The 112,777-nt window shown below is 44.3% G+C and overlaps 1 protein-coding gene across 1 annotated transcript; it reads right to left on the reverse strand.

The window, feature by feature from the left end:
- Positions 1 to 606: 606 nt before the first annotated feature.
- On the reverse strand, positions 607 to 79,569 carry PTGIS (prostaglandin I2 synthase). Its single transcript, XM_033153517.1, has 10 exons — positions 79,510 to 79,569; positions 28,006 to 28,129; positions 24,868 to 25,046; positions 22,438 to 22,581; positions 20,146 to 20,300; positions 15,225 to 15,406; positions 10,977 to 11,145; positions 6,363 to 6,544; positions 3,683 to 3,834; positions 607 to 777 (listed from the first exon to the last, which is right to left on the reverse strand). The coding sequence occupies exons 1-10, from the start codon at positions 79,548 to 79,550 to the stop codon at positions 630 to 632; spliced, it is 1,476 nt and encodes a 491-aa protein (XP_033009408.1). The 5' UTR covers positions 79,551 to 79,569; the 3' UTR covers positions 607 to 629.
- Between the last annotated feature and the right edge of the window lie 33,208 nt (positions 79,570 to 112,777).

A 112,777-nucleotide genomic window follows, 5' to 3' on the forward strand; every position in this document is an offset into this window, starting at 1 on the left:
GGATATACAACATATTGGCCTGCAATGGTGTGGTGAAACTCACCAAGGGCTCCTTTTGCTATCATGCATCCATGGTGATGGTATCAGGGCAGTTACACATGCTCCTACTTTTGACAGTTTGAGCATGGAAATGTTTTGGGGAAACATAATGCTTTGCTTGTAACAGGTACATGCCCTGCGGTTTCCTGATGAAATCCTGTAACTTTTTATACATCAAATGCTGTCAAGGTTGTTGGGTTTTTTAAACGTTCCACTTTTGTTGCAGTATAATGTAAGAATGCGCCCCCAGATGGCATTGTGGCAGCATCACAAAAGAAGAAAGGAGAATGATGTATGGATTGGTCCGGTATAAGCTCACCACTGTTATTGAGTCAATGACATGTTGCAGAAAACACCTGTCTGAAGGGGCGCCAATAGCCATCTGGTTAGCTTTTGCAAATGAACAGCTTGCAGATGCCACAGAGAACAATTTATTATGCCCTCTTTGTAGCTATAACATAAAAATATACCTTAGCAACCCATGCCATGTCAAAATAAATTTCAGCTGAAACCAGTGAGCAGCTGTTTTCTCGCAGAACATGAAGAGATATCCAGAATAGCTTGACGATAAGGGGAAGAAATGTACAATTTTACTGAGCTTTCAGTTTATATCGAATGATGACATCTTTCTCTGGCTGCAACATTCCAAAGCCGTATCTTTCCTTGTCAAAGGCTACGATTGTTGCATTGGGATCTTTCAGCTCCAAATCAAAATAGCTTAAGAGGAGGAAAACACACCTGAAATGAGAAGGGGGGGGGGGGAATCTGGTCAGTAGGGCCAAAGACAGGAATGTGACATGTGGCCCTGGGCCTGATTTCATGCATTCTTACAAAAGCATTTGGTGAGCTATCAGTTAGACCTTGGGCAAGATCAATCTATCCCCCCCCCACCGCTGCCCCCCATGCCAAGAAGCCTGTTGGGTAGGGAGGGAGAGAAAGATGGAAGTAGTGGCCTCCAAGATCTTGGCTCTGTACTTTTTAAATGTAAGATAGGTAGTATGAATATAAACCAGGAGAGCAATACTTTAAATAGAGCATTCCGGCAATTCCGATTTTGTAAGATGCACAGATACAGCATGAAGAAAGTTCTGTTTTATCCGGTAGCTCTTAACTGTAATGGAAACTACAGTTTAACAGTATAGTCTAGAGGAGCTTACTCCTGAATAAGTGTGCATAGGTTGAAGCCATACAAAGTAATCTTGTAGGCATGTCTACTCAGAAATAGCTTCCCCTGTGTTCAATGGGCCTCACTCCCAGATAAGTGTGCATAAAACAGTGTGATAAGCTTGTATGATTTTCTTCTAATGGAATCAAATCTGCTGCCTACAATGGCTTAGCAATGCTACCTAACCTTTCTTTCCGTGGAAAAATAAATGGATGACAACTGACCGCTTGGTATGGTTTGGTTTAGATAAACATGAAAATCCTGTGACCTGCTCATTTTAAATTATTCAAGACAGATGTGGGTGGCATCTGATCACACCTAGGGCTCCTCCATATTAGTTGAGCATTCTTCCTGATTTGCTTGCACCAAAGCTTAAGAGGAAGTTAAATCATATCCAGTCTTCATTGAGCATTCATTCTTATTTGTTTGCAGGACAGTTAATGTGATAATGAGCATTGAACCTGCATTCATCCTGATTTGCCTTCAGGGTGTTCACACATCTTCCTGCTAATGACATGCCCATCCCATACTTTTCAGTGCAATTCCCTGTCACTTTCCAAAGTGGATTTGTGGCACTAGGGCAACTGGGTGGTTTAATCTACTTCAACTGTGTAAACCTGCATCTCCTGGGGTGTGCTTGAATCTCTACCGCAAAATACTGACAGTCTGGAGGCACTGAGATTGTAGCAAATAGAAGGCTCACAAAATAATAATAATAATAATAATAATAATAATAATAATAATAATAATAATAATAATTTATTTATACCCCCGCCCATCTGGCTGGATTTCCCCAGCCACTCTCGGCGGCTTCTAACAAAATATTAAAAATACATTTAAACATCAGTCATTAAAAACTTCCCTAAACAGGGCATCCTTCAGATGTCTTCTAAAAGTCAGATAGTTGTTTATTTCCTTGACATCTAATGGGAGGGTGTTTCACAGGGCGGGCGCCACTACCGAGAAGGCCCTCTGCCTGGTTCCCTGTAACTTCGCTTCTCGCCGTGAAGGAACCGCCAGAAGGCCCTCAGAGCTGAACAATGTGGGTGGAGATGCTCCGTCAGGTATACTGGGCTGAGGCTGTTTAGGGCTTTAAAGGTCAGCACCAACACTTTGAATTGTACTTGGAAACATACTGGGAGCCAATGTGGGTCTTTCTATCAATTTGTGGACATCTAACTTTGCAGGATTGTGACCATGAGCTGAAAGGTGGCACATCACATTTGATCACTGCCTTGAACTCTCTGGAACCTCTAACTTCCTCTGCATCCTCTGCAGATGTGCAGTGCTGGTTGACCAGGCAGCTTCCATTTAAATTTCCCACAATCCCCCTTGAGCAGTGCTACCTTGGAATCAAGGTGAGAAATAGCAGGTGCCTGGCACCAATTTTAGGACCAACATCACTAGACAAACCTTCCAAAGGGGTCTGTCTACCTGTGCAGGGGGAGGAGCTGTACTAAGTATATTCAAGCTGGAGCCAGCCCCACAGGTTACTGAATAATAACTTAAAGCACTGTACACACAACCATTTGTCTAGATAGTTGCCAGTGTCAACCTGCTAACTCAGGAGAAATTTTTTAAAGCATGCTTAAGTATCTGATTGGAAATCCAGGACAGCAAAGGAATGGGAAATCTGTCTTCCGTGCTTGACAGAACTCCAATGGTTTTTCTCTATATTGATGGAACATTTGCGCTGCTGTTTTATTGGGTTTATTTTATAGGCTATTGTACAGCTTTTATTGCAATACGTTGTTAGTTTTTTCCCTGACTTCATGCCATGCTTTATGCTTTTGAAATTCGGTAAGTCACTTGGAGAGTCCTTATGTGTCAAGCAGCTCATAAATTGAATTAATAACAATGTAAGCTGTTCCTCTGAACTATGCATATGGCTGGGAGGTCGGCTAGGAGCAGGCTCTGTCCCCGCCCCCACCCTACATGTGTTGGTTGCGCATCTCCCTGCAATGTGCCTACATGCACAGGGCCCCTTCCATGTGACTGGGAATCCTGTATGGGATAGGAAGCTGCCATATTGGTCCACCTCAATACTGTCTACGCCAGCCTTCGCCAACCTGGAGCCCTCCAAATGTTGTTGTGCTCCAGTCCCCCTCAGCCCCAGCCAGCATAACCAATTGCCAGCAATGGTGGAACTTGTAGTCCAAAGATCCGGGGGGGGGGCACCAGCTTGAGGACCAGGCAAGTCTACACTGACTAACTTTCCAGCATTTCAGACAGGCCAGAGGTATGGAACCTGTGGTTCTTCAGATGTTGATGGACTCTAACTCTCACTGGTCCCCAGCCATCATGGCCAGTCCTGGGCTGCAATGCTACTTACTAGGGAGTAATCCCTATCAACCACTGTGGGACTTACTTCTGAGTAAACGCCATGCTGTCATTTTCTGTTACAAGCCAGCGCTAGCTTCTTACGATCGAAATTATTGCGAGAGGCAGTCATTATATCAACATGACAAATTCACTCACTGTTTGATGCTATTGACTGCAAGGAACTTTCCGATACAGACATTTATTCCTGCTCCCCATGGCATGGAGTAATACTTGAGGCTTTTCTCTCCTTTATAGAAATCTGTTTTTTCTGTGCCATCTGAATTGAGGAATCGGTCATATCTGAATTTCTGGGAGGGGGGGGGGGGAAGAGGTTCAAAGTGAGCAAATGTTTATTTTAGGAAACATAAAAAATGCAGAGCACAAGGATTTTGAGTCATGGGCAGGAATCTGTTTGGAAGATGAGATAGAGATAGAGATAGAGATAGAGATAGAGATAGAGATAGAGATAGAGATAGAGATAGAGATAGAGATGATATATAGATATAGATCTATACATACAATAATAAAAGAATAAAAGTTCCGGTGACAAGGCACATTGTTTACATGGCCATCCTTGGTTTGTAGACTAGAGATAGCCTATGTGGTGTTCTTCAGATGTCATTGGACTACAACTCCCATAATTCCTTGCTGGCTGGTGCTGATGTCCAACAACATCTGGAGAACATCATATTAGTTACCCCTGTTGCACCCTTTTCAGTCACAAGATACAAGAGGAAACTTAGAGTGGCAACACCGGGGAAATCCACAGTTAGCTTTCCTCCACAAACTCTGTTAAAATTAATGGGGGTTTCCTGGGGGCAAATGGAAGTAAATGCATCTTTGATGCATTGATTTCTTCTAGCCAGTTGTCTGCCTGAGGCCCATTCTATGACAAAGGAGGAATAGCATTTAGAATTGGCTGTTGGATGTATTGATGCTCAGTCTAAGTCTCTTTGGCTGTCCTTGGGAGTGGAATGGGGAAAAATGGAACAACATTTCAAAGCCAGAACCTCCTCTACACCCTTCCTCTACACCATTTCCTTCTCTACAAAATCTACATCTGGATTCTTTAGCAGGGGATGGAAATGCCTGGGGAGCTGAAAGATGTTTGCTCTCAAATGATAGATGCCTGGAAGCTTAATGTTGTAAAAGTGGAACATTTAATTGCAATTAAGGTTAACAACTTTACTTTTTTCTAAGCTTACTCAGAGAGTCTCTGCTTGCTCCAAATTAAATCTGTCATGTAAAGCACTGATGAGCATTTTGAGAAATACTTTAAAACATGTTGTTGGGTTTTTTTGTTGGGTTTTTTTTTTTTTGGATCCTGAAATAGAACACAGGAATTTACTTGCTAATTGAGAGGCAGGTGAGCCTCGTACAACCTTACAAACAATAATTTAATGAGACTTGAGTTACAATAATATCAGCATCGTTTCTGCCAGAATGGTCCCTGGGAGGCTGTTCATAAGAGGAAGCAATCCCAGTTTGATTCTTTGTTAACAAAGATAAAATTAACGTGCTGCTGGTGCGAGGGAGGTAGGAAGATAGAGAAGGAGAAATTCATTGATATATTAAAGAAGTGCCTTAGATTGTCACAGCAACAGCCAAAAAGGAATTCCACTCACCAGTTAGCACTCTTTACATCAGTGGTTCTTGAAATTTGCCCCCCCCCACCCCACCCCCCGGACCATTTGAAAATTACTAATAGTCTTGGCAGACCATTAATTATTTTTCTGCCTGTTGCAGCCAGTGTAATTGTAAAATAAGCAATAAAAATACAATTAAAATTGGTATGAATATTTCATTCAGATATGCCATGGACTACTTAAATAAATCTCGTAGACCACTGGTGGTCCAGGAACCACAGTTTGGGAACTCCTGGATTACATCGTTCTATTTTTACATCCAGAGAGTTATTATTTTTACTCCTGGAATTGGTCCCAACAGCCAATTTTTGAGGGACACGTATTACCTGAGCAGGTTCACACGTGACTGTAAAACCAACAGACGCTGCGTGTGTGAATGAGCCACTTCAGATCTAACGTCACCGGTGGAAATTTTGTCATCACCCAACGCCATCTTTCCCTCCAATCAAATCAGTTCACCCATTCAGCAGCCAGTCACCAAAGACAGAATAATCAGGTGTAGGAAAACCACGGGTTGTCCATATGTTTATGTGAACCAGCAGCTCTTTGTGATTTGGATACAAGGAGATCATGGCTTGTTGGCATATCTAATATCCAACTTGAAATGGCGGTGTAGATCCATTAAGATTTCTATCACAAGAGTAATTCCAGGGAGTGCTACCAAGGGTGGAACAGGTGAGCCAGATCGGTGTTGACAGTAACAGCTCAGGCACTTATGGATGGAGGATTTCATCATTGCCAGCCAAGCTGATACAGTGTATGTGACATCCACAAACCATGGGGACTTTTGCCCTCTCTCTGTTGTTCCCCACTATTTCACATGGCAGGCTGAGAGATTAGTGAGACCAGTATGTCCAAATGATGAATTGCAAAAGGACAGTCTGTTTTTCTATGTCTGCCTTGGCACTCCTGTCAAGCAACACATTTCATATAGAATGTGCTTAAGGACATAAGAGGAGCCCTGCTAGATCATATCCAAGACCCATCTTGTCTAACATCCATTTTCCTTATAATGGCCTGCGAGATGTCCTGTGAAGCCAGAGCCAGCAGGATCTTCTTGTGGTCTTAAGGATGCTGCACATGGCACTGTCACAATACTTGACCCATTGGGTTTAAATAAGCTACGCAGTGAAAGGAATCTGTGGAGGAAACTGTCAGGAGGGACATGATTCAAAACAGTGCATCTTTACCTCTGGCTCCTCATAAATTTCAGGGTCCATTTGAGGGCTTACAAATGGAAAGAGGCAAAGCCTATCTCCTTTTCTCAGGCTGTACTCTCTGCCGTCTGCCAGTTTCAGACACATGTCTTGAAGGACCTCTCTGGTGATGAAAGGAGCTGCTGTCAAACGTAGCATTTCATTCAATGCGCTGTCTGTACAAACGGGAGAAGCAAAGGGGGGGGGGGAAATTACTGCATCCAATAAACATGCAAAGGAGCAAAGGTAGGAGCAGCTGCCTTTATCTCTGTGTGCCAAGGAGATGGCTCACTTTTCTAACACTGCAAATTCACTTAAGAAAATTCCACCATGAGATATCCTTTAGGAAATGCAAGATTGCCTACTCTTTCCTGAGAAACTGAACTGGCAGCTAAGGAAAAGCGATAAGGAGTCTAGTCCTGCCCCCCCCCCCGACAGTGAAAAAGGAAGAGCCTTGCAGCTGTAGCTCAATGGTACAGAACATGCTTTGCATGCAGAAAGTATTGGGTTCAATCCTGGGCATTTCCTGGTGGGGCTGGGAGAAAGACCCTCTGTCTGTAATCTGGGATAGCCACTACCAGTCAGTGTATTACTCAGCCACAGCTGGCGTGTCCATTTAGGCGAACTAGGCAATTGCCTAGGGCGCCAAAATGGAGGGGGCGCTGGCCAGGCTTGGGCGGGATGGGCTAGCAGCAGCTTCTCCGCTGTAGCGGAGAAGTGCTGCTTGCCCCCTACACCACCACCACCGGCTCCCGCTAAAGCAGGCTTTGGCGGGGGGTGGGTGGCGGGATGGGCGAGCAGCAGCTCTCTGCTACAGCGGAGAAACTGCTGCTTGCCTCTCCACCCCCCCCACCTCCCGCTAAAGCAGGCTTTGGCGGGGGGCAGCAGAAGGTGGGTCGCCTAGGGCGCAAGAAGCCCTAGCACCGGTCCTGTACTCAGCTAGATGGAGGAAGGGTCTTGACTTAGTATAAAGCAACATCCTCTGTTCCTTAGATTCCTTCTATTACATTTGCCAGCCCGTTAGATACCTTCTATTTGCTATTCCTTACATTTGCCAGAGGTACATCATGGTTACACCAATGTTTCCTGCTGCAAATACATTAAGTGCAAACAGCAGGTGTGTACTATTCCCCTCCTTTTCTTTATAAAGCCACCGCCCCATTCCTTACAGTTTAGAGCATAACAGTACATTTCCACATTTTAATACGTTATACCAAATAACATACATAGCCTAAGTTTTATTGTTTGTTTGAAAGATATTCTGTTTCACGACATTAGATTTCTAGTGTTCTACCTTTAAATCCATCTTGATGGCTGAAAATGGTATGTGTATATATATTTTAAAATAATAATAATTACTATATTGTACTATACTTATCTCACAGCACTACGACCATTCATACCCCGTACCTATATCTCAAAGACTTAAGAACTCCCTCCAATTATTTAAGAACACAGGTTTGTGTTCTTTAACTGTGTGGGAGGCCAGTATGGGGTCACTGCCAGAAAGTAAAGTCTGGAGACATGTGGCTCAGGTTTTAATTCCCTACACAGCCATGAAATGTGCTGGGTGACCTATCCGACATGGATGTTGTGAGGATAAAATGAAAGTGGGGGAAACAATTCATATCTCTTCGAGCTCCCTATGGAACCAGAATTTAAAGGCTGTTTAGAAAAAACTAGTTTATAGTAAGGTCAAAAAGTTCCTGAACTAGACCGCTACAATTTCTAGCTGGGAAAGAATGGAATGACCCTTTATAAATGAATGAATGAATGAATGAATGAGTGAGTGAATGAATATCAAATCCTGTACATAGAAAACTTCATGACAGGGTGAAAGCTAGGCTAGGATTTTTCTCCCCAATAAACTACTTACTTCTCTATGGGCAGATCCGCACCATACATTAAAAGGCTATTCACCACACATTTAAAGCAAGTGGCTCCTCCCCCTCAAAAATACTGGGAATACTGGGAGCTGTAGTTTGTGCATGGAATATGCTTTAAGTGTATAGTGTGGATCTTCTGATTTGCGTAAGGATTTTTTGTTCAAAGGGGGCATTCAGTCATGCAGTCCCCACCAGCAGTCTGAAGCAATGCAGTTTTGGAGCTTTTTCTTTTCTTTTCTTTTTTTGCCACAGGACAATTACTTCCAAGCAGTTGTGCTTAGTACTTAGAGTCTTAGCCTCCTTGAACATTCTTGGTTTGAACAGGTTTATTGCCCATCTTCCCTAGCAGCTGAAAAAAGGTCCTTACACGGCATATGCTGATCTTTAGCAGGAAGAATGGTGTGAAAATGTGTCACTGCCGGGACAAATCAACCCTGTTTTAATAGCAGTTTTGAACAGAGTTAATGAACATTCCTCTTTAAGGAAACATGGTCGGTGACAAGGGCACTATGGTGCAAATGTAGGAGTTGCAGTGCTTGGAACAAGGTGTAGTGACTTAAAATACTCCTTGTGCCTAAGGAGTCATCTAATGAAAGGACATGGTGGTCTAGGGGTACCTTGTTGTCTTTTAGATTTCTCAGTTCTGGTCACAATGTTGGCAACGCTGCACCACTTTTTCTCCACATTTGGAAGGGAAGAGATGACTAAACTAGGGATTTTAAAGTCCACCATCAGTTAGAAATGCTGTGTAAATCGACACCTTAATTATCTCAGTGTTCCTCCAAAAGACAACGAGGAAATTTGGGCATTCTTCCATTGCCCAATGAGATGCGGGGGGGGGGGGGGGTTGAAGGGACTTTGTGATAGCTTGGGAGGCTCTGCAAAATATGACAAAGACTGTTGCCCATTCAAAGGGAGGGCAGCAGGCATGGCTGCCACTCTAATTGGATTGATGACATCATCACGTAGCCAGCCCTGATTGGTTATGTGGCACTGTGATACCATGCTGGCTTTGTGCTCCTTGACTGGCTGGATCAGGCAGCCAACAAGAATGAGGATTTAAAAAATGGTGCCGAAGCAGCTCCACAGAGGGACAGTGAACCAATCTGAAAAGGGACAGATTTGGGAGGGGGAGGTGTAGAATGTGACCTTTGTATGCCAGAAATATTCACCCATGAGCATTAGGCACAACCTTACTTCTCTTGAGAGATACAAATAAATTTGATGTTGAATCGGACGCTTGTGCAATGATTACATAAGTACATGTTGGAGTCCTACATTCGGAAGATGCTAATGAAGAAGTATTTTTCTTCCCTTTACGACTACACACTAAGAATAACCACACATTCACATAAATCTTGCAGGGGAGGCTCAGCAGCAATTTAGATGTGCATTTCAGAGAAATTTAGGGGAGTGAGAGTGAATGAAAGAGGTATTGAGTGCCAGCCAACTTATTGCACTTCAGATATTGATTGAGGCTTCCACAGATATGAGTCTTCCTCGGGGATCCTGCACTTCCCAAGTGAGCCTTAGACCCAGTAATTAATAACACTCCATGGATCACCCTGCATAGGGAGGTTTGATGTCTGACTCTACCCCTGAAGTAGTCTCAGGCTCCTCTAATGAGGAGCTCCACTGACTTGTCATGGACCCCAAGTCCTCTAACCTCTTGGATGAGAAATCATACCAGGAGAATACCAGGGTTCTCAAACCAGGGTTGTGCCCAAGCACTGAAGAGGCCACCACCATGACTTAGGACCTCAGTTGGTTATGTGAGCATTGTTGAAGCAATTTGTGGGTGCCTAGGACCTGTCCAAGGTCCTGTAAAGTTTAATGGTAACACCAGCTTCTGATGGTCTCCCATTCAAAACCAGTCCTTCCAAGTCTTGCTCAGCTCCCTGTAGGTTCCCAGCATGACTGAAACAGGACACATGTAATGGAATACTTGAGCAGGCGCCATCATATGAGAATTATGTACCGTTTCCTGCACAGAAGTGCAGATATTAGGCCGCTTCAGTTGTTCTCTCCTCTGGTGATTACAGTTGTCTGAGGGGGAAGATGCTTTCCTTGCCCCCACCATTATGCCCCCTCATGACCACCACATGTTGAGGCTAAAGGTCTGAAGCAGGGATCCTGCTTTAAGTATGTAGGCATGATGATTGCCTTACTCTTTCTAATGATAGGGCTGGCTCTGCACAGATTCAGAAAGACTGAGTAACTGGGCAGCACATGGAGACAGCTATAACCATGATAGTGGTATTTGGAAACAGTGCAACTCAGACCACAGAAATGTAGGGGACAGTAGAGAATCTGGTGGTCCTGGGTCCATATGTGAAGGGAAATTGGATGTCAAAAAGGCACATGGGATGGATGCAGGGACTCCAGGAGCCAGTGGTACTGCTGTGAGCTAGTGTGGTCTAATGTTTAGGGTATTGGGCTAGGACCTGGGAGACCAGAGTTCAAATCCACTCTTCTCCATGAAACTCACAGGGTGACCTAGACCCAGACACCATTTCTTAGCCTAACCTACCTCACAGGATTGTTGAGGCAAAAAAAAAAAAAAAAAAAAATGGGGATGGGGAGAACCATATATGCTATCTTGCTCTCTGGAGCAAAGGCAGGATATACAGGTAATAATGATTAACATGTTTGTTTTTTTAAAAAAAGTTTCATTGAAAGTATCAAATTGCCTGAGGCTGGCTCCAAATATGAGATTACTAACCAAAAATGGGTGTGCAGTCTAAAATCTCTTGGCTGATTCCATGCATTTGTCCAATTTTTTGTCTTCTACTTCGAAAGATTCCTTCCATTTCACCTTGAACTGCTGCCATGGCTGAAGGGTATTTTAAAAGAAACAGGAGAAGCCAAAAAACTGCAGGCCCTGCATTACTCTAAAAATAAACACAACAACAACAGTGTCAACAACAACAACAACAACAACAACTCATGAATCAATAAAGCATCATACAACAACATATGGAAACCAAACACAAGTTGCTGTAAATATCATTTTCGTTTGTAAAGAACACCAATTGCACCCATAACATGAAAGTAAATTAACAAGAGGACGGTTCTGGAAGGATTGCCCTGAAAGGCTGATAAATACCTTTTAAGCACTTGTGCATTATTAATGGTAGTATTCCCAGACCTAATCGGCTCCTTCAGAAACTCAAAGCATCTGACAATTCTTTTGTCAGGAAGACAACAACAGGAGGAGCCTGGACGAGCCGTGTGAATTTAGGCATATAGTTGAATCAAAGCTGGAAGCAGAACATGAAGGCTTGTACCCATGTCATACTTAGAGCAGACCTGTTGAAATCAATGGGCACCAGTTGCAGGGCAATCTCAACCCCCTCAGTGACTATGCTGGAGAGAGTTTGGATGGAGTGTGTGTGTTGGGGGGGGGATAACTTTGCATCTCAATCTACCGCCCTTACATTACAATGAATAAAAGTTAGGAAGGTTTCATAAATATGCAAATTATGTAAGTTTTCCTCAGGGTTTCGGTGTGCCAGAGCTCACGCACCCGAACCAAGCATGGTTGAATGGTGATAATGGTAACAGAAATTATGACATAAATTCAGCCATAGCAGACAGCATGGTGAATAATAATGTAGTATTTGGTGGAAACCAAAGTGCTGCAGAATAGAAGCAGAACAGATTGTGATGAGTACAGGTTGGAACAGAAATCACTGCCTTCTCACATGCCTTACCAGACATGGAACGCGAGACCTTTTGCGTGCATGGTGTGTGTCCTTTTACTGATCCACAGCACATCCCTTTCTCTCTATACAATTCCTATATCTCACTTCTTGTTCAAAAACAAGGCTTCTAGCAATCTTAACTACAGGAACGAGCTGTAAAAGGATGGTTATACTGCTCTCTAAAGGCTGAACAAAGCAAAAGGAAGTAAAAAAAGGGAAACGTGAGATATTTGCTCCCCCCCCAATTTTTCCTAAACCTCACAGCTTTTGCTCTAATCTTGTGCTTTGTTTAGCTTATGAGGTTGGCTTGTATACATACACATCATTAAGCTTGCTGCAGCCAATGGCCATATGGAGAAAAAGTGCCAGGAAAGTCGAACGCAAAAGGTCCCAGCTACAATTCCAGGCAGTGGCAAATCTACCTGCTCCAGCACCGGGGGTGGCGTACATCTGGGGGCGTGGATTGCACACGTCCCAGGGGGTATGGTGCATATCCTAGGGGGCATGGCGTGCGTCCCAGGGAGCAGGGCGCATGTGGGTGTGGGTGTGCAGCAAGCGGCATGCGTCCTGGGGCAAGCGCGGCAAGCAGAGCACGTCCAGGGGTGCGCGAGTGCCGAGTGTCCCGGGGGGAGGGGGGCCACGATGTCAACCCCCCCCCAGATAGCACCCGGGGCAGGCTGCCCCCCTCACCCCCATGGCCTGTTTACAATATTAAGCCCCCACTGAGAGCCAGTGTGGTGTAGTGGTTAAGAGCGGTAGACTCGTAATCTGGGGAACCGGGTTCGCGTCTCCGCTCCTCCACATGCAGCTGCTGGGTGACCTTGGGCTAGTCACACTTCTTTGAAGTCTCTCAGCCCCACTCACCTCACAGAGTGTTTGTTGTGGGGGAGGAAGGGAAAGGAGAATGTTAGCCGCTTTGAGACTCCTTTGGGTAGTGAAAAGCGGGATATCAAATCCAAACTCTTCTTCTTCCTCTTCCTAAATATGTTGAGCCTGGAGTGAGAGTTTGACCATCAGTGCAACATGGACAGCTGAGAACTCAATCCCTCTTTGGAAGTGCATCTCTTCCATGTAACTGGAATCATGCAAGGGACAGTTTCAGCTCCGCTCGAGTTTTTAGCATCTAGCTTGAACATGCCCCCTCCATCATGTTCTTGTCACTTGACTCCATAGCCCTCCACATGTCTAGGGCTGAATTTCTGTAGCAAGGAGCCTACTGTACACATGCACTGTATAATCTAGAACCCTGGTCTTCCAGGCTTTCAAAATGTGTGGAGAGTTGACACAAGTAGAGAAGGTTGCTTGCCAAAGAAGTTCAGTTCCCGAGCCATGGAAAGTTGCGGACATAAAAGGATGGAGCTGGTGAGCTCATCTCCATTCTCCTCCATGCACAATCATAATCATGTAGCGGGTGAAATTTTGAAGAGGGTTTCAGAGTTCCCTAATTATAGAAACAGGTTGTCTTTGCATAGGAAAGTTTCCTACCTGTCCCTTTGCACCCAGGATGGCAAATCTATTTTAGAATCTGGAAAATACACTCCATGGAAAATCAAGGGTAAATAAAATATCTGATGGACCAGGTTTTGTGTACTTTTCCTCTGCTTTTCTTTTTAAAATTGTGATGATTAAGTGAAATGCAATATAGCACCATCGCTGATAGAAAGTGCATCTACAGTACATTAAACCTAACAGAGAGGAGCACAGGGCATACATAATTCATGCTGTTTTTGGAGATGAGGAGGCAAGTTTATTCCGCACAACTTTTCAAGGAGGGCGACTGCTCTTTTAATTAAAGGGCAGGCATTTAAAGGAGGGGACAAAGTGCACAAGGTTTTTAATCATTCATGTTGCAAGCAAATGCGCTTATTCGTGCTTTTCGGGGTGGTGGTGGAATAAAGTCTCTTCCACCTCCTTGGAGACTGCATTCCAGAAAATTCCTGTCATCTAAGGAAGCTGTAAGGAAGCCGTAGAGTGCAATGTCATTTGGGGCAGATGCACTAATGCGTGTGGAATGTGTGTGTGTGTGTGCAGGGGGGGGGGAGTTTACAGGTGGAAGAAGCAGAAAAGCAAGCTGCATGCAGTGGTTTTCAGAGTGTGCTCAAAAAGGTTCCTCTGGAAACTGATTAGGGGCTCCTGAATACAATGTTCTTCTGCCACTACTGATACTCCCCTAGGAATATAGTAAACCATTTTATACCAAGTCAGGCTTTAGCCCATCAAAGTAACAGAATCATATACAGTGGTACCTCAACTTACGAATTTAATCCGTTCCGAATGCACATTCGTAGGTCGAAAAATTCATAAGTCGAAAAAAACGATTTCCCCATAGGAATGCATTGGAAATGAAAAATTCGGAAAAATTCGTAAGTTGAGTAAACCGGATCTAAAATTCGTAAGTCGAGTAAACCCCATCTAAAACTGCCAACGGATGTCCTTCGGATGTTGAAAAATTCGTAGGCGTGCGGGCACTTTTTTCATTCGTAAGTCGAAAAATTCGTATGTCGAGTAATTCGTAAGTCAAGGTACCACTGTAGTTGGAAGGTACCCTGAGGATCATCTAGTCCAACCCCCTGCAATGCAGGAATATGCAGCTTTTCCATATGGGGCTCAAACCTGCAACCTTGGCGTTATCAGCAAGACGCTCTAAACAGCTGTGCTATCCAGTTGGTCAGTATTTTTTTTAAAAATAATTTTTATTAATTTTCTTTTCTCAAAACAAATATCCACTATCATTGTTAAACATATAAACATACATTTTCCAATTCCCCCCCCCTCCCTGTTAACTTCCCTCAACTACCATTTCTGGTTTATTACATCAAATGACACATTCTGCTGTTTATATACAATATTATGTTATCACATTGTTATACTTCTTGTTCTCGGTCGGTATTACCGGTATTTTAAGTGACCTCCTAAGCCCTAACTGGAGATGCCAGGGATTGAACCTGAGACCATCTGCATGCAAACCTTGTGTTCCAACTAGCAGAATGTCACTGTCAAAACACTAATAGCTCTTTGGCAACAGGTGTTCATAAATTAGTAAATATCAGAGAACCTATATACAAATGCAGCAATCACATTCACGTGCTACATTTACATTAATGATAGGCCTTTAGATTAAAATGTACATGTTCCTAACTTCACCCATTCATGATTTTTATAAAAATTGAGGTTGTATGGAAGTTTGGAAGTGGAGAGTCAGGCCTACAATTTAAACTCCAAAAGAAAAGTGTCGACTGAGGAAGTGGGATGGTGGCATTTCCTACCTGAGTACTCCAGAGCTGCAACAGCATTGCTCTTGTCTGCATATTTTCATCTACTCCAAGGTCCACCAAGTGCTGTTTGTAGCTGTCTAGCCAAACACTTCGATTAGCTCTGCAATCCAGTCTCTTCACAGATAGTAACTTCCAGAGGTGCTTCCTAATGCTGTTGATCTCCTTCTTTTCCGCTGCACATGGAAAAGCCAGGGGCATCAATATGGACGTTGTATTATGGTGATTGCACTAATATAGCTCCCCCCCACAAGAGGTCAGAACAACACATATGGGACCTTCTCATTTTATCCAGACAACAACCCTGTGAGATAGGTATTATCTCAGTTTGCCTTAGTTTAGATGATATTGCATTATAAGCGTTAATTCTAATTTTATTTTTTATTTTTATAAGAATTTATTGACCTTTTTCTTATAACAACATATACCCACACCCACACCTACAATTAAACAAATACAAAACAAATACATTGATAAAACAAATACAAACAGTGTCAAGTTTTCTTGTTGCATCTTTTCTTTAAAAAGAAAATTTCTATTTCCATATCTTGACCATTGACTTCCCCTGCCCTTTCTCCTTCGAGTTCATATCCTTAATCTATTTTATAACCATTTCTCCTGAAATTCAAATTCAATTATATAGTTACACACAATTATATATTCAACATTTAACTAACAATGCATCATCGTAGTAATATCTCATCATAATTCTTCTTCCATTGAAATCTTCACCAATCATTTATATCATATCTATCTCTTCTATCCTTTAAACTGCTGCTAATAACATAGTAACTCAAAATATCTCCTTTCATATTCAAACAAAAAATAAAACAGAAAAATTGTTGACAGTATTCACCCTCCGATTTCAAAATTCCATGACAGGCTACTTCAAATTTTACTTAGTGTTTCACCCCACACCCCCTCTGTCCATTATTCTTCTCCTGGTGGCCTCAACACTGAATTTCCCTGAATTTCCAAGCGTCCACAGATCCAGGCACAGTCCAAAACTCTCCTTGCCACGAGCTCCAGGATGTCCATCTCGTCGTCTCTCAGCTTCTCCGGTTCTTTGTAGCATTCCTTTTCTTCTTGTAAAAACCATAATTCTCTGTCCCTGGCCCCCGAGCTCACACCTCGGGGACTGGATATAACAAATCTTACCGTCGCCTTGGGACTGCCACCCCCAAAAGGCGAGTTTCTTCTCCGAAGTAGCTCACTCATTTCTCTCCATCTTCCCAGACATCCTCTCAGCTCTTTGGCAAGACTTTCTTCCAAAGTGTTAAAAGTTTTAAAAGCCTCCTCTGTGGGCAATTGGTTCTCTTTCAGACCCCCACACAAGACTTTGACTTTCCTGTACAGCAGTTCCACCTTCAAAGCAGTGAGCCTCTGTTCGTCCGTTAGTCCAGAGTTCAGTACCAGTTCAAGGACGAAGCCCAACATACTGGTAGAGGGGGAGGAAGTGAGTATCAAATTTCTACTCCTGCCTCTCTGTTCATCGCCATTTTCCTAAACTGGAGCGCAGATACCGCAACTTTAAATGGAGATATTTTCCACTAATTTACTTCCCAAGAAAAAAGTTTGCCAGTCTCATGTATCAATTTTAAGCACATTGTAGCAGTCCTGTAGCAGCAGTTGCTCAAATTGGTTAGCTTCTTTAACTCGAAGGGAAGAAGGCAGGCTGCCTTTCTCCTTCCCCCCGGATCGTTCCAAAAGCTCGATTTCTGGTCAAATTAATTACTCACAACCACCGGGTTCCTTTGGCTCCATTCTTCAAAGGTAGAACTAAGACGCTCACCGCGGGCTTTGTCGCCGCATTTGCATCCCGGTTGGGGCATATCCCCGTAAGCCCGGCTCCGTTGTCCCTTCACCCCCACTCCCCCTTTACAGGGGGGGCAAGGGAAGGGTTCGGAGCCTCCGTGGGCGCAGCCGGGGAGCCCAGGGTGCGGGACGCTCTTCCCGCACCCCAACCGGAGCCCCGCTTTGCGGTTGCGGGGCTCCTAACCCCCGGGATGGATCGGGCGCCTCGCAGCCGAAGCAGCCCCGACCACCCGCTATGGCGTCGCCAGCCGGAAGTGTTAATTCTAATTTTAATTGTTAGCCATCTTGGGGGTCCTTGTTAGGAATGAAAGGTGGGACACAAATGATTTCATAAATCAGTAGGTATACTGAAAGATTCTCCAATGCCACCAAGTGATATTCATAGCTGAGCAAGAATTTGAATCCAGGAGAACTCTAAGCAGTACCCTGGGAATGCAGAGATAAAGGGAAGCACACTCTGGTCTTTGTCAGTGAGCAGAGGCTGAAACCTTGGCCTCCCAGGAGGTATATAATGGCATGGTAAGGACTAGTTGGGCCCCATCAGCCAGCTAGAGGAGGAGAACTGTTCGGATACTTGCATTCCTCTTCCCTCCCCATTCCCCTTTCCTTTCGAATCATATCTACTAGACTATAAGTCTGTAGACAACGACTACCTTATCTTTTGATATGTGTACAGCACTAAGAGCAGAATCCTAACCCCATGATAAGCACTGTTGGGAGAGAGGGTTTAGGATTAGGTGGTGGTCCCTCTGCTGGGCTATGCCAGTGGTGGAACTCTGCTGCCACTGTTTGAGTAGTAGTCCTAATAGTTTTTCCACTATTCTGCAAGTATCATTCTAATGGGTAACCCATTGGTAGGCAAACTAAGGCCCGGGGGGCCAGATCTGGTCCAATTGCCTTCTAAATCCGGCCCATGGACAGTCCGGGAATCAGCATGCTTTTACATGAGTAGAATGTGTCCTTTTATTTAAAATGCATCCCTGGGTTACTTGTGGGGCCTGCCTGGTGTTTTTACATGAGTAAAATGTGTGCTTTTATTTAAAATACATCTCTGGGCTATTTGTGGGGCATAGGAATTTGTTCATCCCCCCCAAAAAAAAATATAGTCCAGCCCCCCCCCCAAGGTCTCAGGGACAGTGGACTGGGCCCATGCTGAAAAAGTTTGCTGACCCCTGGGGTAACCAGATCTATCTATTCGTTTAAAAACAAGCAAACCACCACTCCCTCAAGGCAAAAGGACCCGAAAGGTTGCACAATAGCACCATCTACTGCTCATAGATGAGGAGGAATTAAAGAACCTTTTAATGAGGGTGAAAGAGGAGAGTGCAAAATATGGTCTGAAGCTCAACATCAAAAAAACTAAGATCATGGCCACTGATCCCATCACCTCCTGGAAAATAGAAGGGGAAGAAATGGAGGCAGTGAGAGATTTTACTTTCTTGGGTTCCATGATCACTGCAGATAGTGACAGCAGTCACAAAATTAAAAGACACCTGCTTCTTGGGAGAAAAGCAATGACAAACCTAGACAGCATCTTAAAAAGCAGAGACATCACCTTGCCGACAAAGGTCTGTATAGTTAAAGCTATGGTTTTCCCAGTAGTAATGTACGGAAGTGAGAGCTGGACCATAAAGAAGGCTGATCGCCGAAGAATTGATGCTTTTGAATTATGGTGCTGGAGGAGACTCTTGAGAGTCCCATGGACTGCAAGAAGATCAAACCTATCCATTCTTAAAGAAATCAGCCCTGAGCGCTCACTGGAAGGACTGATCCTGAAGCTGAGGCTCTAATACTTTGGCCACCTCATGAGAAGAGAAGACTCCCTGGAAAAGACCCTGATGCTGGGAAAGATGGAGAGCACAAGGAGAAGGGGACGACAGAAGACAAGATGGTTGGACGGTGTTCTCGAGGCTACCAACATGAGTCTGACCAAACTACGGGAGGCAGTGAAAGACAGGAATGCTTGGCATGCTCTGGTCCATGGGGTCACGAAGAGTCGGACATGACTGAAAGACTGAACAACAGCAACAAGTGCTCATAATAGCCTCCGTACATTAAGTTACTGTTAACATTGCAATGGTGTAGCTGCTCACCACACATTGCCTGTAGTCTAGTCCTTCTCAGAAGCTACATTTCTGTTAATGTCAGATCACATTTATGCAGCAGTATTATGGGCTCGTTTTTTGCCACTGGGAACATCTGTTTAGTTGAGCAGCAGAAAACGCCACCAAAACTCTGAAGACATGAGAATGAAACTTGAGGAACAGGGGTTAACCTAAAATGCTCCCAAGGTAGAGATGGCTCTGGCAGTGGTGGAAAAGGAGTGTGATGGAAGCTCTTCTGGTTTAGCAAAAGAGCTCAACAGTGATGGGCCACCAGATCTAAACGATGCTGCATACTTGGTGTTCTTTTGGTCCAGAGGGCAAGACAAAATAAATGGGTGGAAATTGCAAGAAAGCAGATTTGGGCTTAACACGAGGAGAAAGCTCCTAACAGCAAGAGCTCCTCAACAGTATAAAAGGCTTCCCTGGAAGGTGGTGGACTTGCCTTCACTAGATGAACTAAGAGGCCCATCAGGCCCATCTGCTTAGGATTCTTTTATTGCAATATTCCTGCACAAAGCAGGGAGGTTGGAGTAGATCACTTTCAAATTACCTTCCGGCTCTGAAATCCTATGGCTATCCAAGATCCGTTAGAGATCTCTGTGCTCGTGTGCATGTGTGCATGCGCACACATAGGTATATGCATTTATGCAAATATGCATAACTTAATTTTAAAATGCAAAAAATAAATTTACATAAATAAAGGTGTGTTGGGGGATAGGGAAGAGCTGACCCTACCATTAGGCAGATTGAGGCAGCCACCTCAAAGAGCAAATGCTGGGGTGGAGCGGCCTCCTACAATTCTCCAGAGTCCCATAAGCTCTCCCCAAGTCTGGTGCCTCAAGCAGCCCCAGTTAGCTCTGCCTACAAAGGCTGAGAGATGAATTCCCAGGTTTGGGGATGGAGTGCTTTGTTTTGGGAGGCCATGCCACACACCACTTCCAATTCACCAAGCACCAGAGTTTGGGGAGTGATTGTTCTTGCCCAGTCACACCAACCTGCACTCAAGATGGAGCGGGCAGCTTTCATCAAAAGACGGTCCAGTTTGTAAAACTCAGTGTATATTTCCAGGGAGAAGGACAGGTCCTTGGCTTGATTCCTGCTATCCTCATAATCTTTGCCTTCATTGCCATACAGTGTCAGGAACCCAGCTCTGGCAAGTGGGGATGGAAACAATAAAAATCCTCTTTAAAATACTTTTATCTTCTTGCAATATAAATATCACAATAAAAAAATTCCTACCAGAAGGATTTTTTAAATTTTGTTTCGACTACAGCAGACCAACACGGCTACCTACCTGTAACTATAAATATCACAGTCACCTTGAACAAATGTATTAATTACAATGACTTTCAGTACCATTTATATGGAAATGATATCATCTCTACCTCTCTATTCAACCCTTTCGTCCTCAGCTCATTATGGGTGCCTTTTGAAAATTCGTATCTATATTAAATATCTATCTGCTTTTCTGCTATTCTTCTTGCTTGTCTCACCCTCAGTATATCCAAAACTGAGTTGTATCTCTTCCATCCCTTTTTTTCTCATAATCGGTCTCCTCATCTATTGACAATATTACCATCTATGGTGTGTACTATGTGTACAATGTGTACAATGACTGTGTACACATTGCTGTTTACTCAGGCTCCAGTTAGTACTGTACACACAACATCAGCCACAATCCTGTTGCTTCTGGAGAAATGCTGCTCTCTGGAGCATCTTCCCTCAAACCAGCTTCCATCTGTTTTGAAAAAAGTGTCCCACAATGTGGAAGCACAAGTGCAAAGTCACCTTGGGTTACAACTCTTGATAACTTTTGTGAAAAAGTGAGGGCCAGCAGTCTTTAGAGCAAGATGGGGAGGGTGTGGCCCTCCAGATTTTATTAGACTCTTACTCCCATTAATCTCAGCCACCATGGCCAATGTTGTGACATCATTCAAAAAAATGGATGGAAGGCCACAAGTTTCCCATCTGTGCTTTAAACTCTCCCCAAAAAGGCTGGATTCTGAACTGAAAATGTTCCACTGTGTGATCCTGGCTAGATACATACCAATATACATGCCAGATCCCCAGTCCACTTGATATTTAAATTGTGTTTTCTTTCTCATAGAAAGTGGTGTTCTACAAGGCCAACTTCTATTTAGGCATTCAGTATGTCATATAGAGGAGGGTGAAAGGCTGTTTTCTGCTGCTCCAGAGGAGCGGACACGGAGCAATGGATTCAAACTACAAGAAAGAAGATTCCACCTAAACATTAGGAAGAACTTCCTGAAAGTGAGAGCTGTTCGGCAGTGGAATTTGCTACCAAGGAGTGTCGTGGAGTCTCCTTCTTTGGAGGTCTTTAAGCAGAGGCTTGACAGCCATCTGTCAGGAATGCTTTGATGGTGTTTCCTGCTTGGCAGGGGGTTGGACTGGATGGCCCTTGTGGTCTCTTCCAACTCTATGATTCTATGATTCTTCTCCACATCCAGCAGGATGGTGGAAGGATAGACAAGGAGATCAAGTGTGCCAATTTCATTCCTAAGGACATACCGTTGCAGATTTCACTTAAGAATTAAGACCAAGCTTCCTTTCTTGGACTGACCCATGTTTCGGGGGCCTTTGAGTAAGATGCTCTCTGTGGGCTCACCTCTTCCTCATTGCTGTCTCCCTGGCCTACCTGCTTGCCCCTCACCCTATGGGCTGGTCCAGCTTGCAGGCTCACCCAGAGGGAGGGGGCAAGGTCCGATGGATGCCGCTGCTCCTTCTCTCCCTTCCTGCTGCTGTTCATTTTCTTTGTGGGGAAATGGCAAACAGGTAGCAAGAGCAAGGAGGAAGAAAAGCAGAGGGTTGGCAATGGGTCCCCTGATGAGTTAGGAGCCCCAGCTGGTACCCAGTGATGCCACTGGGTATCTGATATAGGAACCACCTGATCCCTTATATCCCTGCCAAGTCACTACTGGTTTTGCACATGGTTCAGATGCATGGCTTGTATCCCCAAGGAGCCATTGGGTTGGTATTGTGAGCCCAGGTTTATGAGATGCATTTCCAGTTGAGATAGACAGCCCTCCCCCCTTCACCTGCTGAACTTCCAGCACCCACTGAATACTTTTTTTTTTATTCCAGTAGGCAGCTTAATTGAATTCTGACTTGAATGTTAACTGATTATACTGAGTTTCTTGTGCATCGCTTAAGAGATGATGGCAACTAAGCAGTCTATAAACTGTCCGAATAAATATATACTGGCCCTGAGCAGACCTCACCCCCACCTTTCCTTTTCAGAGGAAAGGGCTTAGGTATGCTGTGCTCACCTGAACATTGTACTGTAGGAGAGGTGAAACAGACCATCCTCTTTCCACTGCTGGCTGGCTCTACATGGGTCAGAAAGCAGAATGGTTCGTAAGTTGAAGAACATCGCCTTTGTTAGGGTGGGGAGATTCTTGTTCTGCAGAGTCCTGGGGAAGGGAAAGTGGGACAAAACAAACCTCTTTACTTTAGAAGAATAAAAGCAAGAGCTTATTAAAGGTATAGTTTAACCATTCATAAGACATAAGTTCCCCTTTTTTGTTACAGGCCCTGTTACAAAGTGTACAATTAAATCAGGGACAGTAGCAATTAAAATAACATGTTTTTAAATAATTTAATAATATTATCTGTCACATTTGCATCTCATTTTTTCCTCCAAAGAACTCAAGCAGCATTTCTTTCCGTTTTGTGCTCAGAACAACCCTGCGATGTTTGGCCCTTAAATTCTGCAGCAAGGTTCAGTTCTGGACTGAGACATGAACTCTCCTCTTTCTGCCCCATACACCATGCAGCCTTCATTACCCAAAGTTGCATCAACTGCTTCTTTGAGAATGACTCTGTTTTTCTTGGCCCCTCTCAGTGGGAAACTACCACAAGTAAAGCTTTCACAAGGAACTTGCATCCAGCAGAGCCACTCCTTGTTTACATTAGCCAACATTAATTCAATCTGCTGGTTATGCTTTTACCTAAGGAGGTGATAATGCACATGTTTGTGATCCATCCAATTGATGTGTAATAACAGTACTCCTGATTATTAATATCAAAAGAAACCAGAAGCAGAATTCCCTTGTCTAGTGTTTTCTTCACAATAAAAAAACTATTGGCTGGGGAAGGAATAGGAAAACATTTCTAACCAGCAGGCCATATCCTTATCTCCCCACCTCTGCAGGGCCAAACTGTATATGTGGCTGGGGCCACCCACCTGTCAATCACCTGACATCATAGTAATGTGGTGCTTGAAGAACCTACAGTCGGAACTTCAAAGTGCAGCACGGAGCTGTTTGAAAACCCCTTTGCAATACCCCCCAATGACTCTCTGGGTCTCCAAAACAAGAAGTTTAAAAGCCACACAGGACTGTTTGCAAATAACTTTCAAACAGCCCCACGCTGCACTTAGGCTGTGCACACCTGTTCGCAGCAGGGGAACAGGCAGGTGCAGCCAAACTGAGCAGGATTGTACTGTCCACTCATCCTGCTGGCTGCAGAGGTCTGCTTCGACAGCATGCTCCCCACAGATTATCCTGCAAGCCAGAGGTTTCCCGCCCCTGAGTTGAGACTAAGAGACAGAAATGCAAACCAGGTTCCAATCTCATCTTTGCTGTGAGCTCACCAAGTGACCTTACGCAAGCCACTTTCTGCAATATTGAGAAATAATTAACCAGTTCCTCAGCTAATGCCGAAAACTCAAGAGAGTTGGTGCCAGTCATATCTGGTAGGGGAGGAAATTCCAGAACTGGGGTGCCACCACCGAGAAGGCTGTCCCACATTTTGCTGCATAATGAGCATCAGCTAAAGGCAGGGCAGCCAAGAGAGCCTCTCTGGCAGATGCCAGCAATTGGAGAGTTATCACCAGATGACATCAGCTGTTCTCCCAACTATCCGGACCCAAAGTTGCATATGCCTTTACAAAGCGTTCATATAAGTGCCGGCATTATAATGTTGTTGTCAAGCAAGTGCAACTTGCAGCACCATTCCCTGCACCCACCCAATAGTATTGAGCTGCATGCACAGTTATCTGATGCTTCCAGTCATATGACTCCAAGCTCCATCAAATGAGCATTTATCCTCAGTGTTTTTGTTTCCTTTTCGTTTGCCAGCGTAAACTCTGAGGTCTGGTTGTTTTTGTTCTGCTATTGCCTTCTCCCTCTGCCCTCCCCCTCCCCCTCAATTTTAAGGGTTTAATGCAGTTTGTGGCTATGCTAGAGATTAAAAACCAGACACCATTCAAAATTTGAGATTCTACAGGAACTCTCTGAAAACAGCAATATCTACAAAGCCAAGCTGCTTATCCGTCTATTCTTGTAAAGACCTTTAAAGCAGGGATGAGGAAAATGTAGCCCTCTGGATTGGTAGAGCGTGGGATTCTTAATATCAGGGTGATGGATTTGAGCTCCACTCTGGGCAAAAAGATTCCTGCCTTACAGGGGTCAAACTGCCCTGAAACCCCCGAGTATAGGGCGGTATATAAATTCCATCTATCTATCTATCATCTATAGAGGACCATTGTGGTCCCTTGCCAAGCCAGCTCACTGGATGACATTAGGCCAAGCGCTGCTGCTCAGGCTAACCTCACAGGTGGGGATAAAATGGGGAGGGGGTGAACCACCTTGAGCTCCTTGCAGGAATGGTGGAACACAAATGCAACAAATAAATAGATGGTCCGTGGTACAGTGGCTTGTATTTTGCAAGCACTTTTCACATAAAAAGGCACCTACATTCTCATCATGACCTTTTCTGCGTTAGGGTCATAATCCGGCAGCTTGACATCAAACATTCGGTCCATTAAAACGCGGGCATACTGGCCAAAGTCCAGCTTGGAACGTGACTCCCAAAGCACTGCTTCGTAGGAATGGGGGTCCAGTAAAACGGTGACAAATTTCCCTGCAGCTTGAACCTGAAATAGAAACAAACCAAGCAAATCATGAAAACACAAAACTCGTGTGTTATTTATTAAATGAACTGAAAGCATAAAAAATGGCCCTAGAAATAAAAGTGTCATACAATTGCTTTCAAAATCCATGTTTAACCAGCAGCATTGTAAACCCCCAGGAAATAAAAGCAAATGCAATTAGGCGCCATATATTTATAGCAGCAGCAACGAAACAGCTGCATTGCAAACTTTCCATTATTCCCTCTTGGGAAGGTTCTTAAATGAGCCAATGTGGTTCCCATCAGCCCCATGTTCTTCCCCATCACAGCACTGCACTGGGAGGGGTGGTTTCTCTTCTCCCTGCGTGGTGTTGTGATGGGTGGGGAAATATCTGTCGCTGCTCTTCAGAGACTACTCTGGGAAGAGGAGAGGTGACGATTCCCCCCTTCCCAGGTCAGCACTGGGCTTGATGGAGAGGTTTAGAACCTCAATCCCATGCTGAGATGCAGAGAACTCCCTGAATGCAGCACTGAGCTTGGTAGAAAGATTTAAACCTAACCTCTCCACCAAGACCAGCAGGACATCACACAACAGTGTGGCACGTTCCTGTCTGTGCGACATGTGGGTGGTCTGCGTTGTCTGTGTTAGATAATGTCACAGAAGAAGACTTCTGATCTGTGTTTGGTGCCTGTGACAATTCTGGTGAGTGTGTGTGCTTTCGTGTGGGTTTATATGAGCTGTATGTGCGGTGGTGCCATGCATTCCGGCCAGAGCATGTTTTCAGTGGCAAAAGCGCACGCAATCACCACTCACAAGTGGCCTTCGGAGAGTTGGCTAGCCTCGAGTGCAACCCCCAGGCTGGAAAGGGGTTAGCTACCTCTGCACTACGATGAATAACTTTCAAGGGTTCCCCAAACGGTGAAACTGTGTCATAAAATTGCTCATGATTCCTGTGCATAGGGCTGTCGCCATGGGTTTCCCTTGAAGCAATGCTTGAAGAGAAGAAGGCTGTGGGTCAGCAAGAATGGCTGGTGTTCCCTAATAGTGCAAGATCTCCCTACGAGTTTATTTCTCTCTCTGAAGAATTATGTATTGAGCAACAGGAGGCTGCACAGATGAGTTGTTTAAACACGAAGGCACTGTGTCATTATGTAAAACTGATGCTCCTCTGTGACCTGAAAAGGGAAGATCACACAAAAACTATTCCTGTGTAGACTATTTTGTAAACAAAGCTCCTCTCACTTAAGGTTGCTTGGTCATCATCTAGAAATGGTGCCTGGCTTTTGAAAAGCTGCAAGACAGGATGCAGCTGCTCTGCCTTGTCCCACCCCATTGCTTCAATTATCTCATCACCCACCTTCATCTCCTGTGAGCCGAAAGAAGAATTTTGTTTGCAGGCGCAGGCACGAAAGAAGTGTGGCCCAACAACTGGAAGAGGCATGGGGGGGGGGATTGAAGGCACAGCAGCTGCATTCTCTCTTGCTTTTTTGGAGTGTGAAATTGGCTCTTGGGATACAATCGGGGCTTTTTCTTCAACTGAAACTCGCCAGAACTCAGTTCTGGCACCTCTCAGGAGGGCACCATTATAAGTGAACAAGGGAGGTGTTCATGGTGTGTTCTGGCACCTCTTTTTTCTAGAAAAACAGCACTACATACAATGCATTTGGGTCGTGAATGGGCCTTATGCTGGCTGGTGATAGCAGTGAGATCAGCTTGGGATCCAGCAGATCCTGGGCCAGCTCAGCCCTATCCACCAAATGCTTCAGGGCTTTCCACTGGGTGGGGATAGTGCCAGCAGAACGCTCACTGGCTCACCCATTCAGAAACAAGTGGTGCTGACCAGCAAGAGGTTGGTTCAGCTGGGAGAGCTGGGGGGACAGGCACCTCCACTCAATCCAAATGCCCCAGAACCCAGTGTCAGGGTTGGATTGGACAGTTAGTAAAGTACTTAGAGCAGAATGAAAGCATAGAGGGAAACAGGAGACTGGTTATTGAGAGTGAGGGAGAGCAGAAGATCTAGGAACATTTCTAAATTTGGACCAGCTTTCTGGGATCACCTGCTTCACAGGACTCAAGGGAATTCTGGGTTTCTCCTACAAAGCTAGGGTCTCAAGTTGTCAACAGTGGCTCAAGACACTGAGATTACCGAGGCAACGGACAAGATAGAGATAGTGCTCTTCTCAAACTAAACTGGGCAGGCATTTAAATCTTACTTCAACATTGGTGATGGGGCAATGTGACCCACTGCAGTGCCTTAAGGGGTGCTGGACTGGCCACTGGGCACACAAAGCTTTGTTATGCAACACTTTGTGGCTTCTCCCCAGCCCTTAGCACAGGGCTCACCCATCTTTTTATGCCTATGGGCACATTTAGATTTGTGAGTGAGTCCCATGGACACCTGCTCACTGGTCACTTTCTCCCCACTCCCTAGATCTCTCTCTCTCTCTCTCTCTCTCTCTCTTTCTCTCTCTCTCTCTCACACACACACACACACAGTGCACACACATGGAGACACAGAAAGAGAAAGTGCACACACATATCCTAAGTAATTTGGGTAAAAGTTGGACCCAGTAGAATTAATCTGAATCTTGGAAAGCACATACAATGGAAAGAGAAAAAGAAAGAGGGAATGAGTGTCACCCCACCAACTTCCTCCTTCAGCTTTATGTACTCAAGGGAGAAAAAGGTAAATATCTTCACCGCTCATGACGAAGAGGGGCAGTTAGTGGGTGGGTAGAGGCTGAGAGGCCTCTTAGGCCCCCCCCCAAGGGTGTTATTGTGTCCACAGACCCCATATTGGTGACATTTGTCCTAGCATCTCTCTGCTAAATGCTGCATCTCTCCTGCCCTGCTACAGGCACATCTTCTGACCAACAGCAGGAGACCAGGGCCTGAGTCATAGTGGCACCCGTTCATCACCTTCAAAAAACAATAATGTAAAATTAAATGCTAAGGTGACGCATGCAGAGGACTTGGTACTCACTGTGTAAATATCCCCGTGCTTCTTCCTCATGTCAGTCATGAACTTGGCGGCATCTCTGCCAAATTCCAGCGCATGCCCAAGCCAAGGAATGAAACCTTTGTCAAGTGGAGGTTCCCCCGGTCGCCTGGAGAGAAGGCCAATATAGAAACTATTAACTATATTGGTGTTTAATCATTCCAAACGCTTACAGGAAGTATTTATTTCTTTATCCAGCATTCAAAGCCCTAGGGCAAACAGTTATAAGGTAGAATATGTACATCTGTTCTGTGTAATAATTCTAGGGGCTGTGCCCCTGCTCACCCCTCTCAGCCCCACCACCCCGCCGTTCCCCACACACTATGAAGTTTGGTTTTGCACCTTCCCAACCCCATTTCTGAATCTACATCTCTTCTAAATCTGCAGTGCTAAAAAGAATTCTCCCTTAGGTGTCAGTGGTAAAGAGGTGCAGCTTCAATACAGGGAGAATTTGTTTTTAAAATGAAGGTCCCAGGTGAACCTCTATGGGGAGGGAATTCTATTGCTTAGGGGCTGCCACCAGTGGCGTCGCAACGGGGGGGGTTGGTTCACCCAGGGTGCCATGTCTGGGGGGTGGGTGACAAGAAGGCACCCCGCAGGGGCTCGCCACGCCGACGCGAGCAGCCATCGCGCCGCCGCAGCCACGTGATAGTACGGTGACCATTTGTCCTACTATACAGGGGAGAGTCCTCTGTTTGAAAGACTAGCAAAGACAGTCCTTTATTTGAAAGGGTTCTCATTTTGAAGGGTTTTCCAGTCCAACCAGTCTGCTGGGATAGTTCAGTCGGTACAGCATGAGACTCTCAAGGTCATGGGTTCAAGCCCCACGTTGGGCAAAAGATTCCTGCTAAACTAGGCGAGCTTTGTGGTCCCTTCCAACACCACAATTCATGTGGCCAGCATGACTAAGCTGCTTCTGGTGAACCAGAGCAGCGCACAGAAACACCATTTACCTTCCCGCCAGAGTGGTACCTATTTATCTACTTGCACTTTGACCTGCTTTCGGACTGCTAGGTTGGCAGGAGCAGGGACCGAGTAACGGGAGCTCACCCTGTTGAAGGGATTCAAACCACCGACCTTCTGATCGGCAAGCCCTAGGCTCTGTGGTTTAGACCACAGCGCTACCCGTGTCCCTCATGATGGATTATATTTCTAGTTAAATTAAAATAATTATTTCTACATTTGCATCTATACATATAAAGTAGCCCAGGCAAATTGTATGCAAAGCCATGTCTTCATTTGCTCTTTTTGGGTAATTCATTAATGGCCACCTTAACTGAATTGCATTTCCTCTCTCACACAATGCCTTTTTTTGGGAAGTATTTTTTATTAAAGATTTTCTTGATTTCCAAAGGTAGTGCAATGTCTCTCTCGTATTTTTTCCATGTATTTTTTACAAGTCATTTTCGTTTGTTGAGACATTAGCAGGACAAGGGGGAAAGAGGTGGGCGGGGTGGGGAGATGGGTGGGGTGGGGTGACGATGTTCCTATTTTACTTAATATATGTAGGGTTTGGTGTTAGCGTTGTTTGTGCAGTTTCTCTGTTGTTCACTTGTGTTCCTTTGGTGGTGAGAGAGGTTGTGGTTGGCATAGGATGTGGTTGTTCATTTGTGGTTGGCTGTGGTGGTCTTTGGTTCCCTGTGTGAGTGGGGTGGGTGAGTGTTTTTGGTCAGGTTAGCCATATTGATTTGTATGGCACACAATGCTTTTTGTGCTCAGCTTTCAGACACATGGTAATCAGGTGTAATGAAATCAAGTAATGTACAGGCATGTGTGAACCAGCTGTCCATGTCTAAATGGGGGAGTGATTATCATTTTTCTCTGCGAGAGGCCCGTGCTGGTACTACAACCCAATCTTAACTGTTTACCTATGTCTTAAATCACAGAGATTAGTTGAATTAATAAAAGGCTTAAGAGGAATGGAAATCTGCCTTTCTGTTAGCAAAAAACCAGCAGGCCACACAAGATTCTGCTGCTGACCAATAGCTTAGTTTACATAAACTGTGGGGTAATCTATTCTAAAAATGGTCAGGCAGGGTGGCAACTCGGCTCCCAAGCCTTCCTGCAAATTCAAAACCAAAATGTTAAAAATACAGCATTACTAAAGGGTGTTTATTATTTCAGTTTGATTTGAAAGCAGCTCAGGCCTTTCCTGCATTTTTTACGCCGCTAGAAGCTATTTGTAGGCAGGTAAGTATGCTAGATTTTTCCAGGGAAACATTGGAGAAAAAGAAAAGAGGGGCAGAATGTTCTGGGATTAGTACTTCTCCAAACTCCTGAATTAATTCATATTTATAGCCCATCTTTCTTCTACCACAGAATCCAAAGCAGCAAACATTTTATTTGTTCATTTCATAAAATTAGTACACAGCTTGATAGTTTAAAAAGTTCAAAGTGGTTAACAAGGAGATAAAGCAACCAGAAAAATTCACAACTATACTTGAAAACATACAAAAGTTAAAATGCTAAAACAGATCAAAATTACCTCAGATTCCTAAGCACCTGGGAACAAAAATGTTTCAGACCATATCCTGGAATCTGTGGGGTGTACAGTGGTACCTCAGGTTACAAATGCTTCGGGTTACAAACTCTGCTATCCTGGAAGTAGTACCTCGGGTTGAGAACTTTGCCCCAGGCTGAGAACAGAAATCGCACAGTGGCAGCTAAAGTGGTACCTCAGGTTAAGCCTAAGAATGGTTTTAGGTTAAGAATGGACCACCAGAACGAATTAAGTTCGTGACCAGAGGTACCACTGTAATCCACTGGGAGCAGTCAAGTACAACATTCCTTGTAATGCTAGAGAAGACATGCGAGGGAATGTTTGGTCCAGCCAGTTGAAACTCCCTGTTCCTCCTGGCTGGAACATCCTTCCTTTTGCATGTGACAGAAGGTGGGTGTGACCTAACCTGTCCAGGTAACAAAAGGATGAGCCATGCAGCACCCCTCTCTCTTTTCCATCTTCCTTTCGTCGGACTGCTAGCTTGTAGTCACTGGGATTATTCCCCCATTTGGGGGTAGATCCACATGTACATATTTGTAACTTTAAGCCTTAGGCCTGCCTTCAGGGATCACACTGTGCTCAGCCTGGTCGTGAGTAAACTTTCTTTTTATTGACTTTAAATAAGATTGTGGTGTCTTTATTCTTTTAAGAGGGATTAAAGGGAATTTACCAGGAACATACAATTCAATCTGAGACAGCCTGAACTGTATAATAGTCAGAGGCTCACACGAGCCTGCAACCAGCTATCTGCTGTACTGTGTAAAGGGGAATGCACTCTGCTAAGTAAAGAAACTTGCTAACGCAAGTTAGGAAGCATATTAATAAACAATATATCCTCTCCTGCCACCATTAATATTCCCACAGAATCCTCAGACAATTACCTACTCAGAGTTAACATACCCTGCAAGTGTCCCAAGAAAACCAGGACATTCCATTTTTCTCCCCACAAGAGCACAACAACTATTTTGGGTGCCGTGACCTCTCAATACTTTGCAGCCTTTTTGCAGGACTGCAATCTTGCATAGTGCCCCAAAATGCACGCTTTGGGGCACAGTGAGAGCATGACCCAGGAAAAAGTGCTTCATTTGGGCTTCACAATCTCGCACAGGTCACACAACTTGTGCAGGAGCATGGATGGGAAGACGTGCCTCCTGGTTTTGGGACTCAACATGTTGGAGGGTATGAAGTAAACACAAACTGTTTCTTTCAGAAGACCAAAAAGAAGAAGTGGGTCTAACAAAACAGTGGGCTCATTGGGCATTTCCGTATCCCGAATGAGGAACTGAACATGGCTGGTTTTCCTAAATCAGAGAGCCCTAGCTTGTTTAGGGTATGGCTAGTTCAGATCACGACATGTTGAGCTACTCTTTCCAAGCATGCAAATCACCACTCCAGGCTTCTTTAGAAGGAAGGGTGCGAGATCAGTATGACAGACCCTCCAAGTGTTCCTATTTTCCAGGGGTGTCCCTGATTTAGAGAAGCCATCCCAGTTTCTGATTTGATCCTGGAATGTCCCACTTTTCCTTAGGATGTCCCTATTTTCTTTGGAACAATTTTGGAAGGTATGGAGTCATCCGACCCCTGAGCCATATGAAGGCAATCCAGTATAGGGAAGGTTTTTATGATGTTTAATGTTTTATTGTGTTTTTATATATGTTGGAGCAACCCAGGAAGATGTGTGCAGTATAAATAGTAAAATTATCGTTATGGAATGGGACATCCCTATTTTCACAGGAGAAATGTTGGAGCGTATGATATGACAAATCAAAGAATACATTCAAAGCTTCAAGATCCACATGGCCAAAGCGATGCCCACAAACATATCTGTCTCTATTTAGATTATTATTGCTGAGTTTTATATCTGTGAAACGGGAAAAGACCACAAGGAGAACATGAAAGAGATAGCCACCCCATTAACAAAATGAAAAGAGTTAGCCACATGGATGTCAATCTATTGAAGGTCATGAATAATGATAGTGTAGTGGTTAGAGTGTTGGACTAGGAGCAGGGAGACCACCTTGAGCTCCATGATGGAAATGTGAGATATAGATGCAATAAAATAAATAATAAATAAATACATGGCAAGGAAACATACATCTGAGTACCTCTGGACTTGGACTTCCATTTAACTATCATAGCTATCATAGCTAATATGCATGGAAGACAGGTTCAGTATAGTACAGACTCTCATCCTTGCGTTAAAGCTTATCTAGCCCGATAGTAATCTTTCAGTTCCATTGGTTACAGGTAGTGCATAAGGCCTTTTCTACTGCCAATCTTGAATCGCTCTCTATTTTGCCAGCACAAATGTGTTCAATTCAAAGTGTTGGTGCTGACCTTTAAAGCCCTAAACGGCCTCGGTCCTGTAAACCTATTGTTCAGCCCGGACACTGAGGTCCAGCTCAGAGGGCCTTCTGTGAGAAGTGAGGTTACAGGGAACCAGGTGTAGGGTCTTCTTGGTAGTGGCGCCCGCTCTCTGGAACACCCTCCCATCAGATGTCAAGGAAATAAACAACTATCCTATTTTTAAAAGACATCTGGAGGCAGCCCTGATTAGGGAAGTTTTTGATGTTTAATGCTGTATTGTGTTTTTAATATCCAATTGGAAGCCGCCCAGAGTAGCTGGGGAAATATTGTTGTTGTTGTTGTTGTTGTTGTTGTTGTTGTTGTTATTACTGCATGCCCTGCAGCTCTTATTACTGACGTAGTAAGAAGATTGTCTGCTCTCTCCAAAAGTTCACAATTTTCTAAACCCCTGTCGGGTCCTCAAAAAAAGGACAAAGCCCCAAACCTTTTAGCCATACTGTAGTTCAGACACTCAACTCATATATCATTTTAGACTGTATATTTTTGTGACAATAAACCTATTGACTTACTTCCCAAGAAACGTGTTGGGAACTGAGTTGCCCATTTCTCAGTTCCTTATTTTGATTAAATAGGATGGCTTGAATTGACGCCTGTACATTGGCATGCCACAACTTTACATAATCACTGCGTTTGCTGGTTTCGGCTACCAGACAAAAAAAAAACAAAGGACGCAGGAATCCTGAAATAAACTATCTCCCCCAGTTTCTACTGTACAAGACAATTTACAAAGAAATACATTCTGTCCTGTCAGTGGGAAAATATGATGGATGCTATTAGCAGATGGAAATAGCATATTATTAATTCATTAAATAATCAAATAATTAAATTTATATCCCAACCTTCCTCCCATGGAGACTGGGGTGGCAAAACATACACATTATTATTTATTTTTTTAAAAGAAATTTAAAAGAGTTAATATATTAAAAACGCAGAAGCAGACAGGGAAAGATCTCAACTTAAAAGGCTTGTTTAAAGAGGAACGTCTTCAGTAGGAGCCAAAAAGACAAAGACAAAAAGAGATGGTACCTGTCTAATATTCAAGGCGAAGGAATTCCAAAAGGTAGGTGCCACAAAACTAAAGGGGGGAAATACGTTTTCTCAAGGTCCGTCCCCAGTAGTGCATTAAAAAAAGGTTCTCTATAACAGCAACAGTAAATAATAAAGTTTAGGTATTGAATTTTTAATGATGATCCAGAAGAACAGCAGCATCAATGGGGAGACCCGGCCAGATGGGCGGGGTATAAATAATAAATTATTATTATTATTATTATTATTATAAAAAGCTGCTGTGAGATCCTCTTCCCTCTCCATCAGGGTGACCAGGGCCAATTCCATGTCGGATCCAGACTGGAATGAGTCCAGATAATGAGAGTTTGAGTCCAACAACATGTGGAGGTTCTCCACCCCAGTTAATGGACTGCTTTTGTGCCAATGTTTGTGTGTGCGCATATGGTATCTCTTTATTAACAGCACCGAATTGTACAATATATTAAAACAAATGTACAACTACTCGAAACAAGAAATAAGAAGAGTTTGGATTTGATATCCCGCTTTTCACTACCCGAAGGAGTCTCAAAGCGGCTAACATTCTCCTTTCCCTTCCTCCCCCACAACAAACACTCTGTGAGGTGAGTGGGGCTGAGAGACTTCAAAGAAGTGTGACTAGCCCAAAGTCACCCAGCAGCTGCATGTGGAGGAGCAGAGACGCGAACCCGGTTCCCCAGATTACGAGTCTACCGCTCTTAACCACTACACCACACTGTTGTCAATCATCATCAACAACAATTTATTTAAAATTATAATACTACGATCACTAAGACTAAATACTAAAATACAGTGCTTTACAGGGCATCTAGCAAGCAAAGCTGTTTCTCCCCCTTTGATTCCTTCTTTATTTGTCCTACTAGTTTGGGACATTTCAATTTATTCCAAGATTAACAAACAGTTCTGAAGAGTTGAACTGATGCATAGAGGCACTTTGTATTACAGGATTTTTCATTTCATGACTATTACTCTTTTTTAAAAAAATGGGGGGGGGAGGCAGGCATTCCCCTCATTTATTTTCTTAATTCTACTGTTTTTCCTCAGTGAGACCAAATAACAGCTATGGAGTTGGTGTGATTTAGATTTGGAAAATGGCACGAGAGAAAGCGTTAACCCTCCCTCAGTACTAAAGCACAGATACACCCTTTCACCCCCACATAAGCACAACCACCACCACCACCACCCCACACACACCACCACCAACAATTGGTTTTTTTTTTGTTCCAATAAAACAAAAAAGAAAATAAATGTTGTGAAATTGTATCTTAAACCCCTGTGCTGTTTGGCCCAATCTTCCTTACAGGATTTCCTCCCTGTTCCACCTCCTTTCTTGATCTTCAATGTGCAAACTGGAAATGTCTTAGTGCTCCCTCCAACCTCTGCTTTCTGCTTCTCTGGTGCCCTGTGCAAAAGGGAGACGAGTTGCCCAGTTTGGGTTGGTGAGTTATTTCGCTGGTTTTGTGGAGCTAGCAGACGGCTGGCCGCATTTCCCCTTCTCGCCAAAAGGGCTTCCTTAAGCAGATCACTGGGACAATGACAGAAGCTGACTGCCAACACAACTGTCTTTTGAGCAGATAGAGAATCACATACGCACAGCATGGAATGGGGCAGGAACAGCTTGGCTCAGTCCTGAAGTGAAATTCACACGGCAAGAGTGTGGTCAGATCCTCTCCTTTCAGTGTTTTCAAAACTTAAAATCTTCTGCCGCTGGCTGATTTTTCCTTACAATACCCATCAAGTCGGTTATGTATACTTTTAAAAGCTCAGACTTCTCAACAAGTCCTGTACTTGTGAGGATAGAATGCATAAGAGGAAGCTTGCCAAACCAGCTGAGGTAATGGCCTTTGCTACCTAGTTAAGTACCTCGATTGAGCACCACCAAAGAAGTTGCTCTGTGCCACAGAACAAATGGGTAGGCCTTTCCCCCACACTCATCACCTAACTGCTACATAGGAGAAGAACAGCCAGAATTGTGAGTGAGCGAGCTGCTGCTGTGGTGGACTGTGGGCTGTACTGAAAACCCAAAGGGGAAGCAAGATGCAGGAGAGCATTAATGCTGGGATCCCTTCTTCCTATGCTCAGGTCGTCTGTTTTGAGGGCCTAATCCACCCTGCCGTTCGATTTAATCCATTCCTCATGGCAGTATATGTCCTGGGGTAAAATTCCCCCCAAAAGCTCAACAACTTCAATTCTTAAAAAAAAAAGCTCAACAACATTAAGGTAAAATCGTAGAAAAGCTCAACTTTGAAAAAAGTTTGGGCACCCCTGCCTTACACTGTTAACCTGGAAGTAAACTCCACTGAACTAGGTTGGACCTGTCGCAGAGTAGACATGAATAGGATTGTGGTTTATGTGTTGTGGCCAATGCTAGTCCTGCTTAGAGTAGAACCACTGAAATTAATGAATATGACTATCTTAGAGCCATTAATTTCAATGGGTGTGCTCTGTGTTAAACATGCTTTCCCAGAAGTAAGTCTCATTGAACTCAGTGGGAATTCTTTCTGAGTATACATGCAGAGATTGCACTGTAAGTGCATTAAGCTGCCCATTGCCCTGAAAGCTATTTTCTTAAAGAAGGTGGAGGAGGAGGAAGAGGAGGAGGAGGAGGAAAATAGTAATAGCAAACTCTTCCAAGGGTTCAACTTTGTTAACCTGTTGCAAGAAAACTAAGGAAGAGTCTTAAAGGAGCCCTAAGATTTTGAGTTCTTATAATAAATGATTTTTATTTATTTGTATAGTACCACCTATGTAAACAGCACTTTATAGAGGAGCATAGAAAAGCAGATGTCCCTATCTAAATCTTCTCTGGCATCTGCCTGCCCTGAGCTTCCTTGGAAGCATCAAGAAAGGAAATTCCAGAAACTCCCTCGACACATAATTCCAGAACAAAATGCTCTTAGAATTGTGGATAGGTGAGAATACTCTGGGGGGACCACACATCAGTGGGAAAGCACATCCCAGGCTCAATCCTTGGCAGGCTTGCTGAAATGTATATCAAGAAACAGCTCAGGAAAACCTTTTCCCCAAGACCCTAGAGAACGTCCACTTATCCGAGTAAACAAATATTTATTTTACGTGTTCTTTCTTACTATAAATCCACGATACAGGACACCATCACAAACAGCATGAGGCAGATAGATCACTTCTGTCCCTCTTGATAATGCTTTGCATGCAACAGATTTATCAACTATATTTTGAATGGTCTGAATGGTTTGCAGAGGGTCTTTCTGTCTGGTATGCTGGTGGCTGGACACATCCCTAGCTTCAAGGTGTGAAATGGAACTGGATGGGATAGGGATGCCCTCTGTATATAAAAGTGGACTCCTGGGCATTTTAAACTCAAAAGGTTTTATTCTGCGCTAGTCCTACTCAGCATAGAACTATGAAATTTATGAGCATGGCTAACTTAGGTCCATGAATTTCAATGGGTCTATTCCGTGTAAAACTAAGTTGACTACAACCCTACATAACTTTGAGCCTCTATCCTATTTCCAAGCATGCATTAACATGCTAAATGCAGGCCAGAAAGACAATGCAGCTCAAATGTACATATTATCTAGAAAACTTGGAAATGACATTTGGACGGCATGTCCGCGATGCAAATCCACAAACCTACGGTACATTTGTATAATACCCATAAAACTGAGTTCTCTAGGTGGTTCTATGCCAGCAAACAAATCTAGCACACATATGCTGGAGGGATAGCCCTGTTCGTCTGTTGCAGCAAAAGCAACAGAGTATTGTGGCATCTGAATGACTAACAACTGTACAGTATTATGGAACAAGCTTTTGTGGACTACAGCCCACTTCATCACAGTCTTTAAGGTACTGCAAGACTGTTTGTTACTTTTTCATGCACGTTTAAAGGTAAAGGGACCCCTGACTGTTAAGTTCAGTTGCAAACAACTCTGGGGTTGCAGCACTCATCTCGCTTTACTGGCCGAGGGAGCCGGCGTTTGTCCGCAGACAGCTTCCGGATCATGTGGCCAGCATGACTAAGCTGCTTCTGGCGAAACGAGAGCAGCGCACAGAAACGCCGTTTCTGCTATTTATCTACTTGCACTTTGATGTGCTTTCGAACTGCTAGGTTGGCAGGAGCTGGGACTGAACAATGGGAGCTCACCCTGTCATGGGGATTCGAACCGCCAACCTTCTGATTGGTAAGCCCTAGGCTCTGTGGTTTAGACCACAGCACCACCTGCGTCCCATGCATATTTATTGATCCTTAAATGATGACTCTTGCCACATGGCAAAGACTGACAGATTGGTTTGTGGCATAAACTGCCATAGACCAGAGCAGCTTCATCAGATTAATTAAGCATTATCTTCAGATGACAGATATATCTGTTAAAACACATGCAAATGCAGGAGTAACATCCAGCACCCACAGACAGGGGCGTTCCTTGCCCCTTGGCTGCCCGGGGCGGGAAGCCAAGGAGCCCCCCTGGGGGGCGGGGCATCGCGGCGCGTGCGTGCGTCATGACGTCATGACGCACGCACGCACGCGCGGCGGCGGCCCGGCATCCCCGGGGGCGGGGCATCGCTGCGTGTGCGTCATGACGCGCACGCACGCGCAGCGACGCCCCCGCCCCTGGGGTATGCCGGGCGGGGGCTTGGGGGCATTGGCGGGCTACAAAGAGCCCCGAAGCCGCAGCCATAGCGCAAAGGGCTGCCAGGCTGCGGCTTCCGGGCTCTTTGCAGCCCACCGAGGCTCCGGAAAGCGGCGGCCCGGCATCCCCGGGGGCGGGGCATCGCTGCGTGTGCGTCATGACGCACGCACGCGCAGCGACGCCCCCGCCCCCGGGGAGGCTGGGCCGCCACTTCGGGAGCCTCGTCCGTGCAGCGCTGCTGCTCCCGGGGTGACGGAGGGAGCGGCGGCGCATGGGAGTGGTGGGACGCGCCGCCGCTCCCTCCGTCACCCCGGGAGCAGCAGCCCCGCACACACCCGCCTAGGGGCGGCATGAGGGGCGGCCCGCCCCCACCGCCCCCACCTTACGACGCCCCTGCCCACAGATTATGGCATTATTAAGTGTCTCATGCACTACTGGCTGAGCTATCCTAATGGTGTTCAATCAAAACATTAAAACACACTAAAATTATAAAAAATAAGATACAAAACGAATGACCAATACTTAATCCTCCCCCTTCAATAATAGACCAACTTCTTGATTTGCCTCTTCAATCCTGCCTCAGGTCAAACCCCATTTTATGTATTTCCTTATTTCTCTTTATTTTATTATGCCACGTTGTTCCATTATGGAACCCAATGCTGCAAACATATATTATATACAGCTTGATTGTAAAAACAAAAACAAAAAATTAAACACAATACACGCAACTCTCAAAGGAGTTCACAAAAAGAATAAAGCAATGAAATTATGAGTGAAAGCAGTTTTTTAAAAAAAGCTATTTAAAACATTCCAAAATAATTAAGATCAAAAATAAGCTAAAAACCAGGCTAAGACATGTGCCAACGTTCTACATGCCTGGATAGGCTTGTTGAAATAAACGTGTTTCTAACAGGTGCCAAAGAGTAGCCTACAGTGAAGGTGCCTGCCTGATGTCAATAAGCAGGGGGTTCTAAACTGTAGACCACCACGCTGTCACCCTAAAATATTGTCTTCTTACAAATGTTGAAGGAGAGGCACCTGTAACAGTGCCCGTTTTAAGCAGCTGAGTGGGCATCCATGGGGGTAAGGCGACCTCGCAGCCGGTAAGATGCTTATAAATCTCCCAGGAGAAGACCTGGCGAGCTGCAGCGAAGCCGCGTGGCGCTCTCCTGCGCCCTCAGCCCATACCTCGCCTACTCCAGAACAGGTGGAAGCCGTCGCGAACCCCAACCGCTCACTCACCGCCTTCTGCCGAATCGAGAAGCCAGCAGCAGCACCAGCAGCACCAGCAGAAGCCCCAGCAAGCCGGCGGTGAGGAGCGAGGCCATGGCACGGCGGAGGGCAGCACGTCGGGGCAGCTCAGGAGAAGCCGGCGCTGCGATGGAGACCTCCTGCTCTCGGGCTCCGCCGTGCGCGCACGCTGCATCTGCTCGCGCTTTTGAGTCCCTCGATCCCCGCCCCCGAGGCTCCTCTCTGCCTTGCCCCCACCCGTCCAACCGCAGCCTGGCTGGCCGGCCTATCGCCAAGCCCTCCTCGAAGGCGGCAGCAGCGCCTTCAAGCCTTCCCACCGTCTGGGAGCGTAGCTCTGCCTGCCTCTCCAAAAGAGGCCGCCGCGCTCCCTCTTCCTTTGATTCTCGCCAAGGCAGGTGTTGGTGGCAGCCGCCTTCGCCCCCCCCCGCCCCCCCCCCACTATAGAAGCTCCAGAAAAGGGAGAAAGGCGCGGCCGAAATCCCAGGTGGGGCAGGCAACGTCGGGTCCCGGGCTTCACTTAGTCTCCATTTGGGCTAGAAGAGCCAGCGGTGCCACTGTGCGCTGCGCGCCCAGAGCGCGTGGATGCCACACGATTCGAACAATTTCCAGCCTCGCCCAGTGGACGGATGCGAACCTCCCGGGAGACGTTGGATCACTCTTGGGGTATGGGTCGCACTGGAGCCCTCTCAGGCCCCCAAGAACAAAACAAACAAACAACAGGGCCACGACCTCAGGACGCACCGTTGGTGCCTTATTCCCTGCCCCTCCCATAAAACGCGTAACCGTGATAACCCTTTCAGAGGTCTCTGGGAGCGTCCTCAAGCCCAGAGTTGGCACTTTCCTCTTTGGCTGGGTTCAAACTCCCGTTTGCACTGAGCTCACTGCATTTCCAGAGCTGGGTTTTCAATCCCTGTCCACACGACCACATTTTTTATTCTTTCTCTCTCTCTGCTTCGTTATAAAATACTACTGTTCGCTGAGTTGTTTCTCAAACCAGCTTCATGTTCCATCCTAAGTCATCTCTAGCCAAGGGGTAAATATACCTTTGTACACAGGGTAAAAACATCAATGCCTGAGCCTGTCAATGCTCCCTGGTGTGTACACAAACAGAAGCCATTTTGACCCTAATAAAGCCATGCTGATGTGAACCCCTTAAGGGAATAGGAGCTGTGAAATGCGGGGTGGGGTGGGGGGGGCAACTGCACTGCTTTCAGAAACCTTTGGACAAGGTACTTCAGCAAAGTCTCTTCTTGAGTAAGGCTTAGCAGTCATAGCGTAAGAGCAAAAGTCCCCATAGGTTAAGAAACAAGAAGCAGAGAATAGGAACAGACAGTTCACTGAATATAGAAGGTGGAATCCATTAGGAACAGTATTGGGAATGGGACTTCTGCTTTTTATCTTGCTTATCTATAGTTAGGGGTTAGTAGTGAGCCAGCAGCAGATTTAGGATGGCATGGGCAGTACCTGCACACAGGGAGCTACGCCAAGGGGCGTAAAGTTGAGAAGATCCATATATGTACTGTAACTGATAAGATCCATTCGAGGGTGCCAAATTCTGGCCTCACACAGGGTGACATATTACAGAAAGATTACCAAAGTTTGCCCCTGAGTGAGGCAGTCAAGTTTGATGGCCACCAATTTGGATTGCTTTAAAAGATTAGTCAAGCTTATAGCAAAATAAAATAATAATAATAATAATAAGTTATTGTGTTGCTTGATTCTATGGACTTTCACTCAGGTGTAGATGTTAACAATTTCAGTGAGATTTGTTCAGAAGCAAGCAAGTTATCAGACTGCAGCTTTGTTTGCAGTGCAGTGGATGAATTACAGAGAAAGTCATTATTCAGTTAATCCTTCCTCCCCACCATTTTAAAGATATTTTTTGTTTGTTTAAAGTCTGCAGAACAGATGTTTAGCACTGGCTCACCATTCACCCATTCCTTATTTTTGCACTTGACTTAAGTGATTTCAGATGCATTTCACAGATTTTACATTGTTATCCAATTCCTGGTTTTCTATCTCTTGATATATTTCTCTCTCTATTTCTTTTTACAATCACTGCTATATTTTGATATGGTGGCACCAGTGTGTGTTGTAGAAACAAATTACCTGACCACCAAAAAAACAAAACAAAACAGTCTCTGTATGCCACATGCAAACTGTGACAATGCCCTGGTTGCAAGTTGTTCCTTCTGTAAGCATGCCCAGATGTTCAGGACTGGTTTATCATTACATGGATATTACAGGATAATTCAACTAAAAGTACAGGAATGCAGTAAACTGTCTAATGATCCACCTAGTCCAGTATTGTTTACTGCAAGGGTTCTCAAACTTTTCATCCTTAGGTAGCACTTGAGAAGGTCAAGGCTGAAGCCCATCTGTCACAAAACAGTGGTGCAGGGGCAGAGCCAGTAACAAAATGGCAGAGGATAGATACTGAGATTGGCATGATTAGTGGGCAATGACTGGTGTTTTCTATTGATATCTCACCCCTCTTTAAGAATGACTAAAAAATTACTAATTTCTTTACAGATTTTCACTGTAGCAGAGAATTCCAATGTTTCACTTTCCCCGAACTAATTAGGATGGGCACTAGTAGTATTAAGATGCAAGTAATAAATAACACTAGGGTTTTGTTAGCATTAATTGTTTTAATTTTTTGGTTTATTGACATTTTTGTGTGCTCTGTGTTATTTCATGAGTCACATGTATTCAGTTTGTTGATTTTAGCTGTATTTATATTATACAACCATGTAAAAAAAATATTTGTATAAAAAGAGAGATACATATTGTTTATTTTTAATTGGTGCCATATTCCATTAAAATATTTTTGTACAGCATATGCATTACATTAGTTTGTATATATTCTTCTGATCCCAATTTTTCTTGCCTTGTGGAATTAATACTCAGCCACCCTATTTAGGCAAAAATTCCTGATTCAGATAGTTTAAGTCAGTGGTAGTTTAAGTCACCCCTGGACTATTGGTCAGACCCCACCAATTTTTGTACAGTGGCAAAAGGGGCAGGTGGAAATGTAAAGCCATTTCTTCTCCCCTTTTCTTTTAATGCTTAATTTCTACCCTATTCCCACTTGCAACCTGCTGATTTCTCACACTGTTTACTCCTCTCCTACAATTTCATCTTCCATTTTCCTTTCACATTTCACTTGCACTTCCATGCCCACCTCCAAACGCCCAGTTTCTCATTTCTCCTCCTCTTTTTACATTCATTTCTTCCTCCTATAACAGCTTCCCTATCTTATCAATTTCCTCTCTATTCTCAGTTATTGCTTTTTAAAACATCAGCCTTTTATTTCTCTTTCTAATTCCCTTCAATGCCTTTTCTGACCCTTCCCACTTAGGTGAGCAAGAAGTGACTTCCTGGTTAAGCAGGAAACTGGAGTGTAGAGGACGGGACTATGGCCATGGTTGTTGTTGAACGCTGAAACTAGTAGGATACAATGCATGGAGGCCAACAGTAGGGGGAGCCAGAGCCAACGACAGTGGGAGCCAACTCATTCTAGCTTTGTCCCCCATCCCCATGCTTGCTGAGTTCTATGAAGGAGCAAGATGCCGACAACCAGAATCACCCTCTGGACCGGTTGTAAGAAGGCAGACAGGTGGGGGCTGGCTGAGGGTAGACTGCGGCAGAGCCCCATTCCCCTCTGATGGACAGGCCTGCAGTGGTAGATATGAAAAAGACTATTTGAAACTTGAAGGTCTGAAATCATTCTCCTGTACGGATTCATTTATTTGTGTGTGTTTTAAAAGAAATTATATTTTGCCCTCTTAATGGATTTGCATTGCTAAAGATGACTTACAACAGTTAAAAGCAATAAGATCAAAATGATTTAGTAGTATTTAACATTCTGATGCTGTCATCCAGATGTGCAAACTGGAAAAGTATCTTAAGGATAACAACAATGGGTTGGGGGGAAATCTCCAACTTTTCTCTTGCTACTGTCTTGTATAGATCATTTTCTTGTATATGTTATTATCTATTGTCATTTTGATTGGTTTGATGTTTGTTTGTTTGTTTGTTTGTTTGTTTGTTTGTTTGTTTTTGCTTTGCACCTTGTGTTTTGTCTTCCCAAAATTCAGCTCCAAAAAGATTGGAGTAAATTTATTGATTATATAAGATCTAACTGTGGAAGTTTGAAGACACTAGCGGGATTGGACTGACCCTACGACATTGTGGAAGGTTTAAAGTGAGAAACTGCGTGTTTATATTGGACTAGAAAACCTGCTGACGTGAAGGAGGGAAGTCGAAGCTCGGCAGAGCGAAATTTATTGTTATTTGTTTATAATGTTTATAATCAGTTTAATTTGTTTAATTGGAAAAAAATAATAAAAATTATTTAAAAAATAATAATTCAGCAAATTCGAAACTTACGGCTTTTCCTAGACTGATGATATAGCAGTATGAAGTTCCTGCATCTATCTCATTTCTGCCTCACACAGTTAGCTACTGGGTGTAATAAAAATAAAGTAGCAGCATCACTGAGACATTTGTAACACAAATAGTGCATTTGCACATTCATGCCTTTGGATTTTGCTTTGCTTTGAATAGCAGATTTGCAAATAATAGATGCAGCCAACTGGCATCCCCAATATTTTGGCAGCTAAAAAAGGATAATAATTTTAACGTGCAATGTGGGGGGATTTGGCATGTGCAGATAGCTCAGCAATAAAATGTCTTTTTAAAAATCCCATTCACTGCTCAGAAATTGCAAAACAACATGAAGTAGCCGTGCATTGAAAGCAGATTCCCCCCCCCCCCCTCAAAAGTACATTTATAGGGACTTATCTCCAGGTAAGCAGGCACAACAGAGGGTACCTGTAATTATTATTTTTTTACAGTTGTCTCTTCAAAAGAATTTTAGCCAGTTCAGATTCCCCCCACTCCTGCATTACTTGCTCTATCATTCATAAATGTACTACTTCATATAAAAAGAAATCCCCAAGTGGTTTACATGAAATATAAATTTTAAGAAATCTATATAAATCCATATAAAAATACTACAATGAAATCAAACTTGCAAACAGCTAAATAAAAGCAGAACAAAACTATATAGCATAGTTACAGGTAGGTGGCCATGTTGGTCTGCCATAGTCAAAACAAAATAAAAAATTAAAAAATTCCTTCCAGTAGCACCTTAGAGACCAACTAAGTTTGTTCTTGGTATGAGCTTGAAGAAGTGTGCATGCACATGAAAGCTCATACCAAGAACAAACTTAGTTGGTCTCTAAGGTGCTACTGGAAGGAATTTTTTAATTTTTTTAATTTGTTTTGTATATAGCATAGATCAATGTTTCTCAGACTGTAGCCTTGGGACCATTAAGTGAGGCTCATCTCACTTGTAGGTGGGCCTCAGCACTGCAGTACATCTCCGGGTCATGTAGTAGATTTTGGTTAGACAGACACAGAAACATCTCCAAAAGTAAATGTAGTAAACTGGCTTCTGGAGGTGAATCTCAACCAGCTTACACCCACAAATATCAGCCTGCTTCAGCCTTGTGGCATCCACCGGTTTCCGAATGCTGACTCCACCGGCTTCCACCCACCAACACCTGCCAGCTTCATAAGGCTTCAGCCTTCTTCCGACTATCAACAATTACATCAGCTGCATTCAAGCTGTGATTCTGCTCAGCAAGTGAACTTGCCTTATAATTGTTGGTGGTAAGGAAAAAAATAGGTATAAAAGGAGAATTCCTGGATGCCAAGATCCAGGTTTGGGGCCAGCACTCTTTGGCAATAGAAACCCAGCAGAGATTTAAAATCGCAAGATATGCAGCAAAGCAAAACATGGAAATATAGGTTCTTGGACCTTTAAAAATGTGCCATTGTGAGTTTCAAAGTTTTCCATACAGCATTCAGAATAGGCTGCACATGCAGTAAAACTTGGTTTGGTTACGGTAGTGAAAGTTCCTAAATTATTGGTATAGGAACTCAATAAAGGCTTATAAGCTCAGACCTCTTTACACACTGGTAGATTGGGAAAGAACAATAGGCCTGGTTGCCTAGTTCCTCCCAAGGTGAGCTAAGCCTGGCAGGACAGCTTACTCTATTATCTTAACCCCTTCATGCCTTAATTAGACTTAAGCATGTTGGTTATATGGGGCTGGTTATCCTGCAGTTATCACTCCATAGCATCCCACAGCCGATTGCCTCCATCCACCTGCCAATTGGCTCTCTCCAAGTGGATGAAAATTGGGGGGGGGGTCCATAATGGAGGGAGTGCTGGAAACAGATTACAGTGGAACCTCGGGTTAAGAACTTAATTCATTCTAGAGGTTCTTTCTTAACCTGAAACTGTTCTTTACCTGAGGTACCACTTTAGCTAATGGGGCCTCCCATTGCCACCGCACCACTGGTGGACGATTTCTGTTCTCATCCTGAAGCAAAGTTCTTAACCCGAGGTACTATTTCTGAGTTAGCGGAGTCTGTAACCTGAAGTGTCTGTAACCTGAGGTACCACTGTATAAGTTAGCAGAAGGGGTTAGAAGGAACATGGGCAAGCTTAATCAACACATCAAGAATAATTGTTGATTGCTATCCAGAATTCATACCATTTCAAAATGGCTGCCATGTCACACAACTGTGGAACTTTTTCAAAACATCTGACGACAACACCAATTTTCATTCTGTAGTATTTGTAGAGCGAGATTTTGCCTTTGAAGAGAAACTAACAACAGCAACAACAAAATGGCAAAACTCCTCTGTCTGTGTACATTTCACCTTTTCAAACTGCAGGCACTACGCACGCATTCACTTGTTTCTTGGCTTAGTTGCAAATGCAGTTCAGAGGATCAAAATGTTTGAGTCATTTTGAATGGAAAAAGTGATGCTAAAATTAACAGTGTTTTGTTGTGGACTCCTTCCCAGAGTGTATGTTGGCTGCTGTGGTTCCTTTCTTTGTTTTTAAATTACTTCACAATTTAGCAGATGAAATATATATTGTTTCACTTTAATAGTAGTTTCCCTTGATTTTTCTCATAAGGTTCCCATTTGTGGAAGGGAGGAAGGGTAGATTAAATAACTGTGGTTCTGGTTTTAATGTCCCGTTATTGACCCAGTCCTGTAACTCTAGCATTGTTTAAAAGAAATTGCAACATCCTAAAAGCACAGGAAAAGCCTGCTGGATCAGGCCAATGCCCCATCTAGCCCAGCATCCTATTCTCAAAGTGGCCAGCCAGAAGCCTCTTTTATAACTGACAGGCATAGATACCCAATATAAATTCTTAAAATCATAATGCTGCATCCCAAATTAGTGACACTTTAGTTCCACTGGAATAATGTGGGAAACATTAACTATGGATAATAGAATCCCATGGATTTCACTGGTGCTAAAGTGTGACCAGGATCACAATCCCAACCTCCCAATATTGATGGCTTGGGGGCTGGTTGAGGTGGAGTCAGAGTGGTGTGTAGTGCAGCCAGTGTGGTGTAGTGGTTAGAGTTTCTGATTAGAACCTGGGAGACCAGGGTTCATGGAAAGGATGGAACATAAAATAATAATAAAATACAACCCAAATTAAACCTGGAGCTTTCAAAAGCCAGCACCACACTTGTATAAAATTAGCCTTAGCAGCTAGCAAGAACAATCCAAAGCCAACTGTCTAAATTAAACGCAGCTCAGAATCGGTGGGTCTTCAAGGCCAATTTAACAACCAGCAATGCCAGCAATGTACATTTCTTAAGATGGCCACTGAGGTGACATCAAAAAAGAAGGGGTGAGCTGATAAATAAGGGAGGGAGGGCACAGATTTGCATACATTTGCATACATTAATTTATATGTCTAGCTGCTGATTTAGAAAGAATCACTATAATTTATGGTTAGATTTTTTAAATTGAGATTCTCCTAATAGAATAAAATAATCACTATAATTTAAACAGAAGTGCAATACATCTCACCACAGTGGAGAGGACTGTGCCCAGATGGGCTCAATCTGCTGTCCAGGGGTTTGCTGCTGATGGGCAACTTCAAGACCCCTCCTGTTCTCTGCTCTGATGGCTCCATATATTTAAGAAGACCACAGCATGTTATTCTTTGAAGGAGAACTACCTGAAAATGATTTTTAGATGGTATTTAACTCTGAATAGACTTGCTAAAATGTGTAAGTCCAAATCAGATAAGTGCTGGAGTTGTAACAAGGCTGAGGGTACGTTTTATCATATGTGGTGGACTTGGATAAGGGTATTGGAAAATGATATATAATGAACTGGGGGGAAATGCTTAAAAGTACCTTTCCAAAAAAACCAGTCTTTTTTTGTTGCGGATATTTCAGATGGTAATTCCCAGGTGTCAAAAAAGACTATTTATGTATGCTACTATTGTGGCCTGTGTTTTGTTAGCCCAAAAATGGAAAAGGAGCGAGGTCCCAACCAAAGAAGAATGGCAACTTAAACTGATGCGCAGCTTGCAGATTGAACATATAGAATAAGAGAACAAGAAGAAGGCTGGAAAATGTTTACTGAATATATGGGTGAAAATAGTGTTCATTTAAAAACGCTGGTAGCGTTAAGATCAATTCAACAGTGTAAATAATTTTTGATGGATGCAACAATGGATTACCGAATGGTTTAGTTCATGTAAAATACGCAGGGATGTATGTTATGCAAAATGAACCACGGAAAGAGAAGAAGGGTAGTCATTGATTTAATGTTGTTTAAATGAATATTTTGCAAGTACTTGCAAGAAATATAAGAGCAGATAAAGAGATAATATGGATAAAAACTGGAAAAAATGAATTTAAATTGAAAGCCTTTGCTGATGACTTAGTAATTATGGTAGAGGAAGAAGAAGAAGAGGAGTTTGGATTTGATATCCCGCTTTTCACTACCCGAGGAGTCTCAAAGCGGCTAACATTCTCCTTTCCCTTCCTCCCCCACAACAAACACTCTGTGAGGTGAGTGGGGCTGAGAGACTTCAGAGAAGTGTGACTAGCCCAAGGTCACCCAGCAGCTGCATGTGGAGGAGTGGAGACACGAACCCGGTTCCCCAGATTACGAGTCTACCGCTCTTAACCACTACACCACAATGGATCAAAAAAACTCTCTCCCTAGGGTAATAGATAAAATTCAAGAATTTGGGAGAGTGGCAGGATTTAAATTAAATAGAAATAAAACTATATTACTAGTTAAAAATTTAAAAGAAGAAGAGAAAAAAGACTTGGCTCAAAGTATTGAGATAGAAATCCATAAAAAGTAAAATATTTAGGAATATGGCTAACAACAAGAAATATAAATGTGTATAAAGACAATTATGAAAAAATATGGAGTGAGATAAAAATAAATTTAGAAATATGGAATAGAATGAACCTTTTCCTATTAGGAAGATTTGCGGCGATAAAAATGAATGTATTGCCAAAAATGCTCTTTCTTTTTCAGACAGTCCCAGTAATGGTCAAGGACGATTGCCTCAAACGATGGCAAAAGGATATTTCTAAATTTGTCAGGGGGGGAGGGAAGGCCAAGGATTAAACATAAAATACTTACAGATACAAAAGAAAGAGGAGGCTTTTCCCTCCCAGACTTTAAACTGTATTATGAGGCTGCATGCTTGGTCTGGATTAGGGACTGGATAAAACTGGAAAAGGGAGAAGCATTAGATTTGGAAGGTCATGATAACAGATATGGATGGCATGCATACTTATGGTATGGGAAAGGGAAAGTGCATAAAGGATTCTATAATCACATAATTAGGAGATCATTAATGAGAGTATGGAAGAAGTACAAAGACCTAATAGAACAAAAGACACCATGGTGGTTATCACCAATCAAAGCTTCGTTACACAAACCGCTTGGCAAAAAGGGAAAGTGGCCTACATACAGAGACTTATTGAAAGACCAAGAAGGAAAATGGAAACTAAAAGAATATGAGAAAATTAAAGAGAATGTTCAGAGTTGGTTGCATTATAGACAGTTAAATGAGATTTATAAGGAAGATAACAAAAAGGGGTTTAATTATACAATTTCTAGATTTCAAAAGGAGGTTATAGAGGAAGATGTGAAGCTATTGAAAAAAGCATATAGTTTGAATGCTAGAATGGGAAACGAAAGATGAAGAGGTCAAATTGGTTATGATTAAATGGGCTCAAGATATAGGACATAATATACAATTTGAGGACTGGGAAGACATTTGAAATTCACAGACTGTTCTCTTTTGAAGGAAAATTACATGAAAATGATGTACAGATGGTATATTACACCAGTAAAAATGGCAAAAATGTATAAAACTGGATCAAATATATGTTGGAAATGTAAAGAAAAAGAAGGTACTTTTTATCATATGTGGTGGGAATGTAGAGAAGTTAAAAAAATTGGGAGATGATATATAATGAATTTAAAAAAATGTTTAAAATGACATTTGTTAAAAAAACAACGCAGAAGCATTTTTGTTAGGGATTTTAGGACAAGACCTGCCAAGGAACACAAAGAAGTTATTTATGTATGCTACAACAGCGGCAAGAGTCTTGTTAGAGCAAGGATGGAAAAATGAGGAAATCCCAATGACAGAACAATGGCAAGAAAGACTGATGAGCTATGCGGAACTGGCAAAGTTAACATAATAAACTATGGGAGAAGGACAACTGGGACTTTAAGGAAGAACGGGATTTTTTTTACAAACTATCTACAAGGACAACAAAAGGACTTGAACTCCTTGGCAGGTTTTGAATAAACATCCACAAATTTATTAGTAGAACATTAGGACAGATAAGGTAATGATATATACAATTTTAAAACATGAGAGAACAATATGTATAAACAAACCAGAGAAGGGAGCTGAGGGAAGTCTTTGGAGGGTGGGAGAGGGCCAAGGATATGAGGGAATAAAAGGGGGGGTGTAATTGGCTATATTGATTGACAATTTGTTTGTTTAAAAAAGGAAAGTTGTTTAATAAAAATATATTTAAAGTTGAAGATAAATGAATATTTTGAAATGTAATTTAGTAAAAATTATATACAAAAAAGGAGGAGGAGTTAGACCAGATGGACGTTCAGACACAGTGCTGCCCTCTGCAAAGTAAAACATGTAGTCACCCTCATATCCCCTGGGAGGCTGTCCACTTAAAAGGCTATCTGGCTCTAGCAAGTTTACCATCTTGACATACAGCACCTTTCAACATAAGGTCCTAAGGCATGTTATAGTGACATAAGAAAAAGCTACCCAGTATTAAGATCAGTTATAAAACAATTTACAGTTGTAAATTGGGAGGGGAGGGTGCTCTTGTGCTTGGCTCCTGCTTGAGGTTTTCCCACGGGTACCTGGGCTGCCACTGTGAGAACAGGATGTCGGACTAGATAGGCCATTGGAACTGATCCTACAGGCTCTTACGGTCTGAGATCCACTACAAGGCAGCTTCCTATGTTCTGAATGCAAACAGATTTCCTATGAAGATTTCAGTTTAAAGTTTTCCCCTCACTTTCCAGTGGTTTCCCTTATTTATCTGTTCAATAATGTCCCATTTGCACATTAGAGGCTAGAAGAACATTCAGGGTTCTGGAAAGGGTTGTGTTGTCTCAGCAGGTAGTGAATACCATTACGGTTGTTCATCTCCTTTGTTATTTATAAGGTGCTGGTTGCACTCAAGATGGAGATGCAGGCCACCGAGACGTCAAGAACTGTACAGAAGTGAATGGGAGCTTTGGGAGATTAGTCTCTGGTACGCTGCAGGTAAATATACTTAAGATGTTAATAGAGGCTCTCCCTCCCCCAATCAAAGTTATTTCCATTTTTGTTGGAATTCTTCAGTTCTGCCTATCATAAACGGCCACACACTGCACACCCCCGTAGTGTATATCCCATGATTTAAGGAGCATCACAACCCTATTACCAAGAAGTGTAAATATTTGTCAACACTTTTTTTTTTTTTACTAGACCAGTTTTAAAGTTCATCTAGTAGAGGGAAAGTCAGCTAAGAAAAATCCTTTGTTTTAAAGCTTACTGAGCACAAGCCTGGTTTTTTTTTAACAAAAAAAATTCTGGTAGCTCACCCAGATTCCTTTAGGCTATATACTTTTGACCATTCCTGGGAGTAAATGATACTGTAGCCCAGAGAATCTGTGGCTCCTTATACATTCACAGAATCAGGGAACTGTAGACTTGTACAGGGACTTTGAGGGCCATCCAACTCCCTGCAATGCAGGAACCACAGTTACATAATCCCTGACAGATGATCATCCAACCTCTGTTTAAAAACCTCCAGTGAAGGAGGGTCCTCCACCTTCCAAGGGAGTCCATTCCACTCTCAAACAGCTTAGGTTCTTCCGAACGTCGTTGGAGTATATCTCCCATCATCACCAACTGGCAAGGGTTCATGCAATTGGGAGTGCAACAACATCTGGAATGGCACAGATTCCCAGCCTTCATAGGAACATTCCTGAGATAAATATTATGGGTGGCATTCAACCAAGTCATAATCAGAGTAGACCCTTTGAAATCAAAGGGCCTGAGAACAACACTTATGAAGGACTGCACATGTGAAATGTATGTTATATTTATGAAAAGCAACAGAGGCGCTGCATGTAAGGAACCTATAAAGGTGTGCTGTGAGAATGGACTAACATCAAGAGAAGGATGAAGAGGAGATTAAAGAAGAATGAAGTGGCTACATCAGGAAGTAATGGACATATGTTTGCAGCAGGAGCGGGAAACCTGGTTTTTTTTAAAAAAAGAAATTGTATTCAATTTAAATAATTTGGACTGATTTGTAATAATTTGGAAAACCAATAAAAAATAATACTTTAAAAAATGAAATCAATGGATTTAAGCCAACAATTACTATCCCTTGATTACAATGGGACTGATCTAAGTATGACTTAACTGGATACCACCATCTGTTGATCCGGATTAATTGTTTAAAAACAATTTTTAACAGCTGTGCACAAACAAAACCTGGACTAATATTAATCTGGAAAAGAAAGTCAGAAAGCGTGGAGGGGGGGGGGTTCTGTTCTCCTACTGACGATTTCTCTGCAGCAAAGTACACCTCCCAGCCTCAATTTGCACAAGAGACATTATGTTAACACAAAATAAAAAGTAAAAAAATTCCTTCCAGTAGCACTTTAGAAACCAACTAAGTTCGTTCTTGGTATGAGCTTTCGTGTGCATGCACACGAAAGCTCATACCAAGAACCAACTTAGTTGGTCTCTAAGGTGCTACTGGAAGATTTTTTTTATTTTTTATTTTGTTTTGACTATGGCAGACCAACACGGCTACCTACCTGTAACTAGAATTACGTTAAAACAAAATAAAAAAATTCTTTCCAGTAGCACCTTAGAGACCAACTAAGTTTGTTCTTGGTATGATCTTTCGTGTGCATGCACACTTCTTCATATATACAGATACCCACCTGTAACTAGAATTATGTTAACAGTTAGGCTTTAAGGAACTGCTGTGATTTTATCTGTTCTTTACACTGTGCTGAATTACTTTTATTCCACTGTTGTCTTACTGTTTTGCTTATGAAGGACAGGCTACAAATTACTGGTAACTATTAAATAAAACAAAAATGTTGCACTGTGGAATGCCAACCAGCCAGCCTTGCCCTTTTCCAGAACACTGTATTCCACCTGGTCCTCTGCTCCCCCCCCACCCAACACACACACAGCATCCCCGAACATGCTCAGTCCTCATTTGGGTGCTTGGAAGTTATTCATTTTCTGCCCTCTACTTTCCCAGCGGTTGGTGGTAGTTAGAGTGTTTTCTGTGCACAGCTCTGAGCACAAATGTATTTGCAGAAAATGTTATAAATAAAGAAACCATCCGAGAAATCCATCCCTGAGAAATCATGTTTGGCGCTAATTGCTAGTTATAGTCATTGGACGGGTTAATGTATCACTCCATGACTGGACGGAAAAAAGCCTAAGAGTAAACGTTTGCCTACACAAGGTTGTCTGTGTTTTGGTCTTGTGGTGGTTCTTTCCCCATAAAGATCATGAATCTGATTCTACAAATATCCTGCTAAGCAGAAGCGAATGAGCCTCTCCCGGCCACATTTTGCATAAGGATGTGTAAAGGTGCCTGCTGCTGTGAGTATCAGAACTGAGCTATGAGCAGGGAATTCCCTTTTTTAAAAAACGAAAAACATAAACCAGACTGCCGATTCTGTTACAGGCTAGAAACCAGTGAACTGAATCAGCTAAAGATAATTCATGGAATGTTTCCAGCTTGCAGTCTCAGACAGGAGTCACTGAAGGATCTACACACAAAGGGGGAACTGAAGCAGGCCTACCTCTGGTTAACACAGTTTTCCCATGAATTCTTCAAATTCACATCTAAAATGGACATATGGTGCAGAGTCTTCTGGATCCAATGATAGTTTTGTACTGGATGGGAAATAATTACAGCACTGAGAGCACCCAGTTCAGCCTGTCCCAAACTGGTTGGGTGGGGGGGGGGGTGTGTGTGGCCTGAAAATATGGGGGGGGGGCGTTGATCTGGGAGGCTCTTGAGGGTTAGAGAGCCCTGTCCACCACCACCCCCCAGGGCCTGGGGTTCCCCAGCCCTGCCTTTCAGTGCCCAAGGAAGGCTCAGGAGATTTGGGTTAAAATCTCCACTCATCCATGTAGCTCACAAGACAAACTTAGGCCAATCACTGTCTCCCAACCTAATTGACTTTTCAGTGTTGCCGTTAAGGTAAAATGGGAGGGGGAAGAACTACATATTGTACCCAAACAGGGAAAGTTGCACCTCAAGGTTATGGTGGGCAGCACTCCTCTATAGTAGCATGAGGTGGCATCAGAGAGACACTGCTCCAGCGGCATTGTGGGAAAATAAATGGGCCCCAGCAGTTGCTTTGTACACAAAAAACCCACCCTCTCCTCAGCATTGTTTTTTAAAGGGGACTCAAATATTCACCATACAATTCCTCAAACTCTCTAATAAATTTGTGAGTCCTTTGCCAAGGGAGAGGGGAGGAATCAAGCTGTAGCACGCCCTCAGTCGGTAAGCACTGCCATTGCAATGCACAACTCAATCCCTCTCCTTCTTTTAGGAACACACAGACACACACACCACCCTGCAAATGGCCTTGAAAGTAGGAATGGAGAAATCTGGCAATTTTAATTTCTCTCACTTTCTCATTTTTTTAGTCTTAAATTCAGTTCTCCACAGTTCTGAGTCTGCTAGCCTTTTTTTTTTAGTCCTCATAAAAATTCTTCATAATTTTGCAGTAAGTATCTCCTCACCTGGGACCCACAGATTCTAGGGCTTGCTGATCAGAAGGTTGGCAGTTTGAATCCCTGCCACAGGGTGAGCTCCCGTTGCTCGGTCCCAGCTCCTGCCCACCTAGCAGTTCAAAAGCACGTCCAAGTGCAAGTAGATAAATAGGGACCACTCCAGCGGGAAGGTAAACGGTGTTTCCGTGACCTGCTCTGGTTCATCAGAAGCTGCTTTGTCGTGCTGGCCACATGACCCGGAAGCTGTCTGCAGACAAACGCCGGCTCCCTCGGCCTATAGAGCGAGATGAGCGCCGCAACCCCAGAGTCGGACACAACTGGAGCTGATGGTCAGGGGTCCCTTTACCTTTTACTATCTCCTCATATACACATTGTATTGTTATTTATTTAAACATCAGCATACACTTGAAATAACACACAAGAACAAAAGAAAACAGAAAAAGAATGGAAATGGATGGAAATTGAAATTCAGCATACACACACAAAATACAAATTTGGGTTGCTTCATGCACATTCCTTGGAAAATATTGATTAATCTTATAAGTGTTTTGGCGTGGGATAGTAACATTTTTTTTAAAAAAAGATTTGTTTTATTTATAAATATCAGGATATTGTCCTTGAGGTCTTACAATAGTCTTATTTAAAGTTGAGAACTTACTAAGAATTCCAAATAGTAGCATATTTTGCAGGAGGCATTTAAACACTGTTATCACCATTAATATACTGTATATAATATATATTTTTGCCACAGATTTCGAAATGCAATTTTGTCCAATGTACAGATTTTTTTAACCATTTCCCCAAATGATGTGCATTGCTGTATGTTACACACACCCTTTCCACTGATAAACACATATTTATTTACATTATTTAGTTGGAGAACTACAGCACAAAATTTGGGAAAGTCTTTCAGTTAGCTTTGCCATTTCAGCATATTTCATCAATTCAGCTATACATTTTCAAAAAGATGGAAGGGAGAGGGGGCTCAGTAAGACACACACATTTCTTCATAATGTGCCACTGACAATGAAGCTTCTAAATAAGAAAAGGTTAGTTGCAGGCAAGCTTGACCCCTAGCAAATAATTTCTTTCTCTTTTTTATGATCCCTTGCATAAATCATTTTTTCCCTTTTTCTTGTTTTTAATCAAAAGCCACATGATTTTGAATCTATTTATCCTAAGGACACAGTCGGTCAATGTTCCCTGAACCAACAGTTGCTTTTCTGAAAACACATCTCCCCCCCTCCTTTGCTTCTATTGTTGAAACATAATCCAGATGTTATTTTGGTTGGCACAAACTTAAACTGGAAAAATTGTGCAGAAGTGATGCAGATTTTGGAGTCAGGGTCTGCCCAGCGGGCTGAACACTGTGCCAAGCTTCTTGCATACCAAGTTTGGGGACTGTGACAATTAGGGATGGATGAACCCATTAAAGTTTGGTGCATCATGGTCCACAAAGGGGACAGCGCTAAGTCCATCCTGTTCTGTTTCCAGGTGGATTTTTAATGGGAAACCCTTTTTTAAAAAAAAAATCCACCCAGAAACACACATTGAAAACATATAATTTAAACAAAAACACGCATTTTAAAGTACTTATGAGGTGGTCTGAGGATTGCATACCACCTCTGTCTCTTTCCGCCATCCTCTCCCACCCCTTTTTGAACATTTTTAATAGTACACCTAGTTGCCAGGAGCTCCTTGCCACTGTGCACTTCCAGTGCACACAGAGCAAGTTCCCCTGGGAATTATGGTACCTTATGAGGTTCTGTCACTCACAGGGGAAGTACAGTTAAACAAACAAACAAACAAACAAACAAACAAACAAACAAACAAACAGGGTTGCCCCCATGGAAACACTCCCAGAGAGACTTGCTCTCTACATAGCAAAGCACATAGTTTCCTTCTTCTTCTTTGGTGATCACTCATAGCTGAGTAAGATTGTCTTTCATAAACATAGTTTTAAAAGTGAGCCCATAAGTGACTGTGGAGGCCAATTCTGGATCATCCACACAACTTTCACAGTGGGGACATAGGTTTCCGGGTGGGAGTTGATCATGGTGAGGGTTTGCCAAGCATGCCTTCCTCTTAGCATGTTTCTTCCTTTCATCCTGAGTGTCTTTAAAGCCTATGACACCTTTGGTAAAGGCTGTTCTCCAATTGGAGCACTCGCAGGCCAGTGTTTCCCAGTTGTCTGTGTTTATACAGTACTACATTTATTTAGATTCGCCTTGCGAGAGTCTTTGAACCTCTTTTGTTGACCATCAGCATTACGCTTTCCATATTTAAGTTCAGAATAGAGTAGTTGCTTTGGAAGACGATAATCAGGCATCTGCACAACATAACCAGTCCAACAACGTTGATGTTGAAGAATCATTGCTTCAACACTGGTGATCTTTGCTTCTTCCTGTACACTGGCATAAGTTTGCCTATCTTCCCAAGTGATGTGCAAAAATGTTCGGAGACACCGTTGATGGAATCTTTGGAGGAGTTGGAGACGGTTATAAGTGGTCAACATGTCACAAGCATACAGTAAGGTTGATAGTACAATAGCTTTGTAAACATGCATTTTGGTTCCCCTGAGAATGTCCCGGTCCTTTCATCCAGACTGTGGGCAGCTGGATAGACTATAACAAAAGTTTTGAAAGGGGGCAGGATGGGAAGGGAGTATGGTGGGAAAAAGCAACCTTCAGACTACCTGCCACACAATATAATTGGCTATCTAGTGGATTCTGAACTACACCATTGATCTGATCTGCATCATGCTCCCTCTGAACCAGATTAGGCAAGTCTGTTTTGGATTAGGGTACAATCTTCCATCCTTAGTGAAAATTATGTTGTTGGGCAGTTCAAGGGATTTAAAGCTGCATCATGATGCCTCCTTCCACTGATGGGCTACACAGTCACTTTTGGTTTGGTGGTGATATGTCCCATGGACCAGACAGTTGTCACTCCAAGAAGCATAACTCAGTGGTAGGTAGAGAAGATGCTTTGGCATCTCCAGCTTAAAGAGTCAGCTAGCAGGTGATGTCCCACTGCCCATCAGAGTAGAAAATGCCAGGCTAGATTGGAGGCAGAGAACTGGATCTGACCAGTGAGACACATCCCTCTGTCCGCCACCCTGCAGGGGCCAACAGTGAGAGGTGGGGTGGGCTTAATTTGCATCTATCCATATAAATTAGCACATGAAAAATGTATGCAAATCCATGCATGACCTCTTTTAGCCTCTTTTGGGGTGATGCATTTACTCTCTGACGGATGAGAGGCCACCCCATATGAAAGTTCATTCTTTTATTATCATAGCGAATCGCCACGGATAAGCCTCTTCTTCATTAATTTGCCTAATCCTTTTTAAAGTCATCTCTACTGCCTGTCGTAACATTTTGTGGAATGGGATGCTATTCTGTTGCTTGCGCATTCCACAAAGAACAATTTCTTGTTGTTTCAGCTACTAACCCATTCTGCCAAATGCTCTCAAGTTCTAACATTTTGTGTGACAAAAGAGTTTCTCTCTTTTCAGTGGCACTTCCTACCATTTATGGTACAATAAACCTCCATCATATTCCACATTAGTCATCATTTTCAGAACTAAATGTAGCAATAATTTCCCTCTGTAAAAAAGGAAGCAATAAAAGCCTCAGTGAACCATCAGGGAGAAGGGGAAGTACCCTCTGCTTAGAATGATGCAGTGATGCCTTCCCTTCTTAAGAGGACCTCCTTGGACCCAGAAGTGCTGAACAGCTATTGCCAGGCGGTTAATATCCCCTCTGGGGTCAGGATGCTCAAGACAGTGCTGGTGGCCCAGCTTCAGGCATGCTTGGAGGAAACTGATTACTTTGATCCAGTCCGGCTTCAAGCCTGGCCATGGCACTGAAATTGTGTTGATAAACTGCTTAAGGGCATTTTTTCAGGAAAGAGTTGGCGGACTGTAACCATGCACATTCTCCCTGGTCTCTCAGAGGCTTTCAATACTATTGACTCTGGTATCCTTCTGAAGCATCTCATGGAGGTAGGGATTGGGGCACTGTACTTATGTGGTTCCACTCCTACTTCCAGGGTTATTTCCACAAGGTAGTTATGGGAGGCCACGGTCCAGTGGTGTTCTGCAGGGCTCCATCTTGTCCCCTGTGTGATTTAATATCTGTATGAAGCCAGCTGGGAGCTGTCAACAGGAGATTTGGAGTGAAGTGGCATCAATATGCAGATGGCATCTATCTCCATCCCTCTGTTCCATTTGAATCAGAAGTGGGTGGATTGTTAGACCAATGCTTGGAAGTAGCAATCAGCTGGCTGTGAGCTAATAAACTGAAGCAGAATCCTGCAGAGACAAGGGTGTTTCTCAAGTCCAGGAAAGGAGGAAATTTCTGTCCTGGATGGGGGTGCATTCTCCTGGAAGGAGCAGGTCCATAGCCTGGGGATGCTCCTGAATCCAATGTGGTTACTGGATGCTCAAATGGCCCTGATGGCTAGGAATAGCTTTTGACTATTCCAGCTGGTTCACCAGCTAGTTTTGGACATCAGTGATTGGCCGCTGTGCTCCATGCTCCGTTCACTTCCAGAAAGTTTAAAATGGCTACAAAGTCTCCATTGACCTCTTCACAAAGGAAATTAAACCCTGGAATGTTTCACCACTTAGACACTTTCAATGAGTGTGTAACAGCATTCTGCAGGGAATGGGCCCCTGTCCTTCCATTCAGTTTGTCACTACATACAACTAACAGTGTACACTAAGAATGAATAATATTCGTAAAAACCAAGAGGTTTATATTGGATAAGGATCAAACTTCCTTTGGAGAAAATGAAATACTTGGTGGTTCTAAGTGAACATAAACCACTATCGCTTTGTGCAATTAACATGAAAATACTTCCATGTGGAGGGTCTGGGTAGGCCATCAAAGACAAACAGGGAGCTAGTTTTTAGTGAAAATTTCCAGAGCTTGTCCTAGACAACTGTGATCCTTTTGTCTCCATCAGACCTTCCATTACAGCAGAAACTCCTCCTTTGACTAAAAATAAAAATACTTTACTAATCCATAATTTTGGTCAGGCAGACCCTGAGTACTGTACTTGGTTGCATTTCCCTGTCCAGACTGTGCCATTTTAAAAATGAGATATATTGGGCAATGTCTTTTAGGTATTATTCTTATAATACTGGGGTGAAACTTTACAGAGATATTAACTGTGGTCTGCATTGACCCCCAGTTGATTTCTACTTGCAGTGTGATAGATCCCTGATATTTTACTAGTGTGCAAAATCAAAACCTCCTAGAGCTACAAATGACAAAAGTTCTGAAAACAAAAACAAAAAAATAGACCCCTACTTCACATGAAATATATGTTTAAAAGCACCAGTGCTAATTCAGATTCTTGCAGGACCCCACTTCCTGGGTACCTCCATTGTGAGACCCATTTATTTCTGCTGTTTGCTTCTTTGTTTATCTTTGATCGTCAGTTACCAATCCACAAGAGGACCTGTCCTTATCTCCTGACTGCTAAGTTTACTCAGGAGCCTTTGGTGATGGACTTGATCAAGAAAACAAAAGGTCCAGTGGCTGGGATGAGCAGATGGATAGTAAATAACAACAGCAGTAATAATAACCTGGTAGACTCCCTCAACATTAAGCTGCCCAAAATTATGGAGAAGTGGTAGCTTTTAGTGGCATGGGATTGGTTGGTTGTTATCTATCTATCTCAGGGGACAATGGAAGAGTGCTCCTTCAGGGGTGAAGTCAAACCATTGGAGAGTTACAGCACCTGCTGTAGCTGTGGAGACCAATATGGAAGAACATGTTTTGTTGCAGCTGCGGCAGATGAAGGCATCCGGTTGTGCTGCTAAAGATGCATCGTGGTGTTTCTTCTCTCTGCACACCTCCCAGTGGTCATTCTACATCTTGTTGTCAGCCTTCGTCACATTTGCAGACATCTTTGTAACACAGAGCTGGTCTGCCAATGGGCCTCAGTGCAAGACTGTCTCTCCAGACAGCAATAATGCAGTAACGTTGGAGAAGCATTGCAAAACAATGAATAAAGAGGGATGGTGTGTGAATCACCACAAACGCACTATTATTGTGTCAGTGACGCGTTGCAGAATACACCTGCAACCCCCTCCCCCTGCCAAGCCTGGATTGGCTCAAAGTTACATAATTATCCTTCTAATGAGCAGTTGGAAGGAAGTTCAGAGAGGAGGGGAACTACTAGTCTTGTGGGGACAACAGCTGGAATCCCAGACTACATCCATCCTTAGCTTGACCCAGTAAGGCAGTTCTTTGAACCTTATTTCAAGTATGATAGAATCCACTTCAGTTTTTAAAATGTGTATGAGGAGGTCTGTTTTGTAAAGATTGGGGGGAATTAGGTAATACACAAATGGTCCATTGGCTTTAGGAGGAAACATAAGCAGCCAAGATAAATTCTTTGAAATGGTGGTTATCTCTAGCATCAGACAGACCACTAGGAACAAAGACTGTTCCTGCAGTTAGCATACACCCAGACAAAATGTTTGGCCATAGCTGGGACCATTTTCCATTCCTGCTTCATGTGAGGCCCAGACTCTCTGAGCAGATTCTTGGAACCATTTATTTTTTTAAAACTATTATCAAATATCTCACATCCTGCTTTAGGTTGGGAGTCACATCTTTTGCAGAAACCATCTTTTGTTAATTTCAGTAAGTTTATTTTATTTTGGCTCTTTTTTAAAAAAAAAGTATCACATTGACTTCCTCTGTAATCTGACCAGTAGCAAAGGCAGGCAGGATATCTAAATTTACGTTGAATTGAACAGAAACAATGGGACAGGGTGAATGCCTTACCCCACCCCACCCCCGGCAGCTCAACTGTCACCCCATCTGTTTCACCCACCTCCCCCACTTCAAATCCAAAACACAGAATTTGATACCACATTTGGGTAGTAGCCATTTGGGTTTTATTTGCTGTGCAAAACAGTGGGCAATAAAAGGGTTAAGTGCCTCACCTCCTTGCCACTTCTCTTTTTCCCCTGCCCCTTGCCCCCATCTTAATTAGTTTAAAAGTACAGCCATGATTGCTCAGTCTGCCCCTCAAACTGATCAGTTTCCCAGATCTTCTAGACCAGGCATGTCCAACAGGTAGATCGCGATCTACCAGTAGATCACTGGACGTCTGTGGTAGATCACTGGTAGATCAGTGGCTGCCCCCAAAGAAGCTAAAAATACTTTGGCTCCTAAAAAAAGCTCAACGTCTTTGCCCAGCACCCCTAAAATGACCTGAACCACCAAAAATAGGGCTTTCCTTCCTAAAAAGAAAAGCTCAATGTCGCTTTCCTCTTCCCCAAAGAAGCTCAACAACTTTTACATGAACCCCCCCCCCCAAAAGGGGGTAGGTCACTGCCAGTTTTTAACTCTGTGAGCAGGGCCGTCTTAAAGGGATCGGCCGCCCTGGCGCGACAATCCCTCGGTGCCCCCGGTGGGCCGCCTCTCCGCCCACCTCCCTCCCATGCTGGCCGCCCCTCGGGAGGGGGGGTGGGCAATCAGGATATGAGGGACGTGGCGCTGCAAGCCGGCCGCCCTCCGGAGCCCCACCTGGAGCGCTGGGAAGGGCGCACAAAGCCCCGCGCCGCTCCAGCACCACGCCCCTCATCCCCCAAGGGGTGGCCAGCGCGGGAGGGAGGTGGGCGAGCGGGGGATGAGGGGCATGGCGCTGGAGCGGCGCGGGGCTTTGCGCGCCCTTCCCAGGGCTCCAGCTGGGGCTCCAGAGGGCAGCCGGCTTGGTGGGCGCGGGTTGGGGAGGGGGCGCCTGGTATCAGAGCCGTCTCATCCATAGGGGCTGGTGGCGCGGTGCGCCAGGGCGCTGGGCCCCCCAGGGGCGCCCCCGCGAGCCCGTCGGCATACCGGGCGCCCCCTCCCCAACCCGCCCCCGCAGGTGGGCGGGCGGGCGGGCGCTCGCTCGCTCGCGCGCCGGCGGGCGGATTGCAAGCCAGCTGCCCTCGCCTCCCCAAGCCCGAGCTGGAGCGCTGGAAAGGCGCGCAAAGCCCAGCGCCGCTCCAGCGCCACGCCCCTCATCCCCCGCTCGCCCACCCCCCTCCTGAGGGGCGGCCAGAGCGGGAGGGAGGCGAGCGGAGAGGCCGATCCCTCTTCCCTCTAAGACACAGCTCTTCCCCCTGCACATAGCTGCAGTGTGCAGCTTTCCTGCCTCTGCCTCAGGGTCTTACTGCCCACCCACTTGTCTTGTGTTTTCGGTTGCTGTGTTTGCTCAGATCGCGGCTAGGAATGAATTAGCAGCCGTGTCCTTTCCCCTTCCGTTGCTCAGCGTTTGCCGCAGCAGCAACTGACAGCTGCCTCCTCCTCCTCTTCGTGCTGAGAGAGAGAGCGTGCTGGCTTGGGGGGCGGGCGATAACTTTTGCTTTCCTTTCCTCCCTCCCCTTAAACCCCGCTCCTGCATCGTCTGACCTTCCAGACTCATCCTGGGGAGTCTGGCAAAAAGTTCTAGCCGATCCCTCAGCCCGTGGGCTCCTTACTGCTTCTCCTTTGGAGCCATCTGGGTAGCAGGAGTATATGGTGGGGAGGGTGCTGGGCGGATCTTTACACCCCACACCTCATATGCTAAAGATGGTCCTGGCTGGGTTGACAACTCTGGAAAAGGGGGGGGGCGCCGGAGGAATCTTTGAACCAGGGCGCTAGATAAGCTTAAGACGGCCCTGCCTGGTATGCCGCCGGGCTCGCGGGGGTGCCCCTGGGGGGCCTGGCACCCTGGTGCACTGCGCCACCCAGCCCCTATGACGAGACGGCCCTGTTTGTGAGTACATCACAGTCTCTTGGAAGTTGGCCACCCCTTTTCTAGACTATATAGCAGCTCTCAGGATTGATCCCTGTGATTTTGTTGTTTTACTCTCCTCTCCCTTGCAAAAAATAAAAAATAAAAATAAAAATCCTTCCCTTCACATGTGCATTGTTCCCCAAGAGGGGAAGACTTCTCCTCCAGAACTCTCTATCTAGCCCTTTGGACCGCTCCACTTGGCTCTCCCACCAAGTGCTTTAGCTCAACTAAAGTATGTTCTTGAAATATGGTAGCATCTCTTGCTTACCTGCAGAAGCTTCTGACTTTATAGTGGCTGGAGTGTAGAAGAAGAAGAAGAAGAAGAAGAAGAAGAAGAAGAAGAAGAAGATTGGATTTGATATCCTGCTTTATCACTACCCGAAGGAGTCTCAAAGCGGCTAACATTCTCCTTTCCCTTCCTCCCCCACAACAAACACTCTGTGAGGTGAGTGGGGCTGAGAGACTTCATAGAAGTGTGATTAGCCCAAGATCACCCAGCAGCTGCATGTGGAGGAGTGGAGACGCGAACCCGGTTCACCAGATTACGAGTCTACCGCTCTTAACCACTACACCACACTGGCTCTCAACTACTATAGAAAGGTAAGGGGTCATATGTACCTCAGTTTTGCCTCTGGCTTCACTCACCATTGTTCTGCAAAGTTTCTGTTCTAGGAAGCCTAAGGGTGCTTCCAAACTCTTGCTATTTTCAGGTGAGAATCTTTCATAGAATTGTAGGGTTGGGAGGGATTCTGGTGGTCATCTAATCCAATCTCTGCAATACAGGAATCTCAACTAAAGCACAAACCATTTTATGTGTAGCTGAAACTGTTCCACCAGGTTCCTGGATGTTTATAAAATCAATAAACAAATACTAGGCTGTCTGCCAAAAACGTGTCCATCTTACTTTGACCTCTCATTACTTGACATTTCTGAAACAATCTTGTGTTCATGAATTCCCAATCTGAGGCTTGCCATCTCAACACAATCCTGTCCTCACAAATAGGATGAGCTAATTTAGTTTTAAACAGGTGCAAATTTAATATGCTCTCTTATGGCTGCAACCCCCAAGAAAGCTGAATGCCAAACATCTACGCTCCTACACAGAGGAGGCTACACCACATGCCAGCTTCACTCAACCTCTCCCTCGCTTATCTTGTGTGTAATCATAGCAAGCTCTAAACTATTGTGAAGGATGGTATGAACAAGGTCAAAAAAATTCATTCCAAAATCTGGATGAGACTCAAGACACACCTTTGGCATTGCATGCTAGCTATGAAATCATCTTCATGGAAAAAATTGTGTAACTTTTTGAGTCCAGTATTTATAACCTGGGGGTGTCAGTTTTCGTTTGTAGGACATTTTAAGCGCACTTCCTATTGTACTTCGCATTGGCAGGGACATGTAACAAGATCTGCAGGTTTAGCAGTTCACTAACAAAATATTCCATGGCAACAAAAGGGGAACATAATGGGGTTTTGTCTCACTCAAATTATGGTGTTATGCCTGCATGGAAAACAGATACATGAGAGCGGCATATTAAAACTTCTTCCAGATGGTAAATCTTTTCTGCATTGTCTTCTGATGAATCCTTCATATTAGAATCATAGAAATGTAGAGTTGGAAGGGACCTTGAGTTGTTTCCGTACCCCTGTTCTAGAAAGCCTTAAGGTGCTTCCAAACTCTTGCTATTTGCTGGTGAGAATCTATCATAGAATTGTAGGGTTGGAAGGGATTCTGGGGGTCATTTAGTCGAATTCCTGGAATGCAGGAATCTCAACTAAAGCATCCATGACAGATGGCCATCCAACCTCTTCTTAAAACCCTCCAGTGAAGGAGAGTTCACCACCTCCCAAGGGAATTCGTTCCACTGTTGAACAGCTCTTAATGTCAGAAAGTTCTTCCTGATGTTTAGTCAGAATCTCCTTTCTTCTAACTTGAAGCCTGAAGTTCAGATCCTACCTCTGGAGCAGGGGAAAACCAGCTTGCTCAGTCTCCTCTTATGCAGGCTAAACATACCCAACTGCCTCAACCATTCCTCATAAGACTTGGTTTCCAGATCCTTGATCTTCTTGGTGGCCCTCCTCTGCACAAGTTACAGTTTGTCAACTATTTATTGCCAACTATATATTGCTACTATATTGGGGTGTCTTTTGTATTGTTTAATTTGGATTTGTTACTGTCATTTTCTTGATTTTATCTGTGAGCTGTTTTGAGTGTCCAAAGTAAAAAAATCAGCATATTAATGCTTAAAACAATGCTCATCTCCTAATTTTATTTTAAATATAATATTTTGATTGAGGAAAGACAGTTAAGCTTCCAAGGAATTTCCGGGGTCCTTAGAAAATGATGCATTAGAGCAAAAAAGAGAGATAAAGATGAAATTTTCGTATTATTTAAAATGATCTAATAGGTGCTGAGGAGAACACCCAGATCCCATTGCTTCATGTCTAGGAATAACACTGGAAGAAAAAGTTAACAGAGTCTGTACTATGAATTGAAATAAATCATGGGAAATTCCCCAGCCTAAGCACTTAAGGAAAGAACATCTACAGAAGGACAGTTGTTCCATGGACTGAACTTCTGATCCTCATTTCCCTCTGGCACATTTTTTCAGTGCATGAACTCTGACATCATTCATCTCCATCAGGGCTTTACTTACAAATGCATTAGTCAGTAGTAGTAGTAGTGGAGTACAGGAAGTATTTTCAGATCATTTCTTTCCCTAGAAAGTATATATGGACATTAGAAGAGCCCTGCTGAATCAGGCCAATGGCCCATCGGGTCCAGAATCCTGTTCTCACAGTGGCCAACCAAGATGCCTATGGGCAGCCCACAAGCAGGACCTGAATCCAAGGCCACTCTGTCCACCTGTGATCCCCACCAACTGCATCAGACAGTGGAGGCAGAACACAACCATCATGCTTTGTAGCCAGTGACAGTTTCAGACTACATGCTTCATCCTTTTTCGAAGCCATTCAGTTTGGTGACCACTTGTGGGAACAAATCCCATAGTTTGACAATGTGCTGTGTGAAGAAGTACTTTCTTTTGTACGTTTCAAATCTTCCTGCATTCAGTTTCATTGAATAGCCCTCAGTCTAGTAAAAAAAGTAGGAAAGTTAGCGGCATGTTCAACCTCAATGTCCCAATCCCTGGGTAAGGAGTAAGCAATGAGATTCAGCCTCCTGCAGCCTGGTGGTGCCCTCCCGATGTTGCTGGGCTGCAACTCCATCACCCCTGACCATTAGGCAGGCTGGCTGGGGCTGGTGGGAGTTTGAGTCTGACAAGCATACCTGGGATAGTCAGCTGGTAGATCATGAGATTCTTAGAATCATGGAGCTAGAAGGGACCCCAAGGGTCACTTAAGTCCACCACCTCCCACAATGCAGGAATCTCAACTAAAGCATCAAGACAGATAGCCACCCAACCTGTGCTTAAAAACATCCAAAGAAGGAGAGTCCACAACCTCCCAAGGTGTTCTTACTGTCACAGAAGGTTATTCCTGATGTTTAGTCAGAATCTCATTTCTTGCAACTTGAAGCCATTGGTTCGAGTCCTACTCTCCAGAGCGGGGAAAAACAAGCTTCCTCCATCTTCCATTTGACAGCCCTTGGGGTATTTGTAGATTGCTACCTTATCTCTTCCCAGTCTCTTTTCCTTCAACCGTTCCTCTTAAGGCTTGGTTTCCAGATCATCTTGGTTGCCCTTTCATTCCCTTGATCTGGACACTATACCTCTGTTGATGCAGCCTAGAATAGCATTAGCTTTTTTGCTGCTGCATCTTAAGGTCATGGGTTCAAGCAAAAGATTCCTGTATTTCCGGGTGTTGGACTAGATGACCCTTGTGGTCCCTTCCAATGTTGTTATGGAATATTAGATATTAAAACCAATATTAGATATTGTTGATTGTGGGAAATTAACTGACGCGATGAACAGGATGATGTGAAGGGAAGGCCGCCCAGAGCATTCTAGGAGGCTCCTTTTATTGAAAACTCACAGCTAGGTTAACCATTAACATACACAGAGAACTCCAAAGACCAAATAAGGAATGGTGTACCTTCTAATACCAAATATGGAAGTTGCTCCTTTGGCTACACCCATGTGACATCTTCATTGTATACGTGCTCTCCTCTCACTTACTCACCCCCTCCCGCTGAACACCTCATGATCCCCCAGTACTTTTCCACCTATTCCTTTGTTCTCCTGCTCTGCCTAAACATGTGTTTCCCAACTTGGTGCCCACAGAGCCAAATGGTATGCCAAATGAAGCTCTGTAGCTGGGCTAATTAAGTGTGGTATGCCAACACTGTATATTAATTATTCTATCTTGATAAGAGCGGCGTGGTATGCCAACGCCTGGCTAAACTATAATTCCTACACTTCCAAGTGTACAGTTCTACGAGTCTATGGAAAACTGTGCCTGTGTAAGTCTCTCAACTAAAAGTTACTTACCTGCCTTACCAACTTGTCCTCAGGGTTGCTGGTGCCATTACTGAAAGCCAGGTTGGTTCATAATAAAATCCATGACTTAATAATTACGGATAAGGAGGTCAGCCTGGCCTGAGCCCTGAGTTAGGGAATGTTGCTCTGTTTCTCAGCTATGCCCTCCTAAGTACTCATTTCAGCAGCAGAAGAGATTCAAGGTTTGTGTAGTACTAACTTTCACTGTTGTCATCTACAGCAGCTGGTTGCGTGATGTAAGCTGCAAAGTATAACAAGAACATGCCGTCTACTGTAGATAACTGCGCGTGTTTGTCACTTCATCAGTCTACCACAACCCATCCACTTTGAAATCAGACAAGAAAGTGGTTAAGCACCCACCACACAGGAAAACTTAAGAGGCCTGCTTTAAATCTCCAGAATGTCTCAAGATGATCAGATGAAAAGCACTATTGATGTTCTGAGTGCAAACGTTATTCAAAGCTGTCCCAGGCAGGAGGAAATGGACTGCATTGCTTTGCACCAAGAGATAGAACGGAAATATCCCTTCTCTTAAAAATCTACATCTGCGACAGATTAGCCCCAAGTTTCTGGTTATGAAAATGCTGTCTGCTGCAGGACAAAAATGAGGCTTCATATCCCTGCTCTTCCCACAGCCTTTCTTAGCTAGGATGTGACTTTATGTGTGAAGGAAACAATGGGCTCAAATGTTTTCTCTTTTGAAAAGAGGGGCTCTGTTTTTGTGTGTGTGTGTTTTGTTTTTTAAATGGAACATTATGAAAATTTGGCACAGCCTTAGTCAAAGCCCCACCTTCTGGCCCAAGACATGAAATCCAGATCAAGAGGTAGGCTACCAAATATTTATACCAAATATGGTATAAATTATGTAAATAAAACAAGACTCTTCCCGACCACCACCCAGCACACTGTTTCCCCAGTGCAATTCACAACACAGATTCTGCCCAGGGAAAACATATGTGCACTGAAGTCGAAATCCTTTTCAGGGCTGAGGTAGTGTCACAACTGTTTGCCAGAGTTTAGGGCCTGGCCTGCAGGCACATGATGCAGCAGCTTTGCTGAAATTAAAAAGGTCTGGATCTGGTCTGTGCCTAATGGATTGGACAAATTCATAGAAGATAAAGCCATCAACAGCTACTAACCTTGATGGATATGTTCTACCACCACTGTCCGAAGCATTGTCCAAGAGACAATGGAGAGCACTTCTGGGAGTTAAGCCAAACCACTGGAGAATCGCAGAGCCTGCTGTGGCTGCAGAGACCGGTAAATTATAACAGCTGCCTCCCACATTGTTGCTGCTGCATTAGCAGCACCAAAGTGACCACCCTGTGGTGTGACCCTAGACAAGGTGTATGGAGGTCCTGGGCTGCCCAGATGACAAGACCCGCCTCTCGGCCTTGCTGATGTAGTCCAAAGGAAAGCAGAGCAATATGTTTGGCACCAGCTCAGCTGAAGGAGTTCGCAGAAAGTGTGTACAATATGTCTTGGGAACTCCATTCTCGATTTGGGTAGGATTTACTTCTTAGCTTTTTCTTCTCCTGAAGATGTCCTACAAGGCAGCAGGTAGTCAGAAGCACTATGCCTCTGAGGATCAGTTGCCTGAATCATAAGTGGGGAGTGTACATGAGGTTCCTAGATGTCCCATTCATATGAACGTAAGAGTCTGATGCTGGATCAGTCCAAAGGCCCATCAAGTCCAACATCCTGTTCTCACAGTGGCCAACCAGATGCCTATGGGGAGCCCACAAGGAAGAAAAACTGCTGTGACACCATCATTTGAGGGCCTTCTGGGAATGTGGGGTCCCAGATCTCTATTCTGTAGCCCAGTTCCAGTGACACCATTGAAAAGCAGCCCTCAAAATGACTTGGGGGGGGGGTTCTTTCCAGGATGCTGCTATAGTTTACCCCGAGCTTCACCAAACTTCATGCTTTAAAAAACTTTTGTTGCATTATTTTTGTTACTAATAGTAAGGTAATATGGAATGTTGTGGGTTTTCCACTTCAGGAAACTAACACTACCACACCCTCCCTTGTCACTTTCTCGGGTTACCATTCCTGCTCAGCTCTGAAGTTCAAATCCCTCTGTGGCTTTGCTCTATTATATGCCTCTGACATCATACCCGCTTGCTCAACATCTCTTTCCAGCCCAGTTATCCTCCCAATCCTTACAATTCTCACTTCACTGCCAATGGCTATTACTCTTCACTCCATATAGTTCCTTTCCATGAAACATTTCCTATTTCTTTGGTTTGAGTCAGATTTCAAGATACTTCAACTTCCCTTTTGCTGATGGGAGTCGACAGTGGCTATGTTAGGAGTCAGGTGCTGTTTGTTTTAGGGAGCTGAAGGCAGCTTGCAGCCAAGATTGCTGCCTGTTGCGTATGTGTTTGACACACTTTCACCTCCAGTAAACAGGAATGGCAGGTTTTCATATTCTTTCTAAAACATGTTTGAGCAGGGGGCAACAGTGGGGCAAAAGCAAGGTGTGTACATCACAGGGAGCGGAACATTTCTTAAACTACTCACAGCTTTAGCTAAAAGCTATTGCCTGCCTCCAAGCAAAATTTGCAAGCACAAGATTGAGGTATAAGTTTTTAATTTTCCATGGTTGCTACGGTCCATGTGCTGTTGGCAGATTGGTTTCCAAAGGTCCAGTTATCTACCTTGGAGTTACCGTGAGATGCTCTTTGTGCTATAAAACACAAATGAGCAACCTTCAGCCTGCAGGCCATATGTGGTCTTCCACTTCCTCCATTGCAACCTCCAAGCCCCCTGTGCTCTGCAACCATCCCATTACAAGGTACTTCTGAGTCTGGAAAGTTGAATATATTTTGTTATATGCGTAAGATTGCATCCAGACTAAGTTAGCTAAAAATAGGTTCCACTGAAGTCAGTGTGAAAACTTAGCCATGGCTTGAGTCCTACAGATTTCAATGAGAACTTCAATAATTGGGAGATAACCACCAGAGCTTTGAATATTAAACTCAAAAGCTACATAGCATCCAGAAGAAAACAGGCATGACCTTGCAGGTAAACCAAAAAAAAAAACCACTTTGAAATTGCACATTTTAAACCCAAATTAATTTGAAGCAATTGTATCAGTGTGGTGACATTTATAGGCGGTGAGGATCTGCCGTTGGAATTTGGAATTCTCCTTGCTTTAGGAATTCTCGATCTTGCAGTTTAATTGCTGTGGATTGGAAGTATGGGATGCCTCCAAGCTTTCCAAGCTTGGCTGTAAATTAACGGGTTATGGAAGGGAAATGAATAGTTCTTGAAACACTGAAGGCTGAAAACAGAACTGGTATTCTGGGTGGGGTAGTCTGTAGGCGTGTTATAACCAAAAATGCCAGAGACATTTGTTTGGCATTATGAAAACTGGTCAGAGATCTCAAATTTATTCTCTGTTTGCACATGGCACCAGTTTCAGTTCTCGGTCATGATTCTTAAGCACATCAGGGAGAAATTCATTCCACGTACCATTGCAGTGCTTTGGACAAAAGAAAGGAATTAAAAGGAGACAAGTCAATGAGGCCGAGCCATATGATCTTCAGGAAAGCTCTGGATTCAATGAGATAGGAGTTGTCATCTGGAACTGATTTGGCCAAATCTGGCCCCACCCCAGTGACACTATCCAGAGCAGGGGTGGGGAACCTCATGCAAAACATTCCAAGGGCCCCGTGACAGTGATGGAGAGGGCCAGGGGCAAAAGTGTAAGGAACAACAGCTGAGACTCTTTGTGAAATAGGCTACATTCCAGCCATGCAAACATCAGAGGTTTCATCTCTGATAGTGAGGGGCTTAGCCTGAAGTGGGGAGTAAGGTAAAAGGTAAAATGACCCCTGGATGGTTAACTACGGGATACCTTAGGAAGGTCCCAAGAGCTGGATAGTGAAGCCTAGAGGGATGCATCCAACCCCCAATCCTGAGATTCCCTACTCTAGAACTAGAGTGATTCCAACTGTCAAAACAGAAGGAAATAATGAAGTGTGGATTGGCTTTTTTTGTGACAATGGGGACTGACAACAGGCATATGCCTTACTGCAAAAACCCTTTTCCCAGTCAAACGTCCTAACAGATGTAACAAATATGTATAGTTGCAAATGGGAATTACAGAGCATGTATTGAGAAGGAGATAATTACACTTTATCTGGAATAACTGTTTTGTTTCCTATTTGCAAAGTCAATTGGGCAATGCAGATGCACAAAAAAATGATAATACTTTACTGGATAAACTGAAGAAAAACAGTACATAATGACCAAAAGAGAGTTTGTCTTTTAGCTAGGTTGGGCATTGAAGCATGCAATCAGCGCAAAGTAGCCAATCAAAACTTGAGTTACCTCAGCAACGATCATGCCAATCTGACTGGTTGCTAGGCAATTTTAATAAAAGATATATGTTGCTCGATTGTAGAAATGAAACCCTCAAAGTGGTTTACAAAAAGATGAAATCAATAAAATAAAAAAGGAAAATACTTTGAAGCATACAAAAAGTTTAATGCAAACATGCTGGGAATGTGGGTTTGGGAGAGCACATCTTTGATTGAGACTTTGTCCTGCCATTTGATGCCCATAATCTTCCTGACAGCACATGTGGAAAATGTTGAGACAAAGCTCCTGGAGGTTGTAAGTTGCCCATAACTCACTTCCATAAAGCAGCATGCTCAACAGTCAAGCCTGGTAAACCATCTTGGCTTTGGGTATTAGCATCACATTGTCCCATACCTTTTTGGAGAGGTGAGCTGCCTTGCTAACATACTTGTCCAATGCAGAGTCGATGAAGAGGATGCTGGTTATGATGGAGACCTGGTACACAAAATCATCTGCCGCCTCAAGCGTGTGGTCAACAATGCTGATGTATGGAGTGCTGGCCCGCACCTCAAAGTTATCTACAAACATGACAAGAAGGCTGGCAACATCAGCCCTACCCTGTGGCAATCCATTGCAGATGACTGTAGCGCCTGGAAATATACAGTCAGGTCATGCATCCATAGCCGTGACCAGAGGAGAAATGACCACTCGGAGGAGCACAGGGAGAAGAAATGCCATGGTGCATCTGAAGAGACACAACTGGACGCATTGATCTGTCCCAGCTGCAACAAAACATGTCTCTCTTGCATCAGTCTCTACAGCCACAACAGGCACTGTAACTCTTCAACGGTGCACTCCTCCATTGTCTCCGGAGACAGATGGATGCCAACAACCAACAAAAAGTTAAGATCTAGAACTGATTAAAATTCACACCAACATTTCAAAGCATCTGGGTAGGCGTGCCTAAACAAAAATGTTTTTAGCAGGTGCCGAAAAAGAGTACAGTTATTAACTAAATGGTCCTTGCTGTTGTACTTCCAACAGTTCCTTCTCAAGTGGTGTTGAATTCTCATTCAGGATGACTTCCAGAGCACCACCAATGATGATCCACAGCCACCATAGTATTTATGGTGTTTAATAATAATCTTTTGGAGGTCCCAAGCAACAAAGATGCTAGGTTGGCCTCAACTAGGGCCAGGGCCTTCTCAATATTGGCCCCGACTTGGTGGAACAGTCTATCACAAGAGACCAGGGCCCTGCGGGATTTGGCATCTTTCCGCAGGGCCTGCAAGACGGAGCTGTTCCACCTGGCCTTTGAGTTGGTTTCTGTTTGATAGTCATGCTTCATCTTTTATTGGTGGGTTATTTTGAAATTGAGACCTGCAGTTTTAATTGAATTTTTAAATTTGTATTTTAATCTGTTTATGTTTTTTTTTTGCTGTGATTTTAATTGATGTTAGCCACCCTGAGCCCGTTTTTTGGCTGGGAAGGGCGGGGTATAAATAAATTTATTATTATTATTATTATTATTATTATTATTATTATTATTATTATTATTATTATTCAATCACCTTGTTCATAAAAAAACCCCTCAGTCAATGTGTATTGACTTGGTATTTGTGTCCTGTCCACAAAGATGATAAAGTTGTGCCAAATGGAATAGAATGAGTCTATAGTTGCAACCCCCCATAAGACTTTGCAGGAGATGCTTTCATTTTAGCCACATTATCAAGGACTACCATTTGCTATACCGGTATGGCAACTAGTGATTTGGGAGAAATTCGGTTCAGTTTGCTTTTGAAGACAAATCTACCGGTACCTGTTTTGCATTTTCCAAAATAATACATGAACTGAATCACGGCCATCCTTCAGCTCTCCATGTTTTGAGATCTAATTCTCCAGTTACATATCGTGTATAAAAAGCAATGGGTAAAGTGTGCCTAGAAACACATATTTTAGTGAAAATAACATGCAAAAGATGCATTATACTATGGATCATTCCTTTGCAAAAATGTGCATATTAGGCAAAATTGCAAAACAAAAGTGTATAAATCAGGAGAAATTTGCAGTAAAATGAGGATGAATTTTCAGAAGGGCTTTAAGCAATTTTTTGCACAAATGATGTTGAACTGAACTTTAGGCTGGAAAAAAGAGAACCCGAAGTGGTCACATTCAGCCATCCCCAGCAAGAGGTCTTTTTCGAGGATGGGAAGTGCACAAATCTAAAATGGAGGCCAACTGGCTGTGCCCTAGAACAGCCATCAGGGATCTAGGCATTTTGGGGCATAACAAATGAGTTATTCAGTAGCACGGCACATTGGAGCAAAAAAATTAAAAATGCTGTTTTAGGTTTTTTGAACATAAAAAAGGAAGCCAAGGCCCTGGAAGCAGACGTGGCAGACTCTGTCCTGGAAAGGCATTGCTTCAAAGTACTGGGTTCAGTTATAGTTGCCATAATTTGAGAAGAATGTGGATGTTGACAGCTTCCTCAGGATTGAAAGGAGAGTTAAAAGGAAAAGAGGCTCAGAAGGAAATGATGGCTGCAGGGGAAAGTGTGTTGACATGTTGTCAGTTTCAAAAGTGTTTTAAAAAGGAAGGGAACCATTGTTCAGCTCTCCCTGAAGATGGAATAAGAAGTAATTGGGTAAATTGCAGGGAAGATTATTTAAATGGGCCTTTAACAACCAGAGCACTATGGAAACAAAGCAAGTTGCTTTTACCACTCCCCACATAGAGAAGCTGGGAGAGATCAAGGAAAATGTGCTCTGAGAAGACTATAGGGGAGGAGAATTCGCTGGAGTTGGAGGGGCAGGCCAGATCCTTATCTGTCCCTACCTGAATAAGCCAACGTTGCCAGCTGGCTTGTGTGGGATGTAATCCACTGGGAGCAATCAAATACAACATTCCTTGTTTTGCTAGAGTGGACATGCAAGGGAATGTTTGGTCCAGCCAGTCAAAACTTCCTGTTCCTCATGGCCTGGAGCATCCTTCCTTGCATGCGACTAGTGGGTGGGCATGACCTTTCAAAACCTTGTAAAAGGCCAAGGCATGCTGCCACACACTCTCCTTTTCCTTATGGGGTAAACCTGTTTGTATGTGTTTGAACATTCAAGCCTAAAGCCTGCCTTCAGGGATCACACTGTGCTCAGCCTGATCGTGAGTAAACTTTCTTTTTGTTACTTATGAATAAGACTGTGGTGTCTTTATTCTTTTAGGAGGGATTCAAGGGGTCTTACCAGGAGAACACATTTCAATCTGCAAAAGCCAGATTGGATTGCGTATTGTCTTAAGAAACTCAAATGAGTTTGCAACAAGTTTTTCTGCTGTGTAAAGGGGAATGCACTCTGCTAAGTAAAGGAGCTTGCTAGCGCAAGTTAGGAAGGATCTCAATAAACATTAAATCCTCTCCAGCCACCCTGAACATTCCCAGAGCTTGGGTGACCCATTTGCTTACCTGGTGTCAAGGCAAGACAGGGACAAAATAGTGGTGTTAGTTTAGCCAGCTGTGTGTATGTGTTGGCAGGGGGGAATTGTCTCCTGGTAAATGGAGACATATCAAGCCTATATAGCCATTGGAAATATCATATGAAGATCAGAAACAATGGAACATTGTGCCTTTCCCCAAATTAATTCAGATTATGCAAACCATATTATCACACAAAAGAGGCTGTGGTGAGGATTCTTCCTCTAGTGAGAAAGTGAGCTCACCAATTTGCTGTAGTGTCTGTCTTGGTTTCGCTCTCTGTAAAGACTCTCATAAGGAATGCACAGATGTTGCCTCCTGAATGGCTTTGCTTCAAGCCAGACAAAAATCAACACTCGTAGAAAAAAGTAGCATGTTGTCTATGATCCTGAAATGATTCAGTTGAGAACAAACCTGAAATGACTAACTGGAGAAGAGCCCAAGAGGAGATTTCTCCCACACAACTAGCCAGTGTGAAGTGCTTATAAGTAGCTATTTCCTCAGTCAGATTTGTACACTTGACCAACACAAACTACTAGAAAATTACAAAACCAGGAAAGTAGATAATAATTGCAGACCTGTGGAAATATGTATGTCCAGACAGCTTCTCTTTGTAAAGTGGGAAACCTGAATTAGTCCAGTATTAATTTCATGGGGTATTATCATTTCAGCTTTTAGAAACATTAAAAGCCAGTTCAGTTGGTCAGAGCGTGGTGCTGGGTAACGTGAAGGTTGCAGGTTCGATCCCCATATGGGACAACTGCTTATTTCTGCATTGCAGGGGGTTGGACGAAATGATCCTCAGGATCCCTTCCAACTCTACAGTTCTACAATTCTCCAAATTGTCACAACCAGTGCTTTTTTCCTGGGGGTACGCGGGGGTACACATACCCCTAAAGATTTTGTGAATCTACGTTTGGCCTCATTGAGGGGCAGTATTTCAATATGAGTAGGAAAATGAGAGTACCCCTAAACATTTTTTAAAAAAGAAAAAAGCACTGGTCACAATGTACAAAATGCTTGGTGACTGCCATGGGTACAGGCCATACACCACTTGGAAAGGAAGCAGAGTGTCTGAATTTTCGCAGGTGCAAAAAGTAACTGAAAGCATGATTGCATATTACCACCCTAATACCACCAAGGGCACAAATCAACATGAATGCACAATAGAAAGGATGTCTGGAGTAGCCCTTTAAGAATCAGTGCCCTATATTGCTGCACTATTTTCTTTGCTATGCCATTTCCACACCTGGCAGCAGCTGCTACATTACACAGAACAAGGAAGGGGGTGCAGAACCATTCCTTTGGTGCAGCTACAATTCAAGCACCTTTGGGCTCTGCATCCCCTTGAGTTTTTCCATTCCAGCTGGTCAGTAACACCTGCAACTAATAACTTATAGCTGAGCATCCTTTCCTCCCTTCCCAATCCCATTTCCTTGATTGACATGTCTAGGAGTGGAAGAATCTGCCAATTTTGGTTTCCCTCTGTTTTTCATTGTCTCAATCTTAAGCTCAGTACTCCCCAGTCCGTGCCAGTTTACAATTAAAAGAAAATAAAAGAAAGAAAACTCAGCCCGAAAATTCATACGCTGTCTCGTGTGCGTTTCCAATACATTTTCTTACGTAATTCTGCCAAATACTTGCATTTTGCAAGCAATTCTCCCCAATACAGTGCATTTTTGTATATTATTTTCACTCATCTAAGCATTTTTGTATGCACTTTCCCAGAATATATGCTTTTAGGTCCACCTTTTGGGGTTCAAGAACTGCACTGCAAAATTTGGAGAAGTGTGACATGTCTCAGTTTGTGTGTTGGTTAGGGAAATGGAAACTAGGAAGGTCCACATTAAAATGTAAACTGAATGGTCCCGTCCGTTGTCCACCCCCCCAATCTCTAGTTGTGTCTTTTAGACTGGTAAGCCTGAGGGAAGCAACTGTTCTGTTTGCATTGATATGCTGGTCACTCTGGGAGCCATTTTTGGGTTGAAGAGCAAGAGAAAAATTCTTGGGGGGCAGGGGAATAAATTTTAAAAAGATAGGGAATGGGGGAAATGGCACAGGAGTGGAAGATGGGAATTAACCATCTCTCCATTCACAGCCCTTGCATGGGGAAAAGTAATTTAACTACGGTACTATTATGGAAAGCTTGCAATCACTCATTGTCACTTTGAATTTCTACTGCTCTTCAATGGTCTTGCGTTTTTCTGGCACCAGAGACATTTAGCATCTGTGCCTGGTTATGCTGAGGATGAAACCTTCATTAAGATGGAGCCTGAAGTTAGCCCAAAATTCCTGAACTCCCAACCCATTATTCCACAACAACACGTTTTGTTGAGTGCATTTCTCGTTTTCTTATTGCTCCATTCCCCCCCTCCCTTGTTGCTTTGGCAAATCTAGTTGGACTCCCTCCCCAAAACATCTGGAAATATTCATAGAGTTTAATAGAGAGATCTGCCATAGATGCAGTATGATTACAATGGCTTGCGTTCAGAAAGTGATGAGGTTTTGCTTCCACATTGGCTCATAAGCCACAGTTTAATGTTATATCTGAAACACAAACTGTGGTTAATATTAACTGTGGTTTGTTGAAACGAGGCAACTGCTTACATAACCCATTATTTGAAGTTGGATTGTTTATAAGAAACCATATTTAATTTTGACCACAGTTTGTTAATTTGGATGCCACAAGCCACAATAATTTAAAAATAAAAAATTGAAGCAAATATTTCTGATCTCAGACACATAGAAAGAGAAGAGACAGATGGGGAATGTACAAGCCCCAAACTCATGCAGGCTCATTCAAATCACGATAAACCATGGTTTGTTGTAACATCCAAATGCAGCCATTGTCTGATTTTGCTGTAAGTAAACTAATAAGAACTGCAATTGTAGAAATTGTCCTGCTTGCTTGAGACTGAACAGTGGCCATTTCCTAACCTTGCTCAGACCATGACAATGATATCCAAGACAAAAGGAAGGTTGGCAAATATGACCTTGCTTAGGGACTTTGGTGTACATTTGTCTAATGCGAATACACATAAGAGGAAAATCATCTAAATGAACCTAAGCAATCAGGACATAATTTGATTTGTTAATTGTGACCAAGAACTATTGATCACATCCACACCATACATTTAAAAGACATGGGTGTCCCCAAAGAATATTGGGGACTTCAGCACCCCCTTACAGAATTAAAATTGCCTGCAGCCATAACAAGCTATGTGCCAATTCATTTTGCGTTTTTTAAAATAATTGCTGTATATTAATAAATAAGACCCTAGTGGTGGTGGCAGCGGGGGGGACGGGGGACGACGACATGGAAAATTGGTAGTGGTAGGTTTTGCAATATCACATTTTTTCACCCAGTAAGAAAGAAGCCTCATTTATCTCCAAGGAGTTTCTTCCAAGTAAAACATACCCAAGCCAGCCAATTGTGGTTTATATTATACAGACACCACACCTGGGGAGTACATAAAAGAATGTGGACTTGGAGGAAAGAGTTTAAACAAACATACCCCAGTTCACAGTCAGGTTCTCCTTCTCCATCCAGTGTCATGCTAGCAATAATCACAGCGAGATTCTTCCCCCATTGCTCTAGAAATCCCCCTTCCAAGTCCCAGGTGGGGTTTTCAACATTTCTTCCTGTGATTGCTTGGCAACAGTAATTGCAAGCACCTTTAGCAACAGCCGCTTCTCTGTATCTGCCTCTAATAAGCCTTAGAATGTCTCCACCTTTTGCTTTTTAATTTTCTTTACAGATGTCCAATTGACTTACTTTTCTTAAAATGAATGCTTGGGCTTCAGGGCCCGTTGCAGCTTGGGGCCTGATACAAATGTATACCCTATCAGTAATATACCGGTAGGCTGTGAATGGCCTTAACAAAAACCATCCAATAAAACTACAGGAAAATAAAATGCACTGCCTAATTACAGTCAGTATAAAAATTGTTACAAGAAGGTAGCTATAGCCAAAAAGTGCCTGAGTGAATAGATATGCTTTTAATAGTCAGCAAAACACATTAATGTCCTGAACCCCTGGCCTACCTGGCAGCAAGGCAGTATGCCAAGTTCAGAGTCTGAGGATCAATCCACACCAAGTCCAAAGGTTAGGAAATGCAGTCCAAGTTTGAGGTCCAGCAATCAGCATAGAGCCCAGAGTCACACCTGAAGCACAGTCCTATGGAGGTCCAGGAATATCCAAGTCAAGGTCCATCAACATGGCAGTTGAACAATTGCAGCTCTGCTTCCCTTTTACAGTGGTGGAGTGTGGAGGAGTGTGGTGGAGTCTCCTTCTTTGGAGGTCTTTAAGCAGAGGCTTGACAGCCATCTGTCAGGAATGCTTTGATGGTGTTTCCTGCTTGGCAGGGGGTTGGACTGGATGGCCCTTGTGGTCTCTTCCAACTCTATGATTCTATGATTCTATGGTACCTCAGGTTACAAACGCTTCGGGTTACAAACTCTGCTAACCCGGAAGTAGTACCTCGGGTTGAGAACTTTGCCCCAGGATGAGAACGGAAATTGCGCGCAGCGGCAGCAAGAAGCCCCATTTGCGAAAGCTCGGCTCAGGTTAAGAACAGTTTCGGGTTAAGAATGGACCTCTGGAACGAATTAAGTTCATAACCCGTGGTACCACTGTTCACTTTGCATGCTGATTGCAGCATCTGGGTTTGATGAGGCATGTGAGCTTCACCTGTTCCAAGCCTACTCCAGCTGAGGATTCACACACCTCCTCCCAGAGCTAGCGAGCCCCACCTGGCCAGCTAGAGAGCTGGGCTGTGGGCCCTTGCCTGCCTCAGCCTCCTAAAGTGCCCCTATACGTTAGAGTCTGCTGTTTTTGTGGAGACTGGGGCTCCTCTGGCTCTGGTGATGAGTCCTGCTGCTGTGGTTCCTGTGCACTGACCCCCCCATCTCCTCACCATCCTCCATCACCCTGTGAGAACTTCCTTCCTCATCCCCTGCTTGCCATGGTGTGTCCCAGCTACCCCCCTCACCAGGAACCTGTTCATCCCCCCCCCCCCCATAGTCCTGCCAGTTCATGACAATTAAGTTAAGGACCAGTCCTATCTCAGCAGCGAGACTTTTCCACAAACTAGGTTCCACCATGGAAAAGGCCTTTCTCCAAATTGCCCCAAGATGGTTCCTTGAGAAACTGAATTATCCTTTATATATCTAGGGGGTCACTGCATTCGGCGGGAATTTTTATTGGTAAGACTCACACAATATCAGAAGCCTGCTCCATAGTATCTCAGAGCAAGGCTTTCAGTGTGGCTCCCCTGTTGTGTAGAAAAGTATTCCTGTCAAGATGCGACAGGTCCCCATCTCCTGTACTTTCCAAAGAAAACCTAAAGACATTTTTGTTTCGACAAGTAGATGAAAAGGTCTCTCTGCCTTAGGTTTCATTTTGTGTTATTGCTCAATCTATACTTTGTTGTTTTTGTACTTTTCTTAATGATATGTCTGTACATCTTGGGACAGACATGTCTTGGGACTTATATATGAAAAGCAATTGACAAATTAATAAACATTGGTTCTGTTAATATTTTTTAAATTTATTACCTGCCCTTCATCCTAAGGTCACAGGGTGGGTTTCAGCAACTTAAAATATGATATTTAAAACAGTTTCAAACACTTACAATGCAATCACAAAATGCCAGGTGAGTCCTGAAAATATACATCTCAGATGTCAAAGGCTAGGGGAGCATCTATAATAATTGCTCTATATTGTGACATGGCCAGTAATTCTTTTTAAAAAGAAACATATTTAAGTATGTAAAGTCGTTTTTTTATTGTTTGTTAAGACAATATCCCCTCCCCCTTTCCTGGAATGAAAATTTGCTCATCTGTTTGCTTATTTTTTTAAAGAGCCTTTCAAACTGTCCCCACCTCCGCTTACAATGTATTTAAATACATTGCAAATGATTCATTTAGACACAACTTGTGCTTTCTTACTGGTTTAAAAATAGGAGGCTGCTTACAAGCTACTGAAGTTTAAAGGGGTTAGGTCACGTCTGTTTACTAGTTTGGGTCGTGTGTGTGTAAATCATTGCCGCCCTGCTGAATTTGGAGGAAGAAAATCCCCCAGGATCAGCATCCTGGTTTAGGAGGATATACACTCAGCAAGACTCTTAAGATCCAGCCTAGAAGAAAACGTATCATGCAACAATTTAACTGTGAAATTTTAAAGTAGTGCTTTTTTTATTGGAAAAAGTTGAGGTTAGTGAGTCACTATTGCTCCCCTTTCACAGCTGCTGAACTGTAGCTTAGCCCCCCAACAAGATCCTGAATACCACTCCAGCTATCTATTCATGGAGAAGAAAGAAAGAAAGAAAGAAAGAAAGAAAGAAAGAAAGAAAGAAAGAAAGAAAATATAGGACTCTTTCTGTAGATGAATGTATTCAGTAGGAGTTTTGGAAAGACAACAAGAGGCTTTTTTCTTTTAATGTCTTTAAATATATATATATGACTATTACTGACAATATGTGACAGTTACTGTCTGCTCTCATGTAATGTCAGTCCCCCTGGGGCTTATAAATCTGCCCAATGCCAAGTGAATACAACAAGAAGTATAATGTGGTTCCTCCACCCAGCATTGCTGGCATTAAGTACATGACCTCCAATGTGCCTAGAATGTACATCACTTCTGCCACCTGCCAAGAAAGTGCCATAAATTTCACTAAGTGGTTATAGTTTGTTAGCAGTTAGTTACAAGCTGCAAAAATTGGAGTGCATAGCCTTTTAATGGTGCTGAGTGCGTGCCATGGCGAGGAGGGAGGGTTAGATGTTTTTATTGTCTGCTAAAAAAACTGAGGACTAACTGGTGATGATCAGTAGGTTACTGATCATCACTGGGCCTGGACCACAGCAGTGATCTGAGCCCCAAATATGCTATGCCTTTTAGCTAGCCATCATCCATATTGGAAACATCTAGTGTAGACTGGTGCAACTGCAGAGACATTAGATGTTTCCAATATGTTGAGGGAAGGCTTAGTTGGTGGAGCTGCCACCGGGGTCTGCCTGGTTGGCACTAATCCATGGCAGGGCCTTTTCAGTGTTGGTCCCCTGGTTCTGTATCCTCCTTAATGAGGTGCACCTGTCAGTATCATTATCAATTTTCAGGAGGAATTTGAAAGTATTCCTGTTTACCCAAGCATTTGGCATTACTGTTCCTGGCAATCATTGGGTAGGAGAATGTTTTCTAACTGTAACTGCCTTTAGATTGTGTTTTGCTTTTGCTTTTAAATTGTGTTTGCTGCTGTGTCCAATTAAAACAATGCTTGATAAATGGACCAATCAAGTATTTGCAGTTCCCCTGGAGCCCTGGGAAGGATGGGTGGGATATAAATTCTAATAAGAGATAGGGGGCAGCCCTGTTCAGTGAGATCCCACTTTTTGTTTCTGTATTCATCAACACGAGCTAGAAAACCCACACAGGGCTATCACAATAGGGGAACTGCAAATACTTGATTGGTCCATTTATCAAGCATTGTTTTAATTGGACACATGCCCAAGTCCATGGTGAGGGTGCCTCCATTCCACTCACTTAGAAAGAGGAAGCAGTCCAATATCCAAAATTATACACGGCTTCTATTCATATAACATAGGACATAGGAAGAACTTCTTCTTTGGCGATCACTCGTAGCCAAGTAGGATTGTCTTCCAAAAACATGGTTTTCACAGTGAGTCCATAAGTGACGGTGGAGACCAATTCTGGATCCACACACCCTTCCACAGTGGGGACATGGGTTTCCGGGCAGGAGTTGATCGTGGTGAGGGTTTGCCAAACGTGCCTTCCTCTTAGCACATTTCTCCCTTTCGTCCTGAGTTTGAGCATCTTCAAAGTCCATGACACATTTGGTAAAGGCTGTTCTCCAATTGGAGCTCTTGCAGGGCAGTGTTTCTCAGTTGTCTGTGTTTATACTACACTTTTTTTGAGATTTTCCTTGAGAGAGTTTTTAAACCTCTTTTGTTGACCACTAGCATTACGCTTTCCATTTTTAAGTTCGGAATAGAGTAGTTGCTTTGGAAGATGATATTCAGGCATTCTCACAATTACCCTGATGGACCACACTGAGGATTCAGCGTCCTGCCTTCTACCCGCAGTGGAGGAAGCCTCTCGGGCACCTGGGGCGGTGCGGCCAGGGGCAGGGAGAACCGCCCATAGGGGCGGGGCACATGGCACCCATAAGGACAGGATGGGGTGCTTGGCACCCATAGGGACGGTGTGCTCAATGCCCATAGGGATGGGACGGGTGCCCATAGGAGACAGGATGGAGCATGGGGTGTCTTGACATCTCGGGAGTCGCACGGGCAGGTGGTGCACTGAATGTCACACACACACACCCCTGAGGGATGACACCACCCTCAGGGATGACACCCCACCGGCAAAGCAGTGCAGCTCCCCCCCCCATCCCCTGGGCTTCCTGCTTCGTTTTGACTTCTCAGGAGTCTTGGGAGTCATGCAGGCAGGATGACACCTGGGGCACACTGCTCTCACTGCACCCTCTTTCTCCGCCACTGCCTTCTACACTGACCAACTGCATAATGACTGAGAGCCCACAACCAGTACATAAAAGCTGTTGTCCTCCAGCATCTGGCACTGTCTCTGATAGACAGGCAGCCCTCCTCTTTTTCATTTTGAGTGCATCTCTAGGCTTCTGTTGGGATTCTGTTGCCTTCAGGCTTATCTAATTCAGCTCGTTTCTTTCCTGGTAGCTGGCAGCATCGCCTTCAAGTAAGCTTCAGGGCGACTGCAGGAAGTAGGAGGGGAAAACATTTGAGGACTAGAGGTCTGCTAGGAGAAAAGCAAATGGGCTTTAAATAATCTTTTGCAGTGGAAACTTTTTAGTCCTCTCCCACTTTCCAGCCAGGGAGATTTACGTGACCCCCTTGGCAGCTGGCAACCTTATGTCATCGATAGTTTATGGTGTGGATCCCCCTCCAAAACTGTTTGCTGTGGGGGAGGATCGGAGGTATTCCAGCTATTACGTAGGAGGAAAGTGGGATCCAGGCACCAGGAAACTCGCAACTGTGTGGGTTGACCTTGGAATCCATCTAAATAAGGCTGCTTTGTTGGAACTAAATATTATTGTTATCTCTCTTGATAAGAGAACTTTCATCGCAGGCGATCTGTTCACAGCATCAGCTGCAAGCACACTCGATATGGCATGCAGGCTTCTCAGTAGCAAAGGGCAAGCGTTGGAGGGTATGGAGTTATCCAACACCCCCCCCCCAAGCCGTCTGAAGGCAATCCTGTATAGGGAAGGGGTTTTTAATGTTTAATGTTATGTTATGTTTTTATATGTGTTGAAAGTTGCCCAGAATGGCTGGGGCAACTCAGGAAGATGTGTGGGGTATAAATAGTAAAAACATCATTATGGAATGTGACGTCCCTATTTTCATCATTGAAACATTGGAGAGTATGAGCTTGCCATTTCATCAGCAATAATTGGACTGTGGTTCAGGAATGCAGTGGGATGATATCGCGATCCTGGAGTCCAGCAGTGATTGGGATGCAGGGCTCAAGGCCACAGTGTGTTACCACCAGTTGGGCCAGGCCAGGTTCAGAGCTCTGGGCCTGCTGCTTGAGGCTGGGAGGCCATTGGCTGGGAGGCTGTCAGACAGGAGTCTATGGAACAACCTTCCAAAGTAACTGGGTCTGTAGAGCCACAGCCAGGACCCTCCCAGGTGTCTTCCATGGCATCTCACAGGTTCATTGCTGCATGGAGTGCAACAGCCATGTGGCTGTGGAGTCTAGGAGCTGTGCTTGCTGTCAAACCAAAGGGCTGGCCCTTTAAGAGCCTGAGAGAGGGTAATTGAAAACAGGGGGGGGGGGCCAAAAGAGGGTAATTGAAAACGGGGGGGGCCCAAAAGAGGGTAATTGAAAACAGGGGGGTGCTGCAAAGAGGGTAATTGAAAAGGGCCCCCTGAAAGGAGGGTAATTGAAAAGGGCCCCCTGAAAAGAGGGTAATTGAAAATGGGGGGGGGGGAAGAGAAGGGGCAGGGGGAAGTTGAATAGAGGGTAATTGAAAACCGGGGGGCCAAAAGTGGGTAATTGAAAATGGAGGGCCAAAAATGGGGTAATTGAAAACCGGGGGTGCCACAAAGAGGGTAATTGAAAAAGGGGGGTTGAAAGGAGGGTAATTGAAAAGGGGGGTGAAAGGAGGGTAATTGAAAAGGGGGACAAAAAGAAGGTAATTGAAAATGGAGGGGGGGAGAGAAGGGGCAGATGGAAGTTGAACAGGGGAACTTCTTCCATTTCAAAAAATCATTGAAAACAGGGGGGGGGGCTGAAAAGAGGGTAATTGAAAATGGGGGGAGAAGGGGCAGACAGAAGTTGAACAGGGGAACTTCTTCAATTTCACTAAATCAATACAGTCATAAAAACCCCATAAAAAACCACAGTAACGCGTGGCCGGGTCAGCTAGTTCATTATAAATTATTTCCCAATACTCTTTTACCCTTTTACAAGTCCACCACATATGAAAGAACGTGCCCTTGCCCTCATTGCATCTCTAGCACTTACCTGATTCAGTCATATACATCTTAGCAAGTCTATCTCGACCTGCTAAGATGCCACATTCTCCACTGTGCCCCATTCTCAAAGGAAACATGAACCCAGGGTGGGCTCCCGAAACCCCTGGAATCTCACACTGCTCAAAGATTGGGGTGGTGTCTCAGAATACAATTTTCAGATATCTTCCAATAGATTTTTATTATTCTCTCTGTCTCCACTCTCACCCTGGAGAACAGTGACTGCACTGGCCCTGAATCCCTGGCATACCCAGGCAGGTGTGGAAAGGACTCCCTGTCTGAAAACCTTGGAGAGCAGCTGCCGGTCTAGTGTATGATACTGAGCTATATGGACCAATGGGTCTGACTCAGGCAACTTCCTATGTCACTAGATCATCATTTTCAATGTTAAAAAGCCCAGTTTTCTGGGCTGCACTGGGGTAGCTGAAGTGCCACTCCCCACATTTGATCCTATTGTTTGAAACTGACATGACCCACCTTGTCAGGGTTCAGCTGAGGATATTGTTTTGATGACGGTAGTCATCGTTTTCAGGGGAGAGCTATATATTACAACAGATGCATAGCTGGCTGCTGAAAACAGTTATCTGCCCACAGTCTTGAGTAAGTGTAATCATGTGACATCATTGCACTTTGCATTTTCCTGGCCCTGGAATGGCAACACATTTTGCTGTCACATAATTGCATTTTCACCTATTAGATGCTCCCGGAGAAGACTGAGACTCAGTGCATGGACCTTTCAGTGGTATTAAAGTAAACAGAATTCCCATTTAAGCTGGAGTGTTAAATGGAAGGAAGGAGGCGTACAAGTACTCTGTTTCAGTGTGCAATTTCTTGAGTTCAAGTGAGGTTACTTTGCTCATTTTTTAAATGACATTGGAAAAAGTTTGCTGTTCTTGCGTCCCTGACTTGAGATATTTCTGGACTCTTGTTTCCCTCCCCTCATCTTCTTTCTGATTGATTGATGTTACATTCCGAGTTTCATGAGTTTTGTATATCCATCTTCTGGCTCTATCTAGTGGTGGGTGCATGCATCAACTGGTCTACTGAATAGCTCCTAATCCTTTCCCAAAGTAACGCTCTGCACTACTCACTTCTCTGAACAGTGAACAGTTGCAGAGATGCAGGTTTGGTTTCCTCTGGAAGGAGGTAACTGGAGGTGCCTTAGTGCCCTTGCGATACTTGCATTCAGCACCGGATCAGGGCGCTGAGCCAAGGGGTGCACCTGCTGAATGTATGCTTGTTGTGCTGCTGCTGACAGCACAGAAGGTTGGCCAGGAAATATATCCGCTCTCTCCAGTTTCATGAGCACAGATTGCAAACCATCATGCCACCCTCACACAATCAATGGTTTGTGTGGTTGTGCTAAATTCTCATCTTAAAAGTACTCAGATGGTCATGGCTTCACGTTAAGGAAAACAGGAACTGGGGTTGTTTCAGCCAACTCCCTGTGTTATGAAGTCCAGCTCTCTGGCTTTTTCAGACTTTCATAGCTCAAACATACCAGCAGGTGGTGCATTTACTCTGTGTTTAAGCTAAACAAGCCGATCTGCTTTTCAAAATCTGACTTAAAAAAAAAACTGCATGCAAGAGCCCAGTAGTAATGTATGGAAGACATCACCTTGCCGACAAAGGTCCATATAGTTAAAGCTATGGTTTTCTCAGTACAGTAGTGATGTAGGGAAGTGAGAGCTGGACCATAAAGAAGACTGATCGCCGAAGAATTGATGCTTTTGAATTATGGTGCTGGAGGAGACTCTTGAGAGTTCCATGGACTGCAAAAAGATCAAACTTATCCATCCTTAAAGAAATCAGCCCTGAGTGCTCACTGGAAGGGCAGATCCTGAAGTTGAGGCTCCAGTACTTTGGCCACCTCATGAGAAGAGAAGACTCCCTGGAAAAGACCCTGATGTTGGGAAAGATGGAGGGCACAAGGAGAAGGGGACGACAGAGGATGAGATGGTTGGACAGTGTTCTCGAAGCAACTGGCATGAGTTTGGCCAAACTGCGGGAGGCAGTGGAGGATAGGGGTGCCTGGCGTGCTCTGGTCCATGGGGTCACGAAGAGTTGGACATGACTGAACGACTGAACAACAACAACAAGCATGCAAGAGAGTGTGAAGAATCCTTTCAGAGTACTTCACATGCATTACCTCAACAGATTCCTGTGAAACATTTGGTTCACACCTTCATATTTGTTCATGACAACACATAAGACCACATACACTAGATCTGCTTGTATTACTTTATTTGTTTTGCCTCTCTTCTTATTTGTTTTCCCTTTTCTTCTGTTATGATCGGCTCCCTCTCAGAGGCTCCCACCTTGGGGCAAGGGCCTGTCTTTGGGCCTGTGACCCTCATAAAAGCACCATGTTCACAGGCCAGAAAATCACAGAGTTGGGAGTGGCACCTTCTTCTACAGGCAAAGGTCAATGACACCACCACTCCTTAAGCAGCGAACCAGAAAACTAGTATGATTTTCTGGAGCCCAGTGGCTTGTGCTGACTGGAGAACTATTTACACAATATCTGATATTGCAAGCTATCTGATTCACAGTAGATTGTATGTCCAACCCTCCTGAACTCAGTGCCTGAGCATTGAAAAGAGAATGTTCTGCTCAAGAATGTTGCTCAAGAATGTTCTGCCAGCATCTTCGAGGTGCAGAGTATACCCATCCCTAGCTTATGGGTGTGGTACCCACCTGTCTTGAGCATCATGCAACACACTTTCATATGCCTTGATTGATCTAGCCATGTGCTGGAGCATGCCAGAACTTGCTGGATGTTGAAATCAGCACGCTATTACACAGCTCTTGGCTATGTGGGCTCTACGTGGGGCTACCTTTGAAGGTGACTTGGAAACTGCAATTAATCCAGAATGCGGCAGCCAGACTGGTGAATGGGAGTGGCCGAGACCATATAACACCAGTCCTGAGAAACCTACATTGGCTCTCAGTACGTTCCCGAGCACAATTCAAAGTGTTGCTGCTGACCTTTAAAGCCCTAAACCAGGCATAAGCAAACTCGGCCCTCCAGATGTTTTGAGATTGCAATTCCAATCATCCCTAACCCACTGGTCCTGCTAGCTAGGGAGCATGGGAGTTGTAGGCCAAAAACATCTGGAGGGCCGAGTTTGCCTGTGCCTGTCCTAAGTGGCCCCGGTCCTGTATACCTGAAGGAGCGTCTCCACCCCCATCGTTCAGCCCGGACACTGAGGTCTAGCGCCGAGGCCTTCTGGCGGTTCCCTCACTGCAAGAAGTGAGGCTACAAGGAACCAGGCAGAGGGCCTTTTCGGTAGTGGCTCCTGCCCTGTGGAATGCCCTCCCATCAGATGTCAAGGAAATAAACAACTATCTGACTTTTAAAAGACATCTGAAGGCAGCCCTGTTTAGGGGGGGGGAATTAATGTTTAATGCTGTATTGTGTTTTTAATATTTTGTTGGGAGCTGCCGAGAGTGGCTGGGGAAACCCAGCCAGGTGAGTGGGGTATAAGAATAAGAATAAGAATAAGAATAAGAATAAGAATAAGAATAAGAATAATTATCATCATCATCATCATCATCATCATCTCATCTCTGACGGCTGCAACCCTGGAAATATCTTACAAGCCAGACCCTGACCCGATTGCCAGATTCAGCAGCAGACAATACGGCCAGCCATAGCTCCTCAGTACTCTCCCTGCTTCTGATATCTACTACACTTGTTCACCTGCTATGGAGAGCAGGTATGCCTCATGGGTGTTGAATGGAACAGGTGGGAGAAGCAAGGGCTGCAAAGATTGTAGAAGGCAATGTATGGGTTTTTTGGGGGAAAGCTGTAGCTCGGTGTTAGAGCATCTGTTCTCAGGTTCAGTCCCCAGCATCTCCAAATAGGCCTGGGAGAGACTCTCTGCCAGCCAGTGTGGACAATTGTATTGCCAGGGAATCGTCAGCAGGGGGTGCTCCTCCTTTCTTAGTTAATTTGTGTTTGTAAGCTGTGAATTTTGGTTAAATATGTCCTCTGGCTGTCAGTCTAGGAAAACAAGTATAAAAATTAAAATGAACTAGCCATGAACTGGCAGGTGCTCAAACCTTGGTTCGTCCTCAGAGCTGACAATGTGAACTTTAGCAGACTCGCAGGACAATGGAAGGAGGAGAGCTGGCGTGAAGCTTCACAGAACTGTATATAAGATCCTGATTCCAGAAGCTCCACAAGATCACGGCCATGGGCTTTCCGAGAGCGCCTGGCACCATCTAATTTAATTGGGATCCAAAAGAGCTTGATACTGCTTGGTTGTTGTTGTTGTTGTTGTTTGTTGTTGTTGTTGTTGTTGTTGTTGTTGTTTTGGTCCCTGGCCAGGACAATTATTGAGCTAGCATCACAGCAATACAGAGCTAGATGGACCAACAGTCTGACTTGGTATAATGCTTTGGGAGATGATACACAAAAAGGCACAGGGCTGCTTTGCTATTTAGAAGAGAGCATCTTCGGCGCAGGTGTGCCTTTCACTATCCCTACATGGCATCTGCCAAAATGTCTTCCACAGGCCACACAGGTAGGTAGCCGTGTTGGTCTGCCATAGTCAAAACAAAATTAAAAAATTAAAAAATCCTTCCAGTAGCACCTTAGAGACCAACTAAGTTTGTTCTTGGTATGAGCTTTCGTGTGCATGCACACTTCTTCAGATAAGTGTGCATGCACACGAAAGCTCATACCAAGAACAAACTTAGTTGGTCTCTAAGGTGCTACTGGAAGGATTATTATTTTTTGACAGGCCACACAGTCATTAGAGGTATACCTGTGCCCTGGCTTTATTTTGAAACCTATCATATACTGTCATATACTGATTTGGCATACATCAGTCTCAGCAGACATTGTCTCCCTTTTCAGCTTCCCTCTTGCCAAGGCAAACCCTCCTGACACACAATATGGAACACCCACCCCACTCAACCTCATCTAGGGATGGGGGGGGGGGGAAATTAAGATTCAGTTCCCTTTAAAGGTGAACTTACCTGATTTATGCTAATAACACATCACTCAGCTTAGAGCTTTGTTTCCAGATTAGTCACTGTACGAAAGGAGTGGCTCTGGTAGTATTCATAAGGTTGAGGAAATAGTTCGCCTTTTCTACTACTAAGCAAAGTTTGATAGAAGATCACCCAACCATGCAACATGTTTTTATTACAGTAAAACTTAATAAACAAGTTTTGGGTGCAAACAAGTATTGTAGTGATCAGAATAGTTTGTTGCTAGGAGTAGTGCTAGTGTCAGCAACACAGGAATTGGAGAGCTCCTCTTTTATGAAAGAGGTTTGTTTGTTTATTATATATATGAGAGACTGGTGAACATGCATCTCTCTCTCTAAAAAAAAGCCTTTTGCTGCTGCTGGAAAAACCATCCTGATACTATGCATGTCCAGTAACAGCTTTGACATTTTAACAGGTGAAGCTATTTGCATCGTTTAAATACGGAGAGAGGCCATATCTAGAGGTTGCATGTGCAATTTTCTTTCTACTGTTGCTCTGAATTTGACTTATATCCCAAGACATTTCTTCCCCTTCTGGTGGTGCAATGGGTCAGTGTGTCTTGCTGTTAAACAGAAGATTGGTGGCTTAAGCCCAACACCAGGGATAGCTGTGGGCAGGATTTCTGCATTGCAGGGGGTTGGACTAGATGACCCTTCTGGTCCCTTCCAAATCTATGATTCTGTTCCGAAACAAATTTGCACTAAAATGCTGGTGAATTGGCATGAAGACCATGAAAATAAATAAATCATGCACTGATGTGGAAATGTGGATAACTGAAGATTGGGGAAGAGAGAAAGTGAGAAAACCCAAAACTGAGATTACCCCATCACTCTGCGCATCACACCCAGATTCTGTCATTTATCTAGCTGTGTGCCAATAGTTTCTGCTTTCTGCCCAGCACTCAGTAAGAGTAAAGGTAAAGGGACCCCTGACCATTAGGCCAAGTCATGGACGACTCTGGGGTTGGGGCTCATCTTGTTTTATTGGCCGAGGGAGCCGGCGTATAGCTAAGCCACGGCGTACATGACTAAGCCACTTCTGGTGAACCCAAACAGCACACAGAAACGCCGTTTCCCTTCCCGCCAGAGCGGTACCTATTTATCTACTTGCGCTGCATGCTTTCGAACTGCTAGGTGGGCAGGAGCTAGGACTGAGCAATGGGAGCTCACCCTGTCACGGGGATTTGAACCGCCGACCTTCTGATCAGCAAGCCCTAGGCTCTGTAGTAAACCACAGCACCACCCATGTCCCACCCAGCACTCAGTAGAGACAGGTAAATTGATAAACAGCTTTCTATTGCCTACAATTAAAGAATGGCTAATTAAAGTCTGGGAAATGACAGGATTGCATAAACTCATTGCATGATGGTTGACAGAGGAGGGGAGCAAGTAATATCAGAGGTTGAGCTCAGGTACTATGGAATGGAAAGAATGTGCTCTACTACTGAGAATACCAAACTCAATACCTACACTCAATACCAATATGCTCACTAGCATTTGTGCAGATTTGTAGTGCGGGCAGGGGAACAAAATTCTTCTTATGCCAGGGCCCAAGGCTTTGGGTGCATTTGTGTTTTTTCAAATGCAAGTTTCTAGCCCTTAGTGCCCTACAGCTGTCAAGGTATGCTTTCAAATGTGAGGTGGGGGAAATGAATTTCTTTATTTCCTTATTATTTTATTTTATCGCTATTCTCCAGAGTCACAGTGGAGTTCAACACAATTTCAAGTAGAAAGAGCAAATGCCTTTCAAGGCTCTGCAAAACTCACGAACTCTCCCTTGAATCAGAATAAATTATGCAAGTATGGAAATGTTTGCAAATTTGCATAATTTACATTTACTCTGTTACCCTGAAGCAACTTCAAAAACAGGGTTGGGGAACCTGTGGCCCTCCAGATATCACTGCATTCCAGCTCCCATTGACCCCAGCCAGTATGCTCAGTGCTGTGGGATGATCAGAGCTGCAGTCCAACAATGTGGAGACAGCCACAGGCTCCCCATTCTACCCCTGTTCTAAAAAAAAAATGGGTGACAAAGACCTATTTGATCAAACTAGGTAGACGTATGCATCTTATCTCAAATGCTGTAACTCATTGGCACAGCATCACCAGGCAGGGCTTAGAAGACATGGACTGCTTTGGTGCTGTGCATTATTAGATAATAATTGGCTGAATTCTGCATAATTAGCAGAGTCAGTCACCTCTGTGACCGGAAGCACACAGTCTCTGGTGGAGATATCCTGGCTAATAAAGAGAGGGTTATGGCTATTGAGACATAGGTATTGAAAAAGCTGTATCATGCTTTAGCTGCAGTGTGATGCTTCTCTCAGTGATCACATGGATAACCGGATTAAATGCTTAATTCAATCAAAGCGAGAGGGCTGTAGTTGAGTAGATTAGTTTACAGGAGAGGCACTCAAGAACCTGCAGTAAACCAGCCACAGGGCAGTGTGTGTCTCAGATGGGGCAGTGGATTTACAAACCCAAGAAAGCCACTGTTTTGCCATCCATTTTCCAAATGGCTGGCATGGAAAGACCGTTTTTGTTGAGCAAACAACGTAAATGAAACTTCGGTTGGCAACACAGCTATGGCCATTCCTGGATCAGGATAGCTTGACCATGCATGGGTAACCCCATGGCTGAATTACTATAATGAACTGTATGTGGGACTATCCTTGAGGTTGGTCCAGAGGCTGCAGCTAGTGGGTTCAGGGGCGTCGCTAGGGGGGGCGGTGGGGGCGGTACGCCCCTAGTGACAGGGATGACAAGCAGCGGGTGGGGGTGACAAGCGGCGGGTGGGGGTGACACCCCCAGGAGCAACAGCGCATGGCCGATCGAGCACCCCGTCCATGCAGCGCTGCTGCTCCCGAGGTGACCGGCAGCGTGGGGAGTGGCAGGAGGGGCCGACGCTTGTCACCCCCACGCGCCGCCACTTGCTCCGTCGCCCCGGGAGCAACTGTGCACGGCCGAGGGAGCACCCCGTCCGTGCAGCGCTGCTGCTCCTGGGGTGACCGGCGGTGCGTGGGGAGTGGCGGGAGGGGCTGCCGCTTGTCACCCCCACGCGCTCCCACTCGCTCCGTCCCCCCCGGGAGCAGCAGCCCATGGTGTGTGCGGTGCTGCTGCTCTCGGGGCAACGGAGCGAACGTCGGCGTGTGGGGGTGACAAGCGGCAGCCCCTCCCACCATTCCCACGCACTGCTGCTCTCTCCGTCACCCGGAGAGCAGCAGCGCACGGCCCGACGACGGAGTGCACCTGCTTCCACAGCTTCCTTTTGAGCCACAGAGCTTAAACGGGGCTCTTCGGCTTAAAAGGGGGCTGCCGAAGCGGCGGCGGCACTCCCGGAAACGCCCCGGGGCGGGGCGTTTCCTTTGCCGCCCCGGGTACCACGGAGCTCTGCTCCGCCACTGAGTCGGTTGCCTTTGGGTGCAAACTACTCCCAGCATATAGCACCCTGCTTAGGGTGTTTGCACTCAGAGGCGTAGAAAGGTCAGGTGGTACCCGGTGCGGAAAATTTCTTGTCAGCCCCCATTGATCCCCCCCCTTGCAAAAATGGTTTTACGTTATTTCATATTTTCTTACAAAGGAATAATAACAAGTAATAATAATAAACTTTTATTTATATCCCGCCCTCAGGGTGGCTAACATCAGATACATAACATTGGTATAAAATCAAACAATAATTAAGTTACCTCCTTAAAAAATCTCAAAATCAAATTAAAGTCTAATTAGATGGCTTTCCACAGGGTTAGTGTTGGGAACAGTAAGTGCTCCACTGAACTGAAATTTCAGCCTTCACGACATAGGAAAACAGCCAAGTAAACAGCTATTTTGGTGGAGGAGGGTCAAGATATTAACCGATATGCGTGAAATTTCAGCCTTCACGACATAGGAAAACAGCCAAGTAAACAGCTATTTTGGTGGAGGAGGGTCAAGATATTAACCGATATGCGTGAAATTTCATATATAGCTATATAATCCCTAGTATAGTAAGATAAGACCTTTGGAGCAGGCATTTTCAAAAAAGTTTTTTATGAACCGCCCTAGTAGGGCAGTAATTGTTCGTGGATAATTTGTCGCCCCCTCCATTATGGAACATTGGGCAATCGCCCCCCCCCTTGCTATGCCCCTGTTTGCACTAGCTGCCAATCTGCTACTGCACCAAGTTCAAGGAGTTGGCGTTAATGTATAAGGCCCTATACAATTCAGGAGCAAGAGATTGTCTTATCCTTAATATACCCATTGAATCGCTCCAGTCTGTGGAAGAGTTTCTTGCCAAAGTTCCAAAGATTGCAAAAGCCCGCTCTGCAGTAACTCGGAGCAGCGTTCTTAGTATGACTGCCCCTGTTCTGTTGAATAGCATTCCTGCCACATCTTGTCCAGATCTCTTGGAAGTTTTGAATGACTGATGTCTTAATGTATTTTTAATCTTTTGTTGGAAGCCGCCCAGAGTGGCTGGGGAAACCCAGCCAGATGGGCGGGGTATAAATAAAAAATTATTATGATTATGCTTACCCCATAATCCCTAATCACTAACTGTGCTTACTGGGGTTAATGGAAGTTGGAGCCCAACAGCATCTGGAAGGTCAAAGTTTCCATCTCCATCCCAACTGCACTGCTCTGGATGAACCCGACTTCTACAAAGCCATGCTGTTCATCTGCATAGCTTAGCCTTCCTTAGCCTGGTGCACTCCAGCTCACATCAGCCTGAGCCGGCAGGGCCAATGATCAGGTTTGATGGGAGTTGTAGTCCAGCAACAGATGGGGGAATAGGCGCCAACTCTATGGAGCTGAGGACAACGCAGCCTGCCCACCCCCCAAATATGTGGGGACAGGACTGAGCCCCCCGCCTCAAAAAAATATTGAGGGGCTGGGCCTCATTGAGCTTCGCAGCCTCCTCCTGACACATGTAACATCACACATGTGACATCATGCGCAAGCATTGAGGACCCCCCCCCCCCCCAATGTTGGATGGAGTGCATCAGGTTGGGGAAGGTTGGTCTAGCTCAGTAATATAGCAGTGTATCTCCACAAAGGCATCTGAGCTGGGGAGGGGGTCCTCCCCTCCTTCCTGAAACCTGTTTGCCGGAAGTCCTGGCGACTGAACCTGAGTCCTATGTGTTCTTCCATTGGACTATGGGCTCTCTCTTCTCTCTGAACTTACTTCCTTTGCCCCTGCTGACTCGGAGCAGCAGGAAGGCATATATCAAAATGTCTCCTGAGAATGAAATGGTCTCTTCCTGTGGCAGAAGCAAAAGACTTCCTTCAGCAGCTATCTGAGGTCATTCACCTGTGAGACAAGCCAGGCTCAGCCTCCTTTCATTAAGCCTGTGCAGATAACAACCTGAGCAACAGGGAAAACAGAGAATATTTTTTCAGATCTGTCTCAACAGCATTTCAATCTCTCCTTGGCCTCTCGGAGGCAGACCGGATATACCTGTTTGCTGGAGATCCTTTTGCATACAAAACCGCCACCCCTATCCGCATCAAGTGAATGGCCTTGATGAAAAGCTGTGTGGCTGTTGATACAGAAGGAAAGAATGTGGACAGTGGCACTTCCGTAATGTTAACACAGGTAAATGAATAGCTCAGGTCCTGTTTACTATTGTGCATAGTTTAATCTGAAGCTTATCGGATTTGAACTTGGTGGGTATTTCTCTTCCCCCACCCCCAGCCTTTATCAGAGTCTCATTAAGATAAAGGGTGATTGTTTGGCAAGTGAGAAACAGACTTAACTAATATTGGGAAGGGGTAGAAGAGCTCCAACGCTGACAACAAGGCTGAATAGTGTTGCTGCAGGTTCTCCAGGCGGTGAAAAGTTCCAGAAGCAGCAGTGCCAAAGTTAGGATCTCTTTGCGGAATAAACCTCTGGCATTTTTGTAGGATTTGCTTTATTGACAAATCTACATGTAGAGAAAAGCAAAGAGTGCACTGTTCCAAGCAGCAAATCTGCAGCCTCAGGTATTCTCTCCGAAGAGAGGGACCCAGCCTCTAGCTCACAGTTTGCTTTCTCTCTTTCCTTCACTCTACCTCTTTCAGTCCCTGTAGGGGGTATTCAGGGGTTCTTTCCATGTAACATGTTGGGTGCATGTGTGCGTACAGGAACAAGTGTGCTGGAAAATCAGGTTTCTAAAATTAGGTGACATGCACCCTTGGACCATCCTCTGTGTGTAAGACTTGTCAGAGGACATCCTCGGTTTGAAGATCCTTCTAGAAGTCCACATCTGGTTTAAAGATAAAAAGCCATCAGATAGGAGAGAAGGGGCCTGGAAGTTGTCCTTCAACAGTTAGCAGTATCTGCAGTGCCTCCAGACTCAAGCACTTGCTGGGGAAATTATGTGTGCACAATTAAAATGGAATGGAGGACTCGGCTCATCCGTAGTGTTGTTTAATGTGGGGGTACAGGAAGCTTGCTATCTATTCATTCTCAATTGTCCAGATGACATTTGCCTCCAAATCATGGCCTTCCCCCATTTCCCCCACCCTCAGTCTGGAATTTCTCACACCCTCTCCTTTTCAGAGTATCCCCAGTGTGAGAAAATCAGGAGGGGAAAGTGTGAGGAGGCTGTGATTTGGAGGGGAACATCACATGAGCAATAGAGAATTAATGGAGGAGGTACCCAAAGTTCACTATCCACATTAACTGACAGCACAACCAATCTGCTTTTAAAAAGAAGTTGACTTTTGCAGTTAGGAAAGTAGTTGGGAAATGCATTGAAAAGTATAGAAAGAACCATGAATGGTGACGGGTATCATGTTGGGGTGGAGGGCTAACATGCTCAACACACACCTGGCCTCCGTTCTTGACTTAAGCAAAAATAGGTGTTTTTAATCACATTCCAAACTGCTTTTTTGTTATTATGCACACACAAACACAACCCCTCCTCCAAACTCTGATTTCTTTTATTCCTTTGTTTTCATTTCAAGCATTTAACAGATCTCTACATCAAGAAACCATTCCCGAACATTTAGCTCAGAGCATCAAATGTGCTGCTTGGATGAGAGAGAGAGCTGGATCCTCTCTCTAACTTGGGGTAGCTCACAAGTCCTGATCCTGAGACATTTGTTTGTTTGTTTGTTTGCATTTATATCCTACCTTTTCTTCAAGGAGCTCAAGGTGGCATATATGAGTCTCTTCCTTCCTGTGTTATCCTCACAACAACCCTGTGAGGTAGGTTAGGCTGAGAAACTGTGCCTAGCCCGAGGTCATTAGTGAGCTCCAGTGGCAAAGTGGGGATTTGAACTCTGGTCTCCCAGGTCCTAGTCCAACACTAACCAGGGGCGTCCTTCCCGTTGGGCTCAGTGGTGCGGTGCACCAGAGCGCCCGCCCAGAAGAGCGCATCGAGGTGGCACACGGAGCCACCCACGTGCCCACCTTGCCCGCTTCGTTCCTATCCCGCCGGTAGCGAGGCAGCAGCGGCAGGGCTGCCTCTGTCAAGGGGCAGCGCCCCCACCCGCTCAGGCCAGCCGCCCGAAGCCGCGCACTCCTCAGAAGTAATACATAATACAGCATCTCTCAATATTTTTCTAGGGGAGGGGGAATATGGGATAAATAAATATCTCTTTTTTAATGGCTATGGAAGCAAGGGGGAAGGAAGCAAGTGTTAAAAACAACAACAGTAACAGCGAAAGCCAATACAGCTCTACTCAAAAGTAAGCCCCATTAACATCAGTGGGACTTGCTCGCAGGTAAGGATTGCAGCCTAAAGAACCTAGGGTGCTTTTTTAAAAAAGTGTTTTAATACATTGTCATTAACATGGCGTTTTATTTCTTAGCTTCAGGTGATTTTTTTTTCCTTTGAAAACTTCTGACTTTTGCATCTAAAACAGAAGTTACAAACACCCAAGGCTGTATTCAGAGCTTAGTCATCCGAAAGCAGAGAATTTGATTCTAAAAGAATAGTGTGGCTTGAGAGCATTAAAAAACAACAACAAAAAACCACCTTGGAGGATTGTATTTGCTATTTTCAATACCATTCTTGGAGTGAATGATTCCCTGGCTCCCAGTGGCTCAGAGGGGCAAGGAAACCTGATATATACCAGTTCCACAAGTCAGCTTTCAGGTGTTGTTGAGCTACAACTCCCATCATCCCTGACCACTGATCCTAGTAGCTAGGGACGATGGGAGTTGTAGTGAATCAACATCTGGGGATTCGAGTTTGAGAAAGGCACACATCTGTTTATGCACACACAGTTCTCTTTTCTGCCCCCGTTTGAAAACATTCTTATTTAGACAAACCTACCCAGGTGCTTGGGAAGTTGAGGTAATTTTAATCAGTTTCAGTATTTTTATTTTTGTACATTTTAAAGTAGGGTTGTAATTTTTTCTTGCTTTTACTGGCTTGTCTTTTGTAAACCACTTTGGGGATTTTTACAATCAAGCGGTGTATAAATTTTATAAAATAAATAAACACACACACACACACACACACGTAGTATATATAGTATTTCATCATATCATAGACTGGTAGAGTTGGGAGGAATCCTGAGGGTCATCTAGTCCAGCCTCCTGCAATGGCGGTATGTGGGGGAGGGGGAGAGAAAACGTAGTATTTCATCATAGATGCCTATTGTTTTAACTATATAATTGTTAACTGGATATGAGTATATCTTACTCAGCCACATAAGTAGGAATGCCAAGCAGAAACTAACAAGTATTATTCTTAATGATGTCTGAATGAACAAGATCATTTTTAATCTAGAATGGAATACCTTATAGTTAATCCATTCATTAATAGTATGAATGGAGGGGTGGGGTAGGGAGAAAAAGACCAAAACAACTTTCCAATCAAGTGGATGTCAAGCCTATTTCAACCTTTTAACTCCCCTAATATTTTGTTCCTTTGTTTTTATTTGATATAATTTGCCTCACCCAAAGAGCGCCCCCCTTAAAAACGAATCGACAACTCTGGGAAAGGGGGGGGGGGCGCCAGAGGGATCTTTGCACCATTTCGCCAGATATGCTTAGGACGGCCCTGACTCTAACCCAGGGGTCAGCAAAAATTTTCAGTAGGGGGCTGGTCCACTGTCCCTCAGACCTTGTGGGGGGCCGGGCGGCGGCGGGACAATGAGCAGTGCGTGAAAGGACTCCGGAGAGGGGGTGCTTTAAATGGCGGCACCAATCAAAGCCCAGCCCCCTTCCTCCACAGGGCGGGGAGAAGCCAGGAAGAGGGAGGGAGGAGGCGCCACCACGGTGTGTGTGAGGGAGGGGGGGAAATGGCGCAGCCTGAACGATCAGAAACAGATCCACATGGCAATTCCCAGTCTGTCCATGGGCTGGATCCAGGTGGCAATTGGGCCAGATCTGGCCCCTGGGCCTTAGTTTGCCAACCCCTGCTCTAACCACTACACCACCCCAGACCGATAGTTTAATGGTGACTTGTAAAGGCGGATTTATGCCCACCTACACAGAATATTGTTTACTCGGACTTGCCATGGTTTTCCAAGATGCTGGTCCAAACAGTTTTATAGCAAAAGCTGGATTTTAGGGGAAACTCACAATATTAGGACATATTAAAATGGAATCAAACATACAAGAGTTACTATGGAGGAGGAGGAGATTAATAAAGAATGTTCACTCCTTCCAGGGTGGTGCCTCATATGCTGAACAAGGGGTATGGGTTGAGCACATTAGGTGTACTTGGTCAAGGGGAAGGACCAAACTTAATGATGGAACATTAAGTGGATTTGAGTGTTTTGATTCATCTTGGCTTTCCGGCTTTCCTGTAAAGCAGTGCCATTAGCAAAAGTACATTGGAACCAATCCACACATCAAGGGGAAACCTGCTACCAAGTGCAAAGAAAGTATTCTTAACTGAACTCGGTGCCAAGAGCAAGAGAACTCAGCATAGGCATCTGTCCGCTAGTTTTACTGCAGTTGTCAAACTGTTAAGGCCCCCTATGCTATCATTCCTCATCAGAGTGTTAAGGGGAATGCAGGTTGATTGGTTAATGTGCCTAACACCCAGGCATTGTGCACACTCCCCAGTCCTTGTGGAGAATGTGCATAAAACCACCAATGAGGAGGGAACTGTGCACATTTCTTGGACAATGGCATAAAGAAGTTCTGGGGAATGTGCATATATCAACAAAATTTTGTACATTTCCTTGTCATTAAGCATAATCCCCCACAGGCTTTGGGAAATGTACATATCTTTGTACATTTTCTGGGCAATATGCACATTGTTTGATCAGTGTCTCTAAGGAACATGCTGTACCCGCCATATCTAGTTGAGAAGTTTGAAGTCCACACACCACTACCTTGGTCTGCTTCTGAACCAGAGAGAGCCAGGGTGGTGTAGTGGTTAGTATGTTGAACCAGGGAGTGGGTATAGTGGGAGATCAGGGTTCGAATCCTCACTGGGCCATGAAGCTCATTGGGTGACCTTGGGCCAGTCACTGCCTTTGTCAGCTTCACCTACACAGTGGCGGAGGAAGCCACATGGGTGCCTGGGGCAGTGCGCCCAGGGGTGGGGCACACCACGGGGCCTCTGGAGTCTGCCTGTCTCCTCCCACTCAGCCACCCTACAGCTGGGGGGAGGCAGTGGGCAGACCATTTGGGGAGCATGGATCCTGCGCGCTCCCAAGCCACTGTGTCTCTCTCAGGAGAGACGTGTGGCTCGGGCACACTGCAGACCCCGTGGTGAGTGCCACCCGGCATTTTGACATCCCCCTCAGTGGTGACACCCTGGGCAGCCTGCCCCCACCGCACCCCCTTCCTCTGCCACTTCACCTACTTCACAGGGTTGTTGTGGGGATTAAATGTGGAGGGGAAGAACCATGAGCTCCTTGGAGAAAAAGGTGAGAAAATAAATAACTACTGCCTAATTATATGTGACCCACAACATTCCTTACCACTGATCAGCCAACCGGGGAAAGAAGGTGTGCAGCTCTAGGTGAAGATTAACATTTTTTTCCTGCAGTTCAGCCTCCTTTTCAACCCCCTCAGCTGTTCCCCAGTCAGCTGAGCAGCATTGGGGGATCACAAAGAGGGAACAAATGGTCATTATGAGAGGTTTAGGGCCTTTTAAAGTTATCAAAAAAATAAGAGGACATTATATTAAGTTACAATTTCATCTCTATTCCTTTTGTGTCAGAATTCTAGATGTAATGTCTGACAAGTTTGTATGTGCTCCATTAACAAAAAAAGGACTCTGACAAGTTTGTATGTGCTCCATTAACAAAAAAGGAAAAGGCCTCAAACATCGCTCATGATCACGGTGGAAAACCTACTTTAAAATGAAGGAAGGTCAGTGCAAACTGCAAATCCACCCTGAGTCCTTCAGGAAGGAAAGCTGGTCATGTGTTTGTGGTGCCTTGCAAAGCCAGCCAGGATCTCCTCTGTATCCCAATTGTCCTCTGAAGGAATCACATGCTGAACCAAAACCCACAGCAGAATGACACTGATTGTTGAGGAAGGGAGAAGCGGGTTAGCACATGTTTGGAAGACTATACCGCAACTGTTTCCCTGGAATGCTTTCCGGAACTTGTGACTGGCAGGATGAGAATCGGAGACTCGGAAGCACCCTGTGACTTTGCATGTGATCCAAGCTGTTGGAGACTTTCTCAGATAGTGCCTGAATCGTAGAATTGAAATAAGCAAATTAGGCAGAGGTATAAAGCTGCTGGGAGAGATTTTGCCAGGGTTGCTGCACAGATGGGAGAAAATATCAAGGCATGATTGGAAGGCATGCGATATAGCCATTTTCCTACATAATAATATTAACTTATTTTTATATTTATATTTGTATTCCACCTTTCTTCCCAGAAACAGGACTCAAGATGGCATACAAAAATTGAAACAATACAATACAGGTGAAACACAGACAGCTAAAAGAAAGAGAGAAGAATAATACTTAAAAAGTAATTAAAATATAATAGAATTTATTTATTTTTTATTTTTTAAACCAAACATAAAATTTCAACACAGGCAAATTCTGGCGAAATTCATACCAAGAAAACGATGCCTGGGAACAGAACACAGTGACTGCATCCTGCCCTGAACATCAAATACTCATCATCTCCTCCACTTTTGGCAGGTGATCTTTTGTTTGTCTTCATTCATCAGGGAGGGGGGCCACACCCCTTTGGCTATTGTCCCTGCAGCAGCCAAGTACCCCACCCCAATTTTCGAGAAACTGACGAAGGACCTATTGTTCAGATGGGAGTGTTATATAATTAGGGTAAACAGAAAGAGAAGTGTGGGTGAGTCCGGGAACCCCACCACGTTTGTGGCAATTCAGAGAGCTATGATGCAATGAAGAATAACTGATCAGCTAGACTGGTGACTGGGAGCTGCCCCTGGGACCATATAACATCAGTCCTGAAACACCTACACTGGCTCCCAGTATGTTTCTGTGCACAATTCAAAGTGTTGGTGCTGACCTTTAAAGCCCTAAATGGCCTCAGTCCTATATACCCGAAGGAGCGTTTTACCCCCCATTGTTTAGCCCATTTATTCAAATAGCCTGGGACAAGGTTTCTGTGTGTGTGCATCTCCTAAACTCTCAGAATTCAGAACAATTCGCATGGTGTTCCAGTGATTGGCCACCCTTCTTAAGTAAAAGGCCCAGAATGAATGAGTGCAGGTATGCACCTTAAACACAACTCCGGACCACACTGTCAGTTTGGTACTGAACAAATGGGGCAAAGCAGGTGACTTTTCTGAGACACACACATATACAGCTATTCAGTTCTGTGACTAACTAACCCAAGTACCGGTAGTTTACATTTGAAACAGTACAATAGCTTTATAGTTAAAGCTATGGTTTTCCCAGTAGTAATGTATGGAAGTGAGAGCTGGACCATCAAGAAGGCTGATCGCCGAAGAATTTATGCTTTTGAATTATGGTGCTGGAGGAGAATCTTGAGAGTCCCATGGACTGCAAGAAGATCAAACCTATCCATTCTTAAAGAAATCTGCCCTGTGTGCTCACTAGAAGGACAGATCCTGAAGTTTTCTAGACTCCCTAGAAAAGACCCTGATGTTGGGAAAGATGGAGGGCACAAGGAGAAGGGGACGACAGAGGATGAGATGGTTGGACAGTGTTCTCGAAGCTACTAACATGAGTTTGGCCAAACTGCGAGAGGCAGTGAAGGATAGGTGTGCCTGGCATGCTCTGGCCCATGGGGTCACGAAGAGTCGGACACGACTGAACGACTGAACAACAACAACAACAACAATGCAATCTAATCAACCACATCTAGTTATTAGATTTATACCTGGGTAAACAAGAGTACATTTAACTTCCAGCAGCAGAAGCTGTTTAGCCTGGGCACTTTTCTGATCTCTGCTAGGATATCATTTTGCAGGGAAGGTGCCACCATCAAGGAGGTCTTCCTCCCCAATGTGGCCAGATGAGGATTTGTGTAATGTCGGACAGTCAGCAGAGGCTCCCCAGAAGATGCCTGTAACCTTGATGGCCTGTACAGGTGAAGATCTCTCACAAACCTGGGTCTCAAGCTGTTTATTGCAGGTCAAGACCAGTAAACTGGCAGGCCCTGCAGCTCATTCATCATAAGGGTAATTTGTGCTGCAATAAAGGAGCCAGGCCACCACCTTCTGCAGCGGCTCGAAGGTAAACTCCACATAAAATATGTCACAATGATTCAATCTAGCATGTGGATCACAGTTGCTGGCAACCCTTCGGCAGGAATGGTCACTATTGGCAATGGGCTCTTTGCTATCAAGGCCACTTGGGCCTCTCATGACAGACATGAGTCAAAGAGTTTCCCCAGACTATGCAGCCGTCCCTCCAGAAGGGAGTGAAACTGGCAGATGTTTCTGTAATGGGGTTAGTGGGTGGGAAACCATTCAGAGCTGGCAAGGAAAAGCAAGACAATAATAAGCAAGTGGTACATTCCCCTTTGGGACAGAAGCAAAGGCCCCCACTCAGCAAAAGGAAGAGCCTCACCATCCCATGCAACTGGGTTGGCGATCCACATTTTGAAATATGCATTGCCATGTAAAGAGCAGGAACACAGGAGACTCTCAAATTCAGAATCTAAAATTACCTAACAGTGCCACTTGTGACAAATTAAGTAACTGGCAGGCTGTTGTCCTTTGACGACATTCAAAATCAGCTGCCTCTGGCAACCACCTCACTCCACGTAATGGTAGGGCTGGCTCTATCTGGGTATTTGTGTGCATGTATGTGCCGGTACACATGCTTGTTTGTTGCTAGTAACAGAGACCAAGGTCTTATCCAGATATTCTACGCACTGTTAACACCAATATACAAGTGGGAAGCTGGGTAGAACCTCCCCTTGGCAACACAGATGGGTGAGAAGAGTCTTATCACAAGCAGGTTTCTGCACAGTCTGGAACCCTGAGTAATCAGGGTTCTAGATCACAAGGGTACACCAAGGGTGCTCTCTCCTTTCTGATACAGTGGTATCTCCAGAGGTCCGTTCTTAAGCCGAAACCACTCGTAACATGAGGCACGCTTTCGCTAAGGGTGCCTCCTGCTGCTGCCGCGCTGCCAGCGCGCAACTTCTGCTTGCATATTACGGGGCAAAGTTCATAACAAGGGGCATCTTCTTCCAGGTTAGCGGAGCTCGTAACCCGCAGCATTCACAAGGAGGACAGTACGTAACACGAGGTTCCACTGTATTTGCGTTTGATGCATAGGCATCAGGGGGAATAGCAACTCGGCCTACATGTGGGTGCTAACTATGACCAGAACACCCAAATAGTGATGGAGAGAGATGAGCTGGAAGCACCATGTGAGTGGAGTAGCAGATCTACCGCGTGGTAGGAGCACGTGCGTCTCTGCTTGCATGCTTGTAAATAAAACCACTGAAATAAATATAATTAAGAACTTAACTGAAACTTGATGTACTCTGTACTATCTAATATTATTTGATATTGCTAGCTGAGGAAGGCGTCTACGCCGAAACGGGGCCCTGTCCTGGTCTCCAGTTGTCTCATTATACATCTGACATGCATCGTAGAAGCCCTTACATCTACTTCTAAAAGACTATCAAGGGATTTTTCAATGTGAAACTATTTCTTCATTTAAGACTGTGATTCTTAACAGGATTGATACTATATTTGTATTTACTTACGAGTAAACGCATCTTTTTGGTTGAAACTTCTGGCCAGAGTTCTTAATTATATTTATTTCAGTGTAAATAAAACCAAGCAGCTTCTGCACCAGACTTACCAAACTAAATGTTGTCCAATCACATTTTTTTTTAGCAGATTTGAATTCATCACAACCACAACCCCTCACTGAAGAAATTTTCAAAAATTAAGTTTCACTTTGTAAAATGACACTGTCTCCCCTTCCCCACCCCAGAATAACTCAACCATCACGGAAGTGGGCAAATGTTACAGCATGGATGGAACAGTAGCTGCCTAAATATGCGACTTGGAGGATCTGAGGGTTCATAGCTCAGTGCCTGAGCCAGTCTCATTTTGCATGCACGAGGTCCAAGGCAAGAATGCCGTGCATAAAAAAAGAAAGCACCTCATCATTACTATGATCACATCTGCGCTGTCCATAAATCTGATTGCTGGCTTCCTGCCACTTTCCCCATCAAATTAATCAGAGATCCATGTCCTTTCATTTCTCCTCTCCGTGTACCTCAGCTCCCGTACCCTTTTCAGTCTCTCCCCTAAAGATCATCAATAGCCACTTTAAAAGTCTTCTCCTATTCTGGTCTCTTAACTAATATCCTTTCTCACACTAACCTGTTAAAGAGTATTATCTGAGGGCTTTTTTCTGGGTCCTACTGCCACTCCCTGCCTTTTTAGATTAGATAGGTTGTGACTGTGAATACCTGTAGAGCTCCATTTATGAAATGCTGTCCCCAGGGCTGCTCAACTGGCACTTAATGGCTTTCAGGCCCCAGGGAAATAATTTTTTTCACTTTAGCCAGGCTCTCTCTCCCCCCCCCCACCCCACCCCAAGTTTACCACATACATACAAGCACACACAAACCTCCTGTTGACCTTGTTATTTTCCTATTCTTAGTTTCTGGCCCTCTTTCTCTGCATTGCAGTCTCAGCACATTAGTATTACCATATTTTTTGCTCCATAGGGCGCACCGGACCATAGGGCACACCTCGTTTTTAGAGGAGGAAACAAGGGAAAAAAATATTTTTCTGGTTTTCCTCCTCTAAAAGCCCTGTTTTTTTGAGGATCAGCTAAATGTTTTGCAGCTCCTTTTGCAAAGGGGGGAAAGCAAAGAGGAAAAGCCCCATTTTTATGGGGTTGAACTCACATTTCTGCAGCTTCTAAAGGAAAGGGAGCCTTTTCTACAGTTTCCTGCAGACAGATAATCTAATCAGCCAGTCACATGTCGCTGGGGAAACAAACAACCTCCCTCTGCAGCACATTCAACAATGGAGGGCGGGGCTGAAAGGGAGCCGGGACTCTTATCTCTCTCCCGATCTCTTGCTGATCAGCTGCTGAGCGGGGTCCTTTCAACACCCCCTTTTCTCTTTGTAAAATAAAAAGCACGATCCTCTTTTGGCCCCTGGGCAATTCAGCTCCAGGGAGCACCATTCGCTCCAAAAGACACACAGATATTTCCCCTTACTTTTTAGGAGGAAAAAAGTGCGTCTTATGGAGCGAAAAATACGGTAGTACATGAGTGTTGAGATGCCGCATGGACCAGCGTGGCCTGGAGCACGAATATCACATCAAGAGAGGCGCAACACGCGTGACATCACATGCATGTGATGCGTGTCACGCATGTGGTGTCAGGCCCCTCCCCTCCAATGTTGGGTGCAACTTGGTGCCTGTGTGTCATGAACTGGCAGGATTTTGGGGAGGAGGGAGAGGGTGCTGGTGAGGGAGTACAGCTAGGTGTGGGTCACACAGGAGCAAGCTGGGGATGGGGAAGGAGAGGTTGGGGTAGACAATACTCACGGGGTGACAGAGGAGGATGAGGGGGGCAGGGACTAGAGCACAGGAAGCCATAACAAGAGAGGCCCCCCATCCCCACGAACATGGCAGGTCTTAAGGCGCAGGGAACAGTGGGTGGGACACTCCAGGAAGCAGAAGCAGGCCAGGGGATTGCAGCCTCATTCACTAGCTGGCCAGGTGAAGAAGAAGACATGAAATTTCTCAGCTGGAGCAAGCTGAGAGCAGGTGAAGGTTGCATGCCTCATCAAGCAGATATTGAAAACAGCAGACACAGTATAAGAAGGCAGCAGAGCCCATGTTGAAGGACCTTGCCTAGGATTCTCCTTGGACCTTCATAGATTTCTACTTTGAGACTGAGTGCTGAACTGCTATCTTGGCTTACTTGGACTGTCCGCGGACTGCGTTTCCTGATCTTTGGACTTGGCTTGCATGGATTGGCTTCCACACTCGGAACTTTGCTGTGCGGATTGCCTTCTGGATGTGGAACTTCATCTTGGCACACTGTCTGCCAGGTAAGCCAGGGGATCAGGACATTGTGCCACCTTGGAAGCTTCAAAATGGAAAAAGTAGAAATAATAAAGTAAAGACAAGGGGGAAACGTCCTGTGAAAATCTAGACCTTGCCCAGAGAGGATGGAAGAAGAAAGAAGCTCAAGGAACTGTCACCCACCAGGAGCGGGTGTTAGGGACAAGTCAGCAATGAATCAGCCAGTGTCAGTAAAGTCAACTCTTTATTTAAAGAAACTAAGACAGCGCAGACCAAGTGATCACAGCAACTAATCTCAGTAGGCCTTGCCCCAATGAGGCAGTTGCAAGGACTGAAGGTCCACACTTTCCCACTGCTCTCTAAGTCTCCTCCCCAGTTCCTTCCTCAGCAGTATAATATAATATAATATAATATAATATAATATAATATAATATAATTAATATAATATACATCAAACATTACAGACTTTCCTATGTTGTAACACTCTGTAAGGTAGGCCTGTATTGTTAGGTGTGCATTACATATAAACTCCTAGTAGCTTAGTGCAAGGTGACCCAAAGAACTGACAATAGGAATGAGATTTGTACTGGGGATTTTCCTGCTCCTCCCCTTTACGTCACTTTCCAATCACCAGTGCCATGCTGTGGTTGAAAGACTACCTGGGGTTTTCCATCTACCCATGCCATTCATTCTGAGTCACCTTGCCCTGCCTCACAAACGCTGGTTAGCTCAGTTAGCTCTTGCTGTAACCGAATTAGTCATCGGGAACAATGCTCCACCTACTTCTGTCTATTCTGGAGTGATCACCGCAAGTCTAGTTGCAGAGAGATGAAAAGAGGGAAAGGAAAACAAGTGCAGTTGTGACATCAGTTCTCAAGAATTTCCCAGCTTATACAGAGAAAGTGATTTCAAAACCAGAGATCAAGTCAAACATGTGCAGATGTTTAGTTACCGTAAGTGTGGGAGTTTAAAAAAAGAAGAAGTGTGCAGGTAGGTTTCGCTGGGTGGCAAAACTAAAATCATTTTCTGCTTGCAGGAGTGTTTCACTAATCCAGGCAAGAGAACATGCTCAGCATCAGTACAGCAAACTCAGATATGGCTCTAAGTTGAACATAGCCATTCAGTCTGTTGTGTTTGGTTCTTGTGCTTTAACAACTGGTCATATAAAATAAAATAGGGATCCTGTGGTCCTTCAGTCATTGTTGGACTGCTACTCCCATCATCCCAGACCATTAGCTATGCTGGCTGGGGCTGGTGAGAATTGGAAGTGCAGCAACATTGAAGGGGCCACAAATTCCCTACTCCTGACCTAGGATATACGGTAGAAATGTAGGAGTTGCTTTACTGAGAAGGCAAACACACTGTACCTTTAAAACACATTCAAAACAAAACACATCCCACAAAGAATTATGGGAGCTGTAGTTTAAACTATCGTACCCATAATACTTTGAGGGAAATAACGTGTTTTAAAGGTACAGTGTGTACGCAGTCAGAGTCAGGCCATTGATCCACAGAACTGGCTATTATCTATCTATACAGACTGGGAATGGCTCTTCCAAATTTTTCCAAGAGGCAATGCCAACCAGGGATAGAATCTGAGGGGTTTTTTTGCTTTTTTTTTGCATCCAATAGTGGCTCCCAACAGACAAGTCAATGGGGGAATATATTGAAAAGGAATATTTTACCATGGGACCCTTTGCTGTAGCAGGATACTGGAGCATATGCCAAGCCTGTCTTCCACTGAGAAACTCCTCACCCTTTGAAGGAACCCCGTGGTTTGCAGGAACAGTTTGAAAACAAATAGTGCAGCAGTTCATCTGGAATGTTGGTTTCCAAAGCTAAAATTCACTAAGCCCATCTATCTTTGCAGAAGAAACACTTGTGCTTTCAAAAGCTGGAATGGTGGAATTAAATGCCCTGCTGGGACACACTGCACATATTAAAAGTTATTTCTGTTATATAGTTGTTAAAGGTAAAAGAGCCGCCCTAGCCAGTTTTTCATCCACCGCACAGCAGAAATGATCTAGTAGGAAAAGGCTTGGCTGGTTCTAGCAAACATAGTTCTATCCTGAGTAATCCAGATTGTTTCACAACAGGTGGAGTAAGAGGGTGCAGCTGCTTTTATTCAGTAATTTACTAGTTAACCAAGCCAGTTTTAGCCACTTGTTCATATATATCAATAAGTAACTTGCTGCATTAATGCCATTTTGAACCACAACCCACGAGCAGCAGCTTAAACTCCTCCTACACCTGTTATTACTTGGAACAGCAGTAACAACAAACCAGCAGCCCATAGTACCTAATCAAGTTAAAATGTAACAGGGTGCGTGGCACTGAACACAGCATGACAGAAGCCCGCTCCAAGGAGCTTACAATCTAAAATGGAAGACAGGGGAAATTAAGAGAGGGATAAACAGAAAATATGCCATTGCTTCACTTACACACACTAGGTCTAAATGTTGCAGACTAAGTTACAGTAGGTTATGGACCTATATGTCCTGTTTGGACCTATAGTTCCCACCATTCCTAACCACTGGCCAGTCCTACTATCTAGAGGGCACCAAAAGTAGGAGAGGTGCCATCACACAGGTGTTCTGGAAATACTTAGAAATCCAGGCCAGCAAGGGAGAAAGTCTTGAGAGAGCAGGAGACCCTCCAATAAAAGTTTGAGGAGGAACATTCACGGATAGGGATGTACTGAAATATAAGAGCAAAGATAAAAGGGGGCAAGTCCTAGGGAGGGAGCTTTGAAGATAACGACAAGGAGCTTGTGCCTGGAACCAGGAGCTGATGGGAAACCAATGTCAGAATTTAAGAGATCCACCATATTATCAGAGATGAAATGTAGATGGTTGGTTGGGTTGCAGGCAGAATGCCGGATAAAATTCGGTGAGACAATGGGGGGGAAAAGAGAGCAAGGTCGCAGCAGCAGTCCGTCATGGACCAGAGTAATTGCCAAGGGGACAGAAAGTGTTATACCTTCCTTCAAATTATTTGAAAAATACATTACTGAAAATCAAGAACCAAAGTAAAGAGTCCAATATTAAAGCCAAGTATTTGTGCTTGTTCAAAATGTGTGAAGAATGGAAAGGCATGGATGGAATAATGAGAAGCTTGGCTATGGGCATGCCACGTTTGAGATGATGGCAAAGCATCCCAGCAGAGGCATCATGGAGGGCATCTGAAGATGGGATTCCTGAAGATGGGATTCCTCTCATTCGGGGTGTGGGGCATGAAGAGTACCAAGTGTCATCTGTGCATAGGCAATACTGAAAGCCAGGGGATTTGGTGAACTCACCCAGGGACCATGTGTAGAATGTGAAGGGCAGATTCCCAAGGGACCCCAGTGCAGGAAAAAAAGGTGTGGAAGACCTTCCACCTATGGAAAAACTGAACTGTCCCATTCAGCTAGGCTGGCGCTTCTACGGGGAGATCAGGCAACTGTTAAGAATCTCTAAAATCCACGCAGCAACAAAAACATTTACCTTTATCAGACTCAAGAAACTAGAGAATACAAGCAGTACATCACCATGCTTTGAAAAAGAGAATCTGCCAAGTATTTATCTAGGCCTCCCTTATTTGGCATAATGTTGCCACACTGCCAATGATAAGCAGAAACCACAAAGAGCTTAAGTAGGCATTCATTAATTAGCTAACAAAAAACTTAACTTTTCTAACTCCCAGATATTTGTTGCTAATCACATTGGGAAGGCTATGAGACCTACCTTTTGCTTATGCAGGTATATAATTGGATAGAGCTAATGTTGCTCTAATAAAGTCATTGCCTCTGTTAAAGATTAAGTACTGGCCAGACTCAAAAGGCTATTCCTTTTCAAGGAATATGATTCCTACAAAGCATATGAGTATCATCAGCTAAAGGGAAAGGATGTGATAGAAAC

Source organism: Lacerta agilis, chromosome 6 (genome assembly GCF_009819535.1).
Source record: "Lacerta agilis isolate rLacAgi1 chromosome 6, rLacAgi1.pri, whole genome shotgun sequence".
Classification (NCBI taxonomy): Eukaryota; Metazoa; Chordata; class Lepidosauria; order Squamata; family Lacertidae; genus Lacerta; species Lacerta agilis.

Bases quoted from the DNA above. Each gene is read 5' to 3' on its own strand.
- PTGIS (XM_033153517.1), bottom strand. From the start codon at position 79,550: ATGACACTGGATGGAGAAGGAGAACCTGACTGTGAACTGGG. The intron at 28,130-79,509 runs GTATGTTTGTTT...CCTTCTCTCCAG, and splicing joins GAACCTGACTGTGAACTGGG to GCGACCGGGGGAACCTCCAC. The intron at 25,047-28,005 runs GTGAGTACCAAG...TTTCTATTTCAG, and splicing joins AGCACGGGGATATTTACACA to GTTCAAGCTGCAGGGAAATT.